Raw genomic sequence first — 144,179 nt, forward strand, 5'->3', positions numbered from 1 at the left:
AAATTTCCCCAAAATGACTTGTCGTCTGAAATAACCTTCAACCCCATTTTCAACCATCTCTAATGATCCTCTTGACTACTCTCTTCCACCATAGACACATTGCTCTTTGGCACAGGCTCAATGGCTGTAGGAGGTAGTCCTAGTAAGGAATCACAACTCAGCCACACTTATGTATATTATATCCTAGGAGAAGAAAAACTAAATAAGACACTATCCTTGCTTCTTCCATCACCCTAGCTCGGCAACAATTGGAGTTTAACACTACTTTATATATCCTAAATAATTGTATTATCTATCAGATGTGAGCTTCAAAGTCATGTGTGTTCTTGGCTTCAAGGACTTTAAAGATTGCAAGAACATATTGTGGGGAAAACTTAACTTTATCACTTCTCACTTTCATAGTGAATTAATTATTGAATGCATTTTAAAATAAAGGCCTTAATTTAAAATATTTCAAAATTATGAGAATTAAATATTAACAATTATAACTAAAACTAAAATTGCACATAAAATACACGTACATCAAAAACTAAAACAAAATAAGTCAAGTGTTTTTGAGAAATGAACTCATAAAAAAAAAGTAGGAATTATCACTACAAGGAAATAACAATTTAGTCACCGAATTTAGCGACCGAAAATTAGTGGTTGTAATTTGCAACCGAAAAAGCCACCAAATACCCGTAGTGTCAGATCTGCGACCGAAATAGCGACCGACTGAATTATTTATCATGTTAGATAGTTTTGCGACCGAATCCGCGACTGAACATGAGAGTGACAAAACCATTGGTCGCTAAAGTGGTGGCTGTTTCGAATAAATTGGGAAAAATATATCTGCAACCGAATTAGCGACTGAATAAGTTTATTTTTTAGCCACCGATTTTATTTCGGTCGCTAAATTTTATTGCTTTTTTCTGCCACCGATTATGTCTACTTTTTAGCCACCGATTTTCTTTTGGTCACTAAATATAAATGTTTATTTTTGCCACCGAATCAACGACCAAATTTATTTATGTTTTAGCCACCGATTTTGTTTCGGTCGCTAGATATAATTGTTTATTTTTACCATTGAATCAGCCACCAAATACGTTTATTTTTTAGCCACCGAATTTGTTTTGGTCGCTAAATATAATTGTTTATTTTACTACTACTAATAATAATAATAATAATAATTCATTTTTATTTTAAAAAACTATACAAGGATCACATACACTTTTGAATATTAATGAGTACTCATCCGTTTAAAAAATAATTAGTTGTATTACTGGTTTCTTTTTCTATTTAAAAAATATACGTCAAATATATTTGTAATTTCTTAAATTTAAATAAAATTTATTAAATATTGTTTTTAAAATATCAGCTCAAATAAAAATTCTAAATAAAATTACATAACAAAATATTATTATTAATAAAATTAATCCTTTAAAAAAAAGTAAATTACGCTATATAATTAAATTTAAATAAAATGATCTCTTTAAAATAACTTTAATTTTATAAAAATAAATAAATTTTTAGAATTAAATTGTAAATAATTTTTTAATTATTAAATTTTAATTATTAAAATATCCATATTTACTATCATGGATATTAAATATTTATTTTTTAATTTTACATAAATGCTACATTTTTTAATATTATTTATTAATATTATTTATAAAGAGGTTCCTTCAGTAAAAAAGAACGTGACAATTAGATAAAATTTGGAATTTGTTTTTTTGTAAGCTTTGGAGTCATTTGGAAGTGCAGGTGCTGTTAGGGCACCAAATACCCAAAATTGCTTATAGGAGTGAAGAAAGGTGCGGAGGAAGCTGCAACGGTGGTCGAAGGAGGAAGCTGCAGCGGTGGTCGGAGGAGGAGGAAGTTGTGGGTGGTGGTCGTGATGCGAACGGAGGTATGAACAGAGGTGAACGGTGTGAGCGGAGGCGAACGGTGTGAGCGGAGGCGAATGATGCGAGCAGAGGAGAACGGAGGTGTGAACGGATGTATTTGATTGCTTGCATTAATTTGTTGTTGGCTTTAGACATAGGAGTCTCATTTCTAATTTGTTTTGTAGAACTTGACTCTGTAAAATTCATTGTAGGTCATTACCCAATTCTTGAAACTGGAGACTCTACTTGATGATAGTGTGAGCAAGAATATTGAATTACAAATTGAAAGGGGTGGCACATCAAAGACGTTAACTTTGTTGGTGAGATTTTTCATTCTTGGATATGCATGGAAAGAACAAAGGCTTTTTATCTTAGTCATAGCCATAAGATATCCTTTTTTGACTGTCATCGTCGGTTTCTTTCACCTGATCATCAATTTAGGAAGAATAAAAAGGCATTCAAGAAGAAGTTTGTTGAGACTGATCCCCCTCCTCCACGTTTGTCTAATCTTGACATTTGGAATAGGGTTGCACACTTACCAGTTTGCACTGAATTACAAGAATAACAAAATATTCTTGAATATGGTATTAAACATAATTGGAAGAAACAAAGTATATTTTAGAGGTTGTCATATTGGAAAACTCAACTTTTACGTCACAATATTGATGTTATGCACATAGAGAGAAATGTGTTCATGAATGTGTTTGACACTGTGATGGATATCAAAGGAAAAACTAAGGACACAAACAAGGCTCGATTGGATGTAGCACAAATATGCAATCGAAAAGAGCTAGAGTTGAAAGACATTGGTGGTGGCCAACTTATCAAACCAAAAGCAGCATATACATTTACGAAATCCCAAAGAGTCTTTATTTGTAAATGGGATCTGGAACAAGACCAACTCATTAGATCCATTTTTGATACAAAAGCCTCCCGTATCTTTAAAAATGCTATGAGTAAAGTTAGGCATGGTCAAGATAAAGGGACCTGGATTCCACAACTTGTTCGAGCAACCTTAGACCAGCATTGGAGTTCTACAGAATTCTAAAACAAGAGTGTTATTGCCAAGGCGAATCGGGCTGTTGAGAAGGGAGCCTCAGCCTACTGTGGTGGTTCCATATCTACTGCGACTCACTTTGAGAATGGTAATATTATTATATTTTTTTTCTCTTTCTATATTTTATTTAAATACAATCTATTATATCTTTTTATTAAATTTATGTAGACTAAGGAGCTTGAACGACAATCAACTGCTTGGGAGGTTGTAGAGATAACGAAGAAATTGAAGACTGGAGAATGGGTCAATGACAAGACTCGCGACCTTGCAGTATGTTTAAAATTTAAGTTATAATTTAATTTTTACTATATGTTTTCTTTGCAATAATCAATTTAATTTCATCAACAGCAAATGCTTGAAAGCGAATCTTCGCAAAACTCTCATGTTGCTTCTATTGATGACAATGAAATATACATTGATGTTGTTGGAGGTGGAAATAAGAAAGGGAATGTTTATGGTCTTGGTGTATTGAGCAAAAGGTTTAATAGTTCAACAATTGCTCACTCGATTACAAGCCAAGCTCCAGTAGTCCATCAAATAGAAGAAATGCGTGAGATTATTCAAAAGTTAGATGATGAACTTAGGACAAAACATGTCAAGGAGCGGACTCTTGAAGAAAAGATGGAGCTATTGATGAAAACTCATGAAGAGCAAAGTGAAAGCATGCGCAAACAAGATGACTTGATGCGCAAACAAGTGAGCAGATGTGCAAACAAAATGAGCAGATGTGCAAACAAAATGAGCAGATGCAACAAATCATGCAACACATTCAAATGAATAATCCCAAATCAGGTTCTTCAAATCCTACTTCTAGTGGACATCATCAAGTAGACAACATTGGAGATGATAGTTCAGAAGAAGATTAGTTGGATGCTTAATTATATAATAGATTTGACTCTTTTAACTAGTTTTTAATACTTTTCATTGTGTAATACGATATACTTTTAATTTGAGTACAACTCCTTCTTAAACTATGTATTTGAAGTTCACTCGTATTTAGCTTCATTGATTTTGAGTATCTATCAGCAAGTTTGAATTTTGAGTATCTATAAGCAGGTTTGAATTTTTGTATAAAATGGTTAAAATACCATTTTAAATAGGTATGAACAATAAATATAAAAATAGCCACCGAAACTGAAATACCAAATTAGCGACCGAAATAGAATCGGTCGCTGTAATTAAGAAAAATATTTAGCCACCGAAATCAAATCAGTCGCTAAAGGGGTCGCTATATAGCCACCGAATTAGCCACCAAAAGTTTTTTTTAATTAATTATTTTGATCCATTAGCGACCGAAAATGGTGGTCGTTATCACCTCTATTTCAGCCACCGATTTAGCCACCAAATTTTTATAAAAGTTTGGTTGCTAATTTGGTCTCTAAATTTTTGTGACCAAATTTTCTGCGACTGATATAGCCACCGAAATTTCGGTTGCTAATTTGGTTTCTAAACTTTGGTGACCAAATATTATGGGACCGATTTGGCCACGGAAATATCGGTTGCAAATTAGCGACCACCTTATAATTCGGTCACTAAAGGCTTTGCGACTAGGGTTTTCGCTTCCATCTTTATTTGGTGATTGTTTCGGTTGCAGATCCGTTTAGCGACCGATTATAGTACTGTTAGCGACCAAATTTGGTGGTCGCTAAAAGTGATTTTTTTTGTAGTGTACAAGTAAATACCGTTGAAATACTTATTATCCAAGATTAGTTGTTGAAATTCTTATTATCCAAGGTTATTTTTGTGATTTTTTAAATAAATTTTTGAAACTTTAGAAAACTTATTTGTAATGTAAAGTTACACTTTCAAAATTTTAGAGAATTTAGTTATAAAATATATTAAAACTATATACTTTTTAATTATTTATTTATAAATAGATTTAATTATACTTGTTTATTGAAGTTTGAAAAATCTATAGCATTTTAATTTTTGGAATTTAGCGAAGGTTAAAAAAATCTCCATTATTTTGCTGAGGTTTTAGAATGAACCTTTGGGATTTAGTTAAGGTTAAAAATTTCTTCTTTATTTTGTTGAGGTTTTAAAATAAACCTTTGAATTTAGCGAAGGTTAAAAAACCTATATTATTTTGCTGAGGTTTAAGAATAAACCTTTGAAATTTAATGGAGATTAAAAAAACATTCGTTATTTTGGTGAGGTTTTAAAATAAATCTTTGAAATTTAATGAAGGTTAAAAAAATCTTCATTATTTTGTCAAGGTAAAATAAACCTTTGAAATTTAATGAAGGTGAAAAAACCTCAATTATTTTACTAAGGATTTTTAGAATAACCTTTGGAACTTGACGAAGGTTAAAAAAACCTATGTTAATTAAATCAATTCCTAAGGTTATATTAACTTTCGCTACATAACCTCTGTTAAAACCACTTTTTCCTTCTAGTGGGTAAGGGAACCCTAAGTTAGAAGATCTGGATGTGGGGGTGAAATGGTCACCAATTCCAAATTTTGTTTGCAAGATTGATTGTTTCTGAGTAATGTAGGTATTGTTTGAACTCAGATGTGAGTATGTTGATTTTGTGGATGGTTTATGGTAGAATTTTTTGTTTAAATCTGAAAAATTGGTTGATTTGTATAGTTGATATAGTGTAAGTTACTCTTGAAGTGAATGAGTTATTGAAATTATTTTTGTTTGGCTATGAATGGTAAAATTAGGCAGAATTATGCAAATTTTTCTACATATCTCGCTCAAGTGATAATAGAATAAAAAAAATGGAGTACTCTCGAGTTCATTTTCTCCCAAGTGAGAAGGAATCTCACTAAGATAAAAATGGGGTAAATTTTGAGGTGCTCTCAGGTTTACTCTCGCTCAAGCGAGAGGACCCATTCTTGCCCAAGCAAGCAAATTTTTGCTTAAGGCAGTAAAAAAAGTGAAATTTTTTATTTTTCTTTTAAAAACCTAGTTTATTATTGTTTATTGTTTTTAAGTGAAAACTCTAAATTTTATTTAAAAATATGATTAAAGGAACTTAGTTGTGTGTTTAAGTAAATTTTGAGATATATTTGGATTATTTAGAAAAGTTTAAAATATGATGTGATTGAATGGTGTATTGATGTGTTACATGAGGTATGGAATGGTGTGAAAGTGTGATGAAGACAACTCTTTCAAGAAAGGAAATAAGGTGTTGAGATTGTTATTAAGGTGTATAGATTTGTGACTATCTTGTGAATGAGACGATTTTGACTCTACTGATATAATGGAATCACAAAGATGAAGTTATTCAGTTGGTGAGAGTCGAAGAGGTTCATATGACTTTGTCTGCAGTTTGAAAAATAATCTAGTGTTTCAGGTCATATGAATTTACCTTGTCATATGAGATTATGAAATATTAAGATGATTATACGCATGGTTGTGTGGATTCATAATGAGTAGTATGACAGGTGTAGGTTTCTGGATGCTAATTTCAATATACAAGTCTTCCAAAAATAGAATCAAGTGTCTGAGTATGTGAGTCAGTAGAAATCTGACAGGAGTAATGTGGATGATGAATGTAATAGACACTTGATGATTTTGTGCAAATTATGAGAATTTGGTAGATTATGCTTGTTATTAAAAGTTAAATTTATATTAGAATTATTAAAAATAACTAGTTTACCCTATGTTTTGTTTTGAGTTTGTTTTCTTTAATTTGTGATGATCGAGTTAATTTACACGGAAGAAGATAGAGCTCCTCAATGAACAAATGATGAGATATTTTTATTTTAAATATTTTATTTTTAAACCTATATATATATTAAAATCTCTATGAGAAAGAATATATTTTAAAATATAATATAAAATATTGTATATGTTAATTAGATATTGCATACATAATGTGGGTAAAAATAGGAATCTTACATATTAAATATCTTTTATGCCAGATATTAAATCTCTTTTATCCCAGGTGAGTAAAAATATTAAATTCTATTGAAAGACTGAAAAATAAATTACTCTTATTTTAAACCATTTCTTTCTTCAAACCTCTCTTCCAAATAACATTTTCTTTTAATGAAAAAAAATTCTCAATAATAAAGTGAGAAGAGAGAGATTTTTTTTTTATAAATTAAAAACAATCCATAATCTCCGATGCCTATAATACACTTTTAAGTATATTTTTATCATTATTATAATAATAATAGTAATAATCAACATCAGACATTTATCTTTAAACTCATTCTGTAATTGCTTGAGTCAATATTAAATTAAAATAATTTAACAGTCTTTCATTTGTATCACATGATGACTTGAAGATACAATTATAATAAAATATAATTGTATTGAAAATTTCAACTATCCTTAATTGAATTATGGTGGTTATAAGTTAATCCAACTAACTTAACTTTGTTCATGTATCACAAATCATCAAACTCAACTTAACTTTATTCAGGGTTATAATGGATGTCTTTGATGTTCTTATTATCTCACTAAAACAATAATATAATACTATATAATGTGAGTGACTTCATAATCCATAAACATAAGTATTGAATTTCTAAGTATCATGTAACAGGAACATTAAAACTAAAAGGTGCATTGCATTCTCAACAACTTCTCACAACATTTATTCTTTCAATGTAGAATGAATATATTTGAAATTTTATCATATTTAAGAATATTATTAATTATAGATCATACTTAGATAAAGATGAAAGATTGAAAGTATAGGCAAATAATAAAAAAAAAAGTTATAGAAGGATAATTTTAAATGATTGAGATTTTGTTTTTTACTTTTTACTTAGTTATAGGGTGATGATGCAAGAAATGCTTGTCTACTAAAACAAAATAATATGTATAGTAGTACACTATATGCAAGTATTTGTGTTTTTGAAAAAAATGTGAAATATACAAGGGCAAATTCTTCCTGCACCATATCAATTTTAACCAGCACCATATCAAATTTTTAAATTTTCAAAATTACCCTCCTGCACCATATCAATTTTAACCTCCACCATATCAATTTTTTAAATTTCCAAAACTACACTTATTCCAAATTAAAAAATCCAAAATAATAATTATAATTGAGAAATAAAAAAATACATGCTGGAAAAAAAATTATGAACACAAAACTAAAAATACATTTTGGATAAAAAATTTCAGAATTCAAAAATATGTTCCGAAAATTGAAATCTAAAATATTTCAGATAAAAGTTTCAAAAATAATTTTTCTCATTTTTGTGTAAGGTTATTTTTGTCATTTAAAAAGGGATATTTTTGTCATTTTTTAGAGCTGATTGGGTGCATGCTGAAATTGATATGGTGGAGGGAGAAATTGCCATATACAAGTTGAGGATGACTTATGAGTTTTAATTGGGCCTATCATGGTTGAGAGTTTAAAGCCCATTGGGCCTCTGCTTTCTGCTATTTCTGGACGGCCTCCGGTACATTTTCCACAACCAACGACTCAGACTCAAACCAAGATTTAATGAAAAAATGTTAGAAGAGATGAGTTTCATTTAGTTTAATATTACTAAATATACTCAATTCTCCATTTTAATTTTAATTTTTTAATTTATTTTTTATTTCTATTAATTTATTTTTATCCAACTTATTTTTCTGCTAAATATAACATTAACGAGAGCTATAGTAATTTGGGAACTTTACTAAAAGCTTTATTTCAACCGTGGAAATTCAAATAAATGAAAATCATGAAGCATAAACTATTTTATCAACCTGTAATTCATTATTTCAACAATTTTATTTTAATATATTTTTATTATACTCTTTCGAGAATTTTTTTTTTTGTAGAATAACAATAAAAAAATACTATCCACACTGTTTTTTCTTACACTAAAGAGATCTACTCGTATAAAATAAATCTGAATCATTATTTTCAATAAGAGTCTTTCTAATAATTTTCATTGAATAAAAGTGTTTCTAAAATTATTTTCGTTCTTATTATACCAATGAAATACAGTGAAAAGAAATAAAATTCACTTTGCTTTATATCCATTAAATCGAAAAGAAATAAAAGAATGAATCATTTTTATATATAAAAAAAATTAACTAAGTTTGCAATCAAGAATGAGTGACTTCTCATCTCAAGATAAGTGCTAAGAACATTCAACAAGTTTTCATCACTTATACTTTCATTTTGACCAAGAAAACACTTGCACTAAAATATTATCTTAAATTATTATTCCATTTAACAAAATTAAGACAATAAACCAACTCTAATGTCAAGTTTAAATTTCATGAACTTAGGAATTATAGGAAACTAACCAAATTTGGCCCTCCAAAACTTATTTAAAGTATAAGCTTTAATCTAACCTATCATTAGATCAAATATAAGCATATACCAATAATTAAATCACTCATATTTCACACATGGTTCAATAGCACGAACACATGGTTCAATAGCACGAACACATGGTTCATAATTAAGTCTTAGTTCAATAATCAATAATAGAAAATAGAAGGTTGAAGAAGAATTTACCCAAGAAAATATTCTATATAGACTAGTTTGGAGGTTGAAATTTTTCTACGAAGGAGAATAAATTTTGACTTTTGAGGTTTACAGAAAAGAAGAAAGAGAAGTAAAGAGAGAAAAATAAAGTTGTTTGAATTAGAAAAATGAAAATATTTCACATTTCTAAATTTACCCCACTTATATACAAACCTCACTTCCCCTTCTCTTTTAGCTTGGGCCCATATTTCAAACACCCAAATTATTTTCACTCCTTTACTTTAAACACAACTATCATCCTCTAATAAAATCTAAAACTAACATACATATATACATTTCATACATACCTTAAATATATAACTAATACATTATAGTTTAAACATAATTTAAATTTAATCTCTACCTTCTAATTTTCCACACATTTATATTAATATGTAAAAACAATATACATCATGAAATATAAATTATTTTATAATTAGACTTACAACCTCAAGAAAGAAAAACTTTTAAAATAGACTTAAATATGATTTTTGTCATGTGTGAAATTTGATTTTATTCCTAATCCAAACTTTAAACGTAAAATTTATTTAATATTTGTAATAAGTAAATTATTGAAATGAGTGGTAAATGTATTCTAGTGTAGATTAAAATATTAAAATATTTCACGTATTTATTATAATATAATTTATGTTGAAAATTGATTTTTTATCTAAAAAATACTATTAAAGACTCATTCCAATAAGAAATTCTTAGTATATATATATCTATATGGTCTAAATCTTTGATTAAGGAGAAAACAAAAATTTCGTGCTATAACCTTTTAAAATATTATTCAAACAATATATTTAAGAAAAAAAAAAAACTCGCATTGGAATAATTCTCTCTTTGAATTAACCATATATTTTCACTACTTTCTCTTATCTCTTTTAGGCATGCATTTCATGTACCATTATTGTACTAGTAACAGCAATTATGTCGTCAAATATTTTATTTATTTATTTACATCTTAAATCTTCTTATCTTTATCTATTTAAATATGTTCCATCAAATCCATACCCGATCTAACATAGCATCTTAGTGTTTTACAACTGAGGCTCGAGAGTTTATATCACAATTTAAAATATTTATTATAAATTTAAAATATGATTTATATACATTGAAAATTATTATAATTTTATTTTAACTTTATAAACTTAAAAGGTTGTCTTAAACAAGTCAAAATTGTGAAGGCACAATATGCATAAAAAGTATAATATTTTAGACAATATAAAAATATATAATAGAATTTCTTCCTATTGATATATTTTTTTGGAATTGACTTTCAAATTTAGTTTTAATTTTCAAATCTATTTTAATTTAATTATTTTAAAGGAAAAAAAAGGAGAGAGGAGAAATAAATAAGAGTTTCACTATATTTATTTTCCATGTAAACCCTAAATCCTACAAATTCATATTCATCACTATCCTTAATACATGAAATTTGTATATTATCCTCACTCATATAGGAGTCTAAATATTAATTAAATATATTTTATATATAAAAAATCGCATAAAGAAACACATGATAAAAAATTATTAAAAATTCAATTTGTTTATCTTTAATACTAAATATAATAAGAAACTAAATTATAATTATATAAATATTAAAATAATATATTAAATAGAAATTACGTAAATATTAGATAAATTATAAAAAAGAATCAATGGAGGACAATTAAACGAGAATAAGTATATGATATAGAAAGGGAAATGAGAAAATGAATTGTGATTAAACCGAATATTTTTTGTTACAATGAAAAAGAAGAATATTATTATTACTTTTGAGAAAACGTCATGGCATGAATTTCCTTGTCTTAGAAGGCAAGAATAAGTAATGATGATAAAAAGGAGGAAATTACATTGAAAACCGAAATGTTTGACATTTGAGAAAATATATATGAGACAGTGAGTGTATCACGAATGATGCCTCAAAGAATCGAACACCACGACCACATCATCTAACACCCTAATAGTCAATGACTTCGATAAAAGCGTGTTGACTTTCTCTTGCAAAACTCAATTTCTCAAAGGGAAACCAAAAAGATTCGTTTACATGTTTAAGGTACCATTAATTTAGGAACAAAATAAAAATAAAAATTATTTTTTAGCTGTCTAAGAAAGGATTTTTATTTTTATTTTATTTATATGTATAGAGAATAGTAAGAAGTGAAATTTAAGTGTAATTTAACCTTATAAAACCGACTTATAAGGTTATAGTATGAAATATCTTTATCTCTAGTACATGTGAGATCTCCAACCTACCAATTTCCCATGCTAAGACCTGTCAACTCGTATTTGATACTATATATTATGGCAAATTCACCTTCCACCTCCATACCTTTCCATGTACCTCCATATTTATTATGAAAGATGAGTTTTAACCTTTAAATATCTCAAACCTCACATTTTTAAATAACCCCAGCTGCATTCTGATACTCCCATACTACCCTTCAAGCCGCAACACTTCCATTTTCTACTTCAGCGAGCAGTTCCATCATTTGAACGTGTGTAAAAGGGTTGATGAAAAGATTTGTTGTATTTGACTTTTTTTAGGAGATCATTTTTTTAGTTTTGTACTCCATTTTTGTACCTCGCTAATTTTATTTTTTTTGGGTTTTATGACTTCAAAATTGTACAAAATTTACCTCAACAATCAATGTTCATCACCAACCACCACGTGCAACCACACAAAAGTGCAGGAAGAATTTGTCTATATTATGGGTGGTCTGATAGCAACCCGATAACGAGTGACCTGATAAGCCCAACAAACTTTTGTCAGAAAATATTCTAAATGACTTTGATATCATACTAAGAAGTGAACTTTAAAGTCTTACTCAACCTTATAAAATATGATTATAAGTAAAGTTTGCACCCACTTATATACTATGAAATGTCTTTATTCTAATCGATGTGAGATTTCCTACTATAAAATATGATTTACAAGAGAGCAAGACACTCTATTTATATCCTAAGGTGCCTTGGCCATCAAGAGAGGCACATGAGAAGGGGGTGTGAATGAGCTGCTAATGGAGAGAGCCTTCTAGAATCTAGGTCAAAATGTGAAGCACATGGGTAGGCGACACATGGAGAACTCTTTTAAAAGTTAAGTTAAAAATGTGAGTTTGGCACAAGCCCAATTTTATGTTATTTAAACCCTATTCTACCAAAATAAAAAACAAGAAAAATAATAAAATTTAAAAGAATTATTATAGAATAAAACTAATTTATACTTGTAAAATAACATTATCATCATACATGTTAACTATTACTCAATTTAAAATGAGTGTAACCCTATACTCTTAATTTAAAGTTTAAAGAACTATAAATTTTAATTTCATTTTCACAATATCAAAATATTTAAAATAAAATAAAAGTATTTTATACTCAAAGTTATTTATTTCCTAACAAAATGAAGCATAAATATCTATAAGAAAATGATAAAAAAATAGTAAGAAGAAGAGATGTTTCTTATTCTCTTATGTGTATTACATCACTTCATGCATAGGAAATATATAGGGAGTTTCTCTCCCAAAATTACAATCTAATTAGGTAGGATACTAATCATGAGATTCTATAATTATTAAATTAATTGCATATAATTAGGTACAATATCGTCAAATATTGCATACAATAATTGCATATAATTTGATAATTATTATTTCCTTAATACTCCTCCTCAAGTTGGTAGGTGAAGATCAAGAACCCCCAACTTGTGTCGTAGCGTCAAAAATCGTTCCTTGCCCAATGCCTTCGTAAAAATATCTGCGAGCTGATACTGTGTCGGTACATATGAAGGATTGATTATCCCAGCTTGTAATTTTTCTCTCACAATGTGAGAATCTATCTCAATGTGTTTTGTGCGTTCATGAAATAATGGGTTTGCTGCTATATGTAATGCCGCTTGATTGTCACAGAAAAGTTGAGCTGGCAAGTTACATGACACCTTTAAATCTTACAACAGATATCGCAACCAAACTATCTCCAAACAAGTATTGGCCATTGCGTGGTATTCTGCTTCCGCGGATGATCTTGATACGTTTGTCTGCTTTTTTGACTTCCATGAGATAATAGAGGAACCAAGAAAAATGCAATATCCAGATACTGATCTCCGAGTTGTCTGACAACCTCCCCAGTCTGAGTCACAGTAAGCTGTCAATGTCAGATTGTTTTCGGATGGCAATAGCAATCCTTGTCCTGGTGATCCTTTGATGTACTTTAGAACTCGAATTGCGGCATCCCAATGAGGTTTCCGTGGATCCTATATATATATTGACTTAGGGTCCGAACCGAAAATGCTATGTCAGGCCGAGTAACCGTGAGGTATATCAGTCGTCCCACGAGTCGCCTGTATTTGACTGGATCCTTTAATAACTCTCCATCGTCTGGTGTGAGTTTTAGGTATTGTTCCATTGGAAATTTGTCTGGATGAGCACCTGTGAGTCCCATATCCTGCAAAATATCAAGCTCATATTTTCTTTGGGACATGTAAATACCAGCTTTGGAACGGGAAAATTCAATCCCTAGAAAATATTTTAGGTCTCCAAGATCTTTAATGCGAAATTGTTGTAATAAACAATCTTTAACACGCTGAATTTCTGTCAAATCATTTCCTGTCAAAAGAATATCATCCACATAAATCAAAAGGGTAGTAAATGATGAGTTATTCTGTCTTGGACTATTGAAATCCTACAGATTTAATCAAACCATGTTCGAGATGCTTGTTTGAGACCATAAAGGGATTTGTTGAGTCGACATACAATGTTCTCCCCCTGTCGATGATGTCCGGGTGGCAAGTCCATGTAAATAATTTCATGCAATGTGCCATGTAAGAAGGCATTTTGCACATCTAGCTAGTGAGTAAACCAATTTCTGGCTGCTGCAATGGTGAGGAGACACCTCAAAGTTGTTAATTTTGCTGTTGGTGAAAAAGTTTCAGAATAATCAACACCTTCAATCTGAGTGTACCCCTTTGCGACAAGGCGCGCCTTATATCTGTCGACGCTACCATCTGAGTTGTACTTTATTTTATAGACCCATTTGCATCCGATGGTTTTCTGCCCAGCGGGTAACGGTGTCAAGGTCCACGTTTGATTTAGCTGCAAGGCGGAAAGCTCTTCGTCCATTGCTTTTTGCCAATTTGGATCAAGGATAGCTTGAGCATAAGTGTGAGGTTCTTTGGTGATTGTGATGTTAGCAAGATATGCACAAGAAAATCGTGAATTAGAAAGAAAATGATGCATAGGATACCTGGTTCCATTCGGTCGGTCTTGGGCAGTGGTCGAATGATTGGCTTGGGATCCCGTTACGTAGTCTTGAAGCCAAGAAGGTTGGGTTGATGTGCGACTGGATCGTCGAACATGAAGGTCGGTTGGAGAAGGTTTGGTAATGGGTGCTAAACTTCTTGGCATGGGAGAAGAAGGTTGGTCTACTGGAGGTTCAGGTGTATTATGACGAGTAGGAGAAGTAGGTTGGTTTGATGGAGGTTCAGGTGCATTGTGACGAGTAGGAGAAGAGAGTTTGTTTGATGGAGGTTCAGGTGTATTGTGACGAGTAGGAGAAGGAGGTTGGTTTGATGGAGGTTCATGTGCATTGTGATGAGTAAGAGAAGAAGGTTGATCGAGTGAATGTTGGACAGGAGTGGGTAAGTCAATGTCAATAGTGGGCAAAATACCTTGTAATGGAGGTGAGGATTGTGTCTGTGACTGTTGGCAGAATGGGAAAACACTTTCATGGAAGATGACATCCCGACTTGTAAAAAAAGTGTCTGCATCTATATCAAATAATTTGTATGCTTTTTGACTGTGAGGATAACCAATGAAGATGCATTGTCGGGCGCGCGGATCAAATTTTTGCTTAGGTGAAACAACAGTTGCGTAACAGAGGCAACCAAAAGTTTTTAGGTGAGAAAGTGAAGGTGGTTGATTATATAGTAGCTCAAAAGGTGATTTATTTTTTAGTAAAGGTGATGGCAAACGATTAATGATATATGTGGCGGTTAAAACGCATTCTCCCCAAAATTCTAATGGTAAATTGGACTGAAATAGGAGGGTTCGTGCTGTGTTTAAAACATGTATATGTTTGCGTTCTACTACTCCATTTTGTTAAGGAGTGTAGACGCAAGTGCGTTGACATTCAATACTTTTTTAAGAAAAAAATCATATATTGAAATAAATTTCAGTCCGTTGTCAACGCGGATGGTTTTAATAGATGCCTGAAATTGATTTTGTGCAAATGTGATGAATAACTCTAAGAGATGTTGGGTTTCAGATTTGTGATTCATAAGAAATAGCCAAGTACACCTAGTATAGTCATCAACTATAGTGAGAAAAAACGTTTTCCAAAATGAGTTGGGGTTTTATGAGGACCCCAAATGTCACAATGCAATAGATTAAATGGAGAATGAGATTTTATTGTGCTTAAAGGAAAGGGTAGCCTTGTCTGTTTAGCTTTGGGACAAATACTACAATGATTATGAATGAGAATGAGATTTTTACTGATAGGGATAGGTAGTAAGGAAGATACAAGTTGTAGACACGCCGAAGAAGGATGTCCAAGGCGTTTGTGCCATAAATCAGGATCGGTCGATATTTGAGATGCGTGGGCTTGGTTTGGAAGAGGGGACATGTAGTTACCCGAGCCAATCATCCTCCCTGTAGCCAAGTCCTGTAAAACGCAACCATGTGGAGTAAAAACGACACAACAATTTAGTGAACTGGTTATCTTACTAATGGACATGAGATTTAAATTAAAAGAAGGAACACAAAGAACATCTTTGAGAGTGATTTTGTCATTGAATTTAAGTGTGTCTGTAGATGAGATGAGCGCAATTGAGCCTGTGGGCAGATTAACATTTAAAATAAATGATGATGAAGTGTGTGTGAAAAATTGTGAATCAGATGCAATGTGATGGTTGCTCCGCTATCCAAAATCCATGGTTTCGTAAAAGCAGAATTAGAATAGGAGTTATGGGCAAGCAGACCTGCAGAGCTAACAAACGTGTCACTTTTACCGTTATTGTTGAGCGAGTAAATAGCCTTGCCAATTGCTGAATTTGCTCGGCACGGAAGCGTTGTACGGGGTTTCTAATGGAGAGGCTGTCAGGGCACTAAGATCGGTGCTCTGATACCATATAAGAAAATGATAAAAATGGTAAGAAGAGATGTTTCTTATTCTCTTATGTGTATTACATCACTTCATGCATAGGAAATATATAGGGAGTTTCTCTTCCCAAATTAGAATCTAATTAAGTAGGATACTAATCATGAGATTCTATAATTATTAAATTAATTGCATATAATTGGGTACAATATCGTTAAATATTGCATACAATAATTACATATAATTTGATAATTATTATTTCCTTAATAATATCTTATAGAAGAAACAAGATTTGTTACTATTTTAGTTTCCTATTTTATAGAAGTGATTAATGCATCTCCTTTAAATGACAATGTCTATGAGATATCGTCATGTTTATCTCTTAAAAGTAATTATAATAGTAAGTATTTTGTTCCTTTTACATCTATACTAATAAAATCAGTTTTTAGTTTCAAGAGATGATAATGTAAAGGCAAAAACAACTTCAACTTAATTAATCCATCAGGCAAGTTCTTTTTTTATATTATGATTTTTATTAAATTTATTATTATTAATATAATTTATACTTATTAATAATAATAATAATATAAAATAAATTAATAATAATAATAATAAAATTATATTATTAATAATAATATAAATTATATTCATATTATTAATATTATATTCATATTATTTATATTGTTAATATTATTCATATTGTTAATAATAATAAGTATAATAAAAATCATAATAGTACTAAAAAATTTGTCTAGTGTAGTGGTTAAAGTTTACAATCCCAAAAATCAATGATAAAAGTCACTTATAAAACATTAAACATACAAATTACAATTTAAACTTAAGATTAAACACATGATCAACATCTTCAACACTTGCGTTAGAGGTGTCAAGTGAACTAACCGACTCATGGATTGAGTCAACACGTGTTGAGTTAGAAATAAGTTAACTCAATCCAACTCACTTTTTGGTGAGCTAGGAATTTTGTAACTTGGCTCAACCCACCACAAGTTGATGGGCTAAGTGAGTTAACTCATTTAAACATATTTTGTTCGTCCAACTTGTTTTTCATATATTGATTAAAGTATAATGAAAGTGGATTAACTCGACTCACTTAGGATGTTCACCTATTTTACTAATTATTAATCACAATTAGAAAGTGATATCATAACAATAGCAAGTAAAAATCAAAGTGTTAACTTATATAATTGGAGAAACAAATAACTTAAGCATACAAATCATTTAAACAATATTCTAGTTTTAAAAAAAATCAAAGTGTCAATATACATAATTAAAAGTAGTAATAATTATAGTGAAAAAATGATTTTTTTAATAGATGATTTATTTTATGAGTTATGGGTCAACCCACTTCTAACTTCTAACTGAGCTCGAATTCATTTAATATGTAGATTAAGTTAATCAAACTCTATTTGACCTAAATTTTTTTTAAAAAAAATTCCAACTCAATCTAACTCAAACTCGTGATGAGTTGGATTAACTCACGAAATTAAATCCATTTTAACACTCCCTAACTTACATCATCATCAATATAAGATATTATGATGCATATGAGTTCAAATGGAAAAAGTTAAAAATTTGAGAAAAGTATTGTATTGGACAGAGCGCTCAGGGCTCCGTGCTAAGTGGTCGGAGCTCAGTGCATGGAGTAGGCAGGTCAACTCGATTGTTGGGCCTATAAAGTGGGTCATGTGTTAGGTCGAGTTTTGTTTGTAAGCCCGTTGAAGCATAATTAAAATAATCTTTTTATGCATTAGTATAAGACTATTAGTAAAGGGTATTTCTGAACCTAGGGGTATGTATAATACATGTGGTGGTTAGGTTACGTAAATATCTTTTAACCTAAGTGTGTGTTAGGGTGTGCGGTGGTTAAGTTGCATGCATAGTAAAAGATAACGCTGCACCATGAATAAGGGTGCCCATGTAAGCAAAATGTTTCTATGTTGTTGGCGCCTAAGATGGTGCCCTATTGGCAGGTGGTTGTTTTGTTATTATTTTTTGTTCACATTAGAGATAAGATCTCTTTCTGTTGTAGCACCTCGAGAGAAGGCGCCCATAAACAAAATGTTTTCCTGTTACGTATGCTTTCAGTTGAGATTAGGTTCTCATAGGAGAAATTTGTTACAAGAGATAAGCTATAAAAGGGGCTTGAGACCCGATGTAAAGATACGTTGTTTTTGAGTCTGAAAATAAATATTTCTTAAGTTTTAGTAACCTTTTACTGACTTGATCGTCGGAGTGTGATCAACAGGTAGGGCCTCCTCTATTTCAACGGAGCCACATTCCGGCGCAACAAGATGTAAAACAGATTTCAGAGGAGACATACCATTGAAACAGATTCCAGAGCTAGAGCTCATCACTAGAGCCAACCGGCGAGAACAAGTATATAAGAGGATAAACTTACCAAAATTTACACTTGTTGTTCTAAAATTTCTCATGGATTTGCTAAACTGAATGAAAAGTGTATCGGTTGGGATCTAATGTGCTACATCACTCGGCATCATTGACCAACCGACCGGGTGATCAACCACATAATGGGCCGAATGAGCCATGTCACTCGCCATCATTGAATATACAATCTGAATACTGAATACTTACTTGATCGTCGAAGTACCTTTTGCAGGTCAACCCCGAATGAGCGTCAGTGAATGAACGGAGGAGTCTTAGAGTGTTGAAGAATAAGGGAGTGACCGTACGACCAATACCTCAACAATTGTATAACCAATTTCAAGTACTATCTAAGTCCACTTTGTCTATACAAGTTACAATTGGCACGCACTGTGGGGCCGAAATAGTATTGAAGAGCAACAAATGGTACCAACAAGGCAGATGACAAGCGAGAAAACGACGGAGGTCGAGCAACTGACTATGTTCCAGACCTTACGAGAGAGATAGCAAAGATGCGTCAAAAGAACAAGGAGATGTGAATCATGCGGCAAAAGAACGAGGAGGAGATACGAATTCTCCGATAATAGAATGATCAAATGAACCAATTGGAACACACTATTATTTTGGAAGAGGAACCTAAGAGACATTCCTTTACTAATCAAATCATGGAAGCACAACTTCCTCTAATTGGAAAGGTTTGAACATTGACCGATATTATCTTAATCGGATATAAACCCGATGTGAGGTAATCGGGAAAATGATTGTTATCATTTAAATCTGCTGTGATATTATTCTGAAGATAAAATATATGATTGCTATTATTTAAATCTTTTGTGATATTATTCCAAACATAAAAGATATACCTGTTATTATTTAAATCTTTTGTGATATTATTCTAAACATAAAAGATATGTTTGTTATTATTTAAATCTATTATGATATTATTTTGAAAATAAAATATATGGTTGTTATTATTTAAATCTATTATGAATTCTGAAGATAACAGATATGATTGTTATTATTTAAATCTAGTGTGATATTATTCTGAAGATAAAATATATGATTGTTATTATTTAAACATGTTATCATATTATTTTGAAGATAACAAATATGATTGTTATTATTTAAATATGTTGTGATATTATTCTCGTGAAAAATACGAAAGGGAGGACATCAGCCAAAAATCTATAGATAGAGGATGATCCCCAAAAATAAGATAAGTATTATTCTATGCAATACATACTAAGATATATTTTCTACTCTTACCTACTTGATCGTTGAAGTATTATCAACAGGTGGAGTCCCCTTCATCTCATTGTGACTTCCACACATCTAGGAAGCTTTGCCTTAACATGAAAACCCCTTTCGATGCCCCAAGGCTTGGCATGGTTAAGGAAGCTTTGTCTAACAATTCTCGATGCCTAAAAATATCTACACTTTGGCTAAGGAAGCTTGCTTAACTATTAGCAGCCCTTGCCGAACGAACGTGACACTACATGCAACTCTTCGGCCAAGACAACTTGCTTAACAATTAACAACCCTTGCCGAACGAACGCGACACTACAGGTAACTCTTCGGCCAAGGTAGCCTGCTTAACAAATAGCAGCCCTTCCTGAACAAACTCTTCGGCCAAGACAACTTGCTTAACAATTAACAACCATTCCCGAACAAATGCGTAAAACACCAATACAGTTAAGGAAGTTTTGTCTTAAAATGACAATCCCTACTGATATCCTAAATTTACACTATTCGGCTAAGAAAGCTTTGCCCCCGAGGCAATCCCTCCCAAACGGTTTAAATAAAGTCTGCTTTGATTAAGGAAACTCTCTTAAAACAACAATCCTCAACGGCCGATTGGTGTTCAACCTATCTAAAGCTTGACACAACTTACTTAAATCATATTGATCCAGGTATCAATTCGTGTTAAAGACTCAACTTATTTAAGTTATATTAATTCAAGAAAACGCTCGAGATTCAAAATTGTAAAGCAACTCAACAGCCTGAGCGACATCTAAAGGATCTTAGTCCTAACTGTTGAACAAGATGCTTTGATGTCTCCAAATCCAAGAGGAAACCTTGAAGACCTTACTGCTGGATTGTATGTGTTGTCTAGTTGTTTGAAACTTGTTAATTCACTCCTTAAGATGATCTAAGTTCATTTGAATCTTTAACCTTTTGAAAAATGGGTTTTATAAAAAGTTGTTGAAATTTCAACAGGTTGAAATTTCGAAACAACAGGTTGTTTTACCATAGTAGTTTTTGAAAAGGTTTTGAAAAGCTTGGCTTTGTTGTCAAGTCAATTCAACTGATTGTTTCGACAAATCAATCGATTATTTTTATGAAAACCTTAACAGAATTCTGTTAAGTGGTTTTAATATGTTTTAATTGATCCTAACTACATTGGCTCATTTATTAAATGTTTTTGACCACTTGGTTGGTATATATAAAGGTGGTTTTACGCTTCAAATCTTGAAGTAAGAAAAACAGTTTATGAAAAATAGTTTTTCCAAGATTTGAAAGAGCTTTATTCTTAAGTGTGTGGAATAGGATTGAGTTGTATTCTGAACTTTAAGTTTTGTAATATCCAAGTGTATTCTATTCCCTTCTTTCTTGATTACTGTATTTGTGTTGCCAAGGAGTGTTGTGTGTTCTTGAGGTGTTCAAGATCAACACTCTTGGTGTGGTTTGCCAAAGGTAGTGTGTTTCTTGAGGGGTTCAAGGTCACTACTTTGGTGTGTGGTGTTTGTAATCTGGTTTTGATTGCATAGTGGATTACCCAGTGGTTTTTGGGGACTGGATGTAGCTTTTGGTGTAAGAGTGAACCAGTATAAATTTATTTGTGTGATTTTCTCGTTCCCTGATCTTAGATATATTTGTTTTAAGTTGTTTTTATTAACTGCTGATAAAAACAACTGGTTGAATCACAAAAACAACCGGTTGATTTTTTGGAAATCAACTAAAACAACTTTGTGCTTTGCTTTCCTTAGTTTCTTTCTCTGTGATTCTTCATTGACTTTCATTATACCTTCAAAGTTTTCGAAAATCTTTCATAAACAATTCACCCCCCTATTGTTTAAGGCCATATATTCTAACAATAACGATCGTTCAACATACATTGTTAAAACTATAAAAGTGTCAATAGAGGCATTCAAACATCTGAAAGATCAAAAGCAATAAGGTCGTTCAGTCGACAATCAAAGAATGACAAGAAGTCATTTCATGTCTTGAAGCACCCAATAGTCATATCTAGACTCTTCTGAAATAAAGATTATTCGAACCTGGGGGACAAGAGTACCGGTTGGGACCGAATGAGCCATGTCACTCGGTATCATTGACCGACCGACTGGGTGATCAACCACATAAAAAACAAATTGAAAAATAAAGGGCAAGTAAGGAAACATCATATAAATTAGGGTAACCTCCTAGAAATCCAAGTTAAATAACCTACTACCAAACACTATAAATAAGCCTTATACAAAGGAGTAAGGTATACTTTTATAAATACATCATATACTCTTATACAGAGTACATAGTAGTTACTTGATTGTTGGAGTATCTTTTGCAGGTCAACCCCAATCAGACACGAAGGAGCGAGTATGAGAAGGACAAATGAGGAGCGACTGAGAGATATCTTTCAAAGACAATTGTTACATCCAGTTTCAGGCATTTCCAGATACTATCTATGCTATTTTAGTCTATACAAGTACAAAAAGAATGAGAGCTTGAAGATGTGTTTAATGAAAGTGGAATAGGAAAACGAGAAAGGATAAGCAATCATGCATGCATTAAAAAAAGTTCTCTCCCCTGTGCTCTTTGTACTCACAAGGTTTTAAGTTCACTCCTCTCTCTTCTCTTTAGACACATTTGCCCGTGAAATGTTTGAAGACAATCCAATAGTAAGTCGCAAATATAGTCTATTTTAACAACTTATTATTTTTGTTTGTTAATTGTAAATTTAAAATTTATTCTAAATGTAATTTTAATTATTTTATTAATTATGTGATAATAATACATTTTCTAATTGCTTATATCGACATAATTTAAATTAAACACTTTTTGTTAGTGCATTGAGATTTATCAGCAAACACTATAATTAAAGTCGTAATGTCTAGTAATATTTAACCTGATGAAAATTTTACGCTAGAAATGTACTAGTATTATATTGTATCTTATAAAACGTTTGTAAAATAAATTTTATATTACTTATATATTATGAATATCAAATCAACACACTATAAGAAACACTAAAAAAAAATAGTATTATCTACAGATTTTTATCTATGGATCTGAATCCAACATTATCTATGCATATTACCCACAGACAACATTACCTACGGATATTACCCACAAATTCTGAATCCGTAGGTAAATTCAGCATTACTTACCGACAATTATCCATGGATCTTATTACCTACCAACTTTTACTCACAGATCTCTATTACCTATCAACTATTACCCACAAATCTTTATTACCTATGAACTATCATCCACGAATCTCTATTACCTACCAATTATCATCCACGAATCTCTATTACCTACCAACTATTATCATAATAAATATATAAATAATATTAAAAATATTATTATAATATGAACAATTATAAAATCATATAATATTCATAGATAATAATAATAAATAATAATAATCATAACTAATAAGTATACATATTATTAATATTATAAAATTAATAATATTAATATAATAATATAAGTAATATAATTAGTATTATATTAATAATATTAATAATAATAATAATAATATTAATAATAATAATAATAGTATTAGTAATATTAATAGTATTAATGATATTAATAATATAACAAAATTAATAATATTAGTAATGATAACATTAATAATATAAATACTATTAATAAAAATATTAATAAAATTAATATTATTTATAATATTAATAATATAATTAAATATTATTAATATTATTAAACTTTAAACCTAACTTAATTTTATAAACTAATTTATTATTTATTTATATATTATCAAATGTAGTTTATTTTAGTCAATAAGGTTAATATAAGACCTTCAACGATTTTTTAATAGTTTATTAATTAGTATTTAATTAGTTTTTAACATTTTAATTAATAATTTTAAAATCTAATTAGTTGGTAGTTAAAATTTTAATATAATATATATGTATATAGATTAAGTTACACGGAATCTGTCCATTATAAATTGGCAGACTGCATATAGATATTAAGACTTTGATGCTTTGCAAGTATTATTATGTTATGACCTTGATTTTCAGTTTAGAAAATTTTAAACGTTTGATGCTGAAAATGTTAACATATTTTAGTTGAATAGATTTTAGCTAAAAAAGTCAAAGAATTAAAATAATTTTCTTGTATTTAGGTATATTTTTTATATTATTATTTATGAATTTGTGGTGATATATAGTAAAGAGTGAAGAGTTGAAGAAGACTAATTCAACAGTCAAAAGTGATAGCTGAGCCCTAGACAAGTGAAATTTCAGCAATTAAGTCTTGTTCGCAGGTTGATAAGCTTGCTCAATCTGGACTTTTGGGTCACCCGTGCCGAATTCAACGACTCATACCCTGCAATTTTACAATATATTCTCCATTGGAAGTTATTTGACCAGATTCATGTTTCAACTACACTGTTTTTTTATGACAATCTTTTAGAAGTTCCGTGCTATATGTGCCAACCTTCTTTTTTCTTTCCTAATATTAACCAATTTTGAGGAAAATCATTTTTCGTGAGAAATGGAGTGATTGAGTTTAGAAGCTTTTGGTTGAAGACAACAGTGTCGTGTGCAGCATGTGTGAACAATTGTTGTACTTTGGTTTTTGTTACACGTGCCAACTCAAGCTCAAGGGTGGTGGTGGCGGTGGTACTTTCCGCTTTGCAACCACCCAATACCAAAGAAAGAAGGTTTCACACACACACTTAATTATAACTAACACACCAATGCAATGTTTCTCATTATTCTTTTTCAACAAAAATATTCCATGCAGATTAAACAACTTTTCTTTTAGTAACCAATCTTTATTCTTATTCTAACAAACTTTCTTCAATTGACAATATTTTTCAATTTTTTTATCCCAGCCTTTTTTGTTTTTAAATTAATCTTTAATAATTTTAAAAGAATTCGTCAACACTTAAAAATAACTTTATATCATAACTTGTATGATTTTTTAAAAAAATACTATAATAATTATAATATAATTTATATTTTTAAAATGTTATAAATTTTAGATTTATAACAGTAGCATTTAGCCTATGCATTTAACAATTTGTAGTGTCTAAAATACTGAATTTATAATTTTATGATAAGTGTAATTTTTTTTATTCCCAAATTTTTTTTTTAATTTATTCATTCTTTGTTGAAAAATAAAATAAAATTTTCTTTCAAAAGTGAAAAGGTAAAACAAGAGCAGGCAATTTTCAATTATGATATTCATATTAATTTTGATTAGAGAGAAAAACATAAAACTACTCATAATAGATCGAAGCTGCTATTATTTGAGTAGGTTCCAGTGGTGCACTTTTATCTCTCCTTTTATATATACATATATTGTAAAATTAAATTTTTGCTAACATATATTAGAGTATCCAAATTTATTCTGACAGGTATTTATTTGTTCTAGAACTTTAGTGTATGACTCAATCATGAATACTGCCATTAATATAAACGCGTCTCAGGCCTTTTTTGGAAGCATCTAAGTTAAAGAATTTGATGTAGTGTTCAAACCTGCATTCGGCTTCATATTTTGATGCTTCATGCTTTACACACTTATACCAACACACTGAGAAATCTTCTCCATTACACACACATATATCAAAATTAATATAATCATCTCCACAATCTTTATATCACATCTACATAATAAATATTTTACTTAAATAATAATAATAATATTCTTAAACGTTTAATGATTCAGTGAAAGTACATTACTGGTAGTTTAATATAATGTTGTATGCCACAAACCAGTCAAAGTTGAAGCTAAGATTTGGTGCTCTTTCCTTTCTCAAAGTGGTATGTTTTTTGAATTAAACAAACATTATTCCATTGACAACACACATATGGTAGATTAAAATAACTTAAGGGCAACATTAGTAATATAATGTCATTATAATAGTAACATGCAGTGCCATGACAGACGAAAAACAAAGAAACCATGCGTAGTGGAACATGAACAATATCGTATCCTCTTCAATATCCATCACCCCTCCAATTCCTAGGAGGCTCAGAAGAAGAACCTCCAAACTGAGTCGAAAATCTGAGAAACTCTTCTTGCTGCTGAGAGAGACTTGTAGAAGAAGACGAAGATGCAGCTGGCTGAGAAGAAACAAACATGTCTCCCCCAAAGAAACGAAGCATATCTTGGTTATTGAAGCTGCTACTTCCAGCAGTACCCATGATTTGTTGTGGATGGTAATAGTGAGTTGGTGAGTAAGTTTCTTGAGTGAAGTGTGGAGCAACAGGGTTGGAAGCTTGGTCATTGCTAGTGGTGGTTGATGAAAGGGGTTGATTTGTGAGGTAACCAAATTCGTCAGTACCTTGAACCCTCTCAGAGAAATTGAGTTTGGCTTTGCTTCCTTTGAATTTGAGAGCAGCTGCATCGTAAGCAAGAGCTGCAGCTTCTGCAGTGTCGAAAGTTCCAAGCCATACCCTCGCTGCCTTCTTCGGATCACGAATCTCTGCAGCCCATTTTCCCCATGGACGCTGCCTCACTCCTCTATAGTGTCTTCTTCTTCCACTCCCTTCACAATTCACAATTTTACTATTCATATAACACTTTTCTATGTATAGTAGTATCTTTTTCAGAAAAATAAGTCCTATATACACTCACTATCATTTAATCATAACCTCATTAACTATCTCTGATCAATCAACAGATTAACATTACTTTACTAATGATAATTATAATAGTCATTAAACTCATCTCTTTTACTATTTTCTTCCATCATGTTACATATTTTCTCTTCTCTTTTTACACACCCTTTTATATATATATATATATATATATATATATATATATATATATATATTATTAGTGTTGTTTTTCAACCATATTTAAAATTCACACTAAAAATATAGAATGAATTTCATAAGATATATAAATTATGAAATTAAAACTTTAATGGGATAACAACACTAGTAATATTTGTAGTCCTATATAAGTTTTTCTCTCTAATTAAATTAGTCCATCAACTTGTATTTTAAGTGGGGCTCAGGCATTCTCACAATTGTTGTAAACTTGTCTTAGGTCAATAATATTTGGACGTTTAGTTCCAAACATTTTATTAATATACTATTCATTATTTATTTCTTTTTATTATGTCATTATTTCTCTTATACAAATTTCTCCTTTTATCTCTATGTGAAACTTTTGTATCTATTAAATAACAAAACTTGTGTACACACACCTTATTGGGTCCATACCAATTAGTCTCTTCTTTCTTTTGGGTATAACACTATTTCATTAATTATAACAAAAATTAGAATCAAGATTTAAAAAACATAATTAAAAAGGGACAGCCTAAACCTTATTTTCAAAATTTAAATCAGCAGCCTTTTAAGGACTGCGCTAAACCATATGGTAACAAAAATGGAAGAGCTGTGTTGTGGCCTCAACAGGGAAGATAATGGTTCTAAGGGAAAAAAACAAAAGTATTAATAAATGTTGCACTGGCTAAACACAGTTACTTGAACATGAAATATATCAAACTTTAGGTGTGGCGTTTGTGAACACTTTGACTAAAGCAAAGAGTTTTAGTTTATACCCAGAAAAAAAAATAATATCCAGTCATAAAAATCAACCCTAGCCTAGCAAATCCAATTTGAACGCAAGAAATGAAATATGATGAAAAGGATAGCAACCAGTATGAGTCTTTGTGAGACACTTACCTTGATCTTGTTGTGGCACTTGAGATTGTTCATTATTATTCTGGGATGAGGTGTTGTTGGAAGAAGTTAAAAGGTGTTCATGGTGTTGAAGAGAATCATTGGAGCCACCCATGACTTGTGTGAGGGCAGACACCATGGCTGACATATCTTGCTGTGACCTTTCAGAGTATATTGGGAACAAATCATGTTCCTCTTCTCTTTCAGTGGAATGTGATCTTCTCTCCATGTCTTTGATCCACTCTAGCAACTGATTGATATATATATATATAGTGTGCGTGTGTGAAATACTTATGCTCAAATAAATTAATTGATGATTAACGTGGCCCTACTGCAAAGTTTCCTATTGTTATTGGCTATGTTTGAAGTTCTATTTTTCATCATGGGGATAGAGGATCGACATAGAGTGGCAAGAGTTAAATCTTCGATAGTGGATGATACTCGTGTTTGGATCCACCAAACGTAAAGATAAAATAAAAAGAGAGAGAAAATAGATCTACGAGGATGAGAAAGGAAGGGGGAGAAGCTAGGGTTTTGGTTCTATGATTTTTATATGTGGGGATTCCTTGTTTACCACTGTGTGAACACAACAAAATAGTACACACCAAAATCAAAAGTTCATCAATTTTTAGCTTTTTAAAATGTCACGTTTTTTAACATATTTTATTATTCATTGAAGGAATTTCATGCATATTTTAAACAAAATCTTTAGATACTGTGTTATAAAAAGTTGATATAATTAAAATGGTATAGACTCAATGGTATAAAAAAAAAAATACATGTTTTTCGATATCATAAGTATACTTCTATAGGCAAAGAGAACTTAGATAGTATCTGATACTGGTTGTACAATTATTGACGTGTCGGTAATTTCCTCACTCCTTCCTTATATGATGGTACTTGGTTGGGGTTGACTTGAAAAAGGTACTCCGACTATCAAGTAAGTACTATGTGTAAATAGTGTATATTTGTAAATTGATTAAAGCGTACCTTACACCTCTGCAAAGATCTGACTGAAACAAATTTGATCCAAAGATCTGACGGCTATTGATGTGTGTCATTTCGTATGCCATATGCCCTGAGCCTTTGGATGAAAAGAGATCTGTCGGTGCCGAGTAATGAGTATCTGATTCTCTCTATTCGTGGCTTTTCTATAAATAGAGATGAAGAAGGGTGACTGAGCAAAGTTCGAAGAAGAAAAGAAGATGATGGCTGCCAAGTTAGAGGAAACAGAGGCCTTCCTCCTACGCATTAGCAAAAACTGCTTTTTCCAAGGAATTCACCAAGCTGCCTTTTATCATCGCATGCCAATTAATGATGGTCGGTACGATGTGGACAAGGATGTAGTGAGCGGTAAGCTTGTATCGGTCGGAGGCGATGATGAAGACGAAATTGAAGGCCAAGGCGAAAATCAAGAAGATGAAGGAGAGCGCTCTATCGAAGAGGTGGTTCATTCTACTTAATGTGTTTCCTCTTGGTTTTTGGAATCCTTTTGGATCTGGGATGTGGGCATTGAACAATTTTAACTTTTGCATTTTACTTTATGCCGAACCATCTTGACTTTCATATCTTTAATTTATGTCGAACAATTTAGCTTTTGTTCTTGAATTTATGCCTTTAACTTTTGCAACTATATCTTGACATGGTTGACCGGGCCTTTAAGTATTTTTGCAATTAATAACGTATGTCGAGTACCAAAATATATGGCATGGTCGTTGCCAAGTATAATGGAATAATTTGGCCGGAGCCGCAAGGAAGTCTGTCTAATTGACAATGTTGTCTGAAGGATACCAATAACCTGTAGTTATTGTGGAAATAGTATGTATTGTCGACGCAAGGTTGATCGTTAATAAAAGGTAGAATAACTTGATGATGTATTTGAACTTGATAATTCGAATGACGTTATAATAACTCCATCTAACCGATGAGTCTCAATAAGTTCTTCGGTTGGTGAGGGTCGCTAGTAGTTAAGTGACTGTCATTATCGAGTGTCATTATCGAGTGATAGTTCTTCAGTTGGTGAAGGTCGCTAGTAGTTAAGTGGTTGTCGTTATCGAGTGATACTTGTTCAGTTGGTGAGGGTTGCTAGTAGTTAAGTGGCTATCTCGACCGAGCGGTTGATCGATAAGGGTCGCTAGTAGTGAAACAACTGCCTCGATCGAGTGGTTGATCGATAAGGGTCACTAATAGTTAAGTGGTTGTTGTTATCGAGTGATAGTTGGTTTTACCGTGGTATGTCTTAGTCTTTCAGTTGATAAAGGTCGCTAGTAGTTGAGCGACTACCATTACGTGGGTCCTGTATCAATAGTGTATAAAAGATGCAGGATACGAATATATAATTTTAAAGTGCCTCGTTAAAACCTTCTTAGTCAAAAACCCTCATTAGGGATAAAACAATTGAGTGAAGAAAGAGTACACTATCTTTATTAAAATTATCAATTGTAATAAAACTTGAGATGCGTGGCAATCCACGTTCTCGGTTCAAATTTGTGTGATAAAAATTCTAGGTAATAGGCTCTGCCCGCTGTTGTGTCTGAAATGTGGAAATGTCCTTCTCAATTACTTGAGAATTTACCTTTATTTAACCTGGAGTCGTTACGCATCTGCCAAACCAAATCTCCCCTTTGAAAGCTTAGTAGAATTACTTTTTAATTATATTGTTGATTAAGTCGAGGCCGACCAACAAGATTTCTTTGTTGAGGTTTAGATCCAGTGTTTATCGTCGTAGAAAGGGTTCTCCGACTTCAACCGGGATCATAGTCTTTGTTTCGTACGTCAAACTGTATAGGGTTTCTTGTGTGGTGGATTGTGGACATCGATAAGCCCACAAGACTTCGAGAAGCTCCTCGGTCCACTTGTCTTTAGCTAGGCCGAGTCTCTTCTTTAACTCGTTGAGAATTACTTTGTTGGCATCTTCAACTTGGCCGTTAGTTTGAGGGTGCTCTACCGAACTCGTGATGTGTTTGATATGGAGCTTCTCATAAAATTCAGCAAGCCCCCGATCGATGAACTGTCGGCCATTGTCAGTGATGATCACATGAGAAGTTTGGAACGACACACAATATTTCTCCATACGAAGTTTGGAAATTTCCGAGTTGTGATTGCTGCCAAAAGTTCGACCTCTATTCATTTGGTGAAGTAGTCTATCCCGACGCTGCACTTACCCGGAGTAAAGGGTTCGATTATATTCATTCCCCATTTCAAAAATGGTCACGGTGAGAGAATGTAGTGAAAATTCTCGAGCTTCTGATGGGATAAACTGTCGTATTCCTGACATTTGACACATTTGTGAACAAAATATGTACAGTCGTCCTGCATGGTCGATCAATAATAACCTGCCCTTAATACCTTAGCGGTAATTGTTCTTGCCCCCGAGTGAGTGCTACATGCCCCCTCGTGTATCTCTCGACCTGGTCGAGAGAGATACATTTAACAGTGACCGAGTATATCCTCGACGATAGAGATCCTGATTAATAAGAAGAAACCGAGTGGCTTGCTGTGTCATTGTCTTTTTTGATTGTGCTCCACAATTCCCATTTTCTAAAAACTATTTGATGGGCGTCATCCAATTTGGTTGTATGTCATGCATTCGTCCAAGCTAAGGCTAGAATTCTTCAAGATAATGTAGATGACCGACCGATTTTCATGTTGATATTAAGAAAAATAACTTAAACAAATAAAGAGATATTTTTTTTATCAATAATAAAAATTTATTAGATAAAATGAAAGATTTGGGTGTTTTAGTCCTTCTAAAAAAGATATACTTGTTTTTCTATTATTGGAGTCTTTGTTCAACATGTTAAAAAACATATAAGCCTTTTTTTTAAGAGTGGATATAATGAGAGAAAGTGTTCACTTTCATTGAATAATAGATGACTATTATATAGCCTTTGTCGAATAACCTAAAGAATATCACAGCTACCCACTAGTAACAGTAACAAAATTGTCCATGACTAATCAAATCCTAAAACAAAACTAAAACTTAATTAAATCTCATAATAATAGGTATTTATTGTTGACTTAATGGTAAAATCCTAACGTCCAATTTCAACTTTGTTTAGAAAACTTAAAAGCACTCTCAATAAATAAATTTAAAATAAAACATTACACGTTACATATTGATAAAAATTACACATACTTATAGAAAAGTTTTTCTTATATGGGAGACTATGAAAATTATTGGTATTTACAGTAGTCTCTAAGTTTATAAAATAGTTTCTAAATTGGTATCTAATTAGTTAATTGATATATAATTTGATATCAAAGTTTTAACAAACTAATTTTAGAATATAAATTAATTGGTAGCTAAAACCTAATTGATATCTAATTAACTACCAAAGTTTAAGCTACCAGTTTTTTAATCTAAATTAATTGGTAGCTAAAACCTAATTGGTATTTAACTAGCTATCAAAGTTTTAGCTACCAATTTCAAAATCTTAATGAGTTGATAGTTAAAACCTTGATCATTAACTGGATACCAATTTAAAAGCTAGTTTATAAACTTAGAAACTATTTTAGATACCAATATTTTTTTAATTTATAAAATAGTATCTAATTTAGTTAATACAATAACTAATTATTTTAATATTTACAATTAATTTTTATTTAATAAGTTTGTTGTATGAATGTTCATATTTTTGCAACCAATAACAATCATATATTCATTAATATTTTAGTAAAATTATTCCATGAGTTGTGCATTTATTTTTTATTTTCTAATTTGCATGAAGAAAATCTTACATGCCATTATTTTGATATGAAAATAAATCTCTTTCAAGTCAATTTTACTAACATATCACTCTTTCTTAACTTCAATTAATGTATTATTAAGTATTTAAATTATTTGAGAACAAAATTAGAATAAAATCTTTTAATGTTTTTCTTAAAACTAAACCATCAGTTAAGATAATTTTTTAAACATTAGCACACATAAATCAATTTGAAATAAAGAAATTAATATCTTATTATGCTATGAATAGAAATATAAATTAAATTTTGATGGTTGTATAACAAATTAAAACTTTCCAACCTAAGTACTAAGACTTTATAATTCTCCTATTGGAATAAGACACCTAACACTTTGTCTCATAACCCAATCACTCTTACAACATGCTTCTACCATATCAACTTGAGTTGGAGAATAAAATCTATTGGAATATGATTCATTCTAACATACCCCAATTCAAACAACCTCAACTTTCTTCACACTTCCACTCCCCCACACCCTCAATTTTCCATTCCCCCACACCCTCTAATCCAAACAAAGCCTAAATGATTTCAAATTCATTTAAGAGTTTCTCTTAAAAATATTATTAATTATTAAACAAAGAAAACTTTTAATATTTTACTATTTGCTCAGAAATATTTATCTTTTATGTAATAATTTCGTCACAAATTGCTAGGACATATTTTAAGAGAATATAAAATTATATTCTTTTTGTTATATACGAAGAAAGACTAGATCACATTACATTCTAAGTTTAGGCAAGTTATAAATCATTTTAAAGAAATTTACTATAGGACGGAGCATATAGAATATTTTCAAAGTTTCTTGTACAATAGACAGTGTTTTTTTAGTAAAACGTACAAATTTTTAAATAGAGTTAAACAAATTCTCAAGTTAAATTAATTTGGAATATAATTAAGTAAAAATAAAAAAGTATAACTAGTGTAAACTTTTAGAAATTATTTAAAAACATTATCATTTGAATGAATTTCTTAAAATAATATGACATATGACAAAAACTAGTATGGAAACTACAAAAAGAAAGCTGTTTAAAAAACCCAGTAAAGTAACCCTATTAGAGATGCCTTCATAACTCACTAAATCGCATTACAACTTTTGAATTTAAAAGGTTTGGTTTTAAATCATTTAAAATGTTTTTATTATCTAATATGCCTTCTTATTTAAGTCATAATAATGTGTTAAATTCTTTTAGCAATATTTTGAAATTAGAGAATTATTTCTATATTCAAAAGCTTAAAACTACTAATTTATATATTAGTTTAGGCATTAATTTATTTAGAAGTAGAATTTTTGACATATTTAAAATTTCTTATTTATAAACTAGGGTTCTTAAATAGAATTTTAAAAGCACCAAATTTTGAAAATGTCAGACTAGGCCTTAACAGAATCTTTCTTAGGTAAACGAGAGAAGTCAGTCATGAAGTCTAAAATTTTGAAAATAAACCAACCTCCAATCTTATAAAGTGTAATACCTTGCCAAACTTTGTTTTCAGTCCAATTGTACTTTATTAAATTTAAAAATAATTTAGCATGCTATTCTAGGTCAACATGATATTTTTATATTATTTCTGTCCTCTAAGATAATAATTAATTTTTAAAAAGTCATGTACGATTATACAATAATCTAATGTCATCGAGAGAAAAAAAAATACTGAAGTATAGAATAGGTTTGTTAGAGTTTTACTGGAAAAGCTTAGATAATGGTTTTTACATTTTAAATTTATCTTGATTACATATTTATGTTGTCATCAAGTTAATAAAAAAAAATTATTCCTGAAAAAAATCATATGAGTACTTTTTTTTCTTCCCTTTTTAACATTTTTTCTCTTTAGAAAAATAGAGGGGTGGTGTAATGAAATATGAATGAAAATAAGTTTAATTTAATGGATTGACTCGAATAATTGTAAAATGGATCGATTAAACTAAAAGAATAGTAATTTAATTTGATCCATTTAGTTTACCGATTATGATTTAAGTAGTCCTAGCCTAGGTCAATTTGTAGAATGATGGTTTAACTTGTATTTTAAAATAATAATTATAATATAGAAAATTAAAAAATAATTAATTTAAAATTGAAATTAATTTATGATCTCTTTAAATTATCCAAATCTCATGCCCAACCCAATCATTTTTGTGGGACACCCAACCCAATTATTTTTTGTGGGACACCCAACCCAATCCTACTTCCTAATATGTTAGACTTGTATACTTTTTCAATTATTTTAGTATCAAATAAAGTGATTGTTTAGAAAAGAGGGGAAACCCCGAGATATATCTACTAATGAACTTGAATTATATCAAACAAATTTTCAACCTAAAAAATAATAATTTTAAATTGTTATAAAGGTAAAATGAATATTTTGGTCTTACATAAAAAATAATTCTAAGGAGCCTTCATTTTTCTTATTGCCAGAATAAGGTTAGAGGCCTCTTTAAAGCGCTCCCAATTATTTCCAGGACTCCTTCACTTTTTCATCTTTTATTAGTTAATTGATCTTCGTTTTTATATATAATAAATTGGATTTATTTATAGTGTCGTTATTAGACATCGAACTCATCATATGTTCCAGGGTATTATCATTCCAACCACTGATGGAATCCAAACATTCTCAACCACACACTGAGGATAAGTTGTTTGGATTAGCCTTGGAATAAAGAAAAAACTACCCCCACAACAAATTCCCAATGACTATCCATAAATGGATTTAATATCAAAATGACGCATGATTGTCAAATGTAGCTGCTAATTTAGGCTCAAATGGTGGTTTCTATCTTTTGAGGGCTCTTGATGGTGGTGAGGAGAGGGTAGATGTGGTAAGAGGTGTCAAAGAAAGAAGTAAAAATAAAACTCAACAACACTGCTACAAAAAAGATTATGCTAAGAGTTTAAAAAGACGGTCTATCATGGACCATCTATAGAAGACTACTTGTTATATAAAGGTACAAGGAAAAATCATTATATACAATATTGCCTAAGCATGTATATAAAGATATTTCTAAATTCAAACCTAAGACAATTGGGCATAATGAACTAAACAAAATAAGACTTCAGTTATGCTAAAGTTTTTTTTATACATATTATTTTGTATTTGTAAATGTAATGCCATCTAAAGACATCCCAAAATTATTGGATTTGCATTACAAATCATATCATGAATGTAGGCAGAAGGACTAAACTTTGTCCTTAGTTGGAAGAAAACATTAACTTCAATTTGTGCAATTATCTTCAGACAAAGCAATCATCTAGGAAAACCCAAAAGGACACGTGCCCAAAAAGGAAAAGGAATGCCAATCATAAGGCTCGATCAGACGTATCCTTTAGATAAGACAGGTAGCAGGCGAACCTTTCTTGAGCTGTTAATTAGCACAAAGCAACATTTCCTCAGCCCTTTAGCCGAATTCGTTGATTGAAAAGACCTCAAATTGCACATTGATCAATGAATTGAAAACTTCTTTATGTACACTTTTTACATGTCTAGAGGCTTGGTTGGATGTTTCTGCTCCGCACGTAGGTTAAAAATTGAGTCGGTAATTCTGCTAGAAGTGCTTGAACAACTGAAAATCCACCTGCAAGAGAAAAAGTTTGCAAATTATTTTGATATGTTAGGCATCATTCACCAAATATTCATTCTTTGCAAGGTATATAATTTTTCTTTCTTAGTGCAATCAACGTGATTTCATACAAGGTGCTGATACCCTCGTCATTACCTCAATCCTAATTGTTTAAAATGACACTTACTTTGAACCTCCCGAAATGGAACAAATTGGACTATATCACGTGAAGCAACGCGTCCATATGAACTTTCAAGCCTCTCTCCCTTGTCTGCATCTAAAACCTAAACAAGAAATTTGACAACAAAATTATTTCACAAACACAGTTCATAGCCTCAGATACCTAACACTACAACTCTACGTATAAAGAGCATACAAGTTTGATTTATTACCTCCATTTCTTTAAAATCAGCACCTCCTACCCCAACAATGAGGATTGATAATGGCAGATCAGATGCTTTAACAATGGCCTCTTTTGTTTCTTGAAGATCTGTCACTACTCCATCCTTGGAGCATACCAATTAAAACTTAGCAGCAGTGATAAAAAAATCTTTATAAAATTCTTAGTAGTAAGAAGGATAGGTGATCTTTTGTTATATGTAAGATAAATATAGAGCATGATGCTTACTGCGCATAATACTATGGATGCATTGAGGCAAACTAGAGAGAAACATACATGACAAAGAACCATTAAGTTATAATAAAGTTACAAATTGTGTTCAATGAGGTAAAATTAGAATTTGCTTTCAGAGATAAATATTGAACGCTGCAAAGTATACTGACTCTTACTGTGATTATTAACAAAACAAAGTACTTTCTTCCACCATTTGCTACAGATTGGCTGGCAATCAGTGCAGCTGTGCTTATGACAGGTCCAAAAAGAGTAGGTCCTGCGAGAGATACATTATGCAGGGCACTTGTGTAAGCCATCATAATTCCTTGGATCCCTTCCACCTACAACAGACAGAAACTTCTGATTAATAAAGAACTGTTTCAATATGACAATACAAGCAAGACCAGACATAGCAGCTCTACCTCACAATAATGACTACTTCCATTCAAGTTGAAGCAATGAGAAACAGGACCATCAATTGGTCGTGCCCCAAATCCCCAAGTAGGAAATCGTTTGTCTGAATCATAAAACTGTAACACTTCCCCAACCTCAACAATTGCCTAGAAAAAAATTCATAGCACATCAATGATGGATCAATTAAAAATATAGTTGTGAATTTACCAAGAATCATTTCTCACCCTCTGGTATGCATTTGGCCGCCCTGAAGGATCAATATAATGCAAAGAATCAGGAAGGCGTGGATTTCCATTCGAAGCTGGTAAATAAGAAAAGGGTCACTGTAAGAATATATTTCTTCCCCTCTCATTCCATTCATAACCAGAAGCATGTTAGCCATTAGATTAAGTTTATCTACTTTTATCCAAGAGATAAAAACAGTGTTGGGGTGGTGGATGGCAACCTCAAACCAGCTGTTGAGTCTGACAACAAGGACTCAGAGGGTTAGAATTTTGGGAAACCCATAAATGGTTCCTCAAGGTAAACTGTGCACATCCAAACTCCACCCAAACAAGTCGCACAAGTGGAAATTGAAACCAAAGCATTATTGAGCTATGAGGCACGGACACAAATACGACACGGACACGGAGATATGACTAAATTGAAAAATATAAGACCCGGACACTGCAAATATACTAATATACTTCTTAATCTGAAAAAATTAGTAAAAAAATCTAACAAAAGATAAACAAATTTAAATTATAATGTTTGAATATTTACATTTATTCATCCTTATTGAAAAATACAACTTCTACCATTATTGTAAACCTCAAAGTGTTAAAGTGCTTTTCAAGGCTAAAAATTAATGTATCAGCAAAATATTTCAGAAAGAACTTATTGTTCATGTTAGAAACATAACAAATTAGCTATATAATATATGTTTGGGTATCTTTTTAATTTAAAACAGGAAAATTGTAATGAAAAATGAGAACAAATTAATAATTGTGCCTAGTGGTATAGGCAAATAAACATAAAATGATTAAATACCATTGCAAGAGTAGAAATCTCATAATATAATCAGCCTTAATAATAGGGGTTAGGAAATATCCATTGTCGAATTGGAGGCTGGACTTGCAACAATGGTCTGAATAATTGCCATGTCAATGGCGGAAGGAGGATGCTGGAGGAAGTTTCAGTAGATCCACAGCATGCCTACCAAAGATTGTACGTATGTGTACAACAATTTGTAATCTCTTGAAGATACCCAACCAAACACAGACCAAGCGGACACAAACACATTACCCTCTTTCATTTACACTATATTTCCTTACACGCAGTTTTATGTCTTTATCATTTAAATTCATCCGTATTTCTCTACAATTTTAGCCAAATCGCATATCTGAATATAGCTTAGGAACCCATAGATAATAAACATAGTCCCTTTCTTAGCTAATTCTCTAACAGAAAATGGGATCATTGTATTTGCAATGAATTATTTTTTTTTCAAGATGTGACCAACTTGTCTAGCATACCTACACAAGATTGTACATAAATTTTGGCATGTAATTAGCTATTGTTTTCAAATTTGACAAACATTTTCTAGCTTACCTACCAAAGATTGTACATAAATTTTGGCATGCCAAGTGGGACCAATGCATTTCAAGTTCAAAGTGGTGTATGCTACTCAAGTCTGGTAGGAGAGTCAGTATGGATCCTTCGCTATTAAACACCGAGAAAAGCAATAGTGTCCATCCCTTGTGTCTAAAGCTATACAGGACAAGTGTCTCTCCACCTATTAAGCCAATGGTTCCAACAATTGATGGGCTTCCTTCCACCTTCAGTGCTTTCACAGGCAACTATAGGGGTTGTGACTCAAGTCACGGAAGGGATGGAAGAACATAGGAGAACAAGTCCCTATCTATGTCAGTCAAGCCACTTGAAGAACATAGGAGAAAATTATTAAAAGGGATCTCATGGGTATACTGTCTTCTACAATTTGAGCTCAAGGTCTAACTAAACCCACAAAACCAATTTGCAAGATAAGAGTTGGTTAAGCCTCAAAAGTTTCTAATTAATATGGGATGAACACTACTCTTGAGTTGAGGTTCAATTAAAGCTGTCCCAAAAGAAGTAGCAACTGTGGCAGACTAGGAATGATCTCAGTTACAGCGACTTTCCAATAATATCCATAAGAATTTGGCTTTGATTTTAACTGAGCCCAATGTCATGTGATTCATGTAGCCAACTTCAAACAATGGGATAAGGCCATTGTTGTTGAAGTTTATGTTAAAAAAATTGAGATGCTATTGGCACAGTTTCCAAAAATTCTAGAGAAACAAGTATTGAAATACTTTATGAATGGTTTAGTGAGATGGTTGGAAGGAGGATTCATATTCATGTTCATTCACAAAGTAAATTAGGTAAGTGGATTGTTTGTCTAAGGTATTCTTGGTTTCAACCTCACAAAATTAGTTTGTATGGTGGGGATTTTCCCTATTTATACACTATTTTGACCATAGAATCTCCAACCTCTATGATTTAAGACTTTTTGTCTTTGGGATAGCATGTGAATTGCTGTATTATGTATGGTTTTATGTTCAGTATTGTATTGTATTTTATAAGTTTATGAATTGGTGTTCTATCACATCTTGGAATAAGATATTCCATTTTCAGCAATTAATAACATAAGACTTAAAACAAGTAAGCACAGATTTAAAAATTACAAATACAATAATCATAATATTATCGTGTCCTTCTCCATCACTCGATCTTTATGTTTATACCAAAAGATAGTACAATGGGTTTGAGGATATTGTTCTGCACCTGTAAAGTCAACAGCCACCATGAAGTTCAATTCAAACCCCCCCGCCAAGTAATCCAAGAAAGTATATTGGACACTTTCAATAAATTTGTCCACAAATAGTTGGCTCTTTAACACCTGTATTATAGTCACATAAGCTTTAAGGGAAAGACAGGAATTCATGATAGAAATTAATTTAATAATAATATAAGACCTTATTATCATGGTTTTGTCCACCAGAAGACGGCAAACATAAATTTTCTCCTTGTCCAGTATTATGAATGTTCTCAAACTCAGCCAGAGATCTCTCCACTTTTCTGATAAATCAAGAGTAAACAACCCTAATATGTATTTCAGCAAAGACAGAGACATAATGGAAACATGGACAGATAATTAAGAAGGTACTGATGTTTACCCAATTAAATCATGTTTTCCATTGCTATTAAAGTTATAGCACTCTATTATCAAAATACTCTCCTGTACATTATAAAAATGAAAAATTAGATAGCTTCAATTCAACTATATGTAGAACATCATGCCACAATGTACATGTCAATGTTAACACAGTACTATGTAATGATGAAAGAAAGAAATTATGGAAGAATAATATTTCTAAATTATAGTTTGTTTTCATGAACACAAAAACCTTTGAAACAAAAAGGATAAGATACTTTTAACAGGCAATGAAAACTAAAAATGGCAATATAAAAGTGTGATGGCCAAGTTCAACACTAACATTATTAGATAAATGGCCACACCAAATGACATATCTGTATTTAAGTTCAATACCTTGCTTCCTACTTGTTGAATATTCACAAACACAGATTTCCATATTGGGTTGAGATCATTCTTTATAACTTCTGTTTTGCAAATTGGAATTTGGACACCACCTTCTACAACTTTTGATATCAATAAAAAGGGGTCCTGCAAGATAAACAAAAACATGTATTGTAGCAAAGCGGGCACTCCTCATAATATGAAAAAGAAAAAGGACACAGGTTCATACATTTCTTGAGAAGAGATCCTTGCATTCCAAATCTGAACACCTGAACACCATCTCTATTGCAGTCTTTGAGCTAACACATTCCTCAGCATGCACCAGAAGCTTCCCACAGTTTTTGGGAAGGGTAGATCTCAAAGAATCTTCCGTGTGTAGATCTATAGTCAGTGATTGATCACGCTGTGTGATTATCTGCAAAAGCCAATTTGTTAATATTGTTGTGTACAATTTGTTGGGATATAAATTTGACTGCAATAGTGCAAAGGGAAGAATAATGTAAATGAGCATTTCGTTCTTGGTTTAAAAATCTTTTAATGAGCTCAGTAGTTGCCAAATGAATTGTTAGATATATTGTTAGATATTTTTGTCTATGTAATCGGTTTAACCCATATTTTTTGTATATTTTTTTTCTATATAACCATAACCTTATGTGTTCAATATACACAAGGGGATTTATCCTATTTTTTTCCTTTCCTTTATTTTATTATGGTATCATTGCCTGGTTACGATTCAAGGACTTGGGTTATGGGCCCACCACGCTTCCTATGCGCTTTACAATAATGGAACTTGGGAACTAGTTCTTTTAGGTTTTGGGAAATTTGTTGTTTGTTGTAGGTGTATTTCTGCTATTAAAGTTGGTCCTTATGGTACTATTGATAGTCTCAAAGCTCATCTTATGGTTAAGGTTTATACTCAAATTTTTTGTTTACACCATGGCGATGCTTTTTCTCCAATGGAAAAGATGGCTTATGTTTGTCATAGCCATGGTTGCTCTTCAACTATGACCTCTTTATCAACTACATGTCAAAAAATGTCTTTCTTATTAGGGATTTGAAGGAAAAAATTTATATGGAGCAACCTCTGGGCTTTGTTACTCAGGAGAGTCTTCTGGATTGGTATGTCGTCTCTGCAAATCCTTATATGGCCTCAAGCAGTCTCCTAAGGCTGGGTGTATATATCTCGTAGTATATGTTGATGACATTGTTCTTATAGGAAATGATCACCATGACATCTCACAGGTAAAACAACACCTTTGTCAACACTTTCAGATCAAAGATCTTGACAAACATCTATTTCTTAGGGATTGAGGAAGCACAATCCAATACTGGTATTGTTATCTCTCAAAGAAAATATGCATCGAATATTTTGGAGGAAATTGGGTTGATGAATTCGAAATCTATTGATACACCCATGGATCCCAATGCCAAACATCTTAAATATCAGGGAGAGCCTCTCTCAAATATTGAGAAGTACAAAAAATTAGTTGGAAAATTGATCTATCTTACTATTACTTGTCCTAATATTTCTTTTGCAGTGTGATGAGTCAATTTCTTAATTCTTCATGTGAAGACTATTGGAATGCAGTCATTCGTATACTGAAGTACTTTAAAGGCTTTTCTAAAAAAAGTCTGTCATATGGTCACAATAACCATACTAAAGTCGTATGTTATTCAGATGTTGATTGGACATAATCTTTATCTAATAGAAGATCAACTCTCAAATATTGTGTCTCCATTGGTGATAACTTATCTCTTGGAAGAGCAAGAAACAAAGTGTTGTGAAGAGATCTAGTGTAGAAGCATAATATAGAGCTATGACCTCAGTTACGTATGAGCTTATTTGGCTTAAACAGTTACTTAAATAATTGTAATTTGGAGAGATCACTCAAATGACACGTATATGTGATAATCAAGTTGTTCTTCATATTAGCTCAAATCCAGTTTTTATGAAAGGACCAAACATATCAAGATTGATTGTTATTTTATTTAAGAAAAAATTGTTTTGGGAGATATCAATACTTACAAGGGCCTAGGATTGATTATATTTGCAACAAGCTGGGTACATACAATTTATATACACCAATTTGAGGGAGAGAGTTAGATATTATAATATATTATCCGATATTATTATATTTTTATTTATGTAATGGGCTTGGCCCATATTTTCTATATGTTTTTTCTCTATATAAAGATAACCCTATGTGTTCAATATATAGAAAGGAATTTATCCTATTTTTTCTTTTTCTTTATTTTAATATGAACAATGACCTTAAAACAGAAAGATTACACATTTTCAAGATCTACAATTACATTGTGATCCAACTTCATTTGTAGTGCAATGAATTCCTTTTCATTGTCAGAGTTGTGTCAACATAGAGTTTAACATTCTCAAAATACCTGAGATAGTACACATGTAGCCTCACCAAGAAATTGCTGCTCATCTAGCTCAAGCATCTGCATATGTAAACCAAATAGTTAAAATTTGGACATATTTACATTGATATTCTCTATGAACACGTTATCACATCAAATGAACAGGAAAACAAGAAGGCCAACATGGCCTACAAATATTTTTCATGGAATGAGTTGGGAGATGACCATTGCCCAAACCTTTAAGCTAAGTTATGAGAAGTTGTGCAGAATCTACATATTCGGAAAAAAAAATTAAGCTGGTTTAAGTAGTTATGCAGTGGTTCACAAGGGAGTTGTAAGTAAACCATTTATGCAAATGAAAGTACCAAAATTGTCTAATGTCTGCTCCTAAGGTCCATGTTTTATAAAGTGCAGGGTTTTACTTATCACCTAACATGCTATGATTACTTTTCAAATTTTAATATCGATACAGAAATAAAAAGAAGCATATAACATGAATATCATCTCCACTCTAAAAAGTCTTGGACTAAAAAATGTAAGAAAAAGGAAAATATAAGCCAATGCAAAGGTCCAAAAGGTAAACATAATCATATGGAATAGTAACTCCAACAGCAACACAAATATATAAAGACTTGAGACGTTGCAAGCAAGGAGATCAACATAGATTAGGATGTTGGAAAAAGCATACGCATGATGTTGAAATGAAGTTACTTTTCATGCAATACAATTAAATAGAAAAACGCAATATAAACACCCTAACTTTTGCCAATTTTCAAGAAAATTATTTGATAAGTTCGTATATATTGGTCATTGTTATAGCTTGATGAACTGCAGGAAACATTAAACTACTTAACGACAACTACGTAACACAAACATTTTCTAACCCTCACATTCTTTTATATGAAGTCCTAGACCTCAGATTATCATATCCAAGAGACAATCCTCAAAATGATGGATTGTCATGCTTATGATGGTTACATTTACACTATTACACAAGATAACGGACCATTAATTTATCACACCCTATCTCAAGCTAGATGATACCTATACATTTTCCCTCCTTACATATCTTAATACACATTATAAGATTCTCAAAAGCCAGCATATTAGCACACATTTTCTCAGTAAAATAAAGAAAACTGGGAAAAAAACTATTGAAGCTTTCTGATTTGCTTAAATTTGTACTTAGAAGGAGAAGAAAAAAATACGTACAGAAGTATGGATAATCAATAAAATAATATAGATAGCATTGATAGAAAAAAAGAGAGTCATTCATTCAGGTATAAACTTATAACCACTGTATGCATAGATTTGTTACCATATTTATAAAATTCTAAGAAATTGGAAATGATAGACTAGAATCTAATGTGATGAGCAAATTTTATATTGGAACCACATCTTACAAAAAAAGGAACCAAGTATCAACATCATACAAGCCATCATAAAACTATACCTTTATATCTAGATTGTGAAACTGAGTATCAACATCATACACACGAAACCTGTGACGAAAGAATTTTTACAGAAAAAATCTGGTAAAAATAAAAAATCCTCATCTGCCTTGGTAGAAGTATAAAATATCAGATTCAAACTTACACTAAAACCTGAACAACCTCAAAATGATAAATGAGGGTGTGTTTAGTAATCCATGTTGGGCTTGATGAACTCAGAACTATTTCTGTACGGCAAATTTCCTCTAGTGCTCCATTTTTTCCTTTTGCATAAAGAACCATCATCGGATTATTCTACATCAAATAAAATTTAAAATATTAAGTATGCTAACTCTGGGATGGAAGCGAGATTCACTTAACTGAAACATAATAACATTAGCTATTAAAAGCATTTTTCTTTATTTTTTAAAAAAATGACAATCCTATAAACAGATGAACACTTGACAGCGGCCATTGGTCCTTGTGGTTTATTGGCACAACTACGATAACGAAGTCTATTTCGACATTCCTTGACCTCTTATGTAAATGTAAGGATCTAGTAGAGTCTAGTCTGAAACAAGAAGGCAGCTAAGCTATTAGATTTTGAGGAGTTCAACATTATTTCTTTCATTTTTTTTTCACACAACGGGATATTCTTTATTTGAAAAATATCATTCGTTAGTATACTTAATAATAATCATAAGGAAAAAAACTGTTACACTTTTTTCTGTTTTTACTAAGGAGACTCAGTTTGCACTTGGCCGGGATTAGAGAATTTTCTTTTCTTCTTGTATTTTCAGTACTTGGTGAAAGAACTTCTTGACAGAGATTGCAGCTCCTGAATTGTATAAGTAAAATTCAATTAGTTATGATTGGAATGGTAATAATTTTTCCTATTATGTGTTTCTTTTTTTTTCCAAAATGTCCGTGCTGATAACTTGACAAAGAGAAGACCAATATATGCAATAATTGAGCTGGCATAAAACAGAGAAAAACATAAACAACAGAGTAGTGTACAAGTTCGATTCCAATTTCGACCAAACGGAACCGAAACAAGTAAATAACTAAATTAAATAGGTAAGATACGATGCAAGAGGTTCAGATTCGCGAAACGCTTAACCGACGGAACGAACCTTGAAAAGCACATCACGATCACCCAAGCCAGAAGCGGAAAACGACAACTGAAGCACAACAAGAGGTAATTGTAATGTAAAATCTCTTTCGTAACTGAAGGCGAGTGAAAAGGTGAGAGCGTGAATAAAACACGCTGAGAAACTCGACAAGAAGCAAAAGAAAGAACCTCGATCTGAGAGAAGAGACCGTGGTGGCCGCGAGACCTGAGGAAGAGCTCGACGGCGTCGTTTGGAGCGCCGGCAAGACTGCGGAAATCTCCGGCGGTGCCGCCAATGGCAGCGCGGCCTGCGGTGACTTCGGAGAAGCAGTTTCCCATCGAAAAGTGCGCGCGCAGTGTGGCGTGTGTGGCTTGACCTCAGTCTTTCCGTCAAACTCAACAGTGACTGGGAATGAAATAAACAGAAAATGAAAGGAACAAAACCATATATGTACACACACAAACAGAAGAATATCCAATTATATAATCTAATTTGCAATTTCCCAAATTTTCATCTTACTTTTCTGCTCATTTCATTGCTTTTTCTTTCTTTCTTCCAAAGAAACGCGTTTTGTCTCCACCTTTCTTTAATTTTATATTTTCTTGCAAATTTAAATTATTTTTTATATAAATTCATTTAAAAGTTATTAATAAAAACTATGCATGTACATAAATATTTAAAGTTGTGAATTATGAATGTTGCATGCAAATTATAGTAGAAGTTTGCTATAGCTATTACTGTGTTGGACTATTCGTTTGGTATTGGTGTGGCAAGTGGCAGGTCTTAATCAGACCAGTTTCGAATGAAGCATCTTTAAAGAAAACCCACCACTCTAGTTTGGATTTGGAAGATCATGTTGAGGTGGAAAACATTAAGAAAACATAAAGTTTTATTATGGTGTGAGGAAATGTTTGATAATGTTCTTGGAAAGAAAAATAAAAGGAATAATTGAGGTTGGAATTGAGGCATTACCCCCAAAAGTGGCTAACCAGACATGAGTTGTAATGTCTGATCAACTTTCACAAACAAAAAGGGACGTCCTTCCATGCATCACTCCTCTTTCGACCATGCTTTACGCTCAAATAATGCTCCCTTCACCTTCTTCTTTTAACTACCATAAACTACAACACCACCTCCTTTATTATACCTTTTTTTTTCATCTTAATCACCCTTTTACCTTACTCTAATTTGCTTAGTGTAATTTGCTGTTTAAAATTAAAACAAGATATTATTTTTTTATAAAAAAATATCTAGGTACTTTCATATAATCCTAAGTTACTCTTTGGATTCGGATGAACACCCCGGATTGAAAAGCCAAAAAATGTTGAGTTTGTATCTAAGGACTTGCGGGTAATGAAGGGAGGAGAAAATGAAAAATGGGTTTTTACTAAGTTGTGAAGATTGGGTAAGAAAGTTTTACATTTTACCTTATTATTCTTCACCACCATGTGCCATAATAGTTGCAACAGTTACATGTAGTTGTAGATATTCGTTCTGCATGAGATTAATTAAAAAAAATATTTTAATTAAAAAACAATTATAATTCACAAATAATCAATCAAAATATTTTTTTAATAAATTTTTAAATACAAGGACAAATGTGTAAAGTTACATTTCTATCAATTAAAAAAAATATCATTTCAATCACATTTATCACATCATTCAGAAATTTTTATAAACTTTCCCTACATTTTTCACTTTATTTACCTTAATCCAAACACTCTAATTTTCTTTACACTTTCTCTTCAAATCATCTTCTTTTCACTTCTTTGTTTCCACTCCCTCATCCAAACACAATATAAAAGATATTTAAGAGAATTCCAGCCAAAGATTTCAACTTCTCCGGCTAAAATACACCTTTTTCAGAAACTCCCACTAACATTGCTATGTATAATTACTTCAAAGTTAAATTTCTTTTAAAAATTCTCCAACAAACACGGCAAATAAATGTTTGAAAGGCTCTATGTGGTGCACTTCAAAGTTTTTTATTGAAGATGTGGATGGATTAGGTTAGTTTTATTTATTGTTATTGAACATGTGGATGAATTGGTGTAGGGTTGTTTAGGTTTTGTTATCAATAATCATTCCCAATTTAATCATGATTAATGAAGATTAATGTAGTTGGCTCTTCCATGCATGCATGAATGCCTCAATTGTCTATTGTTTTCATTTTCTTAAAATTTTACTTCTTCACCCATCAATTATCTAATAACTTTCGTAACCATCATTATAATTGGCCCTCCAAATTTAGTTTCCTATTAAAGCAAGTTTCTTGGAAAGAGTGTCCAAAACTTCATCCTCTTGCATGCCAATCATAAATTATGAGGACGTGTCATGCTTCCGTCCACAGATGAAAGACCAATATTAGTACCAAAAATTCAAAATCACAAGCCCTTTTTATATCCTCTCTTTATTTCCTATTCAAAATTGATGTTCCACCAAAAAATGTATCTCTCTCTTACTTGTTAGTTTTAATGATTCAAAAGGCTTTTCTGATCCTCCTTTACCGTTGTTAGTTTTATTATGCGCATATGCAACTATACATGAATGTAAAAGGAGATAAATTATAACTTCATTTTTTCTGTTACTTCAGTTATTAATTTCAGGAAACCATTCCCTTAGAAGATTCTGCACAAACTTACCTGCTTTACATGTTTTATAGACTCTTGCCACCAAATGCTAATGGCACTAAACCTTCAACTAAATTGTCTAATGAGAGCGCCTTTAGTACTTATGCGAAAAATATTATTTTATGCATGGAGCTTTTGATGGAAGCATCCTCAGGATAGGAGAAGACTTTAAATTATTTAAACTTTTTCCCAAAGACTTTTGATGAAAATCTTGGAACTAGAATTTTTTTTTCAAGAAAGATTCCTCGATAAAGATTCTAAGAGAATACTCTCTTTTTAAATTTCAAAAGAACAAGAAGTGAAAGTTAATTAATTCAAGTTCAATTTTAAAGTGATTTTACAAGAGGCTCCTAGCTTCTTTGCAACAACCTTATAGTTGCACTTGAAGAGAAATTTGGAGAGCACACTTTCCATGTAGCTAGTCCCTCCTTTTTCTTATTTTAGGCTTGTTTTATGGAGTGTGGGACTTCTAGCTTAATCCTAGTCACTAGGTTTTATAGGGTTTTGATTATCCAACAAGATCCAATTAGAGACCCAATTTGAACCCACGTATTCATCTACAAAATACAAGAAGAAACTACACCTACAAGAGAAAATTTACTATTATACAATGTGTACAAGACTAAAAAGAAAGAAGAAAATCTAATATTTTACTCTTTAAATGTAGAGTTTTTCTTCACAATGTTTCATCTTCTTATACCCTCTTAACCAATGGTGTTTTAGCTGGATTGTCTCTATCTAGCTAGTTACATGTCTTTTTTAAAAGGATTCACAAATTGGTTATGTCAAGTGTGTGGATCATGAGGAGTGTTTATGTGGTTATTAATTGTTGGAAGTGTATCTGACATGTTAACAAGTTTGACATTAAATTTTATTGGCTTTTAGTCTATATTTGTTTATGATAAATATTTTGTATAGAATTAAACAAGAGTACTATATATTTGATTTAGGGTTTAGGTAATACAATTCCATGTTTCTCACTAATGATCATCCATAGGTAAGTACCATCACTATTTATTATTATTATTATTATTACTATTATTATTATTATTAACAAAAAGCAATGAAACGTATTTATGATTGATATTCCACTATCGAAACATACTGAGAATGAGAGACAATAGAGACTGTGACCAATAGTGAGAGGTCGTGTCCAAGAGTGAGAGGCGGTTGACAAGATATTGAGAAATGAACAATGAGAGAATGAGATATTAAGGAAACCAAGAGTGAGAGACGAGAGAGGAACTATGAGACTAAGAGTGAGAAAGAGAAAATTAATGAGACTGAGAGTGAAAGAGACGATGGTACCGAGAGAGAAAGAGTGAGAGTCACTGTGACATTGGGTAAGAGATTTGATGACTATTTTACGACAAATGTATTGTGTCAGAAGTCATAAATTATCCCTAAGGACGGATATCGAATCCACGAAGAATAGTTGAATTCTCAAGTAAAATATTTACTAAATAAAAAACAATAATTAAAGTTTGGTGGATGTTTGTTGTATGTGAGATTCCAAGAATTGTAAATAAAGCAAAGTAAAGAGTTGGTTCATTGAATTGGGAAAATTGGGATTGAGGTTCATCCTTCTCACTCTTTTGTATTTTGAAAAACATAATAATATTCTATCTTTGATTGATATTAATACCCATATAAAATTCATTCATATTGATTTCTCGCATATAAAATTATTAATATAGTATCATAAATATCAATTTCTCACATATTTATAAAAAAAATTTATCCTTACAAGCATATATTGATAGCAATTAACATTTCAAATCTACTCATGACATTCAAATATGTTAAGCATTATCATCTAGGTCAAATGCTTAGAAGTACTTTTCATTCAAATCTAAGGATCAAAATCATGATAAAGCAAGCATTAAAATAAAATGACAATATCAATCATCAATCAAGAACAAAATATTATATTTAAATATCACCTCAATACATAAAAAGTTTGATTACTCCCAATCTCAATTCCAAAGGTTAAACTATGATTATTTTATCAATAAATATCCATAAGTGTGTGTCTTTTAATATGTAATATTATTGGAATATGACACTTATCAAGATTCAAAACAAAAGTGAGAAATGTTGGTGAGCATGACTATAAGAGACCATTTTTAACACGGTTTAATTTTCAGATTGGAGTGCTGGCGAGGTTTGAAGATATTAATTTTAAGATATTCTTTTATGTCACGCTTTTTAATGTGTTGGTTATTGAGAAATTATAAGCAACGTAAGATATGTTTTATGCCAAATTTTTTAATGTGTTGGCTATTGATGAATTACAAGCAACTTCCAAAAAGTATAACTTAAAACATCCATGACTTATTATTTGTGGCCCATAATATGCATAAGTCATATTTATAAAAACGTTGTCTTTTCATTTCTATAGTTGAGAATATACCACATTTTTATTGTTTTTAGACAACACTTATTTTAATGTGATTTATTCATTTATAAAGGCAACACCTTAAAATTGTGGCTTAAATATCAACAATTTATAATTTGTGTTCTTTGGTGGTCCACACGTCACACTTATGAAAGTGTTGCATTTTTCACGTTTAGGTTTTATTTATATACCCGTGGACAAGTTTAATGTTTCCTAAGAAAAAAAATGTTACAATTTAAAAAATGTGGGATGTGGGCTAAAGTAACCACGTTTTAATAATTGTTATCAATATTAAAGGTAACTTTAATTTTATATGGTTTAATATACTGACAACTAAAGGTCACATTTTTTTAATATGCTTTATTTTTTTTAAGCCATGCCACAAAATTATTGCTTAAACAAAAAGTGTGGTTTATAGTGATGCATAAGCCACAATTGTAAAAGTGATGCATTTTCCACTTGTAGGTTACATTTATATCAACGTGGCCAATTTTAGTATTTCCTAAAGTAATAAATGGTATAGTGAGTTAAAGAAAATATGATAAAAGCACGAGTGGACATAACCAATGTAAAAATAGTTAATTTTTTAATATGTTAATCTCAGCCTCAGAGACGCTAAATTTTTTAACGTGGTAGTGTCGGCCTAGTCGATACTTATTAAGCTGATGTAAGAAAATGAAATAATCCAAATATTTCATACTTCGAATTTGGGTTCCCATTTTTCTTCCTTTCTCATTTCCTCTCTTTTCCCAAATATTCAACTCCTCATAGGTGTTGGTTAAAATATATGGTTGCAAAAAGTCTAATTCTCTTTCAAGATATATGATGGTGTTTTGTGTTTTATTGTTGGAATCTTGGTTTGGTTATGAATGTCTATCTATGTGAAAACCTTGTTGGCTTGGAGAAACTAATAAGTATTTTTCTTTTTTGGTGAATAGTTTGCCCTTTCATCTCGATTTATTCCTTAGAATCCTGAAATTAACAGAAATTTGGGAATAAATCGTTCTTATTCAAATTATAATCACAAAATATGTAAAAATGTTCAAATTCATAAATTAGAAGTTATATTATAGTTATTTTATCAATTAATATCCATAAATGTCTGTATTTTAATATAAAATATTACTGAAATATGACACTAATCAATTCCCTAGTGAGGGTCCAATTAGACTTCCACCTTTTAGTGGTATAGAACAAATAGATTTTGTTCTTGGAGTCATTATACTCAATAGACCAACTTGCAAAACAAATTCTCACGAGACTACGAACATAGAATCTCAAGTTCAAGATTTCGGGTTAGATTCAAAAGAGTTTTAGCCCTTGTGTTCTACCTATTTTATTGGTGATAAAAAAGATGGAAAATGGAGAATGTGTTGTGAATGTAGAATCATCAACAACATTACAATAAAATAAAAACACCCAATTTCTAGGCTTGATGACATCCTAGATGAAATGCATGAGTCCACCATGTTTTTAAAATTGATTTAAAGAGTGGTTATCATCGAATTCAAATCAAAGAAGGTGATGAGTTGAAAATCTCTTTTAAGACCAAGCTCGGGTTATACAAGTGGTTGGTGATGCCTTTTAGTCTTAATGCACCTAACACTTTTTATAAGGCTTATGAATCATGTTTTTAGGAATTGCATATAAAAATTTGTAATAGTTTATTTTGATGATATTTTATTGTATAGTAGGAGTATTGAGGAACATTTAGTCATCTTAAACAAGTTTTACTTTTTGGGTAGATATTATCATCTTTCTAGGATTTGTAGTCATTAAAAATGGGGTTCATGTGGACCCCAAGAAAGTCAAAGTCATCCAAGAGTGACCAACTCCACAAAATATGGGAGAAGTTATGAGCTTCCATGGTTTGGCAAGCTTTTACAAAAGATTTGTTCCTAACTTCACTAATCTAGCTTCACCACTCAATGAGTTAGTGAAGAAGGATGTCATATTTTGTTGGAAAGAAAAACATGACCAAGCTTTTCAAAAGCTTAATGCTCAACTCATTAATGCATTCGTTTTATCCTTGTCTGAATTTTCAAAAAAAATTGAACTAGAATGTGATGCATCGAGAGTTGACATATGTTCGATTTTGTTGCAAGGAGGACACTCCATTGCGTATTTCAGTTACAACCTTCACGGTGCCTCCATCAACTACCCCACCTATGAAAAAAATTGTATACTCTAGTGAGGACCTTTCAAAGGAGTTTGTCATTCATGGTTACTATAAGTCACTTTTGAAGGGTCAAGGTAAGCTCAACAAGAAACATGAAAAGTGGGTGGAGTTCATAAAGCACTTTTCATATGTGATTAAGTACAAGAAGGGTAAAAGTAACATTATGGTTGATGCCTTATCTAGAAGTACACTTTAGTTCCAGAGTTGGGAGCCTAGATTCTTAGATTTGATCACATAGCATAATTGTATATGCTAAAGACTTTGATTTCTCCTCCACCTTTGTTAGTTGTCAACATAGAGCACAATGAGTTTTATGTTAGTTGTCAACATAGAGCACGATGAGTTTTATGTATCTAAGGGATATTTTTTTAAAGAAGAAAAAAATTGTATACCCTTAGAGTCATATAGAAAACTCCCTGTTAAGGAGACTCGTGAAAGAGGCATCATGGGGCACTTTGGGGTTGAAAAGACTTTATGTTTCCTTAAAGATAGTGAAAGTAGAAATCAAATGGATAGGTTGGGGCAACAATATAAAAAAAAATGGTTATGTCATTTCGAAACAAGTGGATCATTTATGATGAAGAGGATGAGCTTCAAGTTAAAGATTTAGAATTTTTGCAAAGTGGAACCATGTAGTATCAGACACAAGATAGATCTTCCAAGGAACGAGGCTTTTTTCGAATAAGCCAATTCATTTGGGACCCCACATATCACTCTTTTTCCTATTCAAAGATCAACCTTTTGTTTATGTGTTTTCACACCGACAATTCTTTACAGATGAAGAGATGTTAAGGGAACTCCTTACAAATTATTTTGGACCCATATTAAGAAAAATATTCAAAGACATGGTCATAGATGCATATCATGTTTACCAGCCAAGTCTAGAACAATGCCTCATGGACCATATATTCCTTTTCATGTTTCTTTTTCTCCCTAGGAAGATATTAGTATGGACTTTGTCTTTGGTCTACCTAGAACGTGGAGGGGCTTTAATTCCATCTTTGTGGTAGTGAACCGTTTTAGAAAAATGAAACACTTTATACCATGTTGCAAAGTGAATGATGCTAGCAACATAGTTAAACTATTCTTTAGAGATGTGGTTAAACTTCATGGATTACACAAGACAATAGTGTTTGATGGAGACATCAAGTTCAATAGTCATTTTTTGAGAACTTTATAGGAAAGACTAGGAACTAAGTTTAATTTCTCTACCACTTGTCACCCCTAAACTGATTGGCAGACGGAGGTAATAAACATGTCTCTATCAATTATGTTAAGGGAAATCCTAAATGGTAATCACAAATCTTTGAATGAGTATCTTCCTCACATTAAGTTTGTAGGGTAGTCCACGAGACTATTAGGATCTCACATTTTGAGGTTGTGTTTGGTTTTAACCCTTTTACACCTTTAGACTTGATACATCTTCCTAATGTTAATGAGTTTATACATAAAGAACGGGTATCCAAGGTTGATTTTGTAAAGAAACTACATGAGAAGGTTAAAACTCAAATACATATCGATATGAGAGATACACAAAACAAAACAATAAAGGGAAGAAAGAAGACATATTTGAGGAAGGGTATTGGGTTTGACTTCACTTGCGCAAAGAAAGTCCAAACTCAACCCCTGGGGTGATGGTCCCTTACAAGTCCTCAAGAGGATCAACGATAATGCATATTAGTTAGATCTACTAGACTAATATGAAGTGAATGTCACATTTAATGTTAATGATTTTATATCTTTTGCAGGTGGTACAAATTATGAGGCAGGTCCTACAAATTTAAGGACAAACTCTTCTCAAGATGGTAGGGATGATGGAACATCCCAAGTAAAGGGACCAACAACTTATGGATTGAAGGATACAAAAAGACTAGACCTTCACTGACCTCAATAGGCTCAAGCTACTCTCAAAACACAAGTTAACCCTAGTGTGTAATATATTGTATAAAGTAAGACATTTAGGCCTTTTATTTAGGCCAAGTAGTAATGGACATTTAGGTCCAGTAGAATAGGTGTTTGGGCTTGCATTTAAGCTTTGTAATGTAGGATGCTAGGTTAAGGTTAGACTATGATTAGAGTACTATAGCTAAGGTCTCAGTTAGGCTCACTTAAGTCCAAGAGAAGCCCTAGGACATCCAAGCTAAGGAGAAGAGCACATATGCTCACACTTTGCACATATGTGCAAATGTGGAAAGCATGAATGGACAAATGTCATTTGATTCACTCTTTGTGCCACCTTTTTCAGAACAAATTAAATTCTCCCTCCTTTTACCTCTCACTTGGTCGAACCACATTTCTGTAAATAAGAGGCACCACTATTTGTATTTTCAACTAGGAATGAGTATTAATGTAATTCTAAATTTGCATCTCAAACTTGTTCTTGAGTTCCTTAGACTACTCTCCTAAATTTCGTTTCCTTAGTCTTTTCCTTAAGAATTAGTTCAACCTTTCTTTTTAGAAAATTTCTTCTCCTCCACACAAACCTTCTCCCAGCAGGCTTCGGCCTCCTCCTTCAATCATTCTACAGATTGGATTATCACCTCCTACAAGCAACTCCATGAGTTAAATATTCATATTCCTTAGCCACCATTGTCCTATAATTTAGATTAGGCATGGGAGCTATTTTCTTGATATAACCGATAGCTGTGAATGGAAAACAATGATAGCCACACCGATAGCTGTCACATTTTATGGTATCTATTTTTAAGTTTTTCCTTGCGTTATCATCGTCTAATATTATTTGCTTGGCTTAACATTCTTTACATTAATTTTCCATCGCTCCAAAATTGTCGTGTTGTGAGTTTTTGTTAACTAATTTAGTTATATTTGTGAAATGTGACATTATCTATTTTTCTTCTCTTCTTTTCTCACCCACCTAATTTATTTCAAGGATTTGTGTAATTGATTTGCGATTCTTGATATCATTCCTTTGGTACAAAAAGCAGTAAGTAAACATCACATCAGTGTTTTAACATTACGCGCCTTTACATATAAAAAATGCAGCATAATGGAATATTTAAGTAGAAATGTGATTAAGCACTTAGAAATGGAATTTGTTGAGAACAGGTGGTTTGGCAACATTCTCTAGAGTAGAAAGAAGTATTCCCATGTCTGCATATGCTACTCACTTCCCATTCCAGTTTGTTGATCACTTGATATCACCCCTTGCATGGCTCCAGACCTGGTCCATAATAACATAAGTTGATATTGACAAAATTCATTTCAAATATACATTAAGCTCATGGCTAAGATGCTTGTCCAGCAAACAATTATAAATCGTAAAACTTATAAATTATGGATCATCTCCTTGCGGTACTACTGAAAATTAATAAAAAAATCCTTTGCCAGACAATGTTTGTTGAATTAAATTAAGATGAATATGTAGAAGATGGAAATTCTTGAGGAAAGTATGGCTGATTAAATGATGACAAATCATATGATTGCATTGTGAGACATGTTCACCAGGGAAGATTTGAAATCATGTGTTGAGGAATTTGGGCATTTACCTGATGATCTGGCAATGATTGATCATAACCGTGGCCCGCATTTAGTGTGGTGGAATAAATGTCAGGTTGTGAGTTTGGCATATTCTGGTGGGTATAGTGAGGACCCCATGACAACAGGGTATGCCTGCTACCTGCATTTGCGACTGTGGGATGAAAATCATGCGATGGTTTTGGTATACTCCCATATGGATATTGAGGATCTCGCAGCAATTGAGAGTTTGGTATACTCTGATCTTGATATTGATATTGAGGATCTTGCAGCAATTGAGAGTTTGGTATACTCTGATATTGATATTGAGGATCTTGCAGAAATTGAGAGTTTGGTATACTCTGATATTGATATTGAGGATCTTGCAGCAATTGAGAGCTTGGTATACTCTGATATTGATATTGAGGATCTTGCAGCAATTGCGGGTTTGGGATACTCTGATATGGATGTTGGGGATCTTGCAGTGATTGAGGGTTTGAGATACTCTGATATGGATATTGAGGATTTTGCAGCAATTGCGGGTTTGGGATACTCTGATATGGATGTTGAGGATCTTCCAGTGATTGAGGGTTTGAGATACTCTGATATGGATATTGAGGATCTTGCAGTGATTGAGTATGACTGCTACCCACAGGCATCAATGAATAATGAAATTCAGGTTGCGGATGTATAACGTTATGATGTGCATGTTGAGAGAATTGAAATGTGTTAGCATGACCGCAGTCGTTGAGGAAAGTCTGTTCATAAAACTGATTCCTTGAAGTTTGGGATGGCACAGGCTGTGCTGCAGCTGAACAAGGCATAATATTATGAACAGGATAGGCACGACCAGTACGCTCCCCGAGTTGGTTTACATGTTGATAACTCAACAGCATTGGAGCTTGATTGGGTGCCATTCTAGACAGATGGGCATGCTCGGAAAGGGGTGGTCCTGATATATGATGATAAACACTATTCATTGGTTTCTTCAGAAAAGGAAGTGTAGGTGAAGTTGGCAATTCATGTAATGGGCGAAACAATTCTATTAGACTTCTTACCTGCAACATAACAATAAATTCCAAATAAGAAACATAGTTTACATGAGTTTTATTCACACAAAAAGGAGATGCAGAGAAGAAAATAAAAGACTGAAATAATTGTACTTAAAATCAATTTGCGAGAGATCAAAATGAAACATACTTGTCTAATATTGAGTTCAGGATTAAATTTGTTGGAGCCTTTCTGGTAATTGTCTCGAATGACAAGTTTAAAGCTACTCTCTGGCAAGGGTAAACAGTCTTTGTAAATTTTGAATTTCACCTGAACAAAATTAAACATATGAAAGCAGGATACGGGAAATGAACAATAAAGCAATAGATATGGAGCATTTGACATCACAACAAAGTTTTAAGTACAGTTAGTTATGAGAAGCACTTAATGGTCTCATGCCAAAAACTTAAAAGCCTCAACTAGCTGTATGACTTGAAGATAATACATAAACTTTGACCATAAAAAGGAAAATTAGGAAGTCAACAAAAACAACCAGCGAAACATACAATGTTGCAATGAAAACGACACTTGTGACAACTTCAAAAAATAATAGAGATTAAGGTTCATGGGCCTACTCCAAAAACTACAACAATGTCAAAGGTTATAAATAAAATTTCCAAATGCACCAGAAGTACCATCAAGAACCAATTATATTCCTCCACATGTATCCAACTCCAAAGGCAAATTAAGAAACTGACACCCAAAAGTCAAGCTATAATGCTTAGGCAACAAGATTGATGCTACAAACTGCTGAGTGAAGCTACCAATATTTCCACAAACTGCCAATCATTACACAGGATGCTATTTTCACAAAGTGGTTGTAAAGGCTCACCTGAGCAGGGAATTTGTGTCCAAAAGCCAAAGGCTCTATTTCTAGTTTCCCGGTTGAGGTTGCCATATAAATACCGTAGAGAAGCTTCACATCAGTGTCAAACAGAAAAAGATATGCACCAGGATTGATCTTCTCTACATCACTCTTTCTCCCAGCAGGAAGCCCAAAAACTCGGTATTTGTAGCACTCTGGTTTTGTAATTCTATTACACATGAAAATAAAGCCAGAAAGCTTTTCCTGAACGTCAACACCATCCTCTTGGACTTCCATTGAGTCACTGCATAAGTTATCAACATGTCATTTCAAGTGATCTAAGCACATCCTGAATAAACCAAAACTTGTAAATATGAAAAGTTGGCCTGTGAAATTACATGAAGTCTCAAAAATGTCTTCCTTGTATCAATACTTTTCTTCAAAGTTTTTCTTCTTTTCTTTCCTTCCATCACACGATTAAAGGTAGCATAATTATCCTCAACACAAACCCAAACAGGTAATGTACAGTCAAAACGATCATCTAATGATCCTAGACATAAAAGTTAACCGCAGTCTGACTCTTTGTATAGGTTCGTTAAGTGTCTATTTGTATGAGCAGTTGTAAGAATGATTTGACCAGGAAACTGTAAAAAGACACATTGATAAATTGCATCTAGATACTCACTAGGTGTGAATATTTTGATTCTTAAAACAGATTTACCAGTGAAACATATAAAAAATTATATCAAACCAAAGTTATCCAAAGTTGTTTCAACCAAAACATGGACTAAGTCTGGTTTTATGTGTTTAAAGCAAGAAGATGCAAGAAAAACAAGATTAGGTATATGACAAACACTGATGTGAATCTCATAATAATGCATTCTCTGAAACTATAATATTTTCAAATAAATAAAATGCAAGAAACTTAAAGGTTAGGGTATGAGGAAGAATAATGCAAGTACAGTGAATATCGAACAAACGAAGAGAAAATAGAAAACTTTAGAGAGAAAATGAAAAGGGCATTTTTTTTCACAAGAATTGTAGAAGGTAGCATTTTTCAGTGTTTACCTAAAACGAGAATGAGTGAGGAACTGAGAGTGAATAGCTTGCACGGTACAGTAACTGATCACCCGGGTTTCTAATACTCTGCTGGTATAAAAATAATTAAATAATTACTCTAACAACCGGGAACACTGCGCGGTTGAATTTTCATTTTTTAAAATTTAAAATAATGATACATTTACTATTAAATATTATAATTAAAAAAAATTATAAAATTTTACACGAAAAATTAGCATATTGTGGTTGAAAATAGTTATTTTTAAAAGTAATTTTATATAATATTATATGGTGGCGGAAACACATGCATTATTATTACACTCCAATATTAGAATTTTTATCTTACAATTTTGTAAAGACTTAATTAAGTACAAATTTAGTTATTTTTAATTGAGTTTTTATTAATTTTTTATATTTATTTAGTATTTAAAAAATTTATATTTTTTAATTAAGTTCTTGAAATTTAACTTCTATGTTAATTTTGTGACCTGTTGTCTAATTTGGTTATCTTACTTCTTTACTTCTTCTCATATATTAAAAAGACAATGTTAAATTTTATGGTTAATCCAAAAATCACTTATCAATTTACATTAATTATAATATCATTTTATTTTAGTTATAAAATCTCAGATTATGAGACAATATAACAATCACTCATCAATTCATTATTTATGGTATGAATGGAATGTGAGAAGTAAAGAAGTGAGTGAGAGGGACCAAGACTTATTTCTCCCAATTACAGAAAAATAAGAAGGAAAAAAAATAAAATTATATACAAATATATAAAATAACTTATATGCTCTATTTTTATTCATGACTTAATCACACATTTATATTTTTTTCTAAACTATCCACTGCATATATAATAAAACATAAAAAAAATATAACTAAATTATAAAAAATTAAATATAGTTATAATATAATAAAAATATTATATATTTATAAAATAAAAATTAATTATATTACAAAAATTTATATATATACTCGATTATGTATAACATATAATGGATTATGTATATAAATTTTATAATATAATTGATTATATATGTTATAGATATGTTAACTTAATGGATTGTGATATAAAATTTATATACCGATTATATGTTATATATAATCGATAATATATATAAATTTTATAATAATTATTAAAATAATTATTATAACAATTCAATAATAAAATAAATAAAAATTTTATAAATATATTTATATATTATAATCATAAAAAATATATTAATATTAATAATATAAATATTTAAATATTTATATAATAATAATATTTAAAATTAATTTATAAAATAATAATATTAATTAAAATTAATTTATAAAATAATGATAATGAATATAAATTAAATAAATTAATAATAATTAAATAAACTTATTAAATAATATATTAAATATTTTTATTTTATTTTATTTTATTTATATCAAATATTTATTAAAAATAAATAAAAATATAATATAATAAAAATAAGTATGGTTATTTATATAATAATATTATTGTTAATTATAAAAAATAAAATAATTATTTTTTTAAAATATAAGAATAATTTTGTAAAAATGATAAGAAATTTTTATTTCTTCTAAAATAATTATTCAAAGAGAATAATATATAAAACTTTAATTAAATCAAATTTACATAAAAATATTTTCTATATAATATTCAAATATTTTTAAATATAAGAGTAAATTTGTAAACTTATATTTTATACCTTTAAAAATAATTCAAAATACTCTCTCAATCATCACATCACTCACGTACTTGAATAAACTTTTTTCACACATCCACTTTAACATATCTCAATTCAAACACATCAAACTTTTTTCATATTTTCTTCTCAATTATTGTGGATCGGTTTGTGGGTTAGTTAGCATGTGAGGCGACCCAATAAAAACAACACGTATATTTTACGCAGGACGAACCAACCTAGTCTGCATTTTGTGGGCCAAATGCGAGGTAGACAGACCTGCATTGCCATCCATACCCACTACCCTCAGGTTATCCCGAGGATGAACAACTCTAATACCATAAATGAAACACCCCCAAAATTTACTATACACTTATTACAAAGTTTATTGTCATATAATTTTATTACAATAAACATATTCAAAAACTATATAAATCATACATGGATTTATACATCAATGATATTTAATTCATTCCTGCTCAAGTTGAAAAAAACTTCTTTCTTTTATTTGTTTTTCTTCTTGTCTCATCAATGAATTGGATTCTTTAGCAAAAATAGTGCTAAAAACAAGTTTGAGTGCATGTTTGTTTTCGCTTGAGCAAAAATTGGTTTGCTTGAGAAAAATATTAAAAAAAAATCAACTATTGCAATAATACAAAGTCATTTTTAAAGTTGTACCTTAAAACCAATTCAAACTCAAACATTAAAAATATGTTCAACAACACACAACATCAAATAGAACATCAAGTGATCACATCAATCTTTAATTTATATTATTATGCTAAGGTTATACCAAAAATATAATTATTTTTATGTGAAATTCCTTATTTCAAGAAAAATTCTACCTCAAGCAAATTAACCACTCAAAATTTAAAGACCTAAAGCAAAATATTCAAACTTAATTAAATTTTAATATAAGGTTAATCAAGTTGATGATCGACTTTCCTAAAAAAATATATTTTTCTTTTACTTACACTGAATTATATTCTAAATTATAATTGAATTGTGTATATATTTTTGTAGTTGCAATAAATAAAAAATATTATAATAGAAGAGATAAAACAAATTCTTATTAATTTGTATGTAATAGAAATTATTCTCTTGAAAATATGATAACGACCTATAATTTGAGTCAAATTTTTATATTAAATTGTCTTTTCTACACTCTTAAGAAAAACATATTTACTAAAGTATGAATTTAAAGTTGTTTTTATTTCATCAGTATAAAAGTTTTGCCCACTAAAACTGTTTTGAACTTTCAGTACAATTTTGAAAATTGGATTTACAATTGATAATAACAGATGAAAAATACCTTAAATTTATATACAGTATATTTATTAAAAGATCACCGTTATTTAATAATAAAAATTATTTGTTTTGAAATATAAAAAAAATCGATTGAACTTATAGTATATAACTATTTATATTAAAAGTTATTTTTATGTAAATTATTTTTAGAATTTATGCTATTAATTATTGGTGAGATCATAGACTCTTTCCCTTAAAAAAATTAAAATAAAAAATTAAGTGTGGATGACAATAACTTTTGTCCAGCTACATTATATAATATTAATAGCTTTCCTTGACAATTTGATTATTACCCATCGCATATAACTTTAGTTTAATTAATCAAACTATTTATTTATGACTTAATTTAAATAAAAATCCTCATGAAAAAAAAATTAATATTAAAGTTACAGTATCTAAAATAATGTTTACAGAATCACGGTCTAAAGAAAACTACATTTTCAATTTTCTTTTACCATGTCAATCGAAAAAATTCATTAATTAAGTCTCTTATTAAACCAATAAAATTCTATATAGAAAATTATAAATTATTTATTTAAAATTTTCATATATTATCATATTAAAATATGTGAACAATTTATTTTATTATAATTGATTCACATAAGCTAAATAATAATAAAAGTTAAGAAAAAATGTAATTATATTTAAATTTTCATACATAATATACTAATAATATAAAAGTTCAGATTAGATTAGTTAAAGTTGAAGAAATATGCGAGTCACATATTATATCTCATGAATAAACCAATTAACATAAATTAATTCGAAACAAATTTTATAAATTAACATATCACATGAGTGTTAACTTAAAAATGTAATAAACTATTTATTATATTATATACTTTCCCGCTAAGTGAGTTGGCGCCCAAAATCCTCTCTTATATATAAAGACAGTAACAGTAAACGCAACATAACTAAATTTCTAATTTTCTCTCCCTTCAATGGCTTCCGAGAAACTCACCGATTACGAGCTCAAGCGACTCACAACTCTCCAATTTCAAGCGTCAAAGGTACTCTTCTCTCTTCTGTAACTTACCATCTTTGGCTTGAACTTGAACTTGGTTCTTGCAAACTTGTGACTACAATTTCATGAGTCCTGGCTTTGCTATTCATATTCTGAGGGTTTATTTTTGTCTTTTCTGTTTTAAAGTGTTTTTCTTGATTTGATTTGCGTGGTTCAGATTGAGAATAAATGAGATACCGATTTTATTGTTCTCCTCTTGTGTTACATCAACCATTTTATTGACTTGATCACCTAACAGTAAGGATTGAGTTTCTCGGTAACTTACCATCTTTTTGGAAATCTCCAGAGTTGAAACCAAATCCTACAGCGTGAAACTGAAACCCCGATTGAAATATTACATTCGCCGGAACGATGAGGTGATGGCAGCGCTCAAACCCCGATTGATTTTTTTTTTGTCAGGTGTTGCATAGCATTGAGCCTGGTATGACTTTCTCTTTGGCTTTTCATTCTTGAATTTATGAATTCATCTTCTCTAGTTTCTATAGCTTCTATTAAGAGCGCCTGGTAGGACTTTCTCTATTGGCTTTTCTTTCTTGAATTTATGAATTCATCTTGTCTAGTTTCTATAACTTCTATTAGGAGGGTCAGTGATTTTCTTTAATTCTTGGACTTTACAGCTAACACAACCAATGACTCATTTGAAGGTATTTGAGTAATTTTGGACTTTGTCACCAACCATATGGGTTGAACTGTGAACTGGTTTCTATACTGTAATATTTGGAAGTGTTTCTTGTAATCTTCCCGTGCTGTGTCGAGCCTAGAGCGGCTCCCTTGGTTTTGAAATTTTGAATTTACCTTAACCTTTCTATACTATGTCATGTCATCTCTTTAAAAGAGGTTGGTTTTCTCGAATCACCATGATTCTTGTTCAGCTTTTATTGGAAGGCAATATATATGTGGGCAGGTATCAGAAACAGTGAATGGCGGTCCAATGAAACTTTAGGTTTTATTATCTTTGTGAAGTTTTGGGATTGGATTAATATTATTGTTGGGTTGTTAAGATTTAATTAGTTAGGATTTTATTAGGATTTTATCATTTATTTAATTAGTTAGGATTTTATTAGGATTTTATAAATTAGTTAGGATTTTATAATCTTTAGTACTCTATAAATAGAGTATTGAACTATTATTTGAGATATCTATAACTTTGTTTCCTTTCCCCAATTCTCTATCATTGTTCTGGTTCTTGGTATAATCGGAAGCCACCTAAAGGTTCCCTTTGTCCAAAGCCTAATCGTTCTTCGAAATCTCTTACGAGAGGACCTAGACACTTCTACACACGATCGTTCATATTAATTGGTATCAGCTAGGACCTTCCAGTACTTCAATGGCAGATTCAACACGCTTCGTTCAAGTTACTAAAGAGATGGAAGATCGACTCTCCCAAATGATGGATAATAGGTTGATGGAACTCGCGACTTGTGTCTTTGCTCAAGCTACTAAAGAGATGGAAGATTGACTCTCCCAAAGGATGGATAATAGGTTTGTCAAGGTTTCCTTCAACGTAGTCGAGTTCCATAAACCTATTATCCATCCTTTGGGAGAGTCGATCTTCCATCTCTTTAGTAGCTTGAGCGAAGCGTGTTGAATCTGCCATTCGTGTGTAGAAGCGTCTAGGTCCTCTCGTAAGAGATTTCGAAGAACGATTAGGCTTTGGACAAAGGGAACCTTTAGGTGGCTTCCGATTATACCAAGAACCATAACAATGATAGAGAATTGGGGAAAGGAAACAAAGTGCATATATTATTAATATCTCAAATAATAGTTCAATACTCTATTTATAGCGTACTAAAGATTATAAAATCCTAACTAATTAGATAAATGATAAAATCCTAACTAATTAAATAAATGATAAAATCCTAACTAATTAAATCTTAACAATCCAACAATAATATTAATCAAATCCCAAAACTTTAGGATATAACACTTTGCGGTTATTCTCTTGTAGACATGCACTATATGACTATGAGAGGCTTTGACATTTGTGTTTGTGTCTTCGACTTTGATTATCTTCTTCTACGTGTTGCAGTGACTTTCTACATGTTGCACTGACTTACTATGGATGTCTATTGGATTGTGGAGGCAATTGCGGTAGATTATTGGACTTACTGTGAAGCTTTAGGTTTTATTATGTTTCCATTCACTATCTTATGTGCTTGATTTGAAATGGCTGTATTCTCTCTTATTGGTTGAATAGTAGGAAGCTACACGTGTCAGTCACTGTGTGTCTAAGCTAGGGTGATTCTTACTTATGCTTATCCTTGATCTCGTGATCCCAACTATCTTCCAAAATGAATATGTTCTCCATAATGACAATAATATTTAGTTATATTTCCAATATGAGAATGAAAAACTATCTCTCAAGCTATGAGAGACCTATTCCAAAAGGAAAGCTCCAAGAGCTCTATTTACTTCTTTCGGGTTGGGGTCTCAGTATTTCTGATAGGATATCGAACCAAACTGTATCTTATTTCTAACTATATTTCTCAATCTTAGTCGTTTGCTGATTTTGGTCTTTATTATTTAATGTTTTTGGACTTGATCACCTAACATGTGGGCTGAACTGTTGTTTATCTACAATAGTATTTCAAAGTGTTTTTGTAATCTTCTTCGTGCTCTTGGTTTTGAATTTGTGGCTTCCCTTGATATTTTAGATTTTGTGAATTTATCTTATTGTTTCTTTACTTTGTCATGTCATCTTTTTAAGAAGATTAGTTTTCTCAAATCGCCATGAGTCTTCTTGAGCTTTGTCACGAGTCTTATTGAACTTTGCCACGAGAAATTCTTGAGCTTTGCCACGAGTATTCTTGACCTTTTACATGAAGGATGTAGGGGTCAGGTTTTGGAAATAGTGGATGGAGATACAGTTAAACTTTAGGCTTTATTATCTTTGCATTCATTATTTTCTTTGCTGTTATTCTTTTTGCTACTCTTGTGGAGTCGGAGTTTTTGTAATTCGGCATTTGACTTTGATGATTTGATTATCTTTTACTTGTGTTGTAGTGATCTTTGAGCTTTGCCATGAGTCTTCTTGACCTTTGCCACGAGTTTTCTTGAGCTTTGCCATATAAGACTTCTTGAGCTTTGCCATGAGTCTTCTTGAGCTTTGCCATCATAAGTCTTCTTGAGCTTTGCCATGAGACTTATTGAGCTTTGCCATGAGTCTTCGTGAGCTTCCATGAGTCTGCTTGAGCTTTGCCATGAGTCTTCTTGTGCTTTGCCATGAGTCTTCTTGTGCTTTTCCATGAGTCTTCGTGAGCTTTGCCATGAGTCTTCTTGTGATTTGCCATGAGTCTTCTTATGCTTTGCCATAAGTCTTCTTGAGCTTTGCCATGAATCTTCTTGAGCTTTTACATGAAGGATGTAGGGTTCTGGTTTTGGAAACAGCGGATGGAGTTACAGTTAAAGTTTAGGTTTTATTATCTTTGCATTCATTATGCTGATAAAAAAATCTTTGCATTCATTATTTTCTTTGTTGTTATTCTTTTTGCTACTCTTGTGGAGTGGGAGTTCTTGTAATTGGGCCTTTGACTTTGATGATTTGATTATATTCTACTTGTGTTGTAGTGAACTTTGAGCTTTGCCATGAGTCTTCTTGAGCTTTTCCATGAGACTTGTTGAGCTTTGCCATGAGACTTGTTGAGCTTTGCCATGAAGGATGTAGGGGTCAGGTTTTGGAAGCAACGGATGGAGATACAGTTAAAGTTTAAGTTTTATTATCTCTGCATTTATTATGCTGATAAAAAAATTCTTTGCATTCATTATTTTCTTTGCTGTTATTCTTTTTGTTACTCTTGTGGAGTGGGAGTTATTGTAATTGTGCCTTTGACTTTGATGATCTGATTGTCTTTTTCTACTTGTGTTGCAATGAACACTTACCATGGATGTTTGTTGGACATATTTTGAAGCTTCAGGTTTTATTATTTTTCTACTCACTATTTTTCTTATGCGCTCGATATGGAATGTCTACAGTTTTTCTTATTGGCTAGATAGTTGGAAGGTATTGTATGTATCTAAGCAAGAACGATAGTCTAGGTCCTCCATCATCTACCCTTATTGATTATAGTTTTCTTGAATTCATTGGCCTTACAGGAAAGCTAAGCAATGAAGTGTGGTGTAGGATGTAAAAATGGTGGGTGGAAATTCTTTGATCGGTGAAGCTAAATGTTTTTTTCACCAGGACATTGTTGTGTTCATCTGAATTAAGTTTTAACTGGCTCAACTTGTGGGTTTGATTATAATCTTGGTTGTAACTTGTTGGTTTGATTATAATCTTGGTTGTATTTTGATAATGTATGGTTCTAAGAGGAATTGTGGGATGAGCATGAGACAAGTGCGGCTGGGCTTTAATGTTTGATTTGATGGTTTGCTTCTTGGTTTGAGAAGTTCTACTATTTAATTTTGTTGACTTCTCTGCATAATTCTATAATATAGGTCTTTTGTTCTATATAGGTCTTTGGTTCTTTTAATAGTTTTCCAAAACCTTTCGATTCATTATTCTTGATCCCAAACATATGGGTTGAGTTGTGAACTTCTTTGGAATTTTTTCATGTAACTCTTACGCTGAAATTTTTGAAATTAGTATAAGAATGATCCTGAAATTGAAATTGTTTAAATGCTTCACTTTTGCGTCAACAATCTCCATATGTGTTTGTCGTTCCTCGATTTTTGAAATTTGCATTTTTTTGTTTGCAACACATTGAGTCTTTATCTGAGGTTTCTCTTTCAGTTTATTAACTCAACCAGTGATGGAATATAGTGGGACGACTAACCTGTCTAATCAACCAGTTACAGATTTTTTTTTTTCCTTTATTGTTTATTGAGTTGAGTGTTTTCAAAATATTTTTGTAACCACTTGGGATTGAAAGTGCAACGTTATGCCTGGCATTAGATAATTGGACTTCTTTTATTAGTTATCCAAACCGTTCATTTTTTTCATATTTGTTCTATTTGGACAGGAATTGTATGCGAGAAAGATAATGGATTTTTGGAGGTGAATTTGTTTCATATTTGTTCTATTTGGACAGGAATTGTATGCGAGAAAGATAATGGAGTTTTGGAGGTGAATTTGTTTCATATTTGTTCTATTTGGACAGGAATTGTATGCGAGAAAGATAATGAAGTTTTGGAGGTGAATTTGTTAATTTCAGTAACGACTCTGGAGGATTTGTATTTTGGAGGTGAATTTGTTAATTCCAGTCAAAACGACGAAGAACTGTTGATAAAGTAATTTTCTTTGTTATTCTATTTCTCTACCCAATCCCGGTGTTGCATTAATCCCTTTTCAGCATACAGAACTGTGACCGATAAGTCTGTATGCAACGACGTTTTTGGAAATTTTGTGTCTCAAACTTATTATTAGGACTTATTACCTTGGTTTTATCTGATCATTCTGGACTTGCTATCTTCTTCTGTGGGTTTTGGTTTGGTTTCAATTTTCCGTATTGTCTCATAAGTTTGTAGTATTGGATTTTTTTGTTTGCATATCAGAAACTGAACCAATCTCAAGGCATTAAGTTTCTATAGTTGGAGTTGTATGAAATTTAGATAGTCTCTTTAATATTGCATGGTAGGTTTTTTATACGATGTACAAGTATATCCAGTTTTATTTGGATATTTTTTAGCAACAAGCTTTTGGAATAGGATTGTGTGAGTGCTACCATTGGAAAGTTCAACTTGAAACGACAACAACTCACAATAGCCTAATTTCTTCTATATGAGGTTTCACCTTTTACTTAACTTCTAAGGACTTGATCACCAACAATAGGATTGAATTGTGATTTGTTTTTCTACTGTGGTTTATGATTGGATTCACACAATGTCTGGATCTCATCGAGCTTTTAATGAGTTTGTTTCTTAGTTTAAGAAATTGTCGAATATTTTTTTAAATTCCTCCCCTGGAACAAGTGTTTTTGTTTTCTTGAATTTTTGCTCTTTAAAGGTAAGACAAGCAATGGATGTGTGAGGACATGTAGAAACATAGGGATCAATTGAAGCTTTAGTTTGTGTTAATTCGTGACTGGTTATTTGAGTGCAGTCTTTTATTTGGTGACAGAGATGTATCAAAATAAAAAAAATGGTTTAGGATTTCCTCTCTATTTGATATTTTCAGATTTGATCACCAAATATAAGGATTTTCCGTGGTCATTTGTTTCTCTGCAGTGATGTTTGCATTATGTTTCATGCTACGTCTAATGTATCATGTTGTCTGGAAGTTTTTATGGCTCTTGGTAACAGGCTTTACAAGAGTTTCAGAGGATCAGGTGATACCTATTATCATAATTGTGTCTTGCAGTGTGAATTGTTCAAGTTTATTCATTTGCAAAAGGGATCAGTTATTCATTCATTTTTGCAGAAGATTAGATGGCTAACATTATTGTCTGTTCATTTGATCCAGTAAGAGCCCATTCTAGAAATGTGGATTTCTCTTTTTTGTTGATTTTTAGATTTGGAATTGTTCAAGTACCAACAGCATGATTTCATGGTCTCTTATGATTTCCTCTGAATTCTTGGTTGTTGTTTTGACAGGATAGGGTTTGGGTAGACTTTGGGTTTTTGGATTAGGAATTGTCCAACGACCAACCATGTGTAAAAGTTTGAAATATATGATGTGTTTGTGAGATATTTTCTAGGGATATATATATATATATATATATATATATATATATATATATATTTAGTTGCTAGTTTTATTTTTGATTGAATTACATAAATGCTTTATTAATATGATCATTTGATTATAGCAGAGTTGTAGTGTTTTTTATAAAATTATTCTTGGTAGTTATCTAATTATTCATGGTTGTTATATTAACTTTAATAGTTATTGTTTTTGGAAAAATAATCTAGAACTCTTTTGTTGGCTAATGATTCTCTAACATTTTTTTTTAATTTTATAGTAGTTGTATTTTTCTTTGACAATTTAGTTTAGGTTTTTTTACCGTGTCTGATTGTTAATTAAATATTTATTTTCATTAGAATGTTGATGATGTGAATGATTTCTTTTAATGTTGATTGTGATTCTATTTTATAAAATATTGTGTTATGGTAATCATTAATTAATTGCTTTGTATGCACTCATTATCATATTGTTGTATGACAAATCTTAAAGCTGTCTAAGAGAGGTTCCTGGGTTGCTCGGTGGAAAGTTCTAAAACTCGCTCAATATAGTAAATTATGGATCATGTGCTTTTACGCAAGAATTATTAGTAAATTCATGTACATGAATTCAGAGTATAATTCTCTAGTTGATGACTAAGAGTTTTTAACCTTTCGCTTAAATTTCTTTGCACCTTTTAAGCTTATGGCCGGTTCACTGATATTTCTTTTGCCTATGGATGATATGAAAACCCCAACAGCCAAGAGCTAAGAATAACGGAAGTCTTTTGAGTTTCCCTTTTATTTTATTTTTTTCTGGTATTGATGACCGAACATAAGGATTGAACTATGATGTGTTTATCTGTAGTGGTGTTTGGATTAGTTGAGTATATTAGCCTTATCAAGTTTCTATACTTCCTCTTAGCAAGAGCGGTTATTGTTTCCTTCAATTTTTTGACTGTACAGGGTTTATCGTTTCCTTCAATAAAATTTGGTATTTGTGTTCATTCCTTTTCAGCAAGTCATGAGTCTCTGAGATCTCTTTTGGCAGTTGAGGAACAAGAAAGGTTATAGATCAGGATATTCTAATTTCTCTATACTTGATCACCGAACATTGAATAGTGATTTGTTCTTATGCAATAAACATAAGGATTTAATTTTGATTTGTTTCTCTACAGCAATGTTTGGATTTTTTCGTGTAATGTCCTGCATCTCATGGAGTATGTTATGCGGCATAATAGTTGAATTGTAATTTGCTTCTCTGCAGTGTGAAAATCGCTTACCGTACTGCATCTCATGGGGTATGTTATGAGTGACCGAGTCTCCCTTAATATTTTAATTTATCTAATAGTCCTTTATTACCTGTTATAATTTTGTTGAATTATTGTTCTTTACAGGGATGTGTGGTAATTAGCAAGAGCTCGGGACTATTTGGTTTCAATTCTTTTATAACAAAACTTTATTTTCTCTGCTGCTATTATGCACGGGTAAACTTGTGGATTGGGAATGCTTACCTCTTTATGACAGGTGTAAACGTCTGTGTCAGCCATTTAATTTTCTCTTTCTAGTCCACACTCAGACATTTCTTTCAGCAACTGAGTTATTTAATCGCAAAGAGTGTTTTGTTTCCTTTCATATTCTTTGTTGTCAAAACAACCTTTGTTTCTTTCTTATCAGCTATAGTATTTAGTTTCACTGCGATCTCGGGATGTGTTATTTGGCAGTGATGTGGTTATTTATTCGAGGATTGATGTGTTATTTGTAAGTGAGGTGGTTATTCATTCGAGGATTGAGTTCCATTCCCTTTGCCTTGCATTGTTTGTGTTCATTGCTATCAAACAACTTTCTTCCTTTTAAATGTATGGAGTCTATTTTTTTAAGATGAAATCCCCACTAAATGTTAATGTTTTATTTTTTTCTTTCTTTTTCATCATGTCCTAGTTATTTGCGTTTCTCATAGGCTTGGTCTCATCCCTTCGACTTGCATTTGTTCGTGTTCATTGCTATTAAACAACTTTCTTTTTTTAATGTATGGAGCCTTTTTTGCTATGTCTAGATGTTGATTTGCTTGTTTTCATTCCGTTTTAGGTGTTGATTTGTTTGCGTTCATTCCTTTTTAGGTGTTGATTTGTTTGTGTTCATTCCTTTTTAGCATGTGGAGACCTCAAGAATGGTTAAGGATTAAAATCTGGAAGTGTTAAGAACGACCAATAATTCAGGATAACCTAATTTCATGAGTTTCCTTTCTATTTGTCTTTAACTGGGACTGGCTATTTGAATTTCTCTAGTTTTTGAATTCCTTCAATTCATTAATTCATCTTATGCTTTCTTAAATTCTTGGTCTTTATTACCAATATCTATTTTGAATTTAAATATAGTTCTTAAATTTTTTATGTCTAGGTGTGGATTCGTTTGTGTTCATTCCTTTTTAGCCTGTAAGACTGGTTGAGGATTAAAATCTGCTAGTGGACACGAAAAACAATCCACGGATGTGAGGTAGGATATCTAAATACTGGAAGGAGATGCTTGATTCTGTAGGTTATCCATACTCTTTGATGACAGATGCCTACTTGAGTTTGGATGTAGTTATTTATTTGATGACAGAGATCTATCATATGTAACTTTTTGTTAGTTCCTTTTCAACAGGGGATTCTGGTTGAGGATTAAAAAACATAAATTTGAATATTGTTTTTGTCTGATTATTGAAATATGTCAAATCTAGCTGTTTGATATGTGAATTTCTTGATTCTTTTTCAGCAAATCATAGGTTAGTAATAATAAAGTGCTCAGGGAAGATGTCTCCCCTTCTTTTTGAAACTTTGTAGATTGAGCATATTTTCCAGACTGATATATGAGGTAGGATGTGGAAACACTTGCCAGGGGATGTGTGAAGCTTTAGGTTTTGTTACCCTTACATTTCTTGTGTCTTTATTTGTGACTGACTAGACTTCTTGTTTGGATTCTAATTTTTGGTTGGATTCATTGCTAACCTTGTAGTTTAAGTGGCAGTTCTTGTGGGTTTAGAGGTCGTGTAATTTGGGGAGGATTTTTGTCTGGCCGAACTTCTTAATATGAAATACTGAATTGATAGTGAAAAAAAGATAAAGAAAATATATCATGGCCATTAAAAGTTTATGTTTCTCTTCGTGTTCAGCCATGCCACTTGCCAGTGAACTCTTGCTTCTTTCTCTATTGTTCCACATGCATTTTTTCATAATTTTTACTCTTTTTTTTAAGTTGTCCATCTCTAAGTAATTTAGGCTTCTCGTAGCTTTTACCAGTCCTGGATTCATAGTAAAATTTGACCCTTTTACATGGTGCAATTGAAATTAAGGAGAGAATTATTGATCTTTAGTTTTATAGTACTGAATTAATTTTGGATATGCTTAGGTCTAGCAAATTTGAAAGGTCATTTTCTTAGTTTTTACTTCATTTACTAAATTATCAAGAGTATTGGACAATTTGATTTTTTAGTGTTTTGTTTGCTGCATTGACAAATGAATCTTGTATTCTATTGTTTTTAATAGTTTTGGATTACATTCTGAATATGGCATATGATGATCTCTTCTATCTTCCAAAATGCGAAGGATCTCCAACATTAGAGTTGTATTTAGTTCTATCTCCAATGTGAGAATGAGAAAATTGAGAGCTCTATTTAGTTTTATCTCCAATTATCTCTGTAATATGAGAATGAGAAACAACAGTAGTTGGAATGTTTTCTTGCAATCTTCCTGTGCTATGATTCAGTTCTCTCTCCATATACGAGAATAAGAAAATGAGAAAGAGAAACAAGATTATTTGGAATGTTTTGTCGTAATCTTCTTGCACTATGATTCGGTTCTCTCCCAATATGCGAATGAGAAAATGAGAAACAACAGGAAAGTTTTGTCGTAATCTTCTTGCGCTATGATTCGGTTCTGTCCCCAATATGCGAATGAGAAGATGAGAAACAATAGCATATGAGAGGTCCATTTAGTTCTATCTCCAATATGAGAATGAGAATCAAATGTACATGAGATTTCTATTTAGTTTGATCTCTAATACGATAAAGAAGAGAAACAAAAGCATTTGGATTGTTCTCTTTGTAATCTTCGTGTGCTATGAGCAACGCCTCCCCTCGAGGCTATGGTAACGGGTGATGCCTCTCTATTCCAACATGAGAGCTCTATATATTTCTTTGGGGTGGGGTATCAATTTATGATACCATGTGGAAGCAGACACCATCTTTTTGCCGTCTATATTTCTCAGCTCTTGCTGAACTTAGTTTTCTTGAATTGCCATGCTTCTTTTTAAACTTTTACAGTAAGGCAATAGATATGTGGGGGCAGGTTTTGGAAACAGTGTATGGAGATCTGGTGAAACTTACTGTGAAGCTTTAGGTTTTATTATGTTTCCATTCACTATCTTATGTGCTTGATTTGAAATGGCTGTATTCTCTCTTATTGGTTTAATAGTAGGAAGCTACACGTGTCAGTCATTGTGTGTCTAAGCTAGGGCGATTCTTAATTATGCTTATCCTTGATCTCATGATCCCAACTATCTTCCAAAATGAGAATGTTCTCCATAATGACAGTAATATTTAGTTATATTTCCAATATGAGAATGAAAAACTATCTCTCAAGGCTACGAGTGACCTATTCCAAAAGGAAAGCTCCAACATGACAGCTCTATTTACTTCTTTCAGGTTGGGGTCTCAGTATTTGTGATAGGATATGGAAGCAGACTGTATCTTATTGCTAACTATATTTCTCAATCTTAGTGCCTTGTTGATTTTGGTCTTTATTATTTAATGTTTTTGAACTTGATCACCTAACATATGGGCTGAACTGTTGTTTATCTACAATAGTATTTCAAAGTGTTTTTGTAATCTTCTTCGTGCTCTTGGTTTTGAATTTGTGGCTTCCCTTGATAATTTAGATTTGTGAATTTATGTTATTGTTTTTGTACTTTGTCATGTCATCTTTTTAAGAAGATTAGTTTTCTCAAATCGCCACGAGTCTTCTTGAGCTTTGCCACGAGTATTCTTGAGCTTTTACATGAAGGATGTAGGGGTCAGGTTTTGGAAATAATGGATGGAGATACAGTTAAACTTTAGGCTTTATTATCTTTGCATTTATTATGCTGATAAAAAAACATCTTTGCATTCATTATTTTCTTTGTTGTTATTCCTTTTGCTACTCTTGTAGAGTTGGAGTTCTTGTAATTGGGCATTTGACTTTGATGATTTGATTATCTTTTACTTGTGTTGTAGTGAACTTTGAGCTTTGCCATTAGTCTTCTTGACCTTTGCCATGAGTGTTCTTGACCTTTGCCACGAGTTTTCTTGAGCTTTGCCATAAGACTTTTTGAGCTTTGCCATGAGTCTTCTTGTGCTTTGCCAAGAGTCTTCTTGAACTTTTCCATCATGAGTCTTCTTGAGCTTTGTCATGAGACTTATTGAGCTTTGCCATGAGACTTATTGAGCTCTGCTATCAGACTTCTTGAGCTTTGCCATGAGTCTTCGTGAGCTGCCATGAGTCTTCTTGAGCTTTGCCCTGAGTCTTCTTGAGCTTTGCCATGAGACTTATTGAGCTTTGCCACGAGTTTTCTTGAGCTTTGCCACGAGTCTTCTTGAGCTTTGCCATGAGTCTTCTTGTGCTTTGCCATGAGTCTTCTTGAGCTTTGCCATCATGAGTCTTCTTGAGCTTTGCCATCATGAGTCTTCTTGAGCTTTGCCATGAGACTTCTTCAGCTTTTCCATGAGACTTCTTGAGATTTTCCATGAGACTTATTGAGCTTTGCTATCAGACTTCTTGAGCTTTGCCATGAGTCTTCGTGAGCTGCCATGAGTCTTCTTGAGCTTTGCCCTGAGTCTTCTTGTGCTTTGCCATGAGACTTCTTGAGCTTTGCCATGAGATTTCTTGAGTTTTGCCATGACTCTTGTTCAGCTTTGCCATGAGTCTTCGTGAGCTTTGCCATGAGTCTTGTGCTTTGCCATAAGTCTTCTTGAGCATTTACATGAAGGATGTAGGGTTTAGGTTTTGGAAACAGCGGATGGAGTTACAGTTAAAGTTTAGATTTTATTATCTTTGCATTCATTATGCTGATAAAAAAAATCTTTGCATTCATTATTTTCTTTGTTGTTATTGTTTTTGCTACTCTTGTGGAATGGGAGTTCTTGTAATTGGGCCTTTGACTTTGATGATTTGATTATCTTCTACTTGTGTTGTAGTGAAATTTGAGCTTTGCCATGAGTCTTCTTGAGCTTTGCCATGAATTTTCTTGAGCTTTTACATGTAGGATGTAGGGGTCAGGTTTTGGAAATAGCAGATGGAGATACAGTTAAAGTTTAGGTTTTATTATCTTTGCATTTATTATGCTGATAAAAAAAAATTTGCATTCATTATTTGCTTTTCTGTTATTCTTTTTCCTACTCTTGTGGAGTGGGAGTTCTTGTAATTGGGCCTTTGACTTTGATGATCTGATTATCTTTTTCTACTTGTGTTGGAATGAACACTTACCATGGAAGCTTCAGGTTTTATTACTTTTCTACTCACTATTTTTCTTATGTGCTCGATTTGGAATGTCTACAGTTTCTCTTATTGGCTGGATAGTTGGAAGGTATTTCATTGTATGTATCTAAGCAAGTGATACGTCTAGGTCCTCCATCATCTACCCTTATTGATTATAGTTTTCTTGAATTCATTGCCACGAGTTTTCTTGAGCTTTTCCATCATACTTCTTGAGCTTTGCCATGAGTCTTCTTGTGCTTTGCCATGAGTCTTCTTGTGCTTTTCCACGAGTCTTCTTGAGCTTTACCATCACGAGTCTTCTTGAGCTTTGCCATCATGAGTCTTCTTTAGCTTTGCCATGAGACTTATTGAGCTTTGCCATGAGACTTATTGAGCTTTGCTATCAGACTTCTTGAGCTTTGCCATGAGACTTCGTGAGCTTTGCCATGAGTCTTGTTCAGCTTTGCCATGAGTCTTCGTGAGCTTTGCCATGAGTCTTCTTGTGTTTTGCCATAAGTCTTCTTGAGCTTTTACATGAAGGATGAAGGGTTCAGGTTTTGGAAACAGCGGATGGAGTTACAGTTAAAGTTTAGATTTTATTATCTTTGCATTCATTATTTTCTTTGTTGTTATTCTTTTTGCTACTCTTGTGGAGTGGGAGTTCTTGTAATTGGGCCTTTGACTTTGATGATTTGACTATCTTCTACTTGTGTTGTAGTGAACTTTGAGCTTTGCCATGAGTCTTCTTGAGCTTTGCCATGATACTTGTTGAGCTTTGCAATGAGTTTTCTTGAGCTTTGCCATGAATCTTCTTGAGCTTTTACATGAAGGATGTAGGGGTCAGGTTTTGGAAACAGCAGATGGAGATACAGTTAAAGTTTAGGTTTTATTATCTTTGCATTTATTATGCTGATAAAAGAAAAAATTGCATTCATTATTTGCTTTTCTGTTATTCTTTTTGCTAGTCTTGTGGACTGGGAGTTCTTGTAATTGGGCCTTTGACTTTGATGGTCTGATTATCTTTTTCTACTTGTGTTGGAATGAACACTTACCATGGAAGCTTCAGGTTTTATTACTTTTCTACTCACTATTTTTCTTATGTGCTCGATTTGGAATGTCTACAGTTTCTCTTATTGGCTGGATAGTTGGAAGGTATTTCATTGTATGTATCTAAGCAGGAGTGATACGTCTAGGTCCTCCATCATCTACCCTTATTGATTATAGTTTTCTTGAATTCATTGGCCTTACAGGAAAACTAAGCAATGAAGTGTGGTGTAGGATGTAAAAATGGTGGGTGGAAATTCTTTGATCGGTGAAGCTAAATGTTTTTTTCACCAGGACATTGTTGTGTTCATCTGAATTAATTTTTAACTGGCACAACTTGTCAGTTTGATTATAATTTTGGTTGTAACTTGTTGGTTTGATTATAATCTTGGTTGTATTTTGATAATGTATGGTTTGTGGGATGAGCATCAGACAACTGCGGTTGGGCTTTGATCTTTGATTTGATGGTTTGCTTCTTGGTTTGAGAAGTTCTACTATTTAATTTTGTTGACTTCTATGCATAATTCTATAATATAGGTGTTTTGTTCTTTTAATAGTTTTCCAAAACCTTTCGATTCATTATTCTTGATCCCAAACATATGGGTTGAGTTGTGAACTTCTTTGGAATTTTTGCATGTAACTCTTACGCTGAAATTTTTGAAATTAGTATAAGAATGATCCTGAAATTGAAATTGTTTAAATGCTTCACTTTTGCATCAACAATCTCCATATGTGTTTCACGTTCCTCGATTTTTGAAATTTGCATTTTTTTGTTTGCAACACATTGAGTCTTTATCTGAGGTTTCTCTTTCAGTTTATTAACTCAACCAGTGATGGAATATAGTGGGACGACTAACATGTCTAATCAACCCGTTACAGATTTTTTTTTCTTTTTTTCCTTTATTGTTTATTGAGTTGAGTGTTTTCAAAATATTTTTGTAACCACTTGGGATTGAAAGTCCAACGTTATGCCTGGCATTAGATAATTGGACTTCTTTTATTAGTTATCCAAACCGTTCATTTTTTTCATATTTGTTCTATTTGGACAGGAATTGTATGCGAGAAAGATAATGGAGTTTTGGAGGTGAATTTGTTTCATATTTGTTCTATTTGGACAGGAATTGTATGTGAGAAAGAAAATGAAGTTTTAGAGGTGAATTTGTTAATTCCAGTTAAAACGAAGAACTCTTGATAAAGTAATTTTCTTTGTTATTCTATTTCTCTATCCAATCCAGTTGTTGCATTAATCCCTTTTCAGCATACAGAACTGTGACCGATTTTAAGTTTGTATGCAACGACGTTTTTTGAAATTGTGTCACAAACTTATTATTAGGACTTATTACCTTGGTTTTATCTGATCATTCTGGACGTGCTATATTCTTTTGTGGGTTTTTGTTTGGTTTCAATTTTCAGTAATGTTTGATAATTGGATTTTTTTGTTTGCATATCAGAAACTGAACCAATCTCAAGGCATTAAGTTTCTATAGTTGGAGTAGTATGAGACAACTTTGTTTCTCTGAAATTTAGATAGTCTCTATAATATTGCATGGTAGTTTTTTTTATACGATGTACAAGTATATCCAGTTTTATTTGGATATTTTTTAACAACAATGTTTTTTGGAATATGATTGCTTGAGTGCTACCATGTGAAAGTTCAACTTAAAACGACTACAACTCATAATAGCCTAATTTCTTCTATATGAGGTTTCACCTTTTATTTAACTTCTAAGGTCTTGATAACCAACATTAGGATTGAATTGTGATTTGTTTTTCTACCGTGGTTTATGATTGGATTCAAACAATGTCTGGTTCTCATCGAGCCTTTAATGAGTTGGTTTCTAAGTTTAAGAAATCGTCTAATATTTTCTAAAATTCCTCCCTTGGAACAAGTGTTTTTAGTTTTCTTGAATTTTTGCTCTTTACAGTTAAGACATGCAATGGATGTGTGAGGACATGTAGAAACATGGGATCAATTGAAGTCTTAGTTTGTGTTAATTGGTTTAGGATTTCCTCTCTATTTGATATTTTCAGATTTGATCACCAAATATAAGGATTTTCCGTTGTCATTTGTTTCTCTGCAGTGATGTTTGCATTATGTTTCATGCTACGTCTAATGTATCATGTTGTCTGGAAGTTTTTATGGCTCTTGGTAACAGGCTTTACAAGGGTTTCAGAGGATCAGTAATTTCAGAGGTGATACCTATTATCATAATTGTGTCTTGCAGTGTGAATTGTTCAAGTTTATTCATTTGCATAAGGGATCAGTTATTCATTCATTTTTGCAGAAGATTAGATGGCTAACATTATTGTCTGTTCATTTGATCCAGTAGAGCCCATTCTAGAAATGTGAACTCCTCTTTTTTGTTGATTTTTAGATTTGGAATTGTTCAAGTACCAACAGCATGATTTCATGGTCTCTTATGATTTCCCCTGAATTCTTGGTTGTTGTTTTGACCGGGTAGGGTTTGGGTAGAGTTTTGGTTTTTGGATTAGGAATTGTCCAACTACCAACCATGTGTGTACAAGTTTAAAATATATGATGTGTTTGTCAGATATTTTTTTGGGATATATATATATATATATATATATATTTAGTTGCTAGTTTTATTTATTGAATTACATAAATGCTTTATTAATTTGATCATTTGATTATAGCAGAGTTGTAGTGGTTTTTATAAAATTATTCTTGGTAGTTATATAATTATTCATGGTTGTTATATTACCTTTAATAGTTATTGTTCTTGGAAAAATAATCTAGAAGTCCTTTGTTGACTAATGATTCTCTAACATTTTTTTAAATTTTATAGTAGTTGTACTTTGCTTTGACAATTTAGTTTAGTTTTTTTTATTGACTCTGATTGTTAATTAAATATTTATTTTCATTAGAATGTTGATGATGTGAATGATTTGTTTTAATGTTGATTGTGATTCTATTTTATAAAATATTGTGTTATGGTAATCATTAATTAATTGCATTGTATGCACTCATTTATCATATTGTTGTATGACAAATCTTAAAGCCCTGTATGAGAAAGGTTCCTGGGTTGCTCTGTGGAAAGTTCTAAAACTCGCTCACAATAGTAAATTATGGATCATGTGCTTTTACGCAAGAATTATTAGTAAATTCATGTACATGAATTCTTAGTATAGTTCATCTAGTTGATGATGACGAGTTTTTAACCTTTCGCTTAAATTTGTTTGCACTTTTAAGCTGGTTGGTTCACTGATAATTCTTTTGCCTATGGATGGTATGAAAACCCCAACAGCCACGGGCTCAGCATAACGAAAGTCTTTTGAGTTTCCCTTTTATTATTATTTTTTTTCTGGTATTGATGACCGAAAATAAGGATTGAACTATGATGTGTTTATCTGCAGTGGTGTTTGGATTAGTTGGGTATATTCGTCTTATCAAGTTTCTATACTTTCTCATAGCAAGAGGGTTTATCGTTTCCTTCAATAAAATTTGGTATTCGTGTTCATTCCTTTTCAGCAAGTCATGAGTCTGAGATTTCTTTTGGCGGTTGAGGAACAAGAATGGTTTTACAGGAGATCTAATTTCTCTATACTTTATCACCAACATTGAATAGTGATTTGTTCTTATGCAGTACACATAAGGATTTAATTTTGATTTGTTTCTCTACAACAATGTTTTGATTTTTTCGTATAATGTCCTGCATCTCATGGAGTATGTTATGCGGCATAATAGTTGAATTGTAATTTGCTTCTCTGCAGTGTGAAAATCGCTTACCGTACTGCATCTCATGAATTGTTCTTTACAGGGATGTGTGGTAATTAGCAAGAGCTCAGGACTATTTGGTTTCAATTTTTATATAACAAAACTTTATTTTGTCTTTAATAGTTTCCTTCATTGAAAAATTGAATTTTGAACTTGGTTCTTGTAAAGCATCAATGTCGTTGCCTAATTTGTGTTTCAAGATTATTGATCTTTCGTATTGAAGTTCTGAAAATTTTATTTTTTTCTTAGGTGGAGCAGTATTGAAAAGATGTTATTCCATTCATTTTAGTAGTGTAATTAGCAAGAGCGCAGGACTATTTGCCTCCATTCTTTGATTATAGAAGTTTTTATTTTGTTTGTTTCCTGCATCTACAAATGAATTTTGAACTTGTTCTTGCATAATTTATCATTGGGAGAAAATGAATTGGTGGTGTAGGTTTGGGAAACAGTGGATAAACACCTGTGGAAATTTAGGTTTTATTCTGTGTTTATTATTATAATGCTTACCTCTTTATGATAGGCACTGTAAACGTCTGTGTCAGCCATTTAATTTTCTCTTTCTTGTCCATACTCAGACATTTCTACCAGCAACTGAGTCATTTAATCGCAAAGAGAGTTTTGAGTATAATTCTCTATTTGAGTATAATGAGTTTTATACCTTTTGCGTAAATTTCTTTTCAGCTGGTGGCTGGTTTTTTGGCATTTCTTTTACGTATGGATTATATGAAAAGCTCAACGACCAAGGGCTCAACATAACTTTAAGTCCTTTTTGAGTTTCCCTTCTATTATTTTCTTTATGGTATTACATAAGGACTGAACTATGATTTGATTTGTTTATATGCAGTGGTGTTTGGATTAGTTGCGTAACGTGTCTTATTTTCATCGTATCAAGTTTCTGTACTTAGTAAATTCATTTTGGTGAATTTTGAGTATAATTCTCTATTTGAGGATGACGAGTTTTATCCTTTTGCATAAATTTCTTTTCACCTTTTGAGTTGGTGGCTGGTTCTCTGGCATTTCTTTTGGCTATAGATGATATGAAAAGCACAACGACCAAGGGGCTCGACATAACCTAAGTCTTTTTTGTGTTTTCCTTCTATTTTTCTTTATCCTGGTATTGATCACAGTTCATAAGGATATGATTTGTTTATCTGCAGTGGTGTTTGAATTAGTTACGACGCATATTCGTCTTATAAGTTTCTATAACTAGTAAATTCATTTACGTGAATTTTGAGTATAATTCTCTGTTTGAGTATTACGAGTTTTAAACCTTTTGCGTAAATTTCTTTTCAGCTCGTGGCTGTTTTTTTGGCATTTCTTTTGCCAATATGAAAAGCACAACGACCAAGGGGTCGACATAACCTTAACTCCTTTTTGAGTTTCCCTTCGATTATTTCCTTTATGATATTACATAAGGATTTAACTATGATTTCTTTATCTGCAGTGGTGTTTGGATTAGTTGGGTAACGACGCATATTCATCTTACAAGTTTCTATAACTATTAAATTCATTTACGTAAATTTTGAGTATAATTCTCTGTTTGAGTATTAGGAGTTTTAAACCTTTTGGGTAAATTTCTTTTCAGCTGGTTTTTGGCATTTCTTTTGCCTGTGGATGATATGAAAAACACAATGACCAAGGGCTCCACATAACCATAAGTCTGTTTTGAGTTTCCCTTCTATTATTTTTTTTATGGTATTACATAAGGATTGAACTATGATTTGTTTATCTGCAGTGGTGTTGTATTGTATTATTGTTCTTTAGGGATGTGTGGGGTTATAGTTTTGTTGAATTATTGTTCTTTACAGGGATGTGTTCTTTACACTAGTTTTTTCTATTGCATTAGTTTGTATTTGGCTAAACTTGTTGGTTCGATTTTTATTTTTTTCTTCTTAGGCATAACCAAATAAATATTGGAGGGCCAATGAATGTCTTATTTTAACATATGATCACGACAAATGGATTGAATTATGATCATGTCTCTTGGCAGCTTGATTTTATGAGCCGTGTCTCTATGCACTGTGACCTTAGGCACTTTGGTGGTCTCAGGCCTAGATAAATTGAAAAGAAGTATCTTGGAGTCATTCCCTTCATTTTAGTAGTGGTACTTAGCAAGAGCTCATGACTATTTGGCTTCAATTTTTTTATTACAAAACTTTATTTTGTCTTTATTACTTTCCTTTTTTTGACAAATGAATTTTCAAAAACAGTGAATGGAGGTCCAGTGAAACTTTAGGTTTTATTACCTTTGTATTCATTATTATTTTCTTTGCAGTTATTCTTTTGGCTAAACTTGTGGCTAAAGATGTAGAGTGGCAGTTATTCATTTTTGCAGTTATATGAGTATGATAGGCTTTGACATTTGTTTTATTGTGCCTTCGATTATCTTCTTCTACTTGGGTTGCGGTGACTTACTATGAGCGACTCCCATGGTTTTCAATTTGTGAATTTACCTTAACTTTTCTCTACTTTGTCATGTCATGCTTTTAAGAAAATTAGTTTTCTCAAATCCCCATGCTTCTGGTTGAGCTTTTACAGGAAGACTATAGATATATGGGACAGGTTTCGGAAAGAATTAATGGACTTTACAGGGAATTCATGGGGGCTACCCAGAATGAGGTGTGGTATGTGCAAATGGTGGGTGGAAATTATGTGATATGTGAAGATAAATGTTTCTATTAACAGTACATTGTGGTATCTGAATTAATTTTTAACTGGCTCAACTTGTTGGTTTTGATTATTATTTTGGTTGTATTTTGATGGTGTATGGTTCATAAGAGGCATTGTGGGATGAGCATGGGACAAGTGCGGTTGGACTTTATTATTTGATTTGATAGTTTGTTTCTTGGTTTGAACAGATCTGTTACTCAATTTTGACGCCTTTTGGATAATCCTCTGATACAGGTCTTTGCCTCTTTATTAGTTTTTCAAACCTTTTTGATTCATTATTCTTGATCGCTAAGCATATGGGTTGAGTTGTGAAAAAAGTCCATTAATCTTTGTGATGATGGCGAGTTTTGAATCTTTTGATCAAATACCTTTATCCCTTTTCTACTGGTGGCTGGGTGTTGGGGTCTTGAGATTTGTTTTGTCTATGGATGAAATGAAAAACATAATAGTTCAGAAAGGCCAATTGATCCAAGTCTTCTTTTAGTCTTTCTATTATTTAATTTATTTGGTATTGATCACCGAAAATAAGGATTGGATTATGATTTGTTTATTGGTGTTTGTCATTAGTTGTGTAACTGGGCAAGTCTATTTTAGTCTTGCATGCTGGCTAACTCACGTACTCTTCATTTTTCACTCCCCAATTCAAACAAAACATTATGGAAAAAGTTAAATATATCTTTTTATTACTAATATAAAAAATAATAATAAACTTAATTGAAAATATCAAATTTACCAATAGACTTAAAACTTAATCAATGTTGAAATATAAGATTATAACCAGGCAGTTTGTGAAACAATTCATAAGGGGATTTATTTTGTAAAACATTGCTTATGGGTGTGGGGACAAGTGAAACGATGAAGAATACCATGCATTTGAGTGAAACTTTTAAAACATATGAATTTCTTTGCATTATCAGTTTGGATAGCACGTAGTTTGAAACCAGTTTGAGTTTTCGCATACGTTTTGAAATGAATAAACAAATTTAGGGCTTGTGATTTATTATGCAAAAGAAACAGCCAAGTGTATTTGGTGTGAGCATCTAAAAAAGAGATATAATAGCGAGCACCATTGGAAGCACATACAGGAGCTGGACCTCATATATCAATAAAAACTAACTGTAAAGGTGCAGTGTATTGAGAAAGAGAGGTATGAAAAGGAAGTTGATGATGTTTTCCATGTATGGAAGGTTCACAAAAACGTGTGGTAGAAGAGTAAGCAACATTACAACTATTCAAAACACGTTTAACAACAGAGAAATTACAATGACCAAGTCTATTGTGCCAAAGTTGTAAAGTAGGAAGCATGGGTTTGTAGGAAGCATAGTTAATGGTGAAACCAGTGAGATTAGTGGAGGGAGGAAACACATATAGCCCATCTTTAATGATTCCGCGTAGTAAAATCTGTTGAGTTACCTGGTGTTTGACGTTGTAGAAGTTAGGAAAGAATTCAAAATAAACGTTATTGTCTTTGGCAAATTGAGCAACACTAATAAGATTTTTGGTAATGTCACGAACATGTAACAGGTTATGTAGTTTGAAAACAATGTGAGTGAGGAGCAATGTAAGAAGAGTTAGAATGTATGCCTTTAAACTAGAGGGGAGCTGAATGGTTTAAAGAAGGTTTTTGCAAACTTTTTAGTCTAGAATGAAATTCATTTAAGAAAACTAGTTTGCTAAAACCACAAAGCAATTTAGCACAGCACCAGAAAAACAATCGGTTGTTTCGCAGAAACAATCGGTTGTTTCGCAGAAACAATCGGTTATTCATACCAGATAAAATATGCAAACTGAAATTAAAGAGTTTAAGGGAGAGAGAGATTGCACACACAATTTATACTGGTTCACTCTTAAACCAAGAGCTACATCCAGTCTTCCCAGAAACCATTGGGGGAATCCACTAAGTAATCAAACCTAGATTACTTACACACACCACCAAAGAAGTGACCTTGATCCCCTCAAGACACACACTTCTTTTGGCTCAGCACATACACCACCAAGAATGTTGATCTTGACAACCTCAAGAGCACACAACACTTCTTGGCCTATCACACTAGAGTTTACACAAAGTACAAAAGTATTACACTTGTTACAAAATTATCTGAAATCAATACAAATGAAAATCCTATTCCACTCTCTTTTGATCAAAGCAATCTTTAACTATTGAAAAGCAAAATCAGTGAAAAACTCAAATATGTTTTTCTATGATTAAATCTCAGTTGTTGTTTGTTACAAAAGTTGAACAAACTCTTTATAGCTTTCAAAGATTGGTCAAAACATTTAAAACAAGAGTGCATTCAGTTATAAAATCATTTAAAGCTTAGTCAACACTCAAAACAGTTTTCTGTTATGGTTTGAAAACAAACAATCGATTGAATGTGCGAATCAATCGTCAAAAACAGTTTTCAACCTCACTCAAAACACCTAAGAGTAAAACAATCGGTTGTTTCGACAAAACAACAAGTTGTTTTTCACTTAGTTTGAAAAACACTTTCAATTCAAAAGGTTTGAGAATACTTAAGCTTTGGATTCAATCAAGAGTGGATTTACATAGATAATCTACCCTAGATCCTATTCTTAAAACACCTCAGCAACAACAAGCACATCCAACCTTCCATCAAACTCAAAGGATTTGGATTCTTCAAAGCTTGAACACACTTGATTCTACAATCTCCCCCTATTTGATGAAGACAAATCCCTGGTTGCTTGTGTTGGATTTGATTGAATCTGAAGCAGTTCCTGCAAAACAAAGTTTAAGCAAAGCACAATATCTCTGATAGAAGGTTAGAACAGAAGAACAAAAACAACATATCAGCAGTATTAAAAACCAGTCTATTAGCAGAAAAACCAGCAGAAATAAAGCTCACTTAAACACAACATAGAGTTTGCAGAAAATAAAAGACAATAAAAGACAACACATCATAAAATCTTCACAAATAGACAATAAGAAGAGATAAAAAGGCAATTGTTCCAGATTATACAGAAATTTAAAACAAAAGCACTTAAACTGATACAGGGCCAAAAACAATCGGTTGTTTCGTGAATTCAACCGGTTGTTTTTCCTTTAATCATGCTTGCCATACTGGAGTTCAAAGATCTGATTCTGAACAACTTCAATTTGTTCATCCAAGGTCATAAACTGAGTATCCATGTTGTTGAATTTGTTGCCTATACTCTGAAAGTTGCTCACACGCAAATCATGGAGATTTCTTTGATTCTCGGCAAAGCCATCAAGCCTATTCACCATGTATCTTTCAAAAGAAGACATGGATGACATTTCATCTCCTTGATCTCTTGCACTGGTTCCAACACCAAAATTTGTTGCAGGCTGTTCTTCATGGTGAATATCCATGTCAGCAGCTTGATCTTCATCAAAATCAGCAGTTGCAGCACTTGATGAACCACCATGATCACCATCTTTGCTCACCCATTTTCCATTTATTTTGGTGAATCCCATCTTGCTTAGAGAGCCATTGTTTATTTTTTGTGTTGACTTAACCAGCTCAGATGACTCATCTTCAAGATTCACTTCAAAATAGAGCAAGAATTTAGAGATTAAAACAGCATAGGGATAGTGGTAATCACTTAACCTCATGGATTTTTGCATGTGTTCTTTAATGATATGGATCCAGTTAATCTTGATCTTCTTCATGATGCAGTAAATGTATACAAGGTCTTCTTCTGTTAAGACAGAATGGTTGCTCCCCCTTGGAGTAAGAATCCAAGTTACAATAAGAGCAAACACCCTTCCATCCCGCTTTAAGCCTCCAACCGAACAAGTTCTCACTTGGGCTTGTTGATTCTTCAAGCAACTCTTGTAGTATTGGACTTTGTTAAAATCCTCCACTACTCCAAGATTTCCTTTGTTGATCCTTAGACCAACATATTTCAGACCAGCTACAACAGTCCACACATCATGAGTGATCTCCATGTCAACACCCTTCACATGAGAAACAAGATTGTTTCCTTCAAACTTTAGATTGGTGTAAAATACCCGAATCAAATTAGGGTATATGTTTCCCTTCATCTCCAAGAACCTTCTTAGCAGCTGGTCCTTGAGAAGCTTCCTCACATTGTTTAGCTTTTGGCTTTTCAGCCAATCAAAGGAAACAACTTTGGGGTTGTTGATCACCTTTGTGCTAGTTTCAAAGCAATACTTTTCAAAGAGCTCATTATCTCCTGAAAACCAGCCCTCTAGTCTCCCTCCAGACCTCACTACTCTTGTTTTGATCCTCTTTGATGTAGGAGGAGTGGATTCCATGATAGTAGAAAAAGAGGCAAAGAAGACTCACACAAGGAGAGCAAGAGATGTTGCAAGAGATGGCTCAATTGATTGTTCTTGTGAGAGAGAACAGCTGCACCAGAATTTAAAGAAAAAACTAAACCATACTGCATTCAATTGATGTGAGTGGGTTTCAGTCTTCAAAGAGAAAAGACTTGACCAAAACCTGCACAGAAAACGTCAGAAAAATAGAAAATCACATGGTCATCACATGTGTTCTTTGACTAGTCATAAAGACTCTTAAATTTTCGATATTTTAGAATATATTCCTTTATGACATGTTGTAACTTCCTCCAGAACATGATCAGACTTTCAACACAGCTTTATTGACTCAGGATTCTTTCATAATTGAGATCTGCAACAGAAAGAATTTAAAAAAAGAATTAAATCCATTCTTTCACAGTGTTGTCAGAGAGGAAACAATCGGTTGTTTCGAAGAATCAATCGGTTGTTTTTCTGCAGTAGTAAACTAGATTTTGAATTATTAAGAATGAGCAGATAAGATTCAATGTATATGTAATTGAACATTTAACAAGAGACATTTAAGCATGAATTTGAATTTAAAAAGAATTAAAGATAGAGATAAGGAAGGTCTTATCCTTTATGAAGTTTCTTTAATGAGTCATTTGTTTGTGATCAAGAAGCCTCTTTTGACTTATTGAGAGACATGAACTGGTACATAACATTGATTCACTCCAATGTTAATCTTTTCCTCCCAAGAACCTGATCAGATGACTCAGAGCCTCATGTTCTTCTAGATTCCCTGCATAAACATGAATTCAAGCAACAAGGTTTGGTCCCCTTACAAATGTGGGTCCATTTGGCTTATATTTATCATTTGAAACCTCACAACCTTTGAGAATCCATTTCATAAAGCCTATGGGAACAAAATATTTCCTTATTTTGCAGAATCTAATAGAATGACCTTTTTTCATGCAGTAAAAGCATGTAACAACTGATTGTTTCAACTTAACAATTGGTTGTTTTACTGGCTGTTTTGAAAAATTCTTTGAGAAATTATCTTGCTTGTTTTGTGAATTAAAACTTAATCCAGCTCTTCCAAAAACACAGTTTTGATATGCCAAGACATTCTCAAAGTTGGATTTTCCTTTTGAAAGCTTATCCATAGTACTAACAAGATAATGTACTTTCTTTTCAAGATTTTCACAATTTTCACAAATGAGAGTGTCACACTTTCAAGAAGAGTTTTTGCAATGAGTTTTCAGATTTTCAAAATCACTTTTTGATTTTTCCAGCTCTTCTTTAAGTGCCTCAACTCTCTTTTCAAGCCAACTGTTAAGCCCTTTTAATCGGTTGTTTGAAAGAACCAATCGATTAGCTTTTTCGTGTGTTTCTTTAAAAACTTCAAGCAATTTACTATAATTTTCAACATTTAGAGAAGCACATGAACTTACATCACTTGAGCTACATGACTCATCATCTCCTTCAGCAATCAAGCATATGTTTGCCTTTTCTTCTTCACTTAATGATGAGCTTGATGATGAGGAGACTTCATTCTCATCCCAAGTTATGTAGGCTCTTTTTGACTTTCCTTTCTTTTCTTTGTAGCTTGACTTCTTCTCCTTGCTTTCTTTATTTGGGCAATCTGCCTTTATGTGCCCTTGTTCACCACAACCAAAACAAGTATAGTTATTGGAATTAAAATCAATGGATTTTTTGTTTCCATACCTTTCTTTGTTGATGTCTTTCTTGCGGTTCCTTTTCAAGAATTTGCTAAACTTTCTAGATAGCAAACTAAGGTTCTCTTCATCACTGGATTCTTGCTTGCTTTTGTGCTTGACAGCTTTTAAGGCAATGCTCCTTACATGTTCAACTCCAACTCATGTTCCCTAAGCTTGCCATACAAAGAAGTCATACTCAGTGATGTTAGATCTTTTGATTCAGATATAGCAGTTACCTTAGGTTTCCAAGATCTATCAAGACATTTGAGGATCTTGATGTTTAGCTCTTCTTTTTCAAAGGTTTTCTCAAGGCTCATGAGGTGGTTGATGATGTGAGTAAACCTCTTTTGAACTTCAGCAATAGTCTCACCCTTAAGCATTCTAAACATTTCATACTCTTGGATTAGAGTATGCTTTCTGGCTCTTTTCACCTCATTGGTACCTTCATGAGTTACCTCCAAGGTGTCCCACATCTCCTTTGCTGATTTGCATTGAGAGACCCTGAAAAATTCATCTGAATTTAAGGCAAATGTTATTATGTTTTTAGCAATGCAATCAAATTTGGCCTTCTTGCTTTCAGAATCAGTCCATTGAGACTAAGGTTTTTCAATAGAAAATCCATCTTTTTCAAATTTTGGAACAAAGAGGTCATTTTCAATTGCATCCCAAATTCCTTTTTCAAGAGATTCAACAAAGATTTTCAATCTGACTTTCCAAAATTGGTAGTTCAAACCACAAAACAGAGGTGGTTTGTTGATTGAAGCACCCTCCCCAAAGGGTAATCTATCAGCCATATAAAAACAGTGTTAGGATCACACTTGAATAAATTTCAAGAACCAAGCTCTTGATGCCAATTGTTAGAATGTATGACTTTAAACTAGAGGGGGGGTGAATGGTTTAAAGAGGGTTTTTGCAAACTTTTTAGTCTAGAATGAAATTCCTTTAAGAAAACTTGATTCAGAACTCAGTTTGCCAAAAACACAAAGCAATTTAGCACAGCACCAGAAAAACAATCGGTTGTTTATACCAGATAAAATATACAAACTGAAATTAAAGAGTTTAAGGGAGAGAGATATTGCACACAGTTTATACTGGTTCACTCTTAAACCAAGAGCTACATCCAGTCTTCCCAAAAACCACTGGGGGAATCCACTAAGTAATCAAACCTAGATTACTTACACACACCATCAAAGAAGTGACCTTGATCCCCTCAAGACACACACTTCCTTTGGTTCAGCACATACACCACCAAGAATGTTGATCTTGACAACCTTAAGAGCACACAACACTTCTTGGCCTATCACACCAGAGTTTACACAAAGTATAGAAGGATTACACTTGTTACAGAATGATTTGAAATCAATACAAATGAAAATCCTATTCCACTCTCTCTTTATCAAAGCAATCTTTAACTCTTGGAAAGCAAAATCAGTGAAAAACTCAAATTTGTTTTTCTATGATTAAATCTCAGTTGTTGTTTGTTACAAAAGCTGAACAAACTCTTTATAGCTTTCAAAGATTGGTCAAAGCATTTAAAACAGGAGCGCATTCAATTATAAAATCATTTAAAGCTCCGTCAACACTCAAAATAGTTTTCTGTTATGGTTTGAAAACAAACAATCGGTTGAATGTGCGAATCAATCGGTTGTTTTGGTTTCACAGCAAGTCAACCATCAAAAACAGTTTTCAACCTTTCTCAAAACACCTAAGAGTTAAACAATCGGTTGTTTCGACAAAACAACAGGTTGTTTTTTCACTTAGTTTGAAAAACACTTTCAATTCAAAAGGTTTGAGAATACTTAAGCTTTGGATTCAATCAAGAGTGGATTTACACAGATAATCTACCCCAGGTCCTATTCTTAAAACACCTCACCAACAGCAAGCACATCCAGTCTTCCATCAAACTCAAAGGATTTGGATTCTTCAAAGCTTGAACACACTTGATTCAACAAGAAGCAGACCCAGTGTGGAGAATATGCATACCTTGTCCATTACCTAGCTTGAGGTCGTCATTACCATGATAGGATTGTTTGTGAGTGAATATCTTGGGGTATTTGGTAATATGGTGTGTAGCATCAGTGTCGAGATACCACAGAGGGTCTTCAATGGTGGAAGGAGCGCCAAGAATGGATGTTGCAGAGTCATTATCAAAGGTCGAAGTATGTTGCGACACGTTTGCAGTGAAGGAAGTGGTGGGTGGAGGATTATATCGGTGCCAACAAGCGTCTGCAGTGTGACCAAGTTTGTGACAAATTTGGCAAAACTGTTTGACAGACTTCCAAGAAGATGATTGATGGAACGAAGGTTGAATAAAAGAACGAGGAGAAAGAATGTAAGAACGTCCACCTCGAGGAGCGTAAGCAGAAGATTTCTTGCGGTTCTGGTGTTTTACATGCCACGGAGCCAAAACCGTGTTAACCTGAAGGAGGGGATCTTGAACAAGTTTATGTTTTTCAAAGTGTTCCTCTTGTGCAAGAAAAAGAGCTTCAAGCTCATCCACAGTATATAGGTCACTGCACAAAAGAATGGAAGTGACGTATCCATCATAATCTGGAGATAAGCCATTGAGGATAGCATTGACGTAATTTGCGGTGGATAGCGAAGAACCAACAGCAGCCAAAGAGTCGGCAATTTTCTTAATATCATTGACGTAGGTAGAAACATATCGATCATTCTTGGGGTTCTTTTGAAGCAGTCGAAACTTCTTGATCATTGCGCGGGTGTGAGATGTATAGTAAGTGAGGAGGCGATGCTAGATTTCAGCGGAGGAGTCAAGACCCACCATTTTGGTTAACAGAGAGGCAAACATGGAGGCAAGGAGCCAGACCACAAGGAGCTGGTCTTGTTTTTTATAGGAACGATGTTCAGGATTTTCCAGAGTTGAGTTGTTCTGGGTTGGCAGGAACTCGAAAGGAACAACACTGCTATTCAAGAAATGTGTTAACTCAAGCCCGCGGAGAGTGGCTAGAACTTGTTGTTTCCATACAAGGAAATTATCATCGTTGAGTTTGAAGGAGATGGGAGTATTAAAATAGTGAACGGTGGTGGAGGGGGTGGCCATAGGTGACACAGAAATGGAGTGGTCAGAGGTAGAAGAAAAAGAAAAAGGAGATGAGGTCATGACGTGACAGAGAAAAAAGTTGTAGCTTTGGATACCATGTTGGAATATAAGAAACAGAGAGAGAAAGTATATTTCATTATGTTTGAAGTAAGCCCTGCTCACTTATGTTTATATACAGACGTGAACACCTAAACACAGACTAAAGGATATTAACAGAATAACAGAATAGTGACTAGATTATACACTGACTAATAATTAAGTCTTATATATATATATATATATATTATTTATTATATATTGTATATTATATTGTAATAAATTAATTATATAAAAAGAAACCATTCAATACTTATTTTTTTTTTATCAGCAAAGAATGAAATTAAATTAAGAGGGATACAAAAGGGGTATCCCAACCCTTTTACATAAACCAAATCACATTAAGAATCTCCAAGAAAAAAGAGATGAACAAACACCCCAGAAGCAATAGGTAGATAATGTTTGCTGCATAAGCTAGACATCCTATTCCAGCTAGCATCGTGCTCGTATTGAAATGCTAGTAATTGTTTTTTTATAATGTACATGGAAATTTCTTTCATAATTACCCTTTTTGTTTTCTTACAATAACTTAATATCTTTATTATTTTTTGTACTTGCACTAAGTATAAATGAGATAGAGTGTCTTTTGAGATAGAGTGTCCTTTGAATTCGTCTTCACCTCATCTTTCTGGTCCTTCTGTTCACTCCTCTTCTTTTGGTCCTTCTTGTATACTGAACTCCTCTCGGTCTCTTGTCGTGTGGTGTGGTACCTGCAGGAACACTCCGAAGATTAAGTTAGTGTTTTTTCTTTCTCGGATCATTCAAGTCTAAAAAACTAAATGAAACATCTTATCTATTTATACTATTTACTCAGGACCTATTGGGTTTGTCACATCACTTTAATCTTTTTGCTTATCTCACATTAACTAATTTTTATACTCAATTAATTTTATTAACGTATTTATGCGTGTCTTCGTTTAATCTTGACACTTAGACATCTTTCCATGTCATATTTCCACTAACATTTTTGTTTGTTCTTAATTTATTTTGGTCAGCCTTTCGACCTACTGAGCAGTTCACTTTTAAAGTGGAGTTTTATAAACTTTATATTATAAATTTAAAATATTATTAAAGGTGAAATAAATAATTCGTGTGCAAAGATAAATTCCCTTTATATATATTACCAATAAAAACACATATCACAACCTATTTTTTTATTATGAAAGCAAAAGAAAATAAAAATTATTAAAATAAAAAAAAAATATTAAATTATAAAAAAACATTTATAAAAATAAACAACTTTCATAATTTGATTGTAGGTAGTTTTTTTTATTATGTAAGTGGCTTTTTATAAAATAATTGGAAGAATTTTATTATAAATAATTGATTCTAATTACAAATTTTGTATATATACAAATTTTAAAATTTATTTATTCTCATAAATATAAATTTCTCATTACAAATTAGTCATGTGAATGTTGACCATAAGATATCTTGCTTTGGGAAAAAATAAAAATGAAGGAGTGTGTTAGAATGAATTATTGGGTAGCTCTTTCTTACTTATGTTCTTATCTCCTATTTTTTGTTTTTTGGAACTATTTGCATAGAAAATGCTTAAAATAAAATTTCTTTCTTTTACAAATATTTCAAAATAAAACCCAACTTGAAAACAAAATGATAATTTTACAATTAAAAAAAATGAAAGTACAAGTAAATCTCACAAACATCTCTCTTTCCACATCTTGTATATTCACCAAATTTCAGATTTATAGTCTTTATTATTAACAATGGTATCAACATTTTGTTTTTCTTATTCATTTTTTTTTACTAATATGATAGACAAAACTTATAATTACAAATAATTTTTTCTTGTTCTCTAATTGTATTGAAATTTGAGAAGTTTCTATAAAAATGATATGCAAAATAATTAATTTTGATATATGTTTTTATTTGCATCTAAGTTTTATCCTAATAAATTATTATTATTAGAGTAATATAAGATTATCATTTACTTTAACTTTTGCAAAGGTTTTCCAGCAATATTATATTATATTTATCATGGTTATTTTCTTTCAATATCTACATGTCGAACAGATAAAACTTCAAACTCGCATATCCTAATGTGAATATTATTCTTTTCAAATACTTTGAATTTCACTTTCACAGCTAAACCATATGAATTTAAGACATCATTTTCATTCCCTTAACGTTCCAAATTCAATTGTTAGTGATTTGATATGCAGATTATTCAATAAGGAACACCTTTTCAAGTGAAAAAAAAAATAGTGTAGAGGTAGGAAAGAAAAATATATTAGTAAAATTGATTTTTTTTCTTACTTTTTTTAAGACTAATATTCCAAACTACATACATATAAACATCACACAAAAATAATCAAATTATACTAATATACTATATATAAATAAAATATTTTATCAGTCCAACTACTACATTTAAATTTTATGTTGTAACAAATATTTATATCAAATTTGAACAAAACTAAGCAACAATTAAAAAACATTCAAATAGCCATGTTTTAGTATATTTTAAAACTTTGATTTAATTATAAGAATATCAAATACTTTAATATTAATATAAAGTTTTACAAGTGTGTATATATATTCATAATTGAAAATTAATTCAATGAAGAGTAAGTTATGAATAAGGAGTTGATAGAACATTCCGTTCTCCAAAGTTATATATTCTGTATTCTTGTCTGTAAGAATTACAACGAAGGCTAATGACAATGTGAGGATCAGTTAAGATTTATTCTCAGCTAGTAATTGAGTTCCAACTTCTTGGGACAAACTATTCCTTAAAGCAATAAAACCTAGAATCAATTAAACATAATTAAAGTTCATACAATTTCTTAATAATAAAGATAATATTTAAAGATCAATAGAAACAATTAAAGTTCAGAGTACTTAATTTTGAAAAATTAATTAGAATGAGTTAAAAATTGAACTATTTCTGTAGTGTTTTCTCATTCTAGACAAAATGGACTTTTAAAACACAAATAATACTTCTCTCAGAAACTTAACCTATTAAAAATAATAAACTACAAACTTGTTCATGATTTCTTCTGCTTTGAGAAAGAAAGGGAAAAAATGTATATTTCATCATAAAAACAAAAAGTAAAATACAGATTGCCAGCATCTGAGCAGGCCTTTCCCAGCCAAAATTTTCCTGATTTTGTGTTTTTAAGTTAACTTCCTCCCTTTGGTCGTTGCAAGTTGCCACAAAAATTCCACTTAAAAAATATTATCACCTAAAATCCCAAATGAAATGGAACTACATATTCAGCACAACATGGTAGTGCCACAGTAATTAGCAGGAGGTTTCATGTGTAAACCTTGTGCAGTCCAATGTTAAGATCGGATGATATGGAAACGACAAGAGGAATGGACTGAAGCCACATGGCTCTGAAGACTCGTTTCTGATGTGCTCTTATAGTTTGGGAAGGCTTGTGAGCAGTATACCTTATATCAAATATGTGAATCACAGGATCTGCAGAACCAGATGTTATATATAGTCCATCAGGAGACCAAGACTGATTTATCAGAGCTGATTGAGAATCACTGCTTTCTTGCTTCCATCCAAAAGCATGAAGTTCTGTATTCCTCAATCTAATATCAAACAACCGAAGCTGCCTCTCATGGGTCCTAATACAAATAAAAAATAGTTAATGCAAAGAACAGCAATAAATGAAAACAATTTGGTTTAAAATAGAGTATTATTATGTTTCCATCTTGACAGGCATATTCTTGTAATGAATTCAAAGTACAAATATCAATCAAAATTCAACCGTAAGTGGATTTATCATTCCCCAGATAAAAAGTCTGAGAGATGCACCTACTAAATTATGGGTCAATTCTTCTTAATCTTTTATCCTTATTCACAAAGCAGAAGGCAGGCCTATGCGTTACTGCAAAAAAGACTCCATGCTAATATTTCAAGCATATTTAATGAATAGAACCAATTACACAAGCCAAGGATGAGCTTCTTCACTAACCACAAAAACCTTCCTCACCATTATCTAACAATATATCTGTCTTTAATAAAAGATCTAAAGATGTAAAAAGGCACAATATCATAGAATGGTGGTTGAAAACCACATTCTCTGGTGTGGGAGTTTCAGGTTTAGGGAACCAAACCTCAATCCTTCTTGATCTTATTTCTATAAAGTGTGAATTCACAACATAATCAATGAATGAGAATAGTTTTATTGAACTTTAGCAAACAAAGTAATAATGTAAGCAAATTGATCGGGGGTTCAGACTTTCAGACCATATCCTTATATCACTGTTTTCAAAAGAACATAATTTTCCCTAAAACAAAACATTCAGTACTCAAGACAAAAAAAATTGAAATTTTAGGTATGTTATGAACTCTGCATACAGATAAAACTTGAGGTGGAAACTAAATAAAACAGTCAACATATCGGACTTCAAAAAAGCAGCAATTTACCCTGTTTGAACCATGAATAAATTGAAGTCGCATGGATTGGGCAGGACACTCATGCATTTGCTATCAACCTGATGCTTGAAATCTGCTCTTCCTGCACGAACATCATACCCAAATAATCTCCTATCTGCACCAACAGATAACACCATCTGCTTGTGCTGCATACCAGCAACTCCCATGACAGCAGATGAGTGAAGATTTCTATGCAATGCCTTTGGTTTCCACTTCTCACCCTCCTGCTCACTCCAAAGTACAACAGCATGGTCACTTCCACCAGTTACAAAACATGTGTTCTCCCATGGCATAAAAACAATGCCATTGATAATTCCCTTTACATGAGGCTTGTCCTCTAAGAACTTTACACGTTCTCCCTGCCAGTTACATAAGTTTGGCATGTATAAATAGCAATAACAAAAAATACCCAAACACATTTTTACTTTTATGCCAGGATATTTGTGTTAAAAACCTTACCCCTTGTTGTCCTTTATTCAGATTTGTAATTGATACTTGAGAGTCACCACCATCAGCACTATATACTGCAAATAGGCTGTTTCCTTCTGGGTGCCAAACTAAATCTTCTGGCCATCTCCTATGCTTTTGGGATGAACAATCAGTGGTGCTAAGACGAGAGGCTCCTGCTCTACAAAGTTAAAGATGGGGAGAAACATAGCTTAAATTACATAACATGGTTATGTCATTACAAAATTTTGAAGTTAAATAACAGAAACTGAGGCAGAGCCTGCCAATGGTAGAAGAAAGAATCATCAAATGGTCAAGTTTATAGTTAAATGGGAAGAAAGACAAGAGATAACAGAAGAGAATGATGAAATTTAAGAAATATTTTGAATTGAAAGTCATAAGTTTCCCACTACAAACTTCATACAGTAATAGACAGCAGAAATGGAACGAGACATCATAGGGATCATAGATTGATTAGGTTTAAAAAACAGATAAGTACTAGGAAAACTCCACTTTTTAAATATATGTATGGTTTAAGTCTATATAATCAACATCATCACATCACAAAATAAAAGAATAAAAACTCTCGAAAGTACCACTAGAAAGATAAATAAGGGCATACCCCTTAGCCTGAATTTGCCAGAAGTTGACCAGTCCATCCAGAGCACTGCATTAATTCCCAATAGGTAGCATGTGTCAGGCTCAAAGGAATATATCAATGTTGTATCACCAGGAACATATCTTTCATAAGAGAGAAATTCAAGCTGAAGTCAACAAAAACTGACTCAAGTTACACAGTCAGTTCTTGTCTTGAACCACTAAAGATCATGTCAGAAAAAGTACAGCCTTTAACAGTGTTTTAAATCTTGCTGGTTCCAAAACTGCTATAGTGGGCTAGCCACTACAACAACTTTGGAAGATAAAGCTAGTGGAAGGTAGAGAGTTTGAAGCACTCGACAGCTCTCTATTTATAACCATTCAGAATGACTTGTATTTAAGAACAACAAATAGAAACCCTCAGATAATGATAAGCTATACATAAATCTGCCTCTCCAGTTATCCTAAACATTAACACCCTAGATAGTAATAGAAACAGTTTCCAACAGCAGTAAATACAGAACTGGTGAATTGGAACACCATTTCAAAACACTTCCCTCAAGATAACATTCACATTTTAGCTTGTTAGACAAAAAAACAATGCATTATAATAAAAATAAATAAAAACATAAAACTGATATCCATGAAAACAATGGTTGGGACTGGAAAACTGAAAAAGATTATTCAGTACCATAATGCATGACATGCAGAACCATAAATTTTATTATAAGAGAAAACCAGAAGAGCAGGATTGAACCCACTTTGATGCCATATGGTAGATAAAGATAGAAACCTTGGTGAACTACAACTGCGCCCCTACAGCGAACTATTTATACCTATAATCATTAATAAATGTAGGAGTGTCCATCGACCAATCCAATCTAATGGAGATGCCCCATTGTTTTTTAACATAAATTTCAAGACCACAGGGACACGAAGTTGAATCTCAGAAATTAGAAGACCATTAGAATCTCTCATCCTCACTTGTAGAGTATATGTTTACACATTTTAGGTTGACCCACTTCCTAACATTAAAATTCTAGTTAGTGATCCACCATATTGCAATTTAAAAATTTAGGGTACCAGTTGATAACATTGACCCCATACCGGCTGTAACCAAAAACTGAGAAAAGAAAAGAAATACTGAAACGTGAAACATATTGCTAGAAGGAAGTCTTTTTTTTAAAATAAATGGAATGATTTGATTACCTGGTCACGAAAAGCTGATCATTCACAGGGCACAAAGCAATACTCCGCAATTTCCTCTTGTGTTGACTTGAGATGTGGTTGCTTGTTTGACACTGTACTAAGATTGGTGAAGAACTCTTGCGTATTAAAGGAATCAATTCCTTGTGTTCTTTTTGTTCTGGAAAGCAGAAAAATCTCATGAAGCCTAATTGCGAGCAAAAGCAATCTTGAAATGAAAAGGACAACAATAAGCCAACAACTGACAATAAACCCAGACAAAAACACGCGACCATAAATACGCTGAAGGATTAGCCAAATGTACACGCTATCCTATAAATGAATAACTTACCAAATTTCCTTTTTGTCCCTTTGTCCTTGATTTCAGTTTTTTGCTGCTCAGAAGAAAGTCTATGATTATGGGACTTGTCAGATTTTCCCCTAGAGCTATCACCTGTGATTGGAGAATTATGGATTCCAGGAGTTGCTTCAGAACTGGAACTTACTGAAGCTTTTGAAGAAGGCTTTGGCAACAATACAAGTTGTGAAACTTTTGGATTAACTGAAGGGATAAGAAGTTCTGGTTTAGATTGATGTCGATTTTTTATAGAACCTTCATTTCTATCAATGGGACTGTTTGATCTGCGCTCTGTCTTCACAGTTTTAATTCCATCATCTAAGGTATTTCGGGATGACAATGCATTAGTCTGACCTCGAAGGCGAGACAATTTGGATACAGAGTCTTGCAACCTTTTCTCCGCTTCATCAAGCTGCACATGTTTCAGAAACATAAAATCAATTAGCTGATAGTTACCCATGCGAAAATTTTAAGAAATGTTTGGTACAGGTTATATATTTAACAAATACAGCAAAAACAAAGACATAAAAGTTTCTCACAGCAACACCAACAACTAGGAACAAGACACCAGATATGAATAATGAAATTCACCAAGGTTCATAACTAGGGTTTTGCTGCAGATTACACTGAAAATAGAACCAAAATACAATCTCTAAAACAAATTGGAAAAACATACTCAATGCAATCAAATTGAGAAACATTAATAAGCAACAAAGATTGCACACACAACTCAACTTCTCCCAAAGCAAAAAGTTATTTTCTTTGGTGATAAATGTGAATGAAAATTTGGAAATTAATTCACTACAGGACTACAATACTAGCATTGGGCACAAAGGTTTAAAATTGCAGTCACAGAAGGAAGAAAAGTAGTAAAAGTGGAAGGAATGAATAGGGCGCAGACGCTGTTTTGTGGTGAGAAGAGTTGGTATAATAAACCTAAAGATTGAAGGAGAAGTAAGAGTATGAGCAGGGAGTGGCGAAACGACAAAAGAGAAAGGCAAAACGACAGGGAAGGGAAATCAGAGGGTTAAGGGGAAACCTGGGTTTTGTAATAAGCGATGCGGTGACGAAGGTTTTTGACTTCGTGAGTTCGGTGTTCGATCAAAGCGACCAATGCCTCTTCCTGTTCCTCTCTGCTCGTGCTGCCTCCGTTCTCGCCGTTTGATTCCATTCCGACATCACCTCTTACTTTCGGATACGTTAATCATCCGAGAAAACTACTACAACCGATTGTGTTGTGTTTGGTGTGTTCTCTCTCTCCGCTCCCTATTCCACACGGTTACTTTCATTCATTGTTATTCACACTATAGGAACATTTATGTTCATATTATATATATACTAGAATAACACATACACTACATTTTAATTACATCAAAAAAATATATAATTTTATAAATAATTAATTAAAAATAAATTAAAAAAAGTGTATAACCATTTTATAAAGTAAGTTGTTCAACTAAAAAATATTACAAATAAAATTATTAAATAATAATATAAATAATTATTAAAATTAAAAATATCATTATAGATAATGATAAAAAAAATATAGATAATTTTATTATAGATAGTTTTTTATTTATTTCGTAAGTAATTTTTCTATTCTAGATAATTATTTTAATTTAAAAACCAAGTACTAAAAATAAAATAATACATAAAAAGAAAAATTATCTTTATTAATTATATATATATAAATGTTTAAATTATAATTTTTTATCTTTTATCTTACTTTTTATATTATTTGTGTTCTTAATCTCCAGTATCATATTTACTTTCATGTTAAAGATTCAACTTATTAAAATAAATCATAAACATTATCAAAATTTAAATAATCAAATAATTAATGATAAACAAAAAGTTGTAACTGCGTCAAGTTTAATATTTTTTATTATTTAATAAATTGGGATAATAATTGTTAACAGTATCATTTATCATATTTTTTCTTATATGTTATCTTAGGTTTTCAACGTTATTTGGATTCGTAAACAAACGTTTGAATTTTAAAATATCAAAATATACCACTTTATAAGGGTTATCCTTAGTTATCTCATAATTATTATTCTCAATTTTTTTTTTTACTTGAAACATTTTACGTATTAGGACAAAATATCTTCTTCATCTCATGCTTACAATTCGATAGTATATTTTTTTCTTGAAGCATGTCCTTCAATAAAATAAACAATTTTATGAAACTTATATTTGTTTATTCATTGATTTCATTCAAATTCATCAACCTTAACACTATTGAAAATGGTGTGAACTTATTTGATCCAATATACAAGAGAGTCTTTACTACACTAGACATAGTTTCACACATATATACACTTAAGTAAAAGATTATGCTCTAACATAAAAAATCATGTCCTCCAATGGATCATACATGGTGGAATCAACAAATTATTGAGTCTGACATACACTTAGGAAATATAATAATTCATCATGTCATGTCCAAGTTGTATTATTTCAAAAAAGTCATCACACTTAAGATACACCCTAGTTTGAGTAGCATTCACTTTTCTCCTATTCAAACAAATAACGTAAGGATACCTAAATTGTACTTCAATAATAGTATTTTCGGCATTATGTTGTACAAATTGTATAAACTTTTATATTCATTTATTGTACTCATCACATATGTGTGCTTAACTAATTTAATCTCGATCCATATGTCATAACATTTAAGTGTTCTCTAAATGTATGTAAAATTCACTTTTTTTCAATCAAAGGTCTTACCCTAAATTATTTAAAAAAAAAACACTTTTTATATTTGAATACCATATAAATTTTGATCTAACATTTTTTTTATTTCACAAAATTTTTGACAATATGATCATTAAAGATTCAATACAAATGATTATTAGTTCTCATTTCTCTTGTTTTTATAAAAGAAATTCATAGAAATTTTTCAAATTGGAGGTTGTACATAATTTTTATAGTGAATCTAAACATTATGGTTCACTCGACATAATAGAAAACAAATTTGAGAAACATATAATAATTATAATAATATGATTAAGTTTATGAATTCAGCAACAAAACAATTATATTACATAATCTTTATTTCAACTTAGTAAACTCTGTCAGTTTACCAAATTAAAAAATAATTTTGAGATTCATAATTTTAAGTTTTTATTTGTGGGAGTTCATACACCTTTGTACCCAATATAAATGTGTTCAAAAGAATTTATTAATATAACAAACACAATATAGTCAAAATATAATTCATATTCAAGCATATAATTAAAAATAATTGATCATAATCATTTTACAATTAAATTAAATGTGTTTTCAATTTAGATCGTTTAACATCATCCTAAACCGTGTAACAAATTCAATAGTAAATCAATGTTCACAATTCATCTACAATGCAAATAATGGTTAGCAGTAAAATTAGAGGAGATTGAGATTGTTATGCAGAAAAGTAAAGTAGACGATCAAAATATTAAATAACAAGTTAGTCTCGTGTTTTTTCAGCAATGAAACCTTAATCTACATGTATCATTCATTCAATCATCCAAACATATGATCGAATTAACCAAACATGTGTTAGCCAAAATAATGAAATCTAATTAATGAAACATGCGTTCATTAATTCACTCACTATCTTACTCATCTCCATGCGTCTACTCATAAGATTTTTAGTTTTTTACCTCTTCAATCATGTGTCCAATAGATTGTTTAAAACAAAGCAAATTAAACAAGAGTTCCAATTAAAGACAAAATTGAATCATCAACATGTGTTCAAAAACCATCCCCAAAATAGAAACTAAAACTAAAAAAAACAAGACAATTTATTACATATATTGAAGAATGAAATTTTAATTACACATAACCTCATAATTCATTGTGAAATTACAAAAGAATTAACCAAGAATATTTTAGAATTTATACAAAGACAAAATTAAAAAAAATACAAATAAAAAAATAACATAATTAAAAAACCATGATGCTTTATTTTATGAACTTCTCCTAAAATAATATTCGGTTGGATTCAATGATTTTTCCTTAAAACTTATATTTATTTATATGTTTATTTGCTCCATGAATCGTGAAATTTGATTGCAATTAAGATTTTGTTCACAAATTTCTTAATTTGACTTTTAAAAAGTTTAGATTTGGTTCCCTATTTTATTGTTATTTTTTTAAATTTTATTTTCAATTTTGATTCTAATATATTTTAGATTTTATACTTAAATTCTTTTAGTCAAATTTTGTTTTAAAGAAGTAACTTAAACTTTTATTTATCGGAAAAGTTTTATTTCCTGAAAAATTGCTTGTGGTGTATTTGATTTTGAGGTACCAGAAGTCACCCAAATGATTATAAGAGAAGAAAGTTAGAAGAACATGAACATAAAATACTAATAACGTAAAAGACTGCAGATTAAACTTTCTTTGTATTTGATAAAGTATTTGTGTGAAAAATATTTATTTTAGATAAAAATGATTTTGATATAAAATTAGGGAAAAAAGTATTTTACAAATTAGTTTCTCAATATATATATTTTTTATTACACTAATCAAATTAACTATAAATTATTTACTTATTTATTTTCACTTTTCATTCTCTTTTTCTCGGTCATCCTCCACTCGTTATTTACTTCTTTTCTACATTCTCCTAATTTAAATAAAACATTACTAGGAAAGAAATAAGATAAAATTCTATCATCTTCTCTCTTATAATTCAAGAATAAAAATTTATAATCTTGCATGTTCTAGTTGTTCTAACCAAGAAAGAGAATCCTACCCAAAACAATCAGTTTAGCTAGAAGAAATAGTACTTTTCAATTGAGTAGTTTGTGTTTTTGATTAGGCTATTTTTTTATAGTGATTTTTTCTCTCTTTCATTTCCTTGTCTTTATTGCGCAATAATAACTCTATTCAGCACAGCCAATTACCTTAATTTCTCTAATTCCTAACAATGAAGACAACATTTTCATTAATTTTTCAAATCAAAATTAAACCATAGGCGATGACCTAACAATTTAAATTTGATAAACTTTTATATTTGACAATTTTTTTTTTCACCTTAAATCACGTTCTGTGCTAATCTCTATAATTTAATGAAAGGTGTCATCGTTAAGACACTGTTTGCTTCTGCGGATGGTTTTTGAGTGTGGATAGGCGAGTGAGTTAGTAATGTGTTTGGTTCCAGTGGGTTGAGGGTGAGTGTGAGGATGGACGAGCGAATAACATGAATATTAGTTTCTTCTCTCATATGCGAGGATTAACAGTGATGGAAAGTAGAATCAAGCGTTATTTTACATAGATAAGAATCGACAGTGCAAACACAATGAAAATCAATTTTGCATTTTTTATATTTTGAGAATAATCGATTCTATTTCATATTGTTATCCTTGGAGAATCGATTTTGGACTCAACTATATTTCATTTGAACCAGAATCGATTCTTGAGCACTTTGGAGAAGGAAGAATCGATTTGGTATCTTTTGTACAAAGGCTAAATCATAGGTATTAAATCCTAACAATTTTATCTTATAAATATATTTATATATTAAAATAATTTTAAAATATATTGACTTGTTTATAATAATAATAATAATAATTATTATTATTATTATATATAAATATATAGAAATTATTATTATTATTATTATCATTATTAATATTATTATATATACAATATATAAAATTAATATATTAAATATTGTATTAAAAAATATATTTAATTATACTATTAATAATAACATATAATTATATATAATAAATTTACATAAATACTTATCATTAAAAAAAACATAATTCATTATTTAAATATTTTTTAATAATAAGAATAAATTTGTAAACTTACATTTTATATCTTTAAAAAAATTTATAAATTCTTTTCCAACTATCATATTACTTACAAATTTCAATAAATTATCATCACAAATTCATTTTATTATTATCAATCCAAACAACCTTAGATATTCTCGCATATCTTTTTTAATCTTCACAAATTTACTATCTTCCACCCTCACAAATCCCTTTCACAGTCCAAGAGACATTTTACCTAAAAAGTCTTAGATTCTTCAAACCAAAAGGTAAAACCATGTATCATTGGTTAGTTTATGTAAAGTTTACTTCTCTGACACGTGATAGGAATTGTTAACTACTTTAGGAAGAAATTTCACTGTGGTAAAAAACAATTAAAATAAATAAAAAAATAGACGTTGAGGATCATTTTCAGCAATTTAAATTTTCTTTTACAAATGAACGTGTGACAATATTATTTACCTGTTTCACATTCAGAATTCGATTTTTGAGAAACTGAATTCGTAACATGAAATAGCATCATTGATGTCGGAAGATCAATTGAAATAGCATTGCCATCCTAATTGAAATTCGGTTTTTAGGGAATTGAATTTTAACTGTGAAGGGAAATCCACTTGGAATTTGTTTCTCATTAAGTCCAGTTTCCAACTGTGAATAGTGTCACCCAACGGTAGAAACCCACTCAATATTCGATTTCTTCAAAGCTGAATTCCGATGAATTATTTCAATTTTTTTCCCAAAAGTTAATGAAAAAGGGATAAAAAATCTAGAAAACAATTTTAAAAAGGTGACATGAACTTCACTTATCAAAGAATAAATGTCTTTTCATAATAATATTTTTAATTAGAACATTTAGTTTAACTAGTGTATCGTCTTGGATTTGATTGAATATATAATAATTAAGTTCAGTCGGATGTATTTTATTCTGATATAAAATCATGAAAAAGTTCATGTCAAAATAAAATTAATCATGATTTTTGAAATTATTATTATAACCCTTCACATAATTATGTTAGTGTAATAATATCATGAAATTATTATTATAACCCTTCACATAATTATGTTAGTGTAATAATATTAATTTAGATAAATATATTATGTGAATCAATCTTAATGCTTTGATATACCTGCACAATGTTCCTGATTATATTGTATAAATGCATTGATTTACTTACGCAATATCCTTTATTATATTGTATAAATGCTTCAATTATATTTCAGAATACTCCAATCTATTTATATACATATATTCAAATTTTATGAAAAAATATTGTAATATGTCACATTAAAAAACCTGGAGAAATCAATGTCAAAGATCCAAGTTCATGAAGGCTTATAAATAGATAACCACTCGCAGGGAGTAGGGGTATCTCAACTCGAATTTTATGACTATATTCACTGTATACACATATTTTGATGCTCTTACTGACTTGAACGTCAGAGTATTTTCTGTAGGTGGAGCTTCTTTCATTTCTTGGAGGTTGAATCACTAGAGTTTGAGAGGAGACCACTCAGATTCCGACTGATCTCATTTTGACGAGAACATTTGACACACCACCGTGGTACAGGTGAAATTGTTCCTAATACCACCACTCAATATATATATATATATATATATATATATATATATATATATATATATATATTCTACTGTTCAAATGTAAAATATAATTTTTATTACAACTTTAACTATAGATTTTGAAAAATTAAAATAAAAAATATATATAAGAAGAGGAAACTGCAATTATCAATAAAGCGTGTTTATTGTTTTTCTCTGCCAAATTCTCTATATCCATAAAATAGTACTTGACATGTTGATGTAATTCATGTTTAATGTTAAACTAATTAAACAATAATTTAATTTTTTGGCTTTTTATATATCAATGAAAATTGTATTTTTTTAAAGTATTAAAATTACAAAAATGTATGCATTTTTATTATGTCTTAACTTTATCCTACGTAAACTATTTGTTTGGAATGGGAGTGGAAAATTGAGGGTGTGAGAGTGAAAGTGTAAGGATTTGAGAAGAAAGTGTGAATAAAGTTGAGAATGTTTGGATTGGGGTATGCTACCGTGAATGCATGAGGAAAATTTATTGAAGTTTATTAGTGGTGTGATGGTTGTGATAATTTTTTTTTAAATATGTAAAAATATAAGTTTACAAATCTACCCTTATCTTTAAAATATTTAAATAATAAAATATAAAATATAAAAAAATACAAGTCCATTTTAGAACATAAATTTTTTTCATAAAAAATTATAAATAATATGATGAGTGTGATTGAATTTTTTTTTACAAATTCATTTAATATATAAAAAATTAATTAAGTATTTTAGATGATTAATATTTTTATAATTATATAAATTTATTTTTATATAAATAATTATATTTATTTTTATTATTATTAATAAAATTATTAATATTTAATAAATAAAATAAAATAAAAATTAATAATAATATTATTATTATTTATTAAAATGATTTGATTTACATTTAGTATCATTATTTTAAAAATTTATTTTAGTTAATATTATTATTTTATAAATTAAATTTAAATATTTTTATTATTATTATTATTATTATTATTATTATTATTATTGATTTTAGTATGTAGAGTTTATTTGAAATAAAATTAAATAATTTTAATTATCTTTCATTATATATTGAGGGTAAAAATGTAAGTTGCAAAAGTCCATGTGACTTTCTCTTTTCCTTTCAACTTTCTCTTCATCAATGAGAGGCACAAAAACTCACCCAACTCTCCCTTTCCACTCCCGTTCTCCCTCATACATCACTTAAAATAAACATGGAGTCTACTCTCACATCCGTCTGCATGAACAGTACATACTTAATCCAAACGAACCTTAGACCTCGTTTGTATTGAGGCAAAGAAAAGTAAAGAAAAATGAAATTTTATTGTTCATATAGAAAACACAAAAATCGAAACAATAAAATATAATAAAATACAGAAATTGAAAATTTTTGGATGTTCTAAACTTTCTTCGCATTATTGCGAAGAAAGTTGTATAGGTATATATTTATTTAATTAATTAATTTTAATATACTTTTTTTTCTTTTTATTTTAAATTCAAATTTTTATTTAAAGTAGAATTACAATTTAAATATAAAAAATATAATTAAAATTATAAGACAATAATAATTATAAAATAACATAATTAATTATATTATATATATAATAAATTATAAATATAAATAATAATAATAAATGTATTTTTTAATAATAAAAAAATAAATTTATATAATAATTTGTAAATATAAGGATAAATTTGTAAATTTACATTTTTATCAATTAAAAAATTACAATTTCAATCACATTCATCATATCAATTACAAACTTTCATAAACTTTTTCCACACTTTTTACTCTATTTACCTTAATCCAAACATCCTAACTTTCTTTACACCTTCTCTTCAAATCATCTCAAATCCACTCCCTCATTTCCATTATCTACTTCAAACAAAGCATTAGTTTTGTGTGTGAATCTATATGGATGAGAAGAGTTTTAAGAAACTTAAATCATACTTAAAATCCAGTTATGTATGGAAGAAACAAACATTAACGTGCAAATTTTCATTTTGTAAGAGAACTTTCAAAGGATGAAAAAGTTAAAGTTGGTGTGGTATAGAACCCAATATGAGATTGAAGACTTAATAACTAAAGCTATGAAATTTGTGACCCTTCAAAAGCTCAAGAAGTGGCATGAATGCTTGATTTCAATGAAGTAAATTAGGGGAAAGAATGAAGAAGTTTTGTTTTATGTTACACTAGAAATGATAAAATATTGTTATTATTAAGATGAAAAGATTATTTACTGTTATAATCAAAATAGAGAGAATAGATTGCTATTAATTAGGAGAAGAAGACAAATGTGTAGTTACACGTTCTGAAGATTATATAACATTGTATTGATTCAATAAAATAATCAAACAGTTTTGCAAGCTATTATTTTTATTATTCCTTTCAATTGTGGTGAAAAATTAGAAAAAAACCACATTAACTTGTGAAACAATAAAACACAACATTTTTATATTATTTTATAATAACAATAATAATAATAATAAGTAATTAAAAGGCAAAATTAAAAATAAATAAAACTAATAATAATAAATAAAATCATTTTATCTTTTATTTATTTTTATCATTTTTAATTGATCTAAATAATTTTACTTTTACTTTCTCACCATCCAAATTAAACTTAACAGAAAAAATGATGTGTCACTGTCATGGTAAGAAAAGGCAGATATCTATAGACAGAACATATCTCATTTCATCTAGCCTTGTTGCAGACAACGTGCTGCTGCTAGTCATCACCATAAAGCTCGCCATCAGTCACTTCCGTACAAATAAATGCCAACGAATGTCATTCTGAACATACAATTGTACAGATAGTTTTCTTCATCTAAACAGTCACTTTACATTAAAAAAAACATAAAAACATATACATAAAACTTTAAAACCAGCAAACTTCAGAAGAATATATATAATCCATACACTTAACTTTTATAGAAATTATTTTATTTAATTTCTTCAAAAGTTAAACAGATATATCGATTTAGTTTTAGAAAAGCTGAATTTAAACAGTGTCATGTAACTCAACTTTCTTTTTTCCGACTCAGGAATCTTTTACTATGGAAGTAATTGCTACTTGCATGTAACCAGGGCCGAGTTAAGATTTTTCTAAGAACTGACGAAAGAATGCAGAAATAACAACCGAAACAGCAATATCCGAACTACTAGCATCGAAGAATGTTCCATTGAAATGTGTTCCCTCAACAATCCATTATATGGACAGCAAATCCCATAAGGACAGCAATGCCTGGGAATATAGGGAAAGAAAATTACATATGAACATTGAAGATAACAATGAAAATAAAACCAGCAAAGAACCCAAGAAACCCGCAATGATGCTTATTATCTCAAGGGAACTGCAAATTGTCACATTGTCCATTCACAGCTAGCCAAAATTTTAAGCTTCAGTTTAGCCATCCTCTTAACTTGTGAGATGGTAGTGGTACTCCATGCAAAATTTTAGGAAAATAACGAAAACACTACAATCAGTGGCTTCATTCTTGTTATGTACCTCAACATCCAAAAACTCTTTGCAAGGCTCCTCTGTAGGAAAAAAATGTGAGCCCCCCCTCCCTTTCCTACCAGCTTCAACTCCTTTCGCCCAATCGAACAAAAAGAAAATGTAAATATACAGTCTTGGAGTTGACATGACATGCAACATTGAACTGTTAGTGCATGAGGCAAATCAGTCAGAGTTTTTTGAAGAGATCGAAGATGATTCCATTCCATTCCCAGAGTCTTCTCCACTTGCCAAAGATAAAGGGTTCCCTTGGCTGCGATTCTCCTCACTACCATTTGCGCGAGATTTCCCTGGCCTCACTCTAATGTTGTTACCCAAGGGAAAAGGCTCCTGCAGTGACAGATTAGATTAATATTTACCTCGGGTATATCATATCAGCAGAAAAACCAGGTACCAAAACCATTAGTATAGTACAATTGGGTTGCAAGCCTCCTATATATCCTTATCCCAGTTTATTAAATGCACGTAATGCTAGAAACAGTCGCAACAATAGATAGCATTTATAGCCATTAAAGTCATCATTGAAGTATTCCTTTAAAAACCTTTCTTGCCACACCCATGTTCACATTAAATATCAGGCAATAAGTTTTGAAGTGAGAAAGCCCATAATTAACACCCAGTTTACTTGAATCAGCCACTAATATATTAATGGAAACATCCGGAAAATAGTTACAACTAAAGAACAAGCTGATTTACCGGATCGCCAGCATTTGGGCCATCTGTATGGAAAAGAATAGGGCGGCAACGTTTATCCTCATTCATCAGGCTTGAATTCTGAAAATGAGCAATAAGAGCAGCTTTTCCTTGAATTCGGGCATATGCGAGTACTGCTACCTTTTCACTGTTGAACTTCTCCCATTTTTTCCCGTTAAAGGCCTGCACAATATTCCTTATCTATTAAATATATAAACAGACGAGCACAGAATTCATAACCCAGATAATTAAATCAAATTAAGATTACATAAGGATTTAAAAATAACCTTGTGGAATGGAATAATTTGACAAGGATCAATCATATTGATGAATGCATAGCCAACATTACATTTGTTCTGCAACCATTAGTAGAATTTACTTAGAAACACATTATTCATGATTTGCTTCTTTTAAGGAAAGAGTCAAGCGACTAGCAAGTCCAGAAAAATACTTGCCTTGAAATCAATGGGCAAATACAGAAAATCATATGTTCCTCGACATTGTTCATCAATGGCAGCAAGAAGCATCTTTGAAGTATACCTGCCAAAATATTTAAACAAATTTAAAATAAAAAAGAGACAAACAAAAAGACCAGTGCTTCAATCTTTGTAAAATTTGTTAATCTATTATGGAAAACCAATTGATCAAATATAAAAGCTACACGCAAAATATCACAGGCATGTAAGCAAGCAAAAGGGAGACGGCCTTTGTATGGTTAATGCACCAAAATTAAAAGGGGACAAGCCAAATAAGCAATTGCCTACTTAATTAATAATAACGTTCTTTGGTAAAATAAGGAAGAAGTGATAACAGCATAAGCAGCAAAATTTACAAAAAGATAGGGAGATAATTGGCATACTTATTCGGAATATTTTTTATCATGAGCGTTGTTCGGTTATCATCCCCACGCAATATGCGGCCTAGGTCAAGTTCATACTGTTTTTTATCTGCATTGCTGTTAGTGTTTGGTTCGCTTCTTCGAGGATAGAGGTTTCTCATACGTTCATTGGTAGAATCAAATTTAGAAACCAAATTCATGGGAAGTCTCCCAGGTAAAACATGTGATAACTGCTTAGGAGAGCCCTGCCCAGCATTTGATGTCAATTCTGTACCATTCCCACTGACATGAGAAAACATGTTGTGAGAAGCAGGAGGGTGCATCTGCCAGCTACCATGAAAGCCAGGACTTCCTACAGAACCTAATCTAAAACCAGAACCATCAGGCGACTCTCCCAAGTAAGAATGTTGTCTTTCCCAGGGCGAGGCAGTAACAACTGGTGCTGATCCCACTTGATGGTCTATATGTGATGCTCTAAGCACATGGGGAGGTGTTCTAGGAAAACTGGGTATCTGTGGAAGACATGGAGAACCAGCACCATTAACAAAGGACGGTGTTTTCTGCCAAAGCATGGCATTTGAAGGAGTTTGTTGATGCAAGTTGGAGCCATTCCACATATGATAAAGTCCATGACTGGGGCGGTTTCCATTTCCTGAATATTCAAAATAAAACAAAGATTTCACATACCAGCATTCAAATATAGGACTATTATATCCATATTAGATATTGGTTCTGCCTACAATTTCCCAGCACCTTGTACCACTTCCAAGCTGATAGAACAACGAACTTCAAGGTCAATAATCAAATTCGACTGCTTAAATCACAGGCAAGTCTAAATTCACCTAGATCAATAGTTTGACTCTTGAGTATTTTTGGGTGTTATTAAAACAATGAAATATAGAAAATCCTAGAATCAACATCAAAATTAACAGTCAAGCTCATTGTTATAAGGTTTTAAATTCCTAGGATGCCATCAAAAGAGAACAATAAGTTCAACCTTTGCAACAAATTGGTTCCTTATCACCATTTTCTACACACAAGGAAACATTTTAAAACTGTTGTAAATAAAGGAAGCTTTTACACGAGGTTTTCTTAGCACGATAAACTTACCTCCTGTATTAAACTCTGCTAGGTTCCCAGTTGAGTTTATTCCCTGAATGTGCCTGCTGTCAGATGATTCCGTTGATCCATTTCCAATATTGGCAGCCATGTTAATGGTACTTGAAAAGTTGTAAGGACTGCCATTAGCTAAGCTATCGCGATATTCTGGTAAAGAATGAGGATGGAACCTCGAAACGGATGCAAATTTCATTGCGTCAATAGTGTTACTGGCCTCAAAAACACCAGATACTTTTCCATTAGATGCACCTCTTGCGGTCTTGTGAATGTTAGAATTCATATTAAATAGTGATTTATCAATGAAAGTAGGTTGCCGTGTTGCAGAATGAAACCCTTGATTATATCCGTTTTCCAAGCTGCCAGCAGATGCAATAAATCCAGATGACACTCCTGCTGTAAGTTATGTCTAGTGAGACCAAGAACATATTAGCTTTATGAGGAAAAATAGACAAGTGAATTCAGACAAAATCATACCATTATGTCTTAAGGAAATGTTGTCACTAAGACTATGACCAAGATCAGGTTCATCTTGTCCCTTCTGAGACTGGTGCATCATACTACAAAAGCAAGGTTTCCATAATTGTCAAGATGTAATCTTTCCATCAAGGTGGTTCCAAACAACTATACCCTCTATCAACCTCTAAAAGTAGAGAATACTATTTAAAGGTGACAAGAACAAATATTAAGATGCAAAATAAGACCTCATCCACAACACATTGGTTAAGATTGACACATTTTAAAAGTAGAAAACAGTTGCAAAAGTTAATATATGTAGATAAAAAAATTAAATTAAAAAATAAAGAAGAAGCGGTAATAGCCACCATGTTGCAATCATGGGAAGGCTGGGCTCAAGCTTAATGTGCTTCCCAGAAAAGCGGATCCCATTCAATGCACGAAGAGAAGCTTCCGCAGCTCGAACATCATAAAATTCGATAAATTTGACATGATTCAATTGCGGATATTCATAGATCTGCAATTACAGAAACGATATTTAAGAATATGCTTGTATCATTACAAAACACACAAAAATGGATGAAAACCAACAAAAACAACTCACATCTCTAATTTCTCCATAAAACCCAAAAATCTGTTGAAGTTCATCTTTTAAAACAGATGAATCAAGATCGGATATCATCAGTGTACCATGACCAATATCTTTCTCTGGAGCATTGCCCTGATATGTCATCAAATAAAGATATATCTATAAGCAACGCATAAAAGAGACACACAAGCAATTGATATTGAACAAGTAAAACCTACGCCTCTAATAATAAAAGATGATAAGATGAACAATGGAAATATAAACTTTACCCAAATGAAACAAGGGAAAAAGAATTATGCATAGATGAGGTTAATAACATTGTTACCTTTGGAATTGAATAATGTATATCCAGTTTCCTAGATCTCAATGACCTATTTTGAAGTGCCTTCATTGCTTTTTGTGCTGCCCTTAGATCATAATATGAAATCATAACAAACCCACGATGCTTGCAGGCAGTGTAAATGGTTCGGATATCTCCATATTGCTGCCAGAACAAACAAAATAGTCCATTTTTACATTCCATCATTAGTGGTATGAAATGCTTCATGTAAACTCTTTAAGATAGCAGCCACCATAATAAATGAATAAAGGTTCACCTCAAAGAGAGCCTTAAGTTCAGAGTCTTCAACATTGCTATTGATATTTCTAACAAAAAGTGTTCTAGAAGATTGTTCACGGAATGGAATTTTTCCTTTAGAAACTCCAAAGTAATCAGGATCTTCATCCACGAAACTGGTTCCGTTTCCAGAAATTAGATGTTCATCTCCTTCCAATTCCATGCCTCCACTGCTGCTGAACAAATCAAAATCTTCAAAATCATCATTCATTCTAGCACGAGTACTGCATCCTAACTCGTCAGTGACTCCAGAAAACAGGTCATCTTCATCAGGAAGGAGATTTCCAATAGTGTCAGCCTCAATTTCTCCTAGAGATTTATACGCTTCTTCCTCAGGAAGGGAACCAACAGTAATGGGTTGACCAGACAGCACTCCATTCCCCAATAACCTCACTGCATTAAGTTATACATTATGCCAACAGAGACGCATTAGGATATCAGCTGAACTAAAGTAAAATCACAAAATCTATAAGAAGATAAATTTTCTTAGTTTCATATTTTGGTGGGTTTTGGTGAGGGAAAGGTGCCCTACTTTGTCGTGCTACATTTCAAAAGATAACATGCATATATTCAGCTATGATAAATTGCTATAGATGGCAAGCAAATGAATGTAATAAGAAACTCATATCTAAAGTATTACGAAGAGTAAAAGAAATCAGAACTTGATAATGCTGAAATACACATAATACATTCATGCAAACCATCTTAACATCCTTGAAACAAATTCTTACACTTTTGGCTAAACATCTCAGACAGCGAGCTTGAAAATAGACTACTTTCACATGAGGCAGCACCGGGGACAATCTTGCTCCCAATTAGACCATATGAGCTAGATGCTGGCTGCCTATGCACATTAGACCATGACCTCTTACTATAATTAAATGTTTCCATGGAATCCTTCAGCATCTCTATAGTGCCTGCTTCTCTGCCAAAATGGTCTTCTGTAATTTCCCCAGATAGAGTAGTATGAGACATTGGCAAACCAGATTTTGCATTTGTTGCACGGGGTGATGAAGTATTCAAAATACAGCCAGGTGATGCCGCCATTTCACTCTTGCCTGAAAATTTAAATATAGAAATTACTATATCCAGAAACTACTTACATATTCAGTAGATGATTTGCTTATTTATGTAACACAAGTAAACAAACATAATTATGGATACACACAGATATTACATTATTATTACTTAGCACAATAAAAAAAATAGTAAATTCGTAATAAAATTTATGCCAAAATCACATTGAGCTTCAATCCAGCAGCAGAATCCAAATTCGTTATTAGCATTAACTGTCCCAGCCATACCACAATAAAAAATGTTGTAAGACCAAGGTATTTAATATATACATTCAAAATAAGACATTAATTTATTAAAGTTTGCAGCAATTAGATTGCTACCACAAACAGAAACGAAAATATTAATTTTAGATGATGCCAATGTCAATTACTCATTAAAACTTAAAAATGCTTGCAATGTTGATGAGTGATATTCATTATTCCAGAACGAGCAAAAAAAACTACATATTGTTTTCAGCAGAAAGTGAGAATAGTAAGGGTTTAAAAAAGACAAATCAATAATTATTATCACCAATCCCTGTAAAGTGAAATAAACATACCAGTTTTGGAATTTAAGACAATGACTCGTACTAAAGATACTTGTTAGCAACATTAGCAAACATTTATTCTGAATGCAAATCAAACATTTAAAAAGAAATTGAAACAGAAAATGAGAGAAATATTGCTTTGAAATGCAGAGCTGCATTTCAATTAAGACCTGATATATATATATATATATATATATATATATATATATATATACACACACACACACACACACACACACACAAAATAACGTAAACAGAAATACATACGGAAAGATTCTTCAAAAATTAACATGTTCAAACTCAATGATAGTTAATAGCCAATTTCTAAACCGGAGCATAAAACAGTTCACTCATTAACTATCTGTTAGCAAATCTATTTGGGGCATGAATGATGCAATTGACACACAGGTAAACCAGCAGAACATATGAAACCGTTTTGAACAAATAACAATTAGTTGATTGGCCTCACCCTGTAGAAAATGGTCATGAATAGATTTTGGCTTCCGTAATCCAATATTTTTCTGCCCAAAAGTTAAACACATGTTTAGCATCGAGGACATGGAGAACAGGACAAATTGATAACATAACGAGAAAACTAAAGTCTTTTTTCATCATAAGAAAACCGAAGTCTTAGACTGTAAAATGTTCACGGAACTGATAATCCTTAAAACAATGACGAGACGGTTACAAACTTCGGATAAAAATTAACCGGTGGCGTTGTGACAAAACTCGAAAAAAACATGATGAAGCATTAGCACAATAATTACCTCAGAAGCATAGGAAATGTCATCCAAAAAGTGGGATGAGGCAGACACACCCCTCTTCTCCATTATTTCAGAAGGCATTCTGTAGCTTGTCCAGAAAATACTGAAAGCCTCCTCCCTTGCTAGCCTTGTTAGGCTCTATCCCAGGTCATCTGCGGGAAGTTCAAGGTCATTCGCCTGACAAATGAAGGACAGATAACAATGAACATGGCAACCCATATAAAAAAATAACTGCTACTGCCAGAAAGAAAAACTCAGACCCATAAAATATCATGTATCATAAAATTACAACTTACCAACATCACCACCCCCTTCCACCCCTGAACAAATAAAGAAAAGGGTGGAAAGATGGACTATTGAAAACCCTACCAGAAGCACCCCCTATATTCAATTGTAACATTAAAAAAAATTAGTATAAAACTAAGGCACAAATGGTTGCATCTTCAACTAAACACTACCAGATGGAAGGAGAGCACAGGATGGTATTAGGAAAAGAAAAAAAAGCTCGTTGCTTACCTACCAACGACCTAACACAGTTTGGCCATTTGCTGCCAAAAAAACAAACAAAAACCATCCATGGAAATTAACACAAAAAAATCCATTTAACCGTAAGCTCTTCCTTTTTTTTCAAAAAAAAAAACAGATAAAAAGTGGAGCTTAAGTTTACAGTACTCAGCCGATTCTGCCATAAAATTACACAGATGGAGAGGAAATTTCACAGCGAAAGCCTCAAACATTAACAGATCAAGAGAAAAAAACCAAAATTTCACAGAAGCCATAATCTGAAAACACCAACAGATCAAAAACATGAAACCAAAGAGCTCTCATCTCACCGCATACATATAACAACTACTGCCACCAAAGAGAAAAAACTGTTCAACCCCCAAACCAAAAAAGCAAAAACAACCACACATGATAAACACAAACCATAATTTTTGTTTTCACGCTAACAACAAATTTGCACCTTCTGAATTGGAACCCAACCTCGCTAGCAAAGAAATTCCAAAAACCCCTCCTCCACAAAATTCACCACACTCCTCATCCAGAACAAAGAGAAACAGACAAAAAACCGAATCTCTCAAAGGCTCCAGAGCACAGGAATTTCAGGAACAAGAGATCCCACGCTCTTCCCCGCGACAGAAACCTCCTTCCCTCTGCATTGCAATCTGAGACGCTCGGACAAGGAAAAGCGACCAATAATTACGCAGAGTCAGCTCCTTCAAACGGAGCCGCAGAAAAATTAACCGCAATTCGAAGGTGCAATCGGGGAAATGAAGGTTTCAGAAAACGCCGGCGAGGAAGAGCGAATTTCCGGCGAGTGAGGCTCGCCGGCGGTCGCTCTCTGGTTTGGAGAGAAAAAAACGGACAACGCAACAACAGAGGTGTTTTTTAGTCTTCTGACAGAGAAAGAGAAAGGAAAAGGGTGTTAGTTGGCTTTGAAATGCTAAAAACAATTTAATAAAAATTAATAATTAAAAATGAAAACTAGAAATGAGGAAGAAGAATAAATAGGCGCAGAGATAGTGTGGGTTGTAATAACAACAATCTTTTAAACCTTTATCTTTCTTTCTTTCTTTATTTATTATTTATTTATTTATCATTTGTTTTTACAGTGAAAAACAACAACATGAAAGTTCAAACCTCTCTTTTATATCAGATGAAACTCTGTGCATTCAGCCTAACTTGGAAAGTGAGATTTGTAAAATTTATATTATGAAAAAAAAATTACTCTTCTATTTTATCACAGTATTTTCTTTCTATATTTTCTTCCATAATTGCTTTCTTCTCAGATGACGTTTTGCTAACAATAAAAAATTGTTTTATTTACGTTCAATATTTTTATTTTAAAATATAAAAAATGATAACATATATTTTTCTTACATCAGATAATATATTATATTGGGACCAAATTTGTTACATCCTCATTATGAAACAGTTAATAAAAAATGACGAAACTGTTTTTTTTTTTATTATAAAAACGGTACTGTTTGTTTTGCTGTTCAGAGTGAGACCGTTTCTTTGTTACTGCTGATAATGTAATAATTTGTCTGAACCTATGTCTAATTTGTTAGTGGTTTTATGTTACGCTTTCTGATGATTTATTTTTCTGCTTTTAAATATACATCCGTTTTATAACAAAAATGATTTTCTATTTATTTTTTACAATTCCCGTTATTCAATTTTCTTGTTATTATTTCTGTGCATAGCAAAATTTCAGGATACATAGTGTTTTTTTATATACATGTGACAAAATAACTGTTATATAAATGTTTAAAATGTATTATAGTATTTTATCCCAAAAACAATGGATTTTTGTATTGAGAAAGATCAAATGTTATCTTTAGCATGACTTTTTTTTCTTTTTTTAGTCAAACATGAACTGTTGTATTTACTCACAGGTGAGTTTTTAACTTTCTAAGCATGTGTATGATAAATTTATTTTTAAATTGTCTACTTAAATTGCTATTTCAGAAATCAAAATATTACATCAAAATATTTTTCACCTATTAAAAAATTAGTAAAATTGTCAACATATATTTATTAAAGCGAATTAAGTAATTACTGGATACATTTACTTTATTGAGTTATCAAAATAATTTATAAATATTATTAAGATAATAAATTTAATAATTTTGAATATTTTAATTAATTAATAGTTTAATTTATTAAATTATATTTCAATATATTAATTACAATCTTGTATCTAAGAAAAATAATAATGAATAACTAACTTAAAAGTAGACCAAATACTTCATATTTATATACCCATATTAATGAACTTTCCCAGTTAATTAAAAGAAAAAAATTGATTTTTTGTTTTCATTAAAAAAGTATCTTAATGTTGTAATAAACAGAGGAGAGACATTTCCCAGTTAATTAAAAGAACATTGTTTTTTTTTTGTTTTCATTAAAAAGTATGTTAATGTTGTAATAAACAAAGAAGAGACATTCCTTTTTGTTTATTAAAAATATTATCATCATTATATAAAACATTAATATCATTAAAAGTATTCCATGTGTAATAATGAGATATATATAAAGTTATATTTTAATGTAACAATCCCAACTCATTTATTGTCCATTAACGTAAAACTTTATAGGATTAAACCTATCTGGTAAGAAAAAATATTTTTTTTTTAAACAGTTACTTCCTTCTTTAAAAAATAAAAAAATAATTAGTTTTTGTATTTTCTAAAAAAAAATTGCATTTTAAATGGATGATTCTGAACCGTTTTGAATTTCCTAATTACATGAAAAATATTAAATACTTTGTAGATTTAGAAATATTAAATATTTTATTACATTTAATTGGTAATTAGAATAATATAAAAATGAAAGTTTACATTTGAAAACATATAATAATGATTTAAAATTTTAATAACAGTACAAATTTGTTTGTGAACAGTTGTAGTTAAATTTATATTTTTATTAACTTTCTTTTTTTCATCATTTAAAAACTTTCTTAAATATATTATTTATTTACGGATATATATGACAAAAATTTAATTTAAATTGTTAATTTCATTTAGTGAATCTCTTCTGTGACGTAAAACTCAACAATATCAACTCTTTTTTACTTGAATGATAGAGTTTAATTTATTTGAAGTGGTTATTATTTTTAACTTTTTTTACTAATACAAAAATTCATATATCCTATATTATCATACTTAGGCACTTTAACTACATTTTTCTCCAATTTTTTATTTATTTCTTAAATAGAAACTAAATTTGTTGTTAAAGCCCAGTTGCTTATGCTAGTAACTGGTTCTTGTATAACAACACAACTATCATAGTTTGAATGGTTACAAATCCATAACAATTGGGGTTAAACAACTACATTGAGATGTTTTTATTTTGAGTTAAAAAATAATAATTATTAAACAATTTTTTTGTGGTTGTTTACATAAATAACTTCTATTATAATCATATGATAACAAATTCTATAAAAAAAAAACTGATATGTGTTACAAATGGTAATTTATAATAGTATAGTTTGAAGTTAAGAATTTCCTAAGTAACTCCTGTTCAGATCTTTCAACAAAAACATAAATTCTCTTGTAATATCTATTTAATAATTAACTTTTAAATTTAATATATTTCTAAAATATAAAAAAAAAATTAAGACAGGGAAAGACAATGATACAAAACTATATGGATAAAGAGAATATTCTTTAGGTGTTCTAGAATGTTCCAAACGAAAACTCTTTTCAGAAACAAATCAAATTTTGTATTTAGATACGAGGCTTAAGTATGTTTTATGTTTCTGAAAATTTAATTACCTTTGATTTTATATTTTATAATTTTTTTAATCTTTATGATGTAAGGATCTGGGTTAATGATTTAAGAGTAGTATAATTGAGATGAAATATGAATATTTATTATTTAAGTATAAAAGTTATAAATAAATAAAAAGTTAATCATTCAAATTTTATTTCAGAAAAATCACCATTCCTAAAATATTTTCTCTTTAGTTCTTTTGAAAGATATGTTTATCCTGGGTAGATCAAAGTCAATTTTATAATTATAGTAAAAAATAGAGCAAATTTTTCTAATCAAACTTTATTTTATAATAAGTTCTTTTTTTTTTCCTTTTTTTTACTCAGTTTTGATAAATTTTGCATGCTTGGGACTAAGATTTACTTGTAGTCTTTCTAGGATAAAGATGGATGTCCAAGACAAAAAAATATGTTCATATTATTGATCAAAATTTGTGTGTATAGGTTTAGTCTTCCTACGAGAGTAGTGAAATTGTTTTATTTAAATGAATGGAATTGTTATGTGTTTGAGAATTCTATGTTAGAATTGCATTTAAGATAATTTGGTTTAATTTGTGGTTATTTTGAATCTAAGTCTCATGTACGTTGGTTGGGTTGATTTTCAACCCATCAGTCTCTTTTTTCTAAATTAAAAATTAAAGAAAAATTAATTTAAAAAATTAATTTTTGTTTATATTATTTGAAGAATATAAATATGTAATATTATTTTAATATAATTTTAACATTTATACATTAAATTCTAATTAATAATTATAATGAAGTAATTCAGCATGTAAAAAAAATAATTATTTTTTTATTAAAGACATTAATTAGTTAATTAAAAATTTGGAATATATATGAAACATATTTTAAAAAAAAATAAAAAAAAAATTGAACAAAATTAGTGGGTAGACTTACTCTTTAACAATACAAATTAAAATTTTCAACCTATTTTTTTACAGCGAGTCAGCATGTTTAAATCATTCTTTTTAAGGTATAATTACCTTATCCGTCCCTACTTTTTGGGGCAATAGTCAATTTAATATAATGGTTTTTAAAAGAATCAATTTTGTCCCTATGTTTGTTTAAATGTATGCAAAATCATTTCTGTTAAGTCGCACCAAACGACGTTAATTGTTGCTCATGTGACAGAGAGAGGTGTTCACATGCACTGTGAATTTAAAGACACATTAGATTGAGTTTGTGTGAGGTGGCATGAAATTGGGTTAGGGTTTCTTCTTGTGATTTTGGATGGTGGGCTATGTGATTTTAAGAGTAATAATCATTTTTTAAGTGTAGAAGAAAACAATGATCGCTGTTTGCAGTCATCTTCCCCATATCACCTTACTACCACTGTAGATGAGATTTCTCTCATTTTTCTCCAAACCAAACACTTCCTTCTCCTTACAAACCCATTACCCTTCACTCACTCTATATTTTTCCAAAACATTTCCGAGTCTTCTTCGGCCCCGTCTTCGGCAAGAGACACTATCCAAGAGACACTATCCACCACCCTCGGGTGCCCACACACGTGCGATTCCCTTCTACGCACAAACTCTGCGTCCGATTCCGATAGAGACTCATGTACGTTGCACGCACGGGCACACATGCGTTGCTCACACAGTTTGATATGCACACAAAACTCATCTTCTTCTTCTTATTCTTCTTCTTCTTCCTTTTCAATTCCTTTGTGTAACAATGAAAAATAAAAAGGAAATGAGAAGGGTTGTACAAAACTAGATTCACATTTCGAAATTTCTCGGATCTAGTATGGACCTAAGGCCTGAGACTGCTTCTTCCTTATCGCTCGAGTATTGCATCACCTTTACTTGGAAAAAGAAATTGACTGCCTGCAAGGGTGAAGTGTGAATGAATCTCATTAATTGAAGGTATGAGATGAGACTTTGTGGCGTTAGACGAGGGTTAGATGGCCTAAAGAACACCTAGGCGTCTTCTTGCTGCCACCCCAATTGCAAGTCAAAAAACCCTAAATCTCCAATTGATTTTTCCTTAATCTCTCAACCCTTCTTATAATTTACAATTAAAAATTCATAACTCCCAATTCAAATTTCAGAAACCCTAATCCTCAATTCATTTTTCACTAAACTAATCTAACCATCCACATCACTTGACACCTCACACTAAACCCAATCACACTTCTCTCTACCACATAAGCACCAATTGACGTCGTTTGATGCGACTTAACAGAAAAGACCATTTTACATACATTTAAACAAACATAGGGACGTAATTGATTCTTTTAAAAACTACTATACTAAATTAACTATTACCCCAGAAAGTATGGACGAATAAGGTAATTATACATTTTTTTAATGGATCAACGATATGTTGGATTAAAACGAATCCAACTGAGTAGTTTTATCATCCCTAATTGTATATAATTGAATAGTTTATAGATAATTATAATTAAAAAAAATTATAGAATCATCCAATCATACATTTATGCCAATAATAATAACTACCTAAAAAGCTTTTTTCCATAATTTTTTTTTAATAATTGGTAATGTAAAAATTACAGTTATAATACATAAACTTTAAACTCAAATTCAAACTAAATTTTTTATTAGAGTAATTCATTACCATCTATATGGATTTTATTATTAACAAGTAGCCTTGAGTATCATATCTAAGTTTTACAGGTGAAAAACGTGTTTGTTGAAAGATCGAAACATTTGTAGAAATTAATTATGTAAAAAATGACATTTTGTACTTTATATATATAACTTTTTTTTACAAACAAACCTACATCAAACCTATTCTCAAAAAATTATATTCATAATTAATATTTTATAAATATTTAAATATTTATTATTTAATCCAATAGTAAAGTGTATAAGAAAAAGTCATACAATTTTTTTATGATATGATTTTGAACCAAAATAATTTATATATATTTTTATTTTACCATTCTAGTTAATTATTTATATTTAATTTGTAATTCAAACAAAGTGGAGTATAAATCATAATAAATTAGAATATATATATATATATATATATATATATTTATAATATAATAGGTTTATAAAATATTTTCATAAATTATTACACCATTTATATAAAATTAACAAGATTTTCTAAAAATTAATTTAGCCTAATTTTTTCTCCAACAAAAATAATTTTTTATTCATTTTATTTATGTATAACATGTTCTAAATAGGGACATAAATAAACCCTACACTCTTATGATTGTACATTCCTATTTCTTTTTATAAGTTGTTTTTTCTCACCGTTGTTATACTTATTCCTTTTTAAAATATTATTAATTTATTAGGTAATTTTAAAAAATTTGTTTTCACTGTTTTCTTTATTTCTTAGTTTTGTATGAAGAGCTTTTTTTTTTTACTTAATTTTTTGTTTTGTATTTAAACTTTGAGCTTGTTTAATATTTATCAAGTTTATTCAGATTGTCAAAGTATTTTTCCTTTCATTATAACTTTGATTACACATATTTTTTTTAGTTTTATTTAATTGATATATTAGATTTTAACAAATCCAAACCTCAATTTCATCAAATATTTATAGTGAACATATTTATAATTGTCATAAAATTTTTGTACCGGTACCGGGCGAGACTGGGACCCATCTGGCTGCCCGATGCCCAGTCAATCTGCCCGAGTGACCGAAGGTCAAGACCCCTTGATGACTTGGCCGAGAGATCGAGGGCCGAGACCTTTTGGAGACTTGGCCGAGGGACCGAGACCGTTGAAGACTCAACTAAGACGGTCGAAGGCCACGGGTATTTGGCCGGTGGCCGATCCTCACTCTGAGAATTTGGCCGATGGCCGAGCCCCATTACAATTAACGCTCAAACCAAGATCAGTGAAGCTAATCCATCACCAAGAATTAGGTAATGCAACTTTAAGCGGTATCCACCTCGATAAACGGGCCCAACAAGGTAGGCCCACTAGAATAATATAAATAGCACGCATTTCAAGGAGTAAGGTATGTCATTATTACTGTTCACCTACCTGAGAGCTAACCACCCGCTTTACTGACTTGAGCGTCGGAGTGCCTTCGCATGTACCCCCACCATCCGGTGTTCACCCGACGACTGAGTCCCGAGTGCCGAAGGATAAGCAGAGGAAGAGAAGGATCCCAGTTCATCACCCAGCCACCTGCCCGACCGAAGGAAGGCGAAGAAGACTTCAACAGTTCTCTAGGTCCCATCTCCCTAGCAGGAACAATTGGCGCCCACCGTGGGGCCGAGGGAAACTAGCTGAAGGAAAAAAGTAGATGGTTTCGACAAGAAGCATGGAAAGAATGACTGAAGCCGACCAAACAATGTTGCTGCTGTCTCTCCAGCGGGAGATGGCCGAGATGCGAAGAAAGGCCGAGGAGGCCGCTCAGAGAAATGAGCAAGAGCTGCAAGTTCTCCGCAAAGAGAACGAGGATATGAGAAAGAAGCTGGGGGAGGGAGGACCCTCTGTCATACCGACGAATGTGGTCGGCAAGTCCTACACCTCTCCCCCCAACCCGGATGTGGCCGAGGGGACGAGAGGCCGACCCCCTCCCCGCGAGACTGAAATGGGCGACGAGTCGTGCCTAATCAAATCCACTCGGACGACCCTGACGGCCGACCCGAACCGCCGTCACCCCTTTACAAACAACATCACCGAAGTCCCACTTCCTGAGAAGTGGAAGGGTTTCAACCGAGATCGATACGACGGGTCGACCGACCCGGACGAGCATATGGACGCCTACACCACCCATATGAGCCTCTACACCTCGGACGACGCCGTCTTGTGCCGAGTGTTCCCCACATCCTTGAAGGGTGCGGCCCTTAGTTGGTTCACCAAGCTCTCACCCAACTCCATAGACAGCTTTGCCACGCTCGTTGCAAAGTTCGAAACACAGTTCGCGACCAGCCGACCGCACCATCTGACCTCAATCGCCCTGGTAGGCATCCGCCAGGAGAAAAGAGAGTCGCTGAGAACCTTCGTGGATAGGTTCAGTAAAGTAGCGATGAGCATCCGAAATCTGAGTCCGGACGTCGCCATGCACCACATGCTGACAGCCCTGCGCCCGGGGCCCTTTGCCGACAACCTATGCATGCAGCCGACCGACAGCCTGGACAAGCTGAGAAAGAGAGCCGCTAAGTACATGCAACTGGAGGAACTAAGAGAGTTCCGCAACTAGGCCCGTGCCGAGGCCGGCGGAGAGAGGAAGGAGGAAAAGGACCGCCAGGCGCGACCGATACAGAGAACTGACCGGCGACGGGAGAATCGAGACCGACCGATTCGATTCTCGAGATACACGCCATTGACGGCTGAGAGAGGGAGGATCTTGGACGAGGTCAGCCCAAATAATGCCGACCGGAGGAAGCAGTGTCGGTACCACCAAAACACCGGACACTCGACCGACGAGTGTCAGACCCTTAAGGATAAGATCGAGGAACTTATCCAGGCTGGGCATCTCCGCCGTTTCGTCAGGAATGGCCGAGACCCACCCAGGCGGACGAGGTCACCCCAACACGGCCGAGAAAACCAAAGTAACAGAGGCGACCGGCAACCCGCAAGGGCTGACCCCCCTCGAAGAGACGATCCCCCCAGGGAGGGCGATAAGAGAGGTAACCGAGAGGTTATCAACACTATAGCCGGCGGTTTCGCCGGGGGAGGAAGCACAAACAACGCCCGGAAGAAGCACCTCCGGGCGGTACACCAAGTAAACGTCGTGGCGTTCCGACCAAGGATGCCACCCATCACGTTCATGGACGAAGACTTTAAAGGCGTGGACTACCGCCAGCAGGACGACCCGATGGTGATAGCGGTTGACATAGATCGATTCACCATAAGGAAAACCCTCGTGGACCAAGGAAGTTCGGTAGATATCCTCTACTGGAAAACTTTCAAGGCCATGAGAATGACCGAGGCCGAGATGATGCCATACGACGACCACGTGGTAGGATTCTCGGGCGAAAGAGTGGGTACCAAGGGGTATATCGACTTGTACACCACCTTCGGAGAGGGGAAGAACACCAGGACCATCAAAATCCGGTACCTGGTCATCGACGCCAACACCTCCTACAACATCCTCCTCGGCCGACCATCCATCAACCGGCTGATGGCCATAGTATCAACCCCTCACCTCGCAATGAAATTCCCTTCAAAGACAGGAGACATTCTCACAGTCCACGTGGACCAGAAAGAGGCACGAGAGTGCTACGCCGAAAGCCTTCGGGTGGAGCCTCTAAGGGCAGAAACCTCCCCCCTTCGGGCGAGAAAGTCCTCCCGAAAGAACCGCTCCCCCAGGAAGGACCGACCGAGGGAGGCCCAGCCAACCGTGGCACTAGTAGACCTTGATCCCCAGGCAACCGAGGACAGGCTAGAGGCAAGAGAGGAGCTGAGGAGAGTCCCCCTCCTCGACGAAGAGCACAACACGGCTGTAGGGACAGCCTTGGCGGCAGCCGAGGCCGAGGTCATGCACGCCGCGCTAAAAAAGAATGTCGACATGTTCGCATGAACGCCGGCCGACATGCCGGGAGTAAGCCCGGATGTCATCACCCATCGGCTGTCCATATTCAAGGAGGCCCGTCCGATCTCCCAAAAGAAGAGGGACCTGGGCGACGAAAAACGACTCGCGGCGAAGGAGGAGGCCGGCAAGCTCCTGTCGGCCGGATTCATAAGGGAGACCCGATACACGACATGGCTGGCCAATGTCGTCATGGTTACCAAGCCTAACGGTAACTGGAGGATGTGCATCGACTACAGAAACATCAACAGCGCATGCCCGAAGGACACCTACCCCCTCCCGAACATTGACCGCCTGGTGGATGGGGCGGCCGGCCACAAAATTATGAGCTTCCTGGACGCTTACTCTGGCTATAACCAGATAAGCATGCACCCGCGGGACAAGGAGAAGATGACCTTCATGACGGCCGATGCCAACTACTACTACGAGGTCATGCCGTTCGGCCTCAAAACGCCGGGGCGACCTACCAGCGTCTCATGGACAAAGTCTTCAAGGGTCTGATAGGCCGGGCGGTAGAAGTCTATGTGGACGACATAGTCGTGAAATCCGACTCGTTCGAGCAACATCTGAAGGATCTGGACGAGGTCTTCAAGGCTCTAAGGGGAGTCAACATGAAACTCAACCCCGAAAAATGTACTTTCGGGGTGGAGGGAGGAAAGTTCCTAGGCTTCATGCTCACCCACCGAGGGATAGAGGCCAACTCCGACAAATGTCAGGCCATACTCAACATGAGAAGCCCGAACACCGTGAAGGAGGTACAACAACTCCTTGGGCGGCTGACCGCCCTCTCTCGATTTGTCCCCCACCTGGCCGAGAGGACGAGGCCGATCGTTCAGTTGCTCCGAAAAGGCAAAAAATTCGTCTGGGACGACCAATGCGAGGAAATCTTCAAAAAATTCAAGGAGTTCCTCACATCCCCTGCCGTCATCCAGAAGCCAAGACCCGACATCCCAATCCTGGTATATCTGGCAGTCTCGGAAGAAGCAGTCAGCGCTGCCCTAGTGCAGGAAGCCGAGGGCGAGGAGCGACCCATATTCTTTGTCAGCCGAACCCTCCACTCGGCCGAGACCCGATATCAGATGATTGAGAAGGTGGCTCTCGCACTCGTCCTCACGGCAAGACGGATGCGCCCCTACTTCCAAAATCACTCCATAACTGTAAGAACCGACTACCCTATTTTTAAAATTTTATCTAAACCGGACCTTGCAGGAAGGATGATAGGATGGTCGGTCGAACTCTCAGAGTTCGACATACGTTATGAGCCGAGGGGCGCCATCAAGTCTCAATGCTTGGCCGACTTCTCGGCCGAGCTGACACCACTGCCCACCCTCTCGGGCGGTTGGACTCTCTACGTGGACAACTCCTCAAATAAAATAGCCTGTGGAGCGGGAGTCGTCCTGGAGGGGCCGAGCGACCTCTTCTTGGAACAAGCCCTCCAGTTCGGATTCCGGGCGACCAACAATCAAGCCGAATACGAAGCCCTGCTGGCCGGGCTGAACCTAGCCTACGACATGGGAGCGCGCGAGGTCACATGCAAAAGCGACTCCCAGGTGATGATCGGCCAAATCAATGGAGATTTCGAGGTTAAAGAACCTTTGCTGCAGCGATACTACCACGCGGCCAAAAACAGTATCGCCCGCTTCAGCAAAGCACCCTTGCAACACATACCGAGGGAGGACAACAAGAGGGCCGACATCCTGTCCAAGCTCTCGGTCACCAAAAAGAAGAGCCATCAGAGGTCGGTCATATAAATATGGCTGAGACACCCGAGTGTGACGGAGGCCGAGGCCGATTGTCTAGCTGTAGAAGAAGAAGAGGCTGAGGCCGACAATTGGATGACACCCGTCATCCAATACCTGACGGACGGCACGTGCGCGGCCGATCAAGAGAAGGCGATGAAGCAACAATGCGCCCGGTACACCATGATCAACAAAGATTTGTATCGGAGAGGCTACTCAACCCCCCTGCTAAAATGCATAACCAGCAAAAAGGCCGAGTACATCCTGGTTGAGATCCATGAAGGAGTCTGCGGAAATCACGTCGGGGCGAGGACTATGGCCGCCAAGATCTTGAGAGCCGGCTACTACTGGCCGACCGTACAGGGCGACTGTGCTGAATACGTAAAGAAATGTGCCAAGTGCCAAGAATTCGGCCCCCTCCTCCACACCAGGCCGGAAGAACTGCACAACATCATCTCCCCGTGGCCGTTCGCCATGTGGGGGATGGACATTATCGGTCCATTCTCCCCAGGGAAGGGGCAGACCAAATTCCTCCTGGTGGGAGTCAACTACTTCACCAAATGGATCGAGGCCGAGCCCCTCGCCTCCATCTCGGCGAAGAATGTACAAAACTTCGTATGGAGGAGCATAGTTTGCCGATTCGGTGTCCCGCACACAATAGTAACTGACAATGGCCGACAGTTCATCGACCGAGGCCTACAGTCCTTCTATGACGACCTGGGCATCAAGTCCATCACGGCCTCGGTGGAACACCCACAAACCAATGGGCAGGCCGAGGCCGCCAACAAGGTCATACTCAACGAACTAAAGAAGCGTCTGGGCAAAGCAAAGGGCTGATGGACCGAGGAGCTGATCGAGGTACTTTGGGCGTACAGGTGCACCCCCCAAACTACCACACAGGAGACACCCTACAGCCTGACGTACGGAACCGAGGCAATGATCCCAGTTGAGGTGGCCGAGCCCACCATACGACGGCAGATGTTCGATCTCACCCTAAACGAGGAAAGCCTAGCGGTCAACCTCGACCTGGTAAGTGAGATGCATGACAAAAGCAAGATTCGGGAGGCTGCCTGCAAAGCCCGGGCGTCCAGACGGTACAACACCAAAGTCCGGCCGAGATGTTTCTAGAAGGGTGATCTCGTCTGGAGAATGCGCAGCGACGCCAGAAAAAATGAAGGGAAATTCTCATCCAACTGGGAGGAACCTTTCCGAATCCGAGAAGTCGCACAAGGAGGAGCCTATCATCTAGAATGGCTTTCAGGAAAAATTGTACCGAGGACGTGGAATGCCACGCACCTCAAGTTCTATTACAGCTAAAATCAATAAAAATACGCACTCTTTCCTCACCCAACCAGGGAGGTTTTAACGAGACGTTTTCATCAAAGTGTTGGAAATATTCTACCGAACGTCCACTTGCTCGATTAACATCACAAGCGCCGGCATACCGAACGCCCACTTGCTCGATTAACATCGCAAGTGCCGGCCCACCGAACGCCCACTTGCTCGATTAATATCGCAAGTGCCAGCCCACCGAACGCCCACTTGCTCGAATAACATCGCAAGTGTCGGCCTGCCGATCGCCCACATTTCACGCGCTCGAATTTAACATTCGCAATTTTATGGCCGATCGCCCACATTTCACTTGCTCGAATTTAACATTCGCAATTTTATGGCCGATCGCCCACATTTTACTTGCTCGAATTTAACATTCGCAATTTTATGGCCGATCGCCCACATTTCACTTGCTCGAATTTAACATTCGCAATTTTATGGCCGATCGCCCACATTTCACTTGCTCGAATTTAACATTCGCAATTTTATGGCCGATCGCCCACATTTCACTTGCTCGAATTTAACAATCACAATTTTATGGCCGATCGTCCATATTTTGATCGCTCGAATTTAACATTCCCAATTTTATGGCCGATCGCCCACATTTTACTTTCTAGAATTTAACAAAAATTTATGGCCGCCGCCCGAACGAATGGCTGACCGACTGTTTAAACTTCTCAAATTTCATGCCAAACTCTGATAAAAGAGAAGATGGACGATATATTGATAGAAATGAAAAAAGCACCGGGCGATACATCAAAAACAAAATAAGAAGGCCACGCCCCAGCCTCGGAAGATGCTAAAAAAGGAAAAGGCCACAACCCGGCCAAAGGCAAACCTAATCCTGGATATTAATGCATCCACCCTCCTCAGCCTCGACCTCCTTACCCCGAACCTCGGCCTCCCCCTCCTCGGTCCCGGCCGGTTCAGTTTCTTGAGCAGTTAAGGCGGCCACTTCAGCACTTGGCATCAATCGACCCTGGTAGACCTCACAATCAAGGTCAAACTCACCAGTGGCCGGCGGTCCGCCATAAAGCACATGCGCTTGACGCACGGCCCTTTCGAAGCACTGTTTCAGCAATTCCTCGGCCTCTTCATAGTTTTCATCAAGCTCGGCCTCGGCTTGCTCCTTGGCAAGTTGAAGGGCGGTCATCTCAGTGGCCGAGGCAGAGAGCTGCTTATCCCTCTCCTTGACCAGCTCCTTCAATTTGGCAATTTCAGCAGCCGCCCTCAACCTCTCGGCCTCCAGCTGCCGTCTCGCCTCGGCCGCCTCCTTATGCGCCAACTCCTTCTCGGCCGCCTCCGTAGCAATCAGGGCCGATAGGTTGGTGTTGGCAGCCAAAGATTGCTCCAAGTCATGGTTGGCCTCGGACAGCTTGTGCTCCAAGGCCGACACCTCCTCGAACTGACGCTCTCGGCCAACAAGCCCACTCTGAAAGAGGACGACCGAGCGGCACATCAATTCAAAGCCACTCTTTAGGAGGTCCGAGGGGGAGACGTCTTGAAGGGAGTCTCGGGCCTCATCTGGAAGAGCGACGTGAACTCTTCGAGAAAATCGATACCCACCCCCCAAGAAGTCGAAAGGGGTGGGCGCCGCCCGAGCGTCGACTTTCGATGGCCCGGCTGCCCCTCGCACCAAAGGACCGGGCGAGCTTGTCACTGTCTCGGCTGTCACTCGCCGAGAAGGAGGGGGCGTCGGCATGGACCCGGGAGATCGGGTGGTGGTGGCAATGTTGCTAACGTCCCTCGGACGTTTCTTGGACCTGTGGGTGGGGCCGGCCGGCCCCTTGGACTTGTGAGAAGAACCAGCCGCCCCTGTATCGCTTGGCGGAGGGATCACCTCTAAACTCCGACGGCCCTTGCATTCGGCCGCTTTTTGGCGGTGCTTGTCGAGTACACTAACGGCCGCCGGTCGTTCGTTAACCATGATTTCTGCAAAACAAAATTAATAAACAAGTTAGATCACACGCAAGTCAAAAGAGACCGACCGCCCTAGATAAGCCTAAACACATACCCCTCACGGCCGCCCATCGCGCAGACTTGGTATACGTGCCGATCAGCCCCCGACATGGAAGCTTCCTCGGTAAGGCGTCAAAAAGGGCAAGAACCCCCAACTCATCCTCACCCTCGGTCGGCCTCGGCCACTCCTTGAAATCACAGGGATTCCGAGTCCAGTATAGGGGGAACCTCGACCGACCGGCTGAGTCAAAAAAGAAGGGGGTCGCCTCGGGACGAATGACGACCTTCACAAACCTCTCTTTGAAACGTTTATACGAGAGGGCGAAGGAGTCAAACAACACCAAACCCGGCCGCCCGGCCAAAGAATGCCAAGCAGCCTTTTGGGCGGGGTGAGACTTATAATAAGAAAGGAAACAAGAGGGGGATGGATGAAGGCGCATAACATCACACAACAGGCGAAAGGCCTGAAGGGACGCCCAGGTATTCGGGTGAACCTGGGTAGGAGCCACGTTAAGCGTCCGAAGGACGCCCATCGTAAACTCATCGAAAGGGAGAGAAACATAAAGGTCTTTGAAAAAACAGGCATACATATAAAAAAATGGGGGACCAACACCTGGCCGCCCCATACACACGCTTTCGGCCACCCCACAAGGCAAGACGTCGAAGTAACTCGAGTACTCTTCCGCCTTTAAGACCGGATGACGGGCTAAGAACTTGGCCACAGACAACTCGGTCCCGTAGAGGGACGAGATCTCGACTACTCGAGGATCCACCCAGCTAAGGTCCTCCAAAGGAATAGCCGCCAGGGGAGAGCCCGACCGACCAACAACATCAGCCGGGATATCCATCAGAAGAGAATCTGATCGATCAATAGCGTTGGCCGAGACATCCCCCCTTACAACCTCTACCCGGGGCGACACCTCGGCCACCCCAACCGAGGTAGGCTCGGCAGAGGAGGTGGAAGAAGAAGAAAAAGAGGAAGAGGAAGATGACGACGACTTTTCAAAACGGGGAGGGCGACCGAGAGAAGGAGAAGAATGGCCGGACGAAGAACACGTTGGCCGAGACACGGTCGACATCACTAACCTTGTAAATAAATGGACGAGACCGAACCTAGTAAGAATGGACGAGAAGTCGCTCGGATCTCAGCAGTGGGCGAAGGATCACTCGGCTGCCAAGAAAAAGCTCACGAATGCAAATGAGGGACCTCGACGCTGGTAGACCCCTATTTATAGGGCCCATGGGCCTCGGAATGCGAAACGTCAAACAAATCTCAACCGTTAGATCTTGTAAATCTAACGGTCCATGAACTCCTCCGCCCAAAAAACCCCTCATCAATGCACGTCACGTCGCGCCGTCTGAAGTCACGTCACGCCGCCTAGTCAAGTCGTACCTCGAGAAATGAAACGCCCGCGCGACCAAGGGAGACCGACCGACTCCCATTATCAAAGACTCATCGGACATATCTGACACATCTGCCCTTGAGCCTGGGGGGCAAGTGTACCGGTACCGGGCGAGACTGGGACCCATCTGGCTGCCCGATGCCCAGTCAATCTGCCCGAGTGACCGAAGGTCAAGACCCCTTGAAGACTTGACCGAGAGACCGAGGGCCGAGACCTTTTGGAGACTTGGCCGAGGGATCGAGACCGTTGAAGACTCAACTAAGACGGCCGAAGGCCACGGGTATTTGGCCGGTGGCCGATCCTCACTCTGAGAATTTGGCCGATGGCCGAGCCCCATTACAATTAACGCTCAAACCAAGATCAGTGAAGCTAATCCATCACCAAGAATTAGGTAATGCAACCCTAAGCGGTATCCACCTCGATAAACGGGCCCAACAAGGTAGGCCCACTAGAATAATATAAATAGCACGCATTTCAAGGAGTAAGGTATGTCATTATTACTGTTCACCTACCTGAGAGCTACCCACCCGCTTTACTGACTTAAGCGTCGGAGTGCCTTCGCAGGTACCCCCACCATCCGGTGTTCACCCGACGACCGAGTCCCGAGTGCCGAAGGATAAGCAGAAGGAAGAGAAGGATCCCAGTTCATCACCCAGCCACCTGCCCGACCGAAGGAAGGCGAAGAAGACTTCAACAGTTCTCTAGGTCCCATCTCCCTAGCAGGAACAATTTTAATTATGTGTAATAATGTTTTTTATAATTACTTAATATTTATATAAATGTTATTTAGTATTTTATTTTAATATTTATGTAATTATAATTTTTTTCTTGATGTTTAATATCAAAGAAAATAAAATATATAATTATTTTGACATTCAATATTTGATAATAACATGTTTCATTGTAACTTTTATTTTTTTAATAATTACTTTATTAATATTTATGATGTGGTATACCCATTACTTAACGAAAACAAGATGCTACCAAATTTTTATAACCATTGAATATAAAAATAAGAATGAATAACATTTATAATAAAATTTGCACTCATCCCCACCTATTTCCATCTCAAGTTGAAAAGGTGTTTTTTTTATAAGTTACATGTAATTAAGTAAAAATGATAATTATATTTAATGTATGTTAACTTTTAATTTATTTAATATGGGTTTAACGTGATGAATTTGTGTGAGTAGTTGTAGATTTTATTTGAGGGTGGGAATACTACTATTTATGGACAGTATGATTAGGTTATAAGAGAAAATAAAAAAGATAAAAAGGGGTGAGGATGTTAAAGAGTAGGTTACATATAAGAACTTAGTAATTTTTTGGTATTCTTTTGCGGGGGTGGATATATAAGGATTGCCTTATCTCAATTAAAAAATCTGAGTTCAATGATCCTTTATTAAGAACTAAATTTGTTAAGGGAACGAGACTCATAATAATTATGGCCCAATTATCTTTTATATATTTTTCCAGTAGTAATTCTATGTACTACTGCTTGCAACCTAGGCCTTATTTTAGATTTCAGTAGATCATTTCTTCATTCTTCTTCTTTTTCTTCTTCCTAAACCCTTCTTCCTTTTCAAAACCAAAACCCCCCACCTTCTCATGGTGATTTTAGTTTAAAAGTGATTCGAGAGAAAGTTTAGAGTACTAAATTTGAGTATTATTTTATGTAATTTCTCATTCTTTTCTCTATTTTTCCTTTTTATAGATTTCTTACATTACATATTAGGGTTATTTGAAAAAAAGGATCTTGTGAGTGTTGGATATTTAACATTGACTAGGGATAAGATCAATTTATGTTATATAACTAGAGTTATCCTTACCTTGAAAGTCGATTTTGTGAGGATGAGTTAGATTTAAACTCACTTCTTAATATGACATTAAAATTTATCTTACTGAAGTTTGTTGAACTATTGTGTCATCTGGTATAAGTCATTGTCGAACTACCCATAAATATTTAGTCTCACGCACAAGATGTTCATGTCTTGAGGTGAAAGGGACATGTTGGAGATCTCATAGCTGTTGGATATCTCAAGGATCCCAACTACAGTGTTTGATGAGACTTGAGTGAGACCTGCTGCCTTATGTGTCTAGGTAGCTTAGGTTTTATTTTGTTTGTCTTGATTTATCTTTTGCTTTTAGGAATGATGAAAGATCCAAGAAAACAGTGTTTTCAACTGGTTAAACTGTTTTTAAATTGGTTAAAAAAATTCAACTTATTAAAAAAAATTTCAACAGGTTTGAATTTTGTTTTATGGAAAGTTACAATTTTTTAATATGTTATCTTTTAAATCAATTGATTGAAAATACTGAAATGTTTTTAGATTTTATGTAATATATTTTATATACTGAAAACCATATTTCGATATGTAAGATAAGAAATGTTTTCAGTTTAAGTATATTTGAGAAAAATCAGTTTTCATACAAACTACAATTTTTAATTGGTTGATTTTACTAACTGTACCATTTTTGTTTTAAAACCATTTCTATTTTAACCTTTATAAAAGGGACAATTTTTTTTAAGAAAAATGTTACTTACATAGAATACACCTTTACAACCCGTAAGAACCTAAGTGTGAGTTTTGAAAGTGAGTCTTTGATAGATCTTTGAGAGATTTTTTAGAGTTCTTGGAGTCTAATCTTCATCATCTAGATAAAGGTCAAAGATTCTTCAAAGTGCTGCTGTGAATTGGGAGATCTTATTGCATTTCTTGGTTCACAACCATGGTGTTTTCGTTCCCTTTATTATTATTTTTTTAATTATGTGTTTGTTGGGGCCAAGATAGGGTTTCTTGGTGGGAATCAAAGTTGTGATAGGGTGTTGTAGTGAGTGGTTTGGTTCTTGTAGTGTTCAAGAATTGTTTTTGCTCTTCTTGTAAAAGAATTTTGTTGTTTAGTGAATTCCACCTTGGTATGATGTGGGACTAGATGTAGCTCTAATGTGAGTGAACCAGTATAAAATCTTGGTGTGTTTTATGTTGAAGATGGTTGCTATCCCTTCAAGACATGTGTTTGATGAAGCAATTTGTGTAAATTTCATTTGTATTTACTTTTGCTTTAAGAATGTCTTAGGTATAGTTTAGAGGTTGTTTAGAGTAGGCTTTTTGTTAGGTAACTCACCTCTTAACCCCTGACCATGTGATAAGAGCAAGCACAAGTTTTCTGAAATTGTTTTGCACATGTTTTGTAAAAATACCCTTACTGCATAAAAAATGAATATGTTCTTTTCTAAATGAATAGATTCTTTTTCTTAATCTGATGCATTGACTAAGTCTCCTTCACATAACAGATTCTCTAACTGCTTTTGAAAATAAATCTGTTCATTTTATTTTCAATCTGTTCTTTTTATAACAGCTTTAACTGTTTTTTGAAAATCTGTTATAAGATGTTTTTCTATAAAAGGAGAGCTTGTTCCTACATTTAATAGTGAATCATACAATTGAGAAAACAAGTTTAACAACAGAGAACTAAGGATTTTCAGAGAATTAGCATGTGTTCTTGAAAGATTTTCCAAATCACAAAGTGTGCTTGTTCTTGGTTGGCTCTAAGGCTTGGTTAGAGGTGCTGCTACTGTGTGAGCAATCTGTTCTACTGGTCTAAGGCAGATTTCTGCATCCTCTATCAGGTGTATTCGTTTCATATTTCATTTCTTGTAAAAGTGTGGTTGTAATCTCTTCTTGATAGGGTTTCTTGAAGAGTTGTGTGTGCTGGAATAATGTTTTTCAGCAAGATTAGTCATGTTCTTGTAAAGAACAGTGGTGTTTGTAAGTGTTTGGATTGTGTTTTAGTGATTTTTACCTTGGATTAGGTGAAGACTGGATGTAGCTCATTGGAGTGAACCAATATAATTGCTTTGTGTTCATTCTCTCTTAATCTCTGCACTCAATAACTGCTGAATAAACTAAACTGCCAAGAAATAAATCTGTTCAATTGTAATTGAATCTGTTCTTTCTGGGCACGTATATATTGTTCTTGATTTTCTAAAGAACTTCTGCATAAATCCATATGTGGTGAAACATCAGTGAATGTCATGCTATTTGAAGGTTTATACAATCTGTCAAGTGTTTTTAAAAAACAAGCATTGACTTTGTATTCAAAGGTTGTGATTAACTCCTGAAGCTCACTCTTTTAATTCTGCAAAAATCAATTTGAACCTTGCCTGCAGATCATCTAACTCAATCTTAAAATCAAAGTTTATTCAACTGGGATAAACGCCTTAAAGTACATAAACAATATAAAAATAAATTTGTTCATTGCCAAATAAATCGATTTATTTTCTGTGTACTGTGACAATATCTGATTCTGTGCGAAACTTTTAAAAGTTGAATTCACCCCCCCTCTTGAACTTTGACACTATTGAACTCAACATTTTATGCTTTCTTTATCACTGCATTTTTATTTTTCTGCATAATATTATGTACTGGTTTAACTAATCGATTGTTTCTAAAAGTCAATCAGTTGTTTTTGTTCTTTGCAGTTCTGTTTGTTTTTTCTGAAATAACCAAAGCAGTTGTGTTAAGTATTATTGTGAATTAATTTTGTTTGTATCCATTCATATTCATTACTGGTTATACAAGTTAATTTGAATCAAAGAGTTTTTTTTTAAAACATAGTTGGACTCTTTTGAATTGTGCACTTTTCTTGAAAGTTGTATTATCTCTTTTTTGTTATTGTTAACAAGAAAAAAAATATGTTATATTCAAATATAATCTATTGAAATTTATTTCTTGAAACATATTCAAATATTTTCAAACTATGATTCTGATTTACAATATTGAGTTTTTAAGATTTGCCTGTTAAAGAATTAAATCAATTGTTTTTTAATAGAACAAACTCTTTTTCTTAAATCAATGTATTTGATGGAGGACCATCCAAAGCCACAATACACAAGAACAAAAGACAAATGAACTATTTGTATCAATAATAGAAATAATTTGTATAGGACTTGTATTCTACTTTCTAAAATATTTTATAGATGAAATAAGGACACTCTAGAAACCCTAACTTGCCACACAAGGACTTCTAGAGCACCTTAGAAGAGCACATACGACATCCTTAAGCCACCATATTCACTATAGTTAAGTTTACTTAACTAGAGTTATGGTAGCTTAAATAGCAAGTTACCTTCATCTATACATGCTCTCAAATCCACTCATGTATTCAAATTTGCAATTAAATGAATGAATAGTTCTTAATTGGAACAATCATTCTCTCCCACATCTCTCTTGCTAGTGAGTCTTGTTGGCCTAGTGAACATAGGAAGGTTGGCCAAATCTCTTTCCCCTTCATTGCACCATCAAACTTCCAAAACCTAGCACCTCTCAACCGCTCGGTGCCTCTATCACCACTCCATTCTGTTTCATTATCCATTCAAGAGCTTGGATTGCATTAGGTGGATCAGAGCACACCAAAATTCCTTCGGTTAAGCTAAGTCAAAACTCTACAAATTTATTCTATTTCAACACTTGTTCTTGAGTGTTCTGCTTGTTTTCTTCACTTTTCACCGTTCAAAATCATTTCCTACCGTTTATAATTAATTTCCACCAATTAAACATCAAGTTCCACCATTTATTTTCGTTCAAACCTTCATCAAACACTTTGTTGCATGTTCCGCTGCCAAACCTTGTTCTTCACTATTTTCAGTTGTTCTTGTTGTTTTCCTCATTTAATTGGTTAATTATGTGTTTTCTTTGAGGTTTCACTGTTTAATATCTCTTATATACAATTTAAACAATTTACATTGCCTTTTGTTCGGTTAATTTTGCTTCAAATGCTCAAAGTTTCACTCATGCAAATTTGTCTAGCACTGTTTCTATTTTTCACTGTTGTTGTATATTCTTGTTGTTTCCTTTTAATTCGGCATGAGTTTCTTGTTATTTCTTGTGTTTAATTCCGTTTTTGTGTGTGTTTACATGTTGATGGAGGACCATCCAAAGCCACCATACACAAGAATAAAATACAGATGAACTGTTTGTATCAATAATAGAAATAACTTGTATAGGAGTTGTATTCTACATTCTAAAGTATTTTATAGATGAAATAAGGATACTCTAGAAATCCTAACCTGTCACACAAATAAGGGCTTCTAGAGCACCTTAGAAGAGCACATACGACTTCCTTAAGCCACTATACTCACTATAGTTAAGTTTACTTAACTAGAGTTATGGTAGCTTAAGGAGCAAGCTACCTTAATCTATACATACTCTCAAATCCACTCATGTATTTAGATTTGCAATTAAATGAATGAACAGTTCTAAATCGGAACAATTATTCTCTCCCAAGATGATTTCAAAGCTCCTTTATCCTCCAAGGTAGGGATGATAAGGGTCAATTTGTAGCAAAAAATATAGATAAGTAGGAATGCATTTGTATTAAAGAGATATAAAAACAAGTGAAAAGCATGCCTAAAACCCTTCAACTTCAGTTGCACCTACAAACAAGGAAGAAAATAATCACTACAAGAAAATCATGAAATAGAAACCAATTTTTAGACACCAAAATAATTAGTTGCAATAGTAACTAAAGTAAAGATCATTTTAGAAACTAAAGAAAATTTTGGTTTCTAAATTAGTTTCTATTATTGTTAAATAGTTTATAAATTGGTATCTAATTAGTAACCAATATTTTAACTACCAATTCAGGACCAAATATTGACCTATAAATGAAAATGTGCTATTTGTATGAAAATGTGCTATTTGTGTAAATATTTAGTACAATATAGTATTAAAAAAAATCATAATTGTGAAACTCGTGTGAAAATTTTCTATTTATCTAAATTAAAGATTTATGCAAGGCAGCAACTCATGAAATGATTTGTGATTTAGAAGATAGTATATACATCAATTACACTTGACTAAATGTGTATCTATTTAATTTAATATTTTTTTTTCTTTCAATTTCATGTACTTTCTTTCCAAATATTAAATGTAATTTCAATTACTTTTAACGAATTTTTTTTTAGTAAATATCATTTTATATTAAATTTTAATTACATGTATATATATATTAACTTCTTTCAATAAAAATATATAAAATAAATTCTATTATTAAATAATTATTCTATACCAATTTTTAATTCTCTTATTTTTATGATTTCAAATTTAAATCTTTTCACTTTATTCATTATTAATCATTTTTAACTTTCATTGACAAATTTATAACATAATATATTTTTTTAATAACTGTTTCAAATTAATTATCAATATTTTATTTTTAATAATTTTGTCATCATTTAATTTTTTTTATCACTATACACATAACTCAGCAACATGCCACTTGGAACATTTTTTGGAATATAGAAAACATGGTCTCCAAACTAACTCAACTGGTCCTACTCACATAATTCAGCAACATGCCACTAATAAATGAAAAAAAATATTCACATATAAATATTCAACATGATTATTTTGAAAAGGTTAGGATTAAAATATAAATTTTAAAATAATGAATAGTTATTTAAGGGATTAAATTTTATTTTATAGGATAAATAAACTACTATAGTTGGAGTGAATAATGAATTTTGATATACAATTGATAAAATGATAGAAAGGAAATGTATGAAGTAAAATTAATGGGAGATTTAAAACGTATTGGATACTAATAGGAAATAATTTATAAATAGTTTAATTATTAAGGATAAGATCCATGGCAATAATTATTGATTTTATTTACCTTTAAATACAAATTTAATTATGCGGATGTTGCCTCTCTGTTTCCTTTGGGTGGAGTATATGTACTTCATTTCTCCAATCAATCATTTCAAACATTTTGCTTCTACACCCAACCACGTGCCCAATCATTTATTCTCAACTTCTCATTCATCACTTTATTATTATTTTAGTTCGTACTTATTTTGTTTTTATTATTATTATAAATAAGTGGAGACATTCATCTTTTATTACACTTTCTATATTAATTTGTCACTAATAAATATTCTATATTTTAGTTTTACTATTTCAATTTAAAAAATAATAATTCAAAAATAATTTTAATTTTATTAATTTATATATATTATAAAAAAATAGTAGTAAACAAGTCATAACCTATTAGTCAATTATTACGTGTGTATGGACATGAGTTCAAAAACGTCCCAATTTACTAAGACACCTCAATAAAGAAACTAAAACATTAGCATGTTAGTATGCACTTATAGTTAATAACATTGTAAAAACACTAACAAAAGATTAATGATGGTATGAGCTCACCTCAAGTCCATGTAGGTAAGATGTCACTACAAATAATATATATGATTTCACAATTCTAAGTTATACATTTCACAATTCTAAGTTATACATGATTCTCGTTTTCCAAAATTTCATCTTATTGGAGGAATCAATGAAGAAATTTGAGAAGGAATAGGTTCCTTCTTAATTAACGATTTGAATTTAGTTAGAGATCCTAATTTTGTTTTTGAATTCACCATATGCTCTATTAGCATAAACACATAAAAAAATATAACAAAGAATCTATAAAAATAATTAAACAACTAAGTACAAAAGAGTAACGAATGAAGCACACACAAAATTTAATGTGGTTCAATTGAAGTGTTAACTAACTTCAATTGCATCCACAATCAGAAATTCACTAAGAACATAAATTACAACACAAGGTGATGGAAGAAGGCCAAGTTCAGGCCCAATTACTAGGTTCATGGCAAGAAAGATACAAGAAGACTGAGACTCCGCTATTGATGGCAGAGACACCCTTCTTTATATGTTAAAAAATGCCATAACCTAGTGTAAATTGTATCAAGTTGTTTAGGATTTCATGGGCCATGAATTAGACCAAATATTTTGGCCAAGTAGCATAGGTTTTTGGGCTTGTATTTGGGCAAATAGTAAAATATGTCTAGTTAGGGTTAAAAGTGACTAGTTAGGATAACAATTGGGCTTCTTTGAGCCCAATGTAACCCTAAAACATCTAGGATATGTTCGAGGAAGAAAATTACCTTAGCATGGAGTACATGGACGTCCACATGGCAGCCTAGGAGTGGAGAAGATTTAGCATGGAAGGTGTGAGCTAAACATTGAAAACATGACTGCACATGACACCTTCTCATTGGAGAGTTTTATTTTGAATTTTCAAATTTTTTCTCCAAAATGTTCAACCCTCTCTCCTATAAATTGAGGTGCTAGGCTTTCAAATTCTAAGATCAAATATATGAGTGAATTGTTGTCAAGTTTGCATGCTTTTTCACTCTCTTGTCTAGACTCTTTAGGATAGACACCTTGATATTCTTCTTCACCTTTTCCAAGTGATATGGCCTAACCAATCACTTTCCCTACTTCTCATGCACCTTCAAGGAAACCATAGCTTCATTGGAGCCCTCCTTGTTCCATCTCCTTCATCAAGCTTCCGCCAACTCCAACAAAAATCCAAAAAAAATAAATTGGTCATGAAGGCAAATCCATCACAAGGTTCCTCTTATAATAAGCTCTAAACTCTAAGTTGGTTACAATTGTTCATACAATATTTTTTTTGTACAGAAAAAATAATTGTCAAACTAACTTATGTAAAACACACTAGAAACAGTTGGAAAAGACACGTGAGCAATGCTTCACTTCTATGCTCGAAACTTCAATCTAACATACTCTGATAACACACAAGGAAGATATAACTGATATGAAATAGA

At 32.9% G+C, this 144,179-nt stretch overlaps 5 protein-coding genes and 2 long non-coding RNA genes across 26 annotated transcripts; 2 read left to right on the forward strand and 5 right to left on the reverse strand.

Annotated features, from left to right (window-relative positions):
- Positions 1-25,851: 25,851 nt before the first annotated feature.
- On the reverse strand, positions 25,852-28,263 carry LOC137821165 (ethylene-responsive transcription factor ERF114). The gene is made up of 2 exons (XM_068625632.1): positions 27,744-28,263; positions 25,852-26,596 (listed from the first exon to the last, which is right to left on the reverse strand). Exons 1-2 carry the CDS (start codon positions 27,967-27,969, stop codon positions 26,046-26,048), a joined length of 777 nt encoding a protein of 258 aa, XP_068481733.1. The 5' UTR covers positions 27,970-28,263; the 3' UTR covers positions 25,852-26,045.
- A 7,276-nt stretch (positions 28,264-35,539) lies between these two features.
- On the reverse strand, positions 35,540-46,296 carry LOC137823134 (protein BONZAI 1). 3 transcript variants are annotated; one of them, XM_068628275.1, is made up of 17 exons: positions 45,732-46,108; positions 45,565-45,612; positions 44,598-44,746; positions 44,455-44,503; positions 43,026-43,082; positions 40,855-41,040; positions 40,638-40,772; positions 40,264-40,325; positions 40,063-40,165; positions 39,872-39,986; positions 37,291-37,367; positions 37,075-37,212; positions 36,829-36,993; positions 36,432-36,545; positions 36,227-36,323; positions 35,959-36,054; positions 35,540-35,841 (listed from the first exon to the last, which is right to left on the reverse strand). In XM_068628275.1, the coding sequence occupies exons 1-16, from the start codon at positions 45,879-45,881 to the stop codon at positions 35,963-35,965; spliced, it is 1,737 nt and encodes a 578-aa protein (XP_068484376.1). In that variant the 5' UTR covers positions 45,882-46,108; the 3' UTR covers positions 35,540-35,841; positions 35,959-35,962. The 3 variants fall into 3 exon arrangements, with proteins under 3 accessions (XP_068484376.1, XP_068484375.1, XP_090150908.1); XM_068628274.1 differs by having other exon boundaries at positions 35,540-36,054; positions 45,732-46,296; XM_090294782.1 differs by lacking the exon at positions 44,455-44,503 and having other exon boundaries at positions 35,540-36,054; positions 45,732-45,999.
- A 9,399-nt stretch (positions 46,297-55,695) lies between these two features.
- On the reverse strand, positions 55,696-59,197 carry LOC137823136 (uncharacterized). Of its 2 annotated transcripts, none has more exons than XM_090294783.1 (5): positions 59,148-59,197; positions 58,107-58,383; positions 57,425-57,544; positions 56,257-57,282; positions 55,696-55,931 (listed from the first exon to the last, which is right to left on the reverse strand). In XM_090294783.1, exons 2-5 carry the CDS (start codon positions 58,374-58,376, stop codon positions 55,899-55,901), a joined length of 1,449 nt encoding a protein of 482 aa, XP_090150909.1. In that variant the 5' UTR covers positions 58,377-58,383; positions 59,148-59,197; the 3' UTR covers positions 55,696-55,898. The 2 variants fall into 2 exon arrangements, with proteins under 2 accessions (XP_090150909.1, XP_068484380.1); XM_068628279.2 differs by having other exon boundaries at positions 58,478-59,191.
- Positions 59,198-63,062: 3,865 nt separating this feature from the next.
- Positions 63,063-65,468, forward strand: LOC137821990 (uncharacterized). Its single transcript, XR_016515891.1, has 3 exons — positions 63,063-63,141; positions 63,442-63,576; positions 65,185-65,468. It is a non-coding gene; the product is annotated as an uncharacterized LOC137821990 (long non-coding RNA).
- A 4,680-nt stretch (positions 65,469-70,148) lies between these two features.
- On the forward strand, positions 70,149-83,877 carry LOC150025225 (uncharacterized). Of its 2 annotated transcripts, XR_016515892.1 has the most exons (5): positions 70,149-70,816; positions 70,928-71,050; positions 71,147-71,510; positions 72,150-72,245; positions 83,559-83,877. It is a non-coding gene; the product is annotated as an uncharacterized LOC150025225 (long non-coding RNA). The 2 variants fall into 2 exon arrangements; XR_016515893.1 differs by lacking the exon at positions 71,147-71,510.
- Positions 83,878-95,769: 11,892 nt separating this feature from the next.
- Positions 95,770-101,119, reverse strand: LOC137823135 (transducin family protein / WD-40 repeat family protein). Its single transcript, XM_068628277.2, has 7 exons — positions 100,849-101,119; positions 99,804-100,221; positions 99,476-99,632; positions 98,292-98,336; positions 97,682-97,850; positions 97,214-97,581; positions 95,770-96,408 (listed from the first exon to the last, which is right to left on the reverse strand). Exons 1-7 carry the CDS (start codon positions 100,978-100,980, stop codon positions 96,087-96,089), a joined length of 1,611 nt encoding a protein of 536 aa, XP_068484378.2. The 5' UTR covers positions 100,981-101,119; the 3' UTR covers positions 95,770-96,086.
- Positions 101,120-110,304: 9,185 nt separating this feature from the next.
- LOC137820174 (protein MEI2-like 4) lies at positions 110,305-118,915 on the reverse strand. Of its 16 annotated transcripts, none has more exons than XM_068624067.2 (16): positions 118,329-118,896; positions 117,661-117,745; positions 117,368-117,541; positions 117,070-117,121; positions 115,729-116,055; positions 114,978-115,390; positions 114,707-114,865; positions 114,397-114,513; positions 114,161-114,309; positions 113,814-113,896; positions 113,331-113,729; positions 112,242-112,872; positions 111,838-111,922; positions 111,670-111,738; positions 111,386-111,565; positions 110,305-111,019 (listed from the first exon to the last, which is right to left on the reverse strand). In XM_068624067.2, the coding sequence occupies exons 3-16, from the start codon at positions 117,443-117,445 to the stop codon at positions 110,855-110,857; spliced, it is 2,907 nt and encodes a 968-aa protein (XP_068480168.1). In that variant the 5' UTR covers positions 117,446-117,541; positions 117,661-117,745; positions 118,329-118,896; the 3' UTR covers positions 110,305-110,854. The 16 variants fall into 16 exon arrangements, with proteins under 16 accessions (XP_068480168.1, XP_068480163.1, XP_068480171.1 ...); XM_068624062.2 differs by having other exon boundaries at positions 113,331-113,732; positions 118,329-118,886; XM_068624070.2 differs by having other exon boundaries at positions 118,349-118,763.
- Positions 118,916-144,179: the final 25,264 nt, after the last annotated feature.

The sequence above is a fragment of the Phaseolus vulgaris genome, chromosome 9 (assembly GCF_051622355.1).
Source record: "Phaseolus vulgaris cultivar YP4 chromosome 9, ASM5162235v1, whole genome shotgun sequence".
In the NCBI taxonomy this organism is placed as follows: Eukaryota; Viridiplantae; Streptophyta; class Magnoliopsida; order Fabales; family Fabaceae; genus Phaseolus; species Phaseolus vulgaris.

Bases quoted from the DNA above. Each gene is read 5' to 3' on its own strand.
- LOC137821165 (XM_068625632.1), bottom strand. From the start codon at position 27,969: ATGGAGAGAAGATCACATTCCACTGAAAGAGAAGAGGAACATGATTTG. The intron at 26,597-27,743 runs GTAAGTGTCTCA...TGAATTGTGAAG, and splicing joins AGTGCCACAACAAGATCAAG to GGAGTGGAAGAAGAAGACAC.
- LOC137823134 (XM_068628274.1), bottom strand. From the start codon at position 45,881: ATGGGAAACTGCTTCTCCGAAGTCACCGCAGGCCGCGCTGCCATTGGC. The intron at 40,773-40,854 runs GTATGAACCTGT...TTTATCTTGCAG, and splicing joins AGGATCTCTTCTCAAGAAAT to GACCCCTTTTTATTGATATC. The intron at 39,987-40,062 runs GTCTTATATTAT...ACTATAATACAG, and splicing joins GACAAAACCATGATAATAAG to GTGTTAAAGAGCCAACTATT.
- LOC137823136 (XM_090294783.1), bottom strand. From the start codon at position 58,376: ATGGAAGTCCAAGAGGATGGTGTTGACGTTCAGGAAAAGCTTTCTGGC. The intron at 57,545-58,106 runs GTGAGCCTTTAC...AATTTTGTTCAG, and splicing joins GACACAAATTCCCTGCTCAG to GTGAAATTCAAAATTTACAA. The intron at 55,932-56,256 runs GTAAATGCCCAA...ATTATGGACCAG, and splicing joins AATCATTGCCAGATCATCAG to GTCTGGAGCCATGCAAGGGG.
- LOC137823135 (XM_068628277.2), bottom strand. From the start codon at position 100,980: ATGGAATCAAACGGCGAGAACGGAGGCAGCACGAGCAGAGAGGAACAG. The intron at 98,337-99,475 runs GTAATCAAATCA...GAATTAATGCAG, and splicing joins GATCAGCTTTTCGTGACCAG to TGCTCTGGATGGACTGGTCA. The intron at 97,851-98,291 runs GTATGCCCTTAT...TTAACTTTGTAG, and splicing joins TGGCAAATTCAGGCTAAGGG to AGCAGGAGCCTCTCGTCTTA.
- LOC137820174 (XM_068624066.2), bottom strand. From the start codon at position 117,445: ATGCCTTCTGAAATAATGGAGAAGAGGGGTGTGTCTGCCTCATCCCAC. The intron at 114,866-114,977 runs GTGAACCTTTAT...TTGTTCTGGCAG, and splicing joins AACTTAAGGCTCTCTTTGAG to CAATATGGAGATATCCGAAC. The intron at 113,733-113,813 runs GTATGATTTTGT...CATAACTTACAG, and splicing joins CATTTCCTTAAGACATAATG to CAGGAGTGTCATCTGGATTT.